Genomic DNA, 144179 nt, shown 5'->3' with positions numbered 1-144179 from the left:
ATTTTCATCTGTCTCCACTTACCTACTGTGCATCTTCTCTGCTCTGTGACAGTTATTGCCCGTTAAAACTGGGTCACAAGGAAGACGCCTCTTACCCAACTGCAGCCATTTACTCACACTCTTTCCCCCTAAATTATTTTTTTTCCTTATGGCTTTTCAGAGCTAAATCTTTGCTTACGAAGCTTCTTTTACTAATGAATGTATTGAGAAGAATCTGTGTATACACACGTGCACACACACACACACACACACACACACACACACACACACACAACTCAGTTAAACCTTGATCTTATAGCTAGCTCTTCATACAGCCTTGGGATTGGGTTGAACTGGAACAGAATTTTCGGTTTTTAAATCGTAGCAACGATAAAAGGGCACGTTAAATATTCTAGCTTCACGTAAGGGCTCTACCCTTTTCACACCGCCAGTTATGCATCCATTGAAGACCACTACCCCCCCTCAACCCCCCCCCCCGTATCTGACTGAGTGTGGAGGGACAGCGTGGAAGAACCTGGGCACCGAGTAGAGTAAAACAATAAGGAACACTTATTGCAAAAATACTCACAGTACAGCAGAAATAGGGTCATCCCAACAGCTTTGATCACTACTATAATAAGCCCCGAGATGATCATGCTCCGGTCCATGATGATGGGGATTCAGGGACCCTGTGAGAGGGGCCAGAGCATCATCAGCAGTGTGGGGATGAAGCTGCTCTCTCCCCAGTACAGCCTTCTCTCTTGCTTGGAGTACTCAAGGAAGGCTGGTATGCTAGTGCCAGGGGAAAGGAGGGGACCCAGACACGCCCAGAACACTTGATAGGAAGCTTAGCAGGCTCTCGCTCCTTTATGTATACTTTAGCATTAATTAGGTCTGAACCTCATATCCATTTGTGGTGTCATAAGCCCCGTCCCCTGTGTAAATCTCCTGTGATCCAACAATGGTTAGTCTTAAAATAACCCTTGCTTACAAGCTTGTAGTCTTGTCAATGCTGATCTCGCTTATAGAAGCCTTAGTCTCCTATGTGTCGGCGGTATGTTATCGATGAACAGAGGGCAGAGAGGCAGACAGGCAGACAGACAGGCAGAATTAGCTGACCTCTCTCCGGAAGTCTGGGCTGGCATGCGGAGGATAGGCGAATACTCGCGTGGTGAGCAGGTCTCCTGCTCGCTCAGTGGGCACGGTCCCTGTTCGCAGAGTCACTGTCCTACCCGCACCGTCAAGCGTCTGCTTCCTGTTCAGCGCTCTTGGCAAAGGAGCAGGCAGGGCGAGGAGGGGAACCTCTAGCTCTGTGGGAAGAAGGTTCCTGTCAGGAAATATTTCTAGAAGGATGTGAAAAGCCACACGCCTCAGCACAGACTTCCCCTTCATCAGTTAACTTTCTATTGCTCTTAGGACGAGGCTTGGGTCCTTGGTGTAATATATAAATCTTGTGCGTCCCTTCTTTCATGGATGTTCAGTGTTCAGCCACGTGCTAGGTACTCTCTTAGCACCTGAGATTCGTGTGTTGCCTCTGTGTCTCTCATTGGCATCAGATCTGCCTAGTCTTGTCTGTCAGCGATACTACCAAACTGAAAAGTTTTTAGACGTTTCTCTTTGTTCTCATTTTCTCAACATGTAGTCACACGGCGCACCTTTATCGACCATATAACCACACAGCGCTAACAGTATCATCTGTTCTCTCCCAGGTACACAATAGACTTTTCTATGTTCTCATTGACTAGATCACTCTGATGTGTCATTTAGACATCACGTCTTCCTGAAGGAATAATTGTCTGCAGATACTCCATTCACCTGCCTCATTTGCATTTAGGTATCCCTTACCTAGTACCACGACACTAATTCTTGCATGATTATCTGCTTGTGAACTGAACTTTCCGCACTCTGAAGCTATGAAGGCTGAAGCTGTCTATTCTTTCACTACTATAGCCCTGAAACAAGCAGCACTTTGGAGCTCTGTACTTGAAAAATGGCATCTGGCTTCTAGGTGTAATTCAAACCTTTATTTTTAGACCTATCATTAGACCTACAAAATAAACATTGTTGATCAATTAATTTTTTGTATGACATTACTTATAGAAATCGATAAGTTGGATGTCATTGGTTTCAAAGAGAATGTAGATGTTAGACCATTTCCAAAGATACAGATTTCTGATATTGACCCTAACTCAAACACAGCATGGACTGCAGACCACAATGATGGTACTTTGAAAGATAACTAGCCATCCCCTTGTAAACAAAGTTAGCTTATCTTAATAATAGTTATGATTTTAACATAAATTGCCGCTTAGATTATATAGCAACCCAGAGCTCATTGAAAAACCCAGGTTTTAGTAAGTAGAAGTGCTCCCTAATAGAACACCGCGATATACTCTGACTGGTGTCCTGGGGATTGGAGGTGAGAGGAAGTTGTGGGGCCTGGACAGGAGTGGTTCAAAGCCTGTGCAAGGCTCCCAGGTTCTGAAGCCTACCAGGAACACAGGCATCATGGAAACAGTTGGCCCCACCAACTCTAGTGACTCACTAAATAACCGGAAATCCTGTTGCAGAGGGAAGTCATTCTAGTTGGATGCTGAAGATAACCTCAATAATATCAAGATGTGTCATTTCCAGACTGATGTAGCCTGATGCTCAGGAGACAGATTTCCTACGCACATCTTTAACCCAAACCAGGAATAGTCACTAAAAAACAACCCCCATCTTTCTTCCTTAAGTCTTGTAAGATCAGACCCTTCTGGTGTCTGTCAGCAGCCATCACAGTGTGAATATGGGTAAAGCTTTCTCATGTCTCACTAAAAGTTTAGTGAAAAGGAGGCTGGGCGTGGTTGTTACATCTTTAATCCCGACACTTGGGAGTAAGTTTCAGTACAGCCAGAACTACACAGAGAAACCTGTCTCAGAATCCACCCCCACCCTAACCCAAAGAAACCTAATAAAAAGAGAAGAAAATCAATGAAGGTGTGAACATAACTCAAAATGAATTAAGCATTTAAAATAAAAAGGAAGATCCAGTTCCCGTCTAAGAGTCAAAAGCTTACAATGTAGGGAATATTAGAGCATGTTTATGCTTTTAAGCTGTTGCAGAAGACTGACTCTGTAAAAGGAAAATGACATTATAGAGACAAGACTTGGAGGTTTAATTGGTGATTTACAAAAGCAAAGTGAAGCAGTAGGTCAAAGGACTCTGAGTAGTTTATTAGATACCATAGAAAGTGAGAAAATCAGAAGTTTCCACTGAGATAGCGATTCATAAGTCAGAGTAAAAGGGAAAAAAAGATACTTAATTAGAGAAGAGATATGGAGATGTCAGTGTTGGATCCAGTGAAGAACACAACTAGAGATAACATTATGAAGTAAATTAAAGGCTAACTTCTTTATATAAAAGATAATTATTAAAGCCAAATTAACTAAAAAAAATGAACAAACAAACAAAAAAAACCCTAGAGTTTCCGTTGCAAGTGAATTAATCATGCTATTGTGAAAAATCTTTTTTTCTTTCTTTTTTTTCTGATGGCATATTTCCCAAAGGATGCTTATGGAGTACAGGAAAAAGTACATTATTTCAATAAAGTCAAAAAATAAAAAAATCTATTCTGGTGTGATAAAAAGTTGCTGAAGGTAATTTATATGATTGAGACATTACTAGACAAAAATTAGCTATAAAGATATCAGCAATGTAAATAATAATTGTAGATTGTTAGCAATATTGATTTCTAGTATTTATAAAAACTTTGTACAATGAATGCTAATATTTTTATAAATATCCAGGCTTTAGTTATTTTCATGTGCTACAAAAAGCTTTGCTGTTTTGCTATGGAAAGTTCAAATTGGTAAGCATGATTAGATAGTTCTGTGTGGGACATCTTAAAGTCATGCGTAACCGTGAACCAAAACCACTGTGGCCACCTTTCCACATGACAAAGAATTGCACCATTTATCAGGAAATACATTATGCTAACATGTTCATGAATGTGGTAATTGACTAAGGCTGGGTGCTACAAAGGCTTGAATGCCTAGTACCGTAAAATTCCTAGGGCTTTGCAATGCCAAATTGGATTTATGGTACAAGGATTTTTATTAACATTAGAATGAAGAAGAAGAAGGAGAAGGAGAAGGAGAAGGAGAAGGAGAAGGAGAAGGAGAAGGAGAAGGAGAAGGAGAAGAAGAAGAAGAAGAAGAAGAAGAAGAAGAAGAAGAAGAAGAAGAGTATGTGTGTGTGTGTGTGTGTGTGTGTGTGTGTGTGTGTGTGTGTGTGTGCAGTTTAAAGCATAGCATATACACTGACTCTAAGAGTCACTCAGGATATCTTCTTTACAATGGTAAGAAGGTGTAAATGGATGTTTCTATCCTGCCCAGTCCTGCAGCTGTTTAGTCTCAAATAAACACACAGAAGCTTATAGTAATGATAAACTCTTTGGCTGATGGCTGAAGCTTCTTATTGGCTAGCTCTCTCTTAGTTATTAACCCATAACTATTACTTTATATACATCCACATAGCCTTATCTTACCTTAAATGAATCATGTTATATCTTTATAAATATTACTGACCAAACTTGACACAAGCAAGAGAAGAAGACCTAAATTACTCTTAAAAATTTGTTCTAAGGTTTTTTGGAAAAATTGCTAGGCATAACTTGTCAGATGGTGATTTGTATGTGAAGCTTAAGTTTGAAATCTCATTAGGAATTTTTATCTTACACATATGTACTGGGGTACTTGTCATACTTTCAGCGGTCAACTTGATACCAGCCTGGAGTGGGCTGGGATAAAGGAAGCTAAGTTGAGGAACTGCCTCTATCAGATTGACCCATGGCATTTCTGTGGGGGTATTTTCTTTTTCTTTTTTTCCTTTGCTTCTATTCAGCATCTTTTTTGTATGCTAACTTGATCATTTTGAAGTAACCTATTTTTTTTTAACATAAAAGAATAAAATTTAATAGGATAAAGCAAAAACAATCTCATTGAAGTTGGATGAATCAAACCAGCAGAAAGAGAAGCACCCCATCAGAGGGCATGGGCATCAGAGACCCACCCGTTCACAGGCTCGGGAGCCCACAAAAATACCAGAAGTTATGAGGCTGTGCCGAAGACCTGTGCAGACCCTTGCTGGCCCTGCGCTTGATGCTTCAGTCTCCGTGAGTTCTTATGACTTTTGCTCAGTTGATTTACAGAGCCCTGTTCTCCCGGTGTCCTCCACCACCTCTGGTTCTTACACACTTTCTGCCTCCTCTTCTGTAGGGTTCCCTGAGCTCTGAGGGGCAGGATTTGATGGAAACTCTGAGCTGAGTGTCCCAAGGTGAGCAGTCTGGCTGTGGATCTCTGTATTAGTTCTCATCAGCTGCAGGAGGAGGCTTTTCTGATGATGGCCTGGTAATGCACGGATCTATGAGTACAGCAGAATGTCATTAGGAATCATTGTGTTTTATTTTTAGATCAGTAGTATTTGGTTTTAACCCAGGTCTCTGGGCTATATGGTCTCTGGTTCTTGGCTACCCAAGCAGTGTAGAATATTTGTGTTCCACCTCATAGGGTGGGACTTCTGTTAAATTAGAATTTGGAGAGGGTGAGCTACTGCCTACAGAGAACCTTCACTCCTATGTTCTAGTGTGTTTGGCGTGGGAACATACTATGTGGGCTACCAAAATAGAGACATGAGCACCAACCCAGCCACACAACCTTTGATTTACACTCTGTCCTGCCTGAAAAATTTGCTAGGGTGATGGTGGTACAACCTTTATAGGAGTAATGGACCCGTGCAGGGCGCTGTCTTAGTTGCTCTGGGGAGGTAGGAAACTGCAAGAGACCCTGGAAGAAAACCAGTAAGAGTGTTCCTACAGAGTGTCCTCTTCAGTTCCCGACTTTAGGTTCCTGCGCTGAGTTTCTGATTTGGCCTCCCTTGATGACGGACTCTAATTTGTAAGCCGGATAATCCCTTTTCTCCAACTGCCATAACACAGAAGCAAACTGGGACAGGTACAAGACCGGCACAATGTGTTCTTTTGGTGCATGCCCATAATGTAGTATAATGATCAGATCAGCGTGGCTGTATGGAAATACACGATACAAGCGTCCTTACTTGACTGTGTGATGGACCATGTTCTCTCTATCTAATTATAACCTTGTAGCTCTTAAACCAGCTTCCTTTTTATTTTCTCCAACCAGCAAACTTCCTCATTCTCCAGTAGTGACCAGTCTACTCTCTTTGAGGACAACTGTGGTGATTCCACATTTGAGGGAAGTCGTATGGTATTTAATTTCTTGTGCCCAGATTATTTTTATTTGGCATAATACCATCCAGGTTCATCCATGTTGTGATAGGCTCTTGTTTTCCACAATTGCTGAATTCTATTGTATTGTTTGTACTCTTTAAAAACACACGTCACCTTTTAAGGCAGAATTTAAGAGAGTGACTAAATACATCTTATTTTAGTCTGCAAACAAAACATATCAAGCAGAATAAAACACACTCTGAAGAGATTCTATCAATAACCCACCTTCTGTAGTGTTTGGTTGTTCATCTTTTTGTTATTCTTTCTCCTGAGGTTAATCCTCCATTATTTAGATTTTTTCCCCCCTTAATTCTGAGCTAGGCCATTCTCATTCTTAAATAGCTCTTGTTTTCTTAGTCCACATGTGTTTTCCTCCCCTGTTTGTCTGTCCATGGACTTAACTGTCCCACCCAAATGGTTTTACGTCACCTGTCATGTCACGATGTCACGGGGGTTGGTGACAGCAAGTGTTAGGGCTTCAAGAAAATTTGAGAGACAGGAAGTACTGGTTCGTGGAGTATAAATCAGAGTGGATGAAGAAACAGCTGGGGATGTGCCTCATCCAACACGGCCTGGGTTCAGTCTTCAGCGCCACCACAAAAGAGAGAAGAAAGAAAGCAAGGCAAGCCAAAATGGGCGAGGACGCAGCTGGAAATGCAGCTCTATGGTGGGTCACAGAGACAAGCATGTGTGAGGCTCAGTCTCCAGCACCATACCAAAACAAAACGAACCACCAAATCAAAGTTGGATGAGATGCAGCTGGGCCTCTGCAGCAGGAGGAGGCAAATACCACTAGATTTTGCTTTCTGTCTCTTGTCTCTGCTCATTCCATGTGTCCAAGTATCACAGCGGAGGCCATGCCTGTAAGAATCTGTGGGACTTCATGAACTACAAATTTTTCTCAGGTTGAGTTAGACGGGACTCAGGGATGGACACATATGGGTCTGGGATGAGCCATGTGGAAAATGGTAAAGGGCCGGATCTTAGAAGACATCTTGGTAGTATGAACGGAAAAGTGGCTGGGAAGGGAAAAAGAAAAGGAAAAAAGGAAAGGAAAGAAAAAAAAAAAAAAAAAAAAAAAAAAAAACAAAAAAAAAAAAAAAAACAAAAAAACCAAACATCCTTGCTCTTTTTCACCCATATGCGCCTCTCAAGAGTTTATAGCCTCTCCCAAGCTTGCAAACATTTTCCTTCATAGCCTAACCTTAAACTTAGATGTTTAGGACAAGCTTCTCTTTTGAATATAAGTCCAATTTTAGATCTGACATCTAATATGAATTTCAGTTCTCATTTCCAAAACTCTGCCAGCGATCGGTTCGTTGTTAACCCTGTTGTAGTAAGTCCTCAGCTGCGCTGCCGTTTCCTTGTTTCCTCAAAGCTGGAACCAATTTTCCCCTCAGCGTCTTCGTTTCTTGCTGGTGACTGCGCCTTAGCCCCGCTCCGCACTGAGTCAGACTCGGGTCTTCCTTCTCTGCCCACAGCTGTATCGAGACACTGGATGACGATGTGTTTCCAAGGCGTTCCTAGATCTATGCCAGCTTCTCTCTTAACCTCCTGAAACACGTCTCTTCTGATTACGATTGGGGTGCAAATTACCTCTTTCAAGATAATCTCACACCGCATTGGCACATGAGTTCTTATAAAATCATTGTCTTTACCGTGTTGTTTCCTCTGTAAGAACCACTGACAGGGGCGTCTCAGTTAAAACTCAGCTCCGGTCATACCATTTACTTCAATTCTGATCCAAGCTGTGGCCATATATTTTGCTTATGCCAATGTTTGGACCCCTAACTATGTGTACTTTGTCGTTATTTTTATTGCATTTATTTATCATTTATTTATTATGCATGTTTCTCAGCTTACGCGAAGGCTCTGTCCCTGTGCCCACTGAGAGCCAAACTGAAGTTCCCCAGCCCACTCAAGCACAACTCTGCCTGCTGCTGCTCTGCACCAGCCCCTCTTTACTGTTTCTTAGCATAGAAAGCTTGAGGTGGGAACTCACTGAGGGATTTCCCCTTAACCTCCTGAAACTGAGAAGCTTCTATAAGGCAAAGGACACAGTCGACAAGACCAAATGGCAGCCAGCCCACAGACTGGGAAAAGATCTTCACCAAACCCACATCTGACAGAGGGCTGATCTCCAAAATAGACAGAGAGTTTTAAAGAGGCCTGGAACAAGCCCCATAGTATTTCTGAAACTGCTATCTAATGTTTGAAATGATTTTTCTTATGTTATAGGCAATTGTAAATGTCTTTCTCTTGCGTATAGATCCAGAGAGTTCCTGTATAGCAATAATGGCATATACTCATTTCCTTTCTCGAATGAGAAATGCCAAGCTAAGGGTTTAGGTACATGGATCAGAAGTAACATTCTGCCACAGCCCAAGTGAGGTCCTGGGCTTGATCCTCAGGATTTTAGTAATTCAGGTTGCAGAACCAAGAGGGTTATCAAACTCTAGATAGAATCTGTGCAGAGAAACTCACATCCATACACCCCACGGTCAGATTTCTGAAAGCTAAATATTTTGAAGGCAGCTATAGAAAACCGTCATGCTACAAGCAGGGAGGCGGAAATTCTAACCGTCTCGGCACCAAAAGTACTTTAGGCTAGAATAAAACCAAAAGATGACCGTATGGTGATGAAGAAAGGACAACAAATCGCGCTAACTTACGATTCTGTAAATGCACCTCCGCAGGGAGAACGAGGCACGCTTAGCATGTGGACACGTGTAAATACACGCTTAGCGTGCGGACACATGTACATAACTTTAATTTTTTTCTCACCTTAGATTCTTTGAAAAATAATTGATCATTTTAGGTGAAAATCATGTGTGAAATTTTAAAAAGTGGACTCAGAGTGTTAGAGATCAAGTGATTGTTACCAGGAACAAGAGGAGGAAGGGGGGGGGGGCGAGGCATGTTGGTCAAGGGAACAAACTTTAGTGAAATATAAGGGGGGAGGACTCAGGAGCCCTCGTGTAAAACACAGTGAATAAGATTGAAAACGATACATCCCGTTCTTGAAAATTATGAAGTACAATTTAAGTATTCACATCACAAAAGATGAATGCCTAGGGTAATTCCTATTCATTAGTGTCGTTTAGCCATCCCATATTGTGTTGAGTGCCTGTTTCAATACAACGCCTTGTACAGAATACGTTTATGTAATTGTTTGTTGGGAACAGGCAAAAAGTTACTGGCCTTTTGACTTCAGACTCCATTTTGCCTGTAGGATGAAACAAAGTCCAGTTTCCCAAGTCCTAGGGGAGCTGGGAACTTTTCATTAGCAGACTCACCTCCTCCCTCAACCGCAGAAACAGTAGTCATGTGTCTTAGGTCTCTAGAAACAGTATGGCTATTCGTAATAATAGACGGAACAAATGAATCTGATTGGTTGGACTGAAAAGTTTGCATTGTATATTGGTTGACAATGAAAGCCCCTAATCTTTGAATTCTGACTGGCGAAAAATTGCAACTTGTATCTTGGCGACAAATATTTAAGATTTTTTGTGCTCAGATACTTGCTTTAACTGGCATTTGGGTCACAGCTCAGATTCTAAGTCCGAGTGTGTTCTGTGGCCCTGATTGCTCAGCCTGCTCTTTTATGTTGTCCTGCCATAAATCTTGCCTTACAGTAACCTCTTGTGTCTGCTTGGGCACATTTGGAGCCTTGGACCATTAACAATGAATTGTCAAGACAAAGGAGGCAAAATTATGACATTATATTGTGTAGTTTGTAATGACTGCAATAACAAATGTATGACAAAGAGGTACAGACGGCGAGGAATGTGACCAAAGTGACCAAAGTTTCTGCAAGAAAATTTTGCACAACTTGAAAAAATATTTATTACGTTTTATTTTTAATTTTTTTTTATTGAAATAGAAGTATGCCACTTTTCTCCATCCCTTTACTTCCTCCAGCCTCTCCCAGGAAACTTCAAACTCTTTCCACACCCCACCTAATTTCAGATGGATAGCCTCTGTTTCTTCGGTTAATTATTGTCACACGCGTAAATATGTATGCATGTATACAAACATAGCTGTCTTTATTTGCGTGTCTATGGTTTCAGGGATGACACTTTGTACTGAACAAACAATAATGGGGCCCATTCCCGAGAGAGGCTTCTCCTTCTCCCAGCAGTCATTAGTTGCCTGGCGTTTGTTGTGGAGTGGTAGGGCCCTCTAAGATTTCTTCTTCCCATGTTGATCTGTTCATTCATGTTGCCACTGTTCAGTCTTGTTTTCCAGACATTTCTAGGAGAGACTGTTTCACTGCAAACTATTCTGGCTTACACCCTTTCCACCCCTTCTGATATTTCTTCCCCTGAGTCATAGATGCAGGAGGTGTGATGTAGACGTATTACGTAGTTCTGAGCTCCTTGTGACTTGTCGATCTCTTCTTTGTGTCTAGCTGTGGTTTGCTGTGATAGTTTCCATTTGTTGCAAAGAGCAGCTTCTTTGATGGGGGCCTCCGTGTAGCTATACTTCTATCTCAGGGTTTGGAACTAAAGACCACAGAAGAAAGAAAACATGTGTTTGTCTTTCTGTGTCTGGGTTACCTCACTTAATACAATCTTTTCTAGAACCATCTATTTGCTTGCAAATTTAATGACTTCATTTTTCCTCGCAGCTTAATGGTAATCCATTAAATATACATACACATTTTCATTATCCATTAATATTTAGGTTATTCCCATAGTACCCGGCAAGATTAAGGCGTAAGAAAGTATTTTCCAAACAGGAGTCCATTTACCCCAGAAATGAAGGTCAACAATAGACAACTGGGACCCCATAAAACTGAAATTCTTCTATATAATTAATGAATCAAACATTCAAATGAAGAAAAAAAAACCCATAGAATGGTAGTAGATAATCTTTGCCAGTTAAATGTCTGACAGAGGGTTAATATCCAGAATATACAAAAAAAAAAAAAAAAACCCTAAAAAATAGAGTCAAGGAAACAAATGACCCAATTAAAAATGGCTAGTGATCTAAACTGAAAGCTCTCAATGGAAGAAATAAAAGAAAGAAGGTACAAAGAACAAAAAAGTAACACATTAAAACCCTAATGCAGGACTGATGTCAAAATATTTAACAATGAAACTAAAGACATAGATAAAAATGACACTTCCTTAATTTAGGAAATCTCCAAAGTATGGGATAAATGTAATATTGTGGTTTTATATGATGTAGAAAATAAACAATAATAAATTTAAATAGTTCCATCTATAATAAATGAAATATTAAATATTTAGATATAATTTAAAAAGATATTTTACTAAGAACTATAAACCACTGGAAGAGATTAAAGATTTAAATAAAGATATTTATGTTCATACTCAGACTAAATATTTTTCATGAAGTGAATTCTGTACAAGTTGATATTCAGATTCAATAAATAATATCCAGAATCCCAACAAGAGCTGTGTGTATGAATGTGTGCTTATGTACACATTGCACATGCATGTAATCGTTAGAATTAGATTAATGAATATGAAGGAAAGTCTTTGATAAGTGATATTGAGCCACATGGATGGAATGCACAGCAACTTCAGCAGCCCCTTCAATAAATCACAGCATGGTGTACTTTTTAAAATTGATTAAACACGAATTTCAGTTTTAAACATAAAAATTATCACTTTAGAGAAGACCCAGAAAGTCTTTTAGAAGTAAACACACATGTCTTAGGGAAAATACAAAAAGCACAAATATTAAATATAAAAATTAGATTGTATCAAAATCTAGAACTTCTGCTTATCAGTATATGATCAAGAAAATAAAAAAGGCAAGTCAGAGTTGTGTTAAAATAGGCACTATGTATCAGGGACATGAATGTTCTTTGGAATATATATGTATCCACACATATATACAAGCATGAAGCATGTGTATAAATTATGTATACACATAGAACATAAATATTAAAAAGGAACTCTTAAACATGCTATAAGTGTATTATTACATATGAGTTGTATAGTTACATATACACAATGTAACATGCATATGCAAAATTTCAAAATCTATGAAGTCCCAAAAATCAGTAATACAAAGAGAACTTGGCATAATAACATGTGCAAGTAGTTTGTGGAAGAAAATGTACACAAAGAAAAGCCAAGAAAATACATGGAAATGTGCTCCATTCTGGCAGTTATCAGAGAACGGCAAATTAAAGCCATTTCAGTTTCACCTTGATGATTAAAACTGAGAAGTGAGTAGTTAGTAAAGTTGCTGTTGGTGAGAACGAGGAACGACTTCCCTATATTGTGGCAGGCGGCATAAAAATGTCAGGCTCACTCCTGAAAACTTGAGCAAATTCTTGCAGAGTTAAATGTGCAACAACTTTTTGCACAGCAACTTCAGTCCTACGTATTTACCGAAGAGACATAAAGCTATGTCCTCAAAAAGATGCATTCAAGAATATTTGTAGAAAATTTATCCATAAAACCTGCTGACTATAAACAGACCAGTATCAATTATAGTGGGACAGTAAGTTGGGGGGGGGTCTTGGTATTTTTTTGTCTTATTGGTTTTGTTTGTTTTGACCTTTTTTGTCTTTCATTTTATGGTTATTTTTGAGAAAGTGAGAGAGAGGTAACATGAAGCTGGTGGGCAAGGAGGTGGGGAGGATGTGCAAGGAGCAGTTAGCAGAGAACAATCCAGCATCAAGAAGACTCATATAAAACGAGAAAGACAAATACTTCTTCCCTTTCTGATGATATCCACAAGTGCCAGGTGGGGTCAAAGGCAATGATGGGATTTGGGGGAAATCTCGTTATCCAGCTCAAATAATAGAGCTCTTGACACTAGTTGAACCCTGGATGGAGCGCTAGAAAGATGGCATCTGGATCCATCTCCAAATATCTGAGTTTGTTGGCCTCAAGTGAGCAATGTTGTTGCTGTTGTTTGTTTGTTTTTAACTCAGAATCATGAGTTAGGATCAGTGTTTCTGAAGGAAACTTTAAAAGATGTCCACTCCACCAACCATCGAGGAAAAGACAGGAGACAATGTTGCAAGCTTTGATGTCATCGGAGCTGAAGAAAATTTTGGCATGGAAAAAATGTAAGAATTGAGTCCATCAGAAACAGAGGCCCGAGAGAGAAACTGCTCAAGAGCATCCACACAGAAGGTAAAGCCCTCCTTCCTGGAAGGCCCGCGGGGCAGACACCTTGGAAGGATTTACATTCCTGGTCTGGAATTTTCTTTCTTGATGAATTTTGGAAAACCTTAGCGCTTTGGTTCCTGCGCAAGAGCACAGAGAGCTGGGTCTCCACAGCCTGCCTTGTAGATGTTTTTTTTTTTTTTTTCTTTTTTCTATGAGAGTGCTTTGCCTCGGTAGGCAAAGGCAACTGGGCAGAGTCGGGAGGGGCACCAGAGATTTCGACATGCAGAGCACTTCAGAGCAAATCGCTACCTCCCCTCTTAGCTCTCTGGACACTTTGGATCCAACATATCTGCAAAATGAACCCTAGGCATGGATTCCTCTTCAGGGGTTTTATGCAGTACCTTTTTTTTAAAAAGCTGCAGTTACAGTGTAATTGTTTCTCCAGGTCTTTCTTTTTCTTACCTCACGTTTCCATGGAAACCATGGGGTCCAAAGAGCGCTGAATGATTGCCATAGTAGTTAACCATTTTCATGTATGACTCTAATACCAGTTTTGAATAGGTGTCTTAGCAAGTGTGTTAATGCATTCAGGCTTTCTGTTTTTTCAGAAGAGGCTTCCCAAAGGCACGCGGTAATCAGCAATGAGCTTCAGCACGGAAAGTATTTCCCGTGACTCCTTTACTTTGCTGCTGTTCATTTTACTAAACACGCCTAAGGAGCCAACACTATTACATTTGCTTAGGTCACAGAGTTTCAGCGAATTTATTCTACTGTGGTGGAGTCTACTTAGGTCAAGTAGAAAGAATTCCAGTTCTGGTTTATGGAAGAGACTGTAAGACGTCTGGGAGCATTAGAGATGTATTTGTGAGGAGCCTGTTTTATGACTTATCAGGGTCCTGGGAGGCATCCTGTGGCATCTTCTCACTTTCTGGCTGCTTTGAAACCAGAACAGCACGGTGTCCACGGCCCTCCTCAGCTTGGCATTGCCTGATATGAGGATTATTGCATGTCCCGAAGGGCAAGCTGCCATCATCCCTATACAAAGCATCACTCCCCCCTTATTGTGCCATAGCCCCAGTAACGGCATCGAGACCAAGGCAGCGCAGAACGAGAGCACATAGAAACACAGAAAGGAGACCAGAAATATGATGGCTTTGATGTGGGCCTCAAGGCTGGGGTCACGAGAGTCTCTGGCTCGGGACTTCATGGCCCTCATGTGACATCCCAGGGAGACAAGCAGCACTCCGGAGGAAACCAGGAAAGCCAGAGACGAGGGGATCGACCCCACGTTGCAGAAAACAAACGAATAAAAGAAATGGAGTTTTGCAATTTCCAAGTTGAATTCTGTGCTGTTCGTGGGTAGCACGGACACGACAGTCAAGTGAGATCCGTTGAAAAAGTCCCACAGACAGAGGGCGGCGCAGACGCAGGAGAGAAGGAGAGCAACTAGGAGCACCCGGCGAAATCTCCGGGAGACCCAGCTTGCTAAGTGGAGCAGGAAGGTGTGACAGAAACGCGCAATCTTGGAGCAGTAGAGGAGACTGAGGCAGGTGGCAAAGCAGAGGCTCACTTGGTTGGCGATCATCCAGAAGGTGAGGATAGCCTGGTAGCTGTGGCTCAGTGGGTCCTTCATCTGCTGGAAGCAGATGAGCTGGATGGCATCCAGGAGCAGGAGCCCCTGCAGGAAGAGCCGGGTGACGCTGAGGCACAGCAGCACGATGTCACAGTTGTTCAAGGGATGCCCTTTTACCATGTCCCAAAAGTTCACCAAGACAATGAATGCATTGACCAGGATCCCCACGGCAAATTCCAAGATGGAAAGGAGCAGAAATGAAATCTTGGCTTCATAGGACACGGTTAAAAAGGGAGTCAGAGTCACCATGGTGCCCTCTTCTCTGATTAACTAGCTTGAGACTCTGATTTCACCCACGAGAGAAGGAGAAAGTATCCTTGAACCAAGATCTTTCCTTTGCAAGCAATCTGAATCTTGCCCAGCTTTTGGGAGGCACACACAAAGCCCCGATAGGAAACTGGGAGAGATGCTGTCACTTTAGAGTTATCTCTTAGGTGCACACCAGTGCTTATGACATGGGCGGAGCAATGATGGTTCTACCTCTTGGATGAGGCAAAGAGGTTAGTAGACCCAGGTGTACCCGCTCAGCTGCCCCGCCAGAAGTCCCGCTGCGGGGGCAGGAATGTCAACAGGATTGGGTTTCAGTTCGCCAGCCACGCAGGGTCTGGTTTTACATGTCCACACAGACCTGTTGGCACAGAGAAGAGGAGAATTTGTTTATAAGGTTTAGGGACACTGCCTGCAGGCAAAATAGGCTTTGAAATGGGGTCTCTTCATATTTGCATTTCCTTTTTCACATTCGAGGCCTGACCTAACGTAATACGACCAGCCGAATGGTCCTGGCTGAGAATTCTTTATCCGTACCCTGTACAATGTACAGTGGGTGCAGTCCATGTAGACCGAAAGTAACAGGGTAGAGGTGAAGAGAGGGCAGGGAAGTCGCAACAAAGGTCAGAGGGAAAAAAGAAATAAGCCAACTGGGGACTATATGGGAACCATCGTTTCTATGTAAACAGAACACATTTCTTACGGGAAGAGGTCGTTTTACTTAGAGGTAAACTGTCATCGAATGACTACAGATTGTAAATGTAGATGATGTAATAGGTTACAACCTTGGCAGGGACTGGACTGATGGTGAAAGGGCGTCCTTGGTGGCAAGCGGTGACGAGCGCAAAAAGCAGAGAAAGGCACTCCAAAGTCTAGAGGGTGGGTTCCCCCCCCCCCCAGCAGAGAGAGCCAGGGTGGCTTGTAGTGAGAATTGAGATTGGAGGTGACAGTTCAGGCTGTGTTGGTGGCAAAGATGACCCCTTTGGGCAGTTTGTGAATTAACATACAAGATGTTCACTGATTGGTTCCCTTCCCCAATTGCCCCCATTCAGGCATGGAGATCAGCTTCATTCACTCCTCCAGCTTCAGGCAGATGGTGCCACGGCCTGTGTCACACTCACAGGAAAGGCTGGGAGACCTTTTTCTCAGCAGGGGTAAATACAGGGGGAGAGTTCCTGTATGATGTCACAGGGACATTTAGAGAGCGCCTTGTGAGGCGCCACATTACTGGGGGAGTTGGGGTCCCCTCTTGGCCTTCTTAGTCTCCTGAACAAGGGAGTTAAGAATGGACTTAGAAGGGAGTTTAAGGACAACTGGGAAAGATGGAGAAGGGCGGAAGAGGAGGGCTCTTTGTTACCACATGGTGGAAGGTGGTGGAGGTGAACAGTTTTAGATGGAAAGACTAAGCGAGCCCAGAGTGTGTAGGAAAGCATGCCCAGGCCACAGCCAGCATCCAAGAGGAAGAAAAAAGAAAGAAAGAGAAGAAAGGGAGAGGAGGAAAGAAAGTGTTAGAAAAAGTGGCTAGGCTTAACACAGAGACATGGACACAGCTCCATAAGCTACTGCACCTGAATGAAGGGGGCAGAGGAAAAGCGTGTGATCTTATTGAGGAAACAACCGCCCCCCCCAGTCTCTTTAGCATTACCTAAGGTAACCCAGCCTTCCCAGGAGGGCTAGCTCAACGAACTCATGTTCTGGATACTTTAGGCCAGAGGTAGATTCCATTCTTGTGTGTGTGTGTGTGTGTGTGTGTGTGTGTGTGTGTGTGTGTGTGTGTATGTGTGTATGTGTGTATGTTCCTTAGTAGACCTCAACAGAACCTGATCAAGTGTGTTTAACATTCTTCACTCTGAAGAGGTGACTCTAACATGGGTTAGGACATGGCTGAAACTGGGAAATGAATATTACCATGACAATGAGTCCTAGGTCCAAAGCCATTCATCGAAAAGGGTCAGTGCCTGGGCTGGAGTCTCAGTCACATGGCCATGGACTGCTGCCAAGGATAGGTACTTATTTAGGGATGGATAAACCAAGGGCCCTTCTGGTATTCCTGCCCTGAACAACAAGGGCATTTCCTGCTTCTGGCCAAGGACAGTAATTAACTGTTCAGTTTCTAGTTCCCTGCCATGTTAATTGCCATCCCCTGTGCTCATCACAACATCCCGGAAATAATCAAATAAAAGGGACCAACAGAAGAAGAGTCCTTAATCCTGCCATTTGCCTCAAAGAAGGTTCCTATTGCAGGAAGCCTGGCTGCAATTCCCTCTAGCATTGGTGCTAGTTAACTCCCTCTAGGTGGTGCCAGACTACTGTGGTGTCTGGAATTCCCAGCTTGCTGGTCCTGCCTTTTAAATCTTATTTCACATACCAACCACAGCTTCCCTTCCCATCTCTGCGCTCCCCACCCCATTCCCTGCCCTCACCTTCCCTCTACCTCCCCCCATCCATTCCTGTTCCATCTCCATTCCGTAGAGCTAAGGCCTCCCATGCGAGCCAACAGAGCATGGTTTATCAAGTTGAGGCAGAACCAAGCTCCTCCCCCTTGCATCAAGGCTGGACAAGGCATCCCGCCACAGAGAATAGGTTCCGGAGAGCCAGCTCATTCCTCAAGGTCAAGTTCTGGTCCCACTGCTAAGAGCACCACAAAACACCAAGCCACACACCTGTCATCCACATGCAGAGGGCCTAGGTTGGCCCCATGCAGGCTCCTTAGCTGTTGGTGCAGTCTGTGAGCTCCCACAAACTCATGTTAGCTGTCGCTGTGGGTTTTGCTGTCAGACCCTCCCTTGAATCCCAAGAAAATAGGAACAGTCATTAAAACTCTTCTGACCAAAATAAATAAATAAATAAATAAACAAACCAGGGCCAAATGGTTTCAGTGCAGACGTCTGACAGAATTTCAAAGAAGAGTTAATACCAATACTCCTCAAATTGTTCTGCACAACAGAAACAGAAGGAACATTGCCAAATTCTTTTTATGAGGCCACAGCTACCCTGACACCCAAACCACACAAAGATGCAACAAAGAAAGAGAATTACAGACCAATCTGCCTTTTACTTTAATCCAGCAATGATTTGTTCCCATACTCTAGGTAACTGAAATTTTAGACTTTAGTTCATGTGTTTTGCTATGATCTCAAATTTTCCTGCAGAGAGTGTAGTTCTATTTCTAATTTTCTAATGAGACAGTGGAGGCTTCAGAAAGGTCAAGTCATTAAGTATCATGGCCAAAGTTACCAAACTCAGAACAAGGAGCTAGGATTTCATCATTGGTATCCTTTCTTTAGGTGTAGATATGATCACCAGGGCAGAGGTATGCCCTTTCCCTCTTACCTTGATAGGCCGAGGGCACCTGGTAGCAATCTTTCCACCTTCGGTCATTTTGATTGTGTGTGTGTGTGTGTGTGTGTGTGTGTGTTCATGCGCATGTGTGTGTGTATGTGTTCATGCACGTGTATATATGTGTGCTTATGCACGTGTGTGTATGTGTGTGTGTGTTCATGCGCATGTGTATGTGTATGTGTGTGTGTTCATGCACGTGTGTGTGTGTGTGTGTGTGCTCATGCACATGTGTGTGTGTGCAAATCTATTTGTGTATTGTGAGACTGTAGAGATGGCAAAGGAGCTCATGGGAAATAACCTCATCCTGGTGAAGGAAGGAGAGAGATGATTGAAACCCATTCTCAGGAGAGTTGGAAACAGGGAATCCAGTTAGGTTCATGTCTCTTCAAGAGGCCATTATTATGGCTAAGGGAAAAAAGAAGGGGAATCTCACTAGACTTCTTGAGATAGCATGCCTTGTTTCCACACCTGGTTAGCATCAGGGTTGGTAACTTAAGACACTGAAGATTCTGCAGATTTCCTTTTGATAGTCTGGGATGAACAGACTAAACAAAGTTTCTCCTTATACTGCTGCTGTTGACCCATCATAGGATGAACTCAGATGAGTGCTGAGATTAAAGGTGGGGTATGACTTTAGCCATCCCCCAAAGTAGTTCTGCCACTTAGTCCTGTTATATGAGAAGTGAGGCCTTGAAATATACTTGTTTACAGTTTTACATCTTTAAGGTTAGAACCTCTATGTTTACTTTTTTTGTTCCTAATTGTGTATGACACAAAATTAGATTTTTGTTCTTTTATTGGGCTATCCAATTTAAAAAGTAATGATTTGACCCACCTTCTCCCTCCTCACAAATGTATTATGGAGACCTTATTTGAATCTCTGTATTCACTCCTGGGATTTAAGCATTGTCTCTAGCCAGAAGATGGAGGGTAGGAGTTTTTTGTTTTTCTAACCTGTTGTGTAGACACTTAGGAGAGCACCCAACTTCAGTGAGAACTGAGCAAGGAACTTAGATGTAGTAAAACCATGGCCACCAAAATGTAGAGAAGTTTCTGGAGAACATGGACTTTGTTCTCTGCTTCATTCCTCTGGGCTTCTGCTTCAATGTGAAGAAAGTTGGGTTTAGTAGGCTCTTTTGGCTGCAAGGTGAAGCTTCATTCACGTGATTTCTAGTACTATTGATTTACTGTACCATATTAAGCTTATGGTTGTCAAAGGCCTCCACTGGGGATAAAATAGTACTTATTCTTCAGAAATGCAACTTTTGTCTCCACTTTGGCCTCCAGAATCAGAAACCTAAAGACAGAACTCACAATCTGTCTTTAGGAAGCCGTTTGGCTTTCTTTTTGTGTGGAATCTTGGCTGCTATGATTGGAGTCCATCCATGAGAGGAAACACAAGCTTCAAACTCTCACTCTGAGATCCTAGAGCCTCTGAATCCAGACCAGCAACGGCTGTCTTCCAGGCTTTTCACTGTGTGGTACAGGAAATCTCTCCAAGTCTTTAAGTTGTGATGCTTAGGTCATTATTTCTGGAAGCCGAATATAAATGTTAACTAATCTGGTATAGAATCTATCCCTTGGGACCGAAACATTCAGAGTGGAAAGGAGGAGTTGGAGAAGGGGAAGAGTAGGAGGAGCAGAGGGGAAGAATTGTTACTCAAATATTTGTGGAAGGGGCGAAGTAAGAGGTGACCTATGTTCTAGGAGTGTCCTAAATCTGTCTACTACAGTTTGTGAAACCAGGAAACGGGACGAGGAGGTAAATTTGACTTCTAAACTTGCTTGTCACGATGAATCAGAGAACAGGAAGGATAAGAGCAAGAGAACAAAAGATGCCTTTAGCCCTCCCATTTTACAGCACGCAACTTCGTCACACACAATTGGCAGAGGGAAGTGGGCAAAGTGGTACTAGATGGCCGTGAGGTTGAAGGTTCTCTCTCGCTTAGTTCCTATTCCTTTGCCTCTGTCCCCCTTTCCCATTACTAACGAATCCTTCTCCCAGTTGCCTCGAGGTCTTATATGCAGACAGGATGAAGTGGGTGTAGCTGTCATATAGTACGGGCTTCAGTTGTGCGTCTTTCGATGAGGTGTTCATCCCTACTGCAGCCCGTAATGATACCAACATGGACTCTTGTGATTAAGGACACAGATTGGCTCGCTTTCCTCGCAGGGCCTGTGGGGAGGAACCCCCTTCAACGGAAGCTTGGGCCTATTTCCAAGTTTCCCTTTGGTCCACAACCATGAAGTAAAGGGGAGGAGGCATTAAGAAAGTGAATCAATCTGTAGTGCCCTGGGCGGTTACCAGCCCTGCCCATGTCTCTCGCAGACTGTAAGGTGAAAGGTCATGGAAGTCTCTTTTGTCTAACTGACAGGGGGTTCAGGCAGAGACCTGTGTGGCCATGGTGGGTACCAGAGAGCAGATTGGGAAAGGGAGATCTGAGGTGGGGGGGATGGGCTGGGACAGACAAGAGGACACAATGGCAGAGCCTGTACATGACAATTGGACACTATCTGTGAACTTACGACACTTAGTATGCCCTTTACACTGGATTAGGTGTCCATCCGTGATAGGGGACTGCCAGGAAATAAATATGGCTATCAAACAAAGGTCATTGTAGGGGAAAAATCATATACAGTTGTATGTAGTCACATACATTTGCTGTCATACCTTTTTTGTGATTCAAAAGTTGATTGAGATTACTCATTCTTCTTCAATGACCTTTGTCTGGAACCGAATCAACACGAGAATGTATTATACCCCTCCCATTATGCTGCCAACATACCTCTTGGGGTACCCTACCCTTTACTTTAAACATCTGTATTTACATGCCTGTGGGGGATTCCAAACAATTCATAGGCCTTTGTGGAGATCTGGAGATCCCGCGATTATAGATGATTACAAAATCCAGCAAAACACAGGCATCTGGGGGAGGTGTGTGTTCCACAGGATAAACTGGAGTGACCAGAGAGTTTCAGTAGAGACATTTATTTATTCTGGGTAAAAGACGACAGCTAGATCCTGGAGAATCCAATTGTCAAGTTTGAATTATCTCTCTAGTGCTGGCTGTAATCATAAGGTTAGGGTGGACCATTCAGGCATGCTCTCAGCCGGGTGAAGAGATAGCAGAGAAAATGACAGGAGTTTTTGTGTAAGATCTGAGTTGGAGGCGGGTAGCCATCGCTGAATACCGATGGCAGAATCTGACAACTGATAGGGTCCCAGGGTTTCTTTTCTGGAGAACTGGTACCAAATGAGGGTTGAATTTGTTGAACACGAGGACTAAGTTTTAACCTGGAAGGCACTTTGTTTTTTTTTTTTTTTAGATTTACTGACCTCAGACTCTGTGAACCCTGGGTTAAGATTAAGATCAAGGCAGAGGGAGGCCAGCTGTGGCATCAAGTGACCTTTAGCAGAGCATTTTTCTTCTTTGCTCATTTATTGGTGGGGATTAAGAGTACCTGCCTTGTCCTATAGGGCCATTGTTATCTAAGAGATGATGAAGATTAAGTGTCCGGAAAGCTGTAAGGTGTCATGCAGATAGAGAGTTTTATTATGAACACGTGTCAGGTAATGTATTACTGTAATGCCCCCTCCTTGATACCTGTGTGCCTACGCGCTTATCTGTGCCCAGGGGTGGGGAAGACAAGGGCAGGAATAAAATGGAGGAAGGGTAGTGCGCATTTCACCACAGGAGGAAGTGCTGCAATCCTTGCTGTGTGTTGTCTCTGGTCTCGCCTTCCTCTAAACATTTCTGGTCGGAGAAGACTGCTTCTCACCCTCCCCTTCTTCCCATCCAGCTGGCCTGTGATGTGACGGGCTGGGCTTCCGTGTGGAACAAAGAAAGGAATAGGACCCAGCTTCAGTAAGGAGGTACAGTGCACAATGCGTAGGAAAATCATCTCAATGGGCAGAGGGAAGATGGAATGAGCTTGAGCATGTGTGCTGGTGCTGCTGGTGGTGCTGGTGGTGGTGTCTGGGTCTGTTTATTGTTTTCCCCCCATATCCTGATGTACTGACTGTCCAAGCAACCATTCCAGTTTTCAGCGATGGGAAAGACTGTTTTCTTCCAGCTCCATGTAGTGGGGGCTATTCTGGGGGCTAACAAATTGGAGAAGCACTTCTGCTTTGAGATACAGGAGATTGGAACCCAGGGCCGTGCACACAATATGCAAATACTCTACCACTGAGCTAGATCTCCTGTCTTGGTCTCTTGAGACAGGCTCTCCCTATATAGCCTGGGCTGTCCATAGGCTTGCGTTCTTTTTCTTGTCCCTCCCCAGTACTGGGATTACTGGTGTCTACCACTGGGAGACACAAGAAAAGGTTCTTAATAGACCTTAAACTTCTGAGGTGGCTTAGTGATATTAATTTATTTTTTACAAAAAGATAGGGAAAGGAGGGGCTGGGAAATTGACATTGGAGATCAGGTATTTATTATCTTAAGTTTGTCAAAACAAACAAACAAACAAACAAACAAACAAGAACCCCAAACACTGTGCTTATATTATACTCCATAATTTATAGGTAGGGCCACTGAGTTTCAGAAAATCTTAGTGACTGCTTCAGCTATGCAGAGAGTAGGCCAACAATCTGATATTTAGCACAGATTCCTTTCATTCCTAATCCCGTGACTTTTCTGACATGGTACCCATGCCGGAGACCTCTAAACAGTCATTGAATGATGCAATACCGAATCACTCTTCAGAAAAGGATTTGCTTTTACTTAGGTGTTGCATTCAACAGCTTCAGACTGAAGGGAAGCCTTCTGCTGTGTGAGAAGTCACCCTCAGCCTGTGGCTGGTAGTAGACAAGAGGAGTCTTTTAGAAAAGGTTGATTCCAAGAAGGAAGAGACCAGGAGACCACGAGAAGGAGAGAACACATGGACTTGGACTCACGGGTTCTCCAGACTCTAGAGTCAGATTAAGTCCTCATTGGGGTTTGTCTATGACAGGGAGTCTAAAGGAACTCAGTTTGCAATGCCTTGGTGGGTACCTAGGCGTCCACTATACTCTTAAGGGAATGCATACCCAGAAATCTTTGAGGAAAGCAAGATATAAGAAAAACAAGAACAGTTGTGGAATGCTTGCCTTGAGTGTTACACTAAATGCTCACATGCATCCTCCCGTTTCTTGCCTTCATCATGGTGCCTATTGGCACCATGCACCTTCCAAGGTTTCTCATGGAGATACATTTGGACTAACATGAAGCATGGGGGAGATCTTGTTTTGAATTAAATACTAAAAAAGTTGGTTATTTTACAAGCTTGGGCAAGTTTTTATTGGTGCCTCACGTTTCCCATCTTGAGGAATAATAGCATCCGCTTCGCAGTATAGCGTGAAGAAGACATGAAGAATGTATTTGAACCATTTAGTGTGATACAGAATACAGAAAACACTGCATTAGTATTGGTTTTCTGGTGGTGTCTCATTTACAGTACACATAAAAGCTACACGTTGAATCACGTTGTGTAGAGAAGTGGATTATTCCTACATTTACTGTGGGCACAGTGGAGAATAGTTGAGGAGAGCTGATGCTTGATTTATACACAGGAATCTGAGCACCACGCAAGGGTGGTGGTGGAGAAGCTGTACCATCTTGTTACTCATCTCTTACATTTAAAGATCTTCGTAGCTCCTGATGAGCCTTGTTTCTGTGACATCCCTAAGGTCAAGCGAGGGAAGGCTATGCCACTGATCAGTAAATTGTTCAAGGAATCCTAGTGCCTGTATCTTGCTTGGTCTTGCCTGAGTTGTCTTTTTTAATTCGAAGACTTGGAGCTACATTTTTCTAAATCTTACTATTATTATAATCAGACCAGGCCATACACAGCAATGTATAACGTAGGGCCTTGTGTGATACAGATGTTTCATCTTTTATTCTTGCTATGCTCAGAGTCCTGAGTTATGCTTGAGTGAGATGCTGATGCAGTTGAAGAATCCCAAGTCTTGGCAGAGCATCAGTCTCATAATTGTAACCGACAACTTGCGTGTGTATGCAACACCATCTTCTACCAGCATTGGTTTACTTTCTGTGTTATTGACTGGATACCACTTGTATTTTTACTTAAGTTAAGGAAACAGGCTTACTAACCTGAGCTCCTGCTTTAACAAAGCAGGCCTGGGATTTGAACTCAGATCTTTTTTTAGTCAGCTACAACAGAAAGCTGCCAACATCCCTGGGTGTTGGCGTCATCGCTCTAATACGCAGGGCTTATATTTGCATAATGTTACTGGGTGCCTATTCTGACCTTCGTTCCAGTCCCCAGCTATTGTGTTCTGTGTGGAATGAACTCCGCTGAGACATTTAGAGCACAGAGTATGTTACGTAGTAAAGGAAGGCACTCTGGAAGGACAAGCCTGGTAATGGCTAAGGTGACCATCATGGAGGAAAACACACACACACACACACATTGGAATAGAGGCTCTTTAGCTGTTAATCCTCCGGTTCTGTGATGCCTAGACATCTGGTGCTCCCAAAGGCTGATTCCTGACGACGTTTTCACGGTGACTGGTGGATTGAGATGTCTTAGAGTAAGGAGATTATCACCAAGGCAGAATGACTCCACCTTGGTTGTCCCAGGCTACTACGGTTTCGATATGACCAGGATGACAGGTGGTGACTTTTGTTTGTTTAGGTTGTACTCATAGCTCAGAATCATGCTCGTCACCTCAGTTACTCCTTGGCTCTTTAGTTGTCCATGGAAGCAGGAGATCAGGGTATGGAATGATTAGCCAGGGTCTTTAAAATTATTTAATTAAAAAAACTTTAATATGTCATAGACTAAGATGTTTATAAAATTAAAAATAAATCACTAGAGAAATAAAATTTAAAAAACAGGCTCAAAAATATACCACCCACTTAAAAGTTATTCAGGTCAAGAGGCATCAAATTACTCAGATATGTTATAATGAAAGCCTCCCTACATGTTTTTGATTTTGTCCCTATTTCTTCCATGACTGGTAATCCAGGTTTATGAATTATGTGTGAGGTTATCATTGGGGAGCACTCTTCCCTAGAGGAAAAATATTCAGCGATAAAATAGGGTTCTGCACCTGGAGCTCCTAGATATAAACCAGAGAACCCAGTGAACTTGGAAGGGAGAAATAGTTCCATATTCTTTATTAATCTCTAACTGAAATTTATCATTTCTTTTCAGTACAAATTTTGTCTAAAAACCACAGTACTGTTAAGTAGTACTTGTGATATTGGTCCAAGAGGTTGTATTACTTTATATAGTTAAGATAATATTGAGAGAATGCTAATATTCATCACTACTTTGAAATTTCAACAATCATTATGCTTATTATATCATTAGTCAGAATATCATTAATTAAAATTGCTATTGCAATTAAAAATACCCTAGTGACCATTTCATTATGAGCAGTTCCCTTTGTACCTTTTGCACGTCTTACACATACATTTAAAACAGCTCTAAGCATATCCAGATATGAGGTGGCCAAAGGGTCTCTGTAGCATAAACAATGTCAACAGTTTCATGGTGTTAAGAAAAGATCAAAGATATTCTCCTTAGCTCAGGGGTTTTCAACCTTCCTGGTTGAGATATAATACAATTCCTCATGTTGTGGTGACCCCCAACAATAATTACTTTCGTTGTCACTTCATAACTGTAATGTTTCTACTGTTATGAATCATAAATATCTGATAAGCATGATAGTCTCATGCTCTTTAAAGGATCCTTTGACCCCTGCAGGGGTTTCCAGTCATGGATCGAGAACCACTGCTGTAGGAGAAGAACCATTATTGATTAACTAACAGTTCTGCTCTTGGAAACGAAAGCTGGTCTGTGATTTGCGTTCAAAGGCCATTAACATTTCCATGATTGGCCAGGAAGCAATCACCAGCCCCTGGACTGTTTTCTGTGGATTGCTCTCCTCGGCCTTTATTGCTGGGCCATTCTTCAGAACCACAGGGAGCAGCTGCAGCAGGCAATGAGGTTTGTCTATGAACTGCATATTCCTTTGTGGCTTCAGACTTGTGTGCAAGTGTGTGTGTAAGGGTTGGCATGAATCTGTGCTGACCGCCTTTGGTCAAAGTGTCTTTGATACTTTGTATGGGCAGAAAACAACAACCACCACCCGAATGAAACATTTAAAATTGAACTCATGTATCTTGTCCCTGGGTAGGTCTGTATATCTGTGCATTTATGTGTGCATTTCCCTGGGTTTATACACCATCTTTAAGCCTGATGATAGATAAATCTATGTATCTGTGCATGATGGTATTGAAGTGGGAAGAATAGTATTCGGGGTGAGAATTAGGGAAATGAGGAAAAGGAATACTATCTGGAGGAAAGACCGAAGCTTCGTGGGACAGACTTTCTGGCAAGGAGTGGCGCTGTGGCTGAGGAGTGGCGATTGCAGTATCCATGATATTAGGACAAGGGAGGCTCGACCACTGTCCTTATGGGTTCGGCGTCTTTATTGATCAGACACAGAGTTGTTTTAGGGAAGAAGCTGAGGCGATGTGACTCCACGTGTAACGATGTTGAGATGAATATGTCAGGTAGGGGTTGGAGGAGATTTCATGTGGCCTTAGAGGGAAGTCAGCAAGGGAATCATGCATGTTTGAACAGGTAATCAGAAGCGATACAGAATTGAAGTGCCCAGGGGGAGAGGAGAGGCCAGTGGGTTATTCGCGGCTTCTTCCTGGTGACAGTTAATAGTTACTAAGTTGCTCAAGCCTGTCTAGACATTTGTGGGTATCTCTTTTCTGATTGGCCACAGATCTAAGGTAGAGCTATTGTTGGGGACAGGAAGAGATCAGCTCCATGGGTCTCACTGGAAAAGGCTGCCAGTGTTCCCTGCAGCTCTGGTGTGCACCAGGGGGACTCCTGATATCTAAGCCCTCTGTTGGTCTGGTGTCACAATGTAGGACAGAGATCACTTGTGGAAAAGCAAACGGGTGGGTGACTACAGGGAGTGGTTCTTGGTTTACTGTTCGGGGAAGGTGCCTGATGAAGTGGAATGACATTCTCTCCAGTGTTCCGGATTCACTGTGCCACACACACCTCCGCTTCTCACTTAAGTAGTTATTCCCTCACAGTGGAGTTTTAATGAACTAATAAGTCATGTAACAAAGTATTCCATTAGCGTGGGGCTAGACGGACCCAGACGAAGAAATTTCCAAGCAAAACTGGTTCAGACTGTTATGGTGGGGTTACAAGGAAGGCAACGTCTTGTGTACCCCGGCTTGAAGTAACAGAAGGATGCTATCTCTTCAAAGAATCCTGGAGAAACTGAGGTCCAGTGTTAAATGTCCCCCCCTCTCCTATGAGGTCACACACCCATTCTCAAATTAGCCTTGGGATCATGGATCAAGCTGCTATTGCTGAATACTTCTGAGAAACAGCAGGGTGTGTGGGAGCCTCCTTACTGTCTCATTCTGGCTCTCCGTGAAGTATTTTGCTAGATTTTTTTTTTTTTTTAAACCTGTGATCAAATGATTTCTAAAGAAGTGGCTTGGGCCAGCCATCAGCTTTCAACCCATCAGAGTAGAGGAGAGTTGTCCAGCTTTTCCAAGTTAACTGACAAGCCTACTTTAGCAATTTGGCCTCCATGTCATTTACCCATGCCCATAAGATGAGCCTTTGAAGTTATTTATTCAGAATGGCAAACTTGTATTGGACGATTCGTGTGAAGCAATGATCTTACCTTCTCTGTTACGTTTTCCCTGGCTGGCCTTTTCACAGCACAGCGCCCCCCCTCCCCACACGCTGCCTTCCCACAGACCTTATTTAGTACGACCCACCACGTTTTAGTTATTTATTTTTATTGTTTTTCCTTGTTTTACATATCGATCCCAGTTCCCTCTCCCTCTCTCTCATGTCCCCTGACTCCCTCCCATCCCATCCCATTCCACCTTCCCCCGCTCCACTCCACAGGGAGGGTGATGCCTTCCAGGAGGGATCATCAAAATCTGTCAAGTCATTTGGAGTTGGGTCTAGGCCCTCCCTCCTGTCTCTAGGATAGGGGAATATCTCTCCCTGGGGAATGTTCTCCCAAAGTCCTTTTGTGCACCAGGGATCCATCCTGGTTCCACAGTCTGAGTTCCCTTAGACTGCCCAGGCCTTCTAACTGAGACCCATGGTCATGGGGTCTGAGTCAGTCCTATGCTGGATTCCCAGCTGTCAGTCTGGGGTCCATGAGCTCCCCCTTGTTCAGGTCGGCTGTCTCTGTGGGTTTCTGTAGCCTCCTACCACATTGTTTATTTAGCCTGCTCTCTGTCTTTCCTATTCACAAGGATGTGAGTTCCACAAAGGCAGGGGTTTTTATGTTTTGGTTGCTGAGCATAACTGGCTCCTGGAAGGAGACCTGCACACAGTGGGGGCTTAGCCGGCACTCAGTAGGAGCTTAATAAGCATGGCAGATGAACGAACAGACTGCAAGCACACTCCCCTTCCTCTGAATACCACAGCGTTGATAACCTTATGACAGATACACCCGAGCAATGAGGCTCACTGGTAGCCTTTTCCTTTCAGACACATAGAATGTGCTGTGGGCCCTACACTCAAGGTGAGTAGATGTCTACAGGTGCTTATACAAATCCCTAGCTGCCGTGGAGACAGGTAACAGAACGTGGTTTCCTTTCGTAAGCCCATTGCTTGTCTTTAGATAGAAGCTTCTTTCAAGTACCTCACTCCTTAATGTAGAGACTCTCATTATTTCAAGGATATACATGGTTCTCTGCCTTTGTGGAACACAGTAGGTACTGGTATAAGGTCAGGCTCCCGGCTCTGTCACAGATCTGGCCTTTGTACTACCCAGTTTCTATAAATAACGGTTAGTTCAGTTGTGACACGGAGCAGACCATGCCAACTGGACAATGGTTATGAGAACGAAAGAAAGTCATGCATGTAAGGCATGCTTAGCCAGCTCGGATGATCTGCAGGCCAGCCCTGGCTAATGAGCCAGAGGAGACATGCTAAGACCACAGTCTCCCACAAAGCATCAGCTGCGATACCCCGTGTGCTGTGGGCACGGAACACAGAGTGGATGTGGAAAGCACGGCTGTGTGGTCCAAAGGGCAGGTGTTCAGGTCCGGGCTGCCCTGCTTATCTGTTGCATGGAGGTAATGAGAGCTGCTGAAGCTTAGCTTATTCATCCCAGGGATACCAGCTGTAGTTCTCAGGGGCTGTCATGAGGGCTGCGTGTGGGAAGTAGGGAAAGTTCTTAGCACATTTGCTTGATCGTCCACTACGATTGTCATCAGCACTAACACTGAAATGATACCCTTGCTAAACAAAAAGAACATTCAACGAACGATGACAGATTGCTACACAACCGTTGTTAAAAGCATCTTTTTTAAAGCACTCTATCCTAATTCTTAAATTGGTCTCTTTCTGTTTTTCTTGTTCTTTATACCTCCCTCCCCCTGCTTCTAGAGAGGAATAGAAGTTTCTCTCTTCACAGGAGCCCTGCCCTGGGCGGATCATCCCCAGCTTTCCTCCTAGTTAGAGTCCAGACCTTCAGTCAGTAGTTCTGATCAAATGTGCCTTTCCTGCTGCACCAGGGTCTGCCCCGAGCCCCAGGAGAAGCCCTACAGTTGGAGGCAGCAAGAAGCCTCTGCTAGGCATGTAGTTTTAACTTCAGGAATGCCATGGGCACCCACAGTGATACTTGTGGTATTCTGCCATATTTCAACTCCTGTGCAAGTTGCTATTGCAGGGAGTCCTACAGCTAAGTGCTAAAGTCTCCCCAGCACTCAGGGAATTCAGTTTCCAAGTCCTTCTTTTCTTTTAAACTTGAAGAAAGTTTTTAAAATTGTGGCTCTGATAATGGAACCCAGGCCTGACATGTGGCAGGAGGACTCTCGAGGTGTCTCCTCAGTGTAATTAAAGGGGCTGTCACCTCAAGTTACCAATGGCATTTGTCTTCTTAGTTTACAGGAGGTCTACATTCATCTATCAGTTCTCCAGATGTATGGTTCCCTTTAGCTCTCTCTCTCTCTCTCTCTCTCTCTCTCTCTCTCTCTCTCACACACACACACACACACACACACACACACACACGGGCGAGAGAGAGACAGATATAAAATTCTAGAATCAGAATAATCAGTGGACAGCTAGGTTGAAGCCGGTGTGTGGAAGGCCACCCGCAGAATTCACCAATGATCACATGAGCTTAACTGTTTATTCAACCTGAGCAGTTGTTACCAGAATCTAAAGGCCTTTTCTTGCTTAGCTTCAAAAGAAACAAAACCAAAACCTGAAATCCACAGAAATCAAAGCCTGGAGACAGTGAGATTGGAGGAAGGGATGGACTTCCTCAAGGCCAAGCTTGAAGACAACAGACTTCTCTGTCTCAGGCCTCCATCCTGTAGGTTAGGTTAGGTGCAGTAGGAAAATCTCAGAGCTGGGCAGTCTTTCTCCATGGGCATGTCTCATCCCGTTCTCTGAAAGGCCAAATTGACTAGAACCAGTGTGTGTGTTTTCTTTGCAGACAGGGATACTATTTTCTGTGAGGCCATTTTTGTAGGCTGAGGAGGGACTGGGTAATTCCAGAATCAACAGACAGTGCCAGGCTGCGGAGAAGCAGAAGTGGTAACAGGGTTTCCAGTGCCAGCATTGAAGACTAGGGGGAGAGAGCAGAGGTTAGAAGAGGCAGGCTGCTCCGGCTCTGTTCGCCCAACCCTTCAGAGCGCTTCAAGTGAAGTCAGAGCTGCCTGTCCGCACGCAGTGTTGTCTGTGCGAATCACGATCTTTAATGCCTTTACAATAGTTAGACTCCAAATGTCATGAAGACCCACAGCTCCCCTTCCGAACTCTGAAACAGTCGGCATCTATATTTGTTTCTCTTCCCTCTCAGATCTTCAGGTGGGGCCCACACATGGTCTGGACGTCTCTTTGGGGCACGTGTGGGTGGAATTTTCTTGGACTGGGAACTTCCTGTTTCCTCTGATTTTCTCACAGTCACCCCCTCATAGGAATGTTGATCGTGCCTCAGGGTCGTTTCCCTAGTGTCCTGATAATTCCTATCCTGCTCCAGACGGCTGACCTGAGACCTGTCTTCATGGCTTTTGCTCCCTGAGACCGTCTTCAGTTATTCCCGCTTCTGCCTCTGATTCCTTCAGCAGTTAGGATACATCCTCCATTTTGTTTTCAATCTCCTCTCTTTCCTTCTTTTCTTTCTCTTCCCCTCTTCTTCAGGTTCTACCTTTATTCTCAGAGTCAGAGGTGTTCAGTTCACTTGGGACAAACGTCTTTACTGTTCTAGTTCTTTGTTTATTTGAGACAGGGTTTCTCTGTGTAACAGTCTTGGCTGTCCTGGCACTCACTCTGTAGACCAGGCTGGCCTTGAACTCACAGAGCTCCGCCTGCCTCTGCCTCCAGAGTGCTGGGATTAAAGGCGAGCGCCACCACTGTGCACCCCTGTGCCAGTTCTTAACTTGTATTGTTTCCTCCATCTTTGCCATGGACGCTGCTTGGCTTTGCTTCCTACATCTGTAGTCTGACTCCAGCCTGCTTTTGTTCTCAAACCGCAGCTGGCTTTATAGTTTTTTTCTTTCCTTTTCTTTACGAAGCCTCTAAAAGTCTGTGCTGTTCTTTCTTCAGTTCACGATTTTCAGGTGGAATTTTTACCCCCTGGGCAACACATTTCTGATTTCATCCCCAACACAAGCCCTCGCGTTTGCTTTCCAATCTTTCCAGCCTTGTCGATTTGATTTAGGTGTGCCACCTTCCATCTGGCCAAAGAAAAGTGCTCCTCTGGCTGGTCTTCGTCGTCTCTTTTTGGAGATGCCTCTTCCTGCCACAGCAGCCCAAGAGATTTTAGTGAACCCCCGACCGTCGCTTTTGTTTTCTTTTGCCCTCAGTTTCCAGCAATTTCCAAGAGAAATCAGCTCTTCCTGCAGAGCCAAGTGTGTGTTTTTGGTCCATCAAATTAATACTCTGATTTGAATGGATAAACATTGGTGAGGATTTCCCTGCTTGTATCCTTTTATGAAGCCCCCCACCCTTTCTGCTGAAACAGAGACAGCGGCGTTCCCTCTGTGCCCACCCTCAGCATTTTCTCCCATCATCTTCTCTCATTCCCAAGGCGCAGCCCAGCTCATCATCATCCTACGTTGCTGGAGTTTCTTTCCCGCCAGGTCCTGCCACGGCTTCAGCCCCAAATAAACACATGGGTGCCATATTAATTATTAAATTGTCGACCCATGGCTAGGGCTTCTTATTGGCTAGCTCTGTCTTAGTTATTAGCCCGTTTCTATTAATCTAAGTATTTATACATGGCCTTATCTTACAGAGATTGCCTGGCATGTCCTTTCTTTTCCGTCTCTATCTACATGGCGTCTCTTGGAGCAACCCTCCCCCTCCCCAGCACTCTCCCAGTCTCCTAGCCCCGCCCATCTTCCTGACTCCACTGGCTATTGGCCAAACAGTGTTTTATTCATCAACCAATAAGAGAAACATAATACAGAAGGACATCCACCATCATTTCTACTTCTTTATTGTCCCTTGGCATTTATTTCCTCCCCTCCACCTTACTTTTATGGTGTCTTGCCTCACCTTGGTTTTCCTTGAATTACATTACTAATTGAGTTAGTGTGTGTCACCTTCAAGGTCTCACTAATGCAGAAAATGAGGATAAATCCAACTGGGTAATATTGGAATGGTAATTCTCCCCTCCCCTTTCAGGGCTTAAGGAAGTATTTCTCTTGTAATATCTGGAGAATACATGTTACTATTCTTGAGAGCAGTTATTACATTTGAACACATGAAGCAAAAAAAGATGTTTGCCAAGAATCAAGAAGACTCAAAAAAATGCCAACGATGCTTTATTTAAAAGAGCACATCTATCAATCTGCATTAGTTATGTATTATTAGGGAACAAATTACTCTAAAATTTTCTGCTTAACAGATCAACAATTCTTGTCTTCCAGCTTCTCTGGTTGAGAAATATGGTAAGGGTCATTCATGAGGTGGAGGCTGAGACATGAACCTTGTCAGTGGTCCAGTGAAGTATACTGATTGGATGGAGGGGCCACTTTCAAGGTGACTACAGTACTTTACATGGCAGCCAGTTTCCTTAGGATAGGATCCAAGCAACAAAGTAGAAGGAGTCACAGTTGCATCTGTAACCTGGCCTTAGAAGTCAAGCTTCTATCATAATTCCGTTAGAATCTGCAGCCCAACTCCATCAGGTCAGGAAAGGAGGGTACCATAGGATTTGTGGACTCAAAACTCACTATCACAATTTTACATGACGCTGAGTTTGAGTGTGTCTCATGTATTCGGTACCCTCCTACTGGACAGACACGTTGTTCTCACAATGAACAACCGTCTGTGTTTGCATTGATTCTCAGACACACTTCAAATTTTTGCCATATCATGGAGCCCACGTGTGTACAGTTTGACCAGATGTGGAGATGGTCCTTCATAGCATCTGACATACCATTTAAAGTAATAGCATAAAGAACAACCACCCCTCCCCCCACATCACAGCTGTAAGCAGTCACCAAAGAGAAGGGCCCTGGTTACTTGGAATGTCGTTCTAATACCCCTTCTCCTACAGTGAACACACGATCACCTGTTGCCTCATTGGTTAATTAGAGTAAGTATAAAATAGTACTAACCTTTGTGGAACTCGATTAGAAAGACAAGTATTATGGGGATTTCTCATAAAGCTTTTGCTGGTATGAGGTATTGTAGATAAGATCTGGGAACACCAGAGTTAAGGGCGCTTATTTCACTGTGGGAAAACACAAGGTGGCCCCTGTCAGAGAGAAGGGCTTTCAACTCCGCTTCCTTTTGTGTAGGAAGAGTCAATTACACTCACGTTCTTTTTCCAGAATATGAAAAGTAAATCCTCTTGTCAACTAATCGCTGAGCAAAGGACTGTGAGTAATTCTGAACGAGGAGAGGGTATATGAGTATACGCTTGATAGAGTAGAGAATGAAGACAGAGGAACTCAGTTTTAGAGCTATATATCAAGGTCTCAGGGAAGAAGGTAGGACATATTCCCTTGGAGTAAATAGCGTATGGTTTATAAGTCAGCCTGAAGACTAGTGAAAGGGATGAGGAGGAAGGTGGCCTTGAGTGAGCAGTACTGATGCTCATGGGTCTTCTTTACTGTGTGTGTGTGTGTGTGTCTCAGATAATAGGGCCATAAAACACTTAAAAGATAAGAAGGTCGCATCAGAGCATGCTGATAAGAGCAGAACTTCACAATGTGCAAGAGACCTTCTGCCCAAATCATGACAATTACTTCCTTGAAGATGCCATCTCCTGTTACCATCACACTGGGTGTTAGGTCTTATCGTAGGATTCAGAGGGAAGTGTATATAGTCAAATCATAGCTAGAAGTAAATGTGTAATTTCTGCATTTTTAAAAATAACAATTCCTGGAGCCGGAGATATGGCCCAGCAGTTAAGCGCATTTGTTCTTCCTGCAAAGGACCTGTGTTAGATTACCAGCACCCATATGGTGACTTACAACCAGTTTTCTGTAACTCCAGTTCCAGGGGATCAGTACCCCTCTTATGACTTTTATAGGTACCAGATACACACAAGGCACATATACATGCATGTAAGCGAAACATTCATACATAGAAAATGAAACAAATCGGAAATAAATTAACACAGCAAATCCTCAAGGATCCATTGATGACTCTCCCTCAGAAAGTGACTACTAACCAAGTGATTCACGAAATTCTCAAGTCTGAATTTTATTAGCTCTCATCTGCACTATTGTTCCTAAATATCACAACCATTAGAAGGAACAGAGGCTCCTGGCTGTCATGTCATTACAAACCAGGTCAGGGAAAGGAACCAGGGATGCCATATTGTGCCAGAAAGGACGGATAGTACAAGAGATTCTTAGGGATATACCAAGTTGAGGAGGCCCTTTCTGGGCAGAGATGGGAAGACATGAGAATTAATGATTTCAACGGATTAGTAAGAGTTAAGTGTGCTTAAACCCACCAATTTATGGAAATGATTAGAATATTAATTTCAGTCTCCTTTGAAAGATACCAGGAAAACAAGTATTTTGACAAGCAGCAAATAAAGGAGTTAGACATTCAACCCATCATCGTCATCCCCTCGCTTCTGAAGGAAGTAGTAGACAATGTTGTATTTCTGTGTACAGAAATATTTCTTCCAGCAATTAAAGGAATAATAATCTCAGGAACCCATTCTATAATTCTTTTTATTTATTTTTTATTTTACATGTCGATCCCAGTTCCCTCTCCCTCCCTCCCCATTCCCTCCCTCTTACCCTCTCTGCCCCCTCACATGCCCCCTGACCACCCTCCCCTCCCATCCCCCCACCCCAATTCCACATGTAGGGCAATGCCATCCAGGTGGGGTCATGTAAATCTGTCAAGTCATTTGAAGTAGGGACTAGGACTTCTCTCCTGTCTCTAGGTTAAGGGAGTGTCGCACCATGGGGGATGTGTTCACAAGGTCCTTTTGTGCACCAGGAATACATCCTGGTTCCACTGTCTGAGGTCCCTTGGACTGCTCAGTCTTTCTAGCTGAGACCCATATTTGGGGGGGCCTGAGTCAGTCCCATGCTGGATTCTCAGCTATCAGTCTGGGGGCCCGTTAGTTCCTCCTTGTTCAGGTCAGCTGTCTCTATGTGTTTCTGTAGCCTGGTCTTGTTCTCTCCCTCTGCATCTGGATTCTAGTTCAACTCAGTGTTTAGGTATGGGTGTTTGCTTCTGTTTCCAACAGGTACTAGGTGAGGGCTCCATGATGGTGGATAAGTTAGTTGTTGATCTCATTATCAGGGAAGGGCATTTATGGTAGCCTTTCCACGGTTGCTCAAATTGTTAGTTGGAGTCAGTCTTGTAGGTCTCTAGACCTTTCTTTAGGTTCAGTTTTCTCTTCAAACCAATAATGGCTCCCTCTGTTTCTCTCTCTCTCTCTCTCTCTCTGTCTGTCTCTCTCTCTCCTGTCTTCTAATCCTACCCTGACTCAATCTTCCTGGTCGCACGTGTTTTCCTCTCCTCCCCTTCTCTTTCTCCTACTTCTCTCTCCATTCACTGCCCCCCCCCCACTTCCCCTGTGCTCTGGGGGACTTGTCCCTTCCCCTTCTGTGAGGGACTTTATATGAATCTCTTAGCATACACCTTGTATCCTAGTTCCTCTGGTGGTGTGAATTATAGGCTAGTGATCCTTGGCTCTAGGTCTAAAATCTGTATATGAGCGAGTATATACCATGTTCCTCTTTTTGTGACTGGGTTACCTCGTTCAGGATGGTTTCTTCAAGTGCCATCCACTTGCCTGCGAATTTCAAGATTCCATTATTTTTTTTTTCTGCAGAGTAGTATTTCATTGTGTAGATGTGCCACATTTTCTTTATCCATTCTTCAGTTGAGGGGCATCTAGGTTGCTTCCAGGTTCTTGCTATTACAAATAATGCTGCTATGAATATAGTTGAGCAGATGTCTTTGTTGTATGGATGTGGATCATTTGGGTATATGCCTAAGAGGGGGATTGCCGGGTCCTGTGGTAAACTAATTTTTATTGGGATATTATATCTTGGAAATGGCAGTGGCTGCTCAAATACCACAAGAAAGAGAATAAGATTTTATGTTTCCTGGTGAAGATGCTTTGCCTTCTATACCCCTCTGCTGCTAAACCATTTAAACTAAGTCTGAAAAATGTCGGATCCTATTAATTAGCTTTAAATATAAGAGAAACATGCTAGCATGACAAAAAAATCAATCAATGACGTTGAAGCGATGTGGAATGTCTACAGAACAGGCTCTTTGGTTTAAAAGTGACTCAGTATAAACTAATGACAATACTTACACCTTACTTCATCTTTGTGAGATCCAACGTGTATGAAAATTTATGTCAACAATTGCAAACGTCATTTGAAGAGTTTATGAACAGTGAATTTCAACATTGGTTAGGTATTTGGTAACAATACTGTAAAGATATATAGGTGCCATGGTAGTGTTTTTGCTGGTTGTTTTGTAAAGCTTCTTGTAAAGGTTTGAAAATAAAATTAATATTTTCAGGTGAAGATGTGTGAAATTTGAGATTTACCTCATAACAATGCAGGATGAGGGTGACAACTAAATAGGAATAATGGTAAAATAAAATTGGCCAGGAACTGTTTTTTATTTTAATTTAGATGGTGGGAGGTTTTACATACATTTGAGCTTTGGAAGTAAAAAAAAATATACTAGTTACAATTAACACATTTTAAATCTAAAACTGTTCTCTCTCTTTTCAGATGGCAAGACCAAGGTTTAAAAAGTTCAGCAAGCTGGAGCTTATACTCATTTTCCTGCTGCTTGTATTGTTCATCGTTGCTGTGGTTCTAATTGTGCTCTTAGCCAATTCAACACAACAAAATGGTAACGAGGGACTCTGAGTCTCTTCCATATCAGAGCAAACCCACCACCAATGGTAGAGAAGTCATGCTTTTATATTGTGTATGTTTGAATGTGGACACGAATACACGCAGATTGTACGTATCTTCCTAAATATCTAGAAGCCATGGCTGGTCAATAGATAGTAGGTTTGCATTCTGAAACTTTCATTTCCACATTTATTAGCTAGTGCATTTGATCCAGCTCTACAGTTGGCTTGGAAATTTAATTGCTGGTGATACAAAATAACTATAATTCCGTTAGTACTGATAATGAACAACATGCTGCGTAAAAGGAAATGTGTGTATATATTTACTATGTATCAATTCAACTATTTAAGGCCCTAAAATTTGTCCTTGAAAACCTACACATGTTATTGTTATCAAAATAATCTTGAGCTGACATATCTCAAAAGATGGCCTAGGTATGTTGAGTGATCCTGGCTTTCCTATCTACCTCATAAGGGAGCACTTCTTGTGGGAGCCAGAACTTTTTTTTTTTTTTTTTTTTTTTTTTTTCCAGAAAGTAAGATTAGAATCATAAGGATCATTTAACATTTAAAGTTTCATGAGCCTGAAGAGGGAGCTAAAGCATCAGGAAGAAGGTGGTCCAGACACAATTTGTTTAATGCACTGTTTGTTGAACTGGAAACTCCGGTGCAAAGAAAAACAACCAGTAGCAACATTTTCTTGTTATGTCATTGTTTATTAAGACAGTACCATGGACGAAGCTTCTTCCCTGTTTCAGAGCGCAATCAAAATGTCCTTTCCATTCTACTGATCTTCACATTAGGAACCAAAGTTTTGTAGCCATGGGGTAGTTTCTAGACTTCTGCATTCCTTTATGTTGACACTTGGGCATTTATAATTCCAGAAGAAACCCACCACTCAGAAGTGTTTTGAGGGACTAGGGCTTGCCCCCAGAAAACAGAATTGAAGCTGCTGTGCTTGAGATCGCCAGGGCTAGTGAGTTGATGGTTCAGCAGTGAAAGGAACTTGCTGCCGGGCCTGATGATCCAAGGTCAATCTCTGGAGCTCACATGATGGAAAGAAAGAACTGACCCAGTCGGGCTGGGCGCTGACCTTCTGTCAGTCTTTAGATCGATTGGCTGGCTCATTCAGTTTCTGTTGTCCCGTGTACTATTGCCATCGGAGCATAAAGTAGCTATTAACAAATAATTGTATTTGTGCTCCAACAATTCTTCATCTATAGAGACATGTTTGGACCGAATTCGACTGGCAGAGTATTGTTTACTGATGTAGCCTAAAGTCAAGTTGGTGTCCAATTTTTACAAACTCCTAATGATGGAGCACTTTGTCTTGTGTGTACCATATTTCAGGGGAACTCCAGCAAAGAAGGACATGATGTTGGTATACACAGAGGTGAAAACAGTTAGCAAGAACGGTGTTATAAAGTAAAAACACAGAACCTCAAACACATGGAACACATAAACACATCGGTCGGTAGGAAAGTTAGCAGAGTTGCTAAGTGCCGAGAACCCCGGTCCTATTAAAGTCTGTGGTCATAATTTCGTTCATTTTACGTCTGCTTTTGTGATATGACATTCCTAGATACGGACACAGGTGGCACCCCAGACCCTGCAGTCACAAGAACTAGCACTCCAGATACTACGATGACAAGAACTACTCCTAATCTACCCAGTTGCCCAGTTCTCAGTGAACAGGAACGGATAAATTGCATCCCTGACAAGATACCTAACAAGGTTTGTGCATCTTGTTTTCACTGAAGAATTCTTAACACGGTGCAGTCTCTTCTTTCCCTCTTACCCCTTCTTTTTGTTTGCCTCCTCTCTTCCCCTCCTCCTCCCTCTCCTTCCCGTTTTCATCTTGTCTTCTTTTTCTTCTCGGTTCACACAAAGTTGTGTATACAGCAGCATCCGTGTTTGTATGGTCACGTAGCTTCAAGGGAAGACGGGCTAGAATATAGCCTTGGGCTGCCAGGTTCAGCCAGTTATATCAGAATTTCAGATGAACAATGACCATGTTTTTAGTGTAAGTATGCTCCAAGCAAGGTTTTGATGTAGTGAAAGTATGTTTATCGTTTTGCACGTGACTACGCTTGATTGCAGTCCTCAAATTTTCCACTGCCTCTCTTCTTGCTGACATTATGTCATTTCAAAAGGTTATCTGGGATCGACAATTAAAAAAAAAATCATGCATGTGAACAAAGCATGATTTAACCTAAGGACAAAGTTTGAAGAGTTAAACTGTTGAAGGAAGAAGGTAATTAATGCCAGCGTAAAGAGATTGCAGGGACATGGGACTTTAGTCCAGTATTTCTCAGTCGCCAGCTTATGCACATCAGAGGATATTATGATAATAAAGCCATTGCACATGACCTACCATTTACATTATGAGAATAAAAATTATATCTAAGTGAAAACAGGCTTCTGAGCAAAGTCCACGCAGGTGAAACGACAGATTACTATCAGTTGCACAGTGGACGCTTGTGGCACGTGTTTCTTGGACACGTGCAGTAGTCACTCTGTTCTCACAGCACTGGAGTAATCTGTGACGTTCTATAAAATCACTGCCCCCACTCCTGGGCCTCAGAGGATTACTGTTAATGAAAGGATGGGTTGCAATAGAGTGGGGTATGTCATGGGAGAGAGAGGCATCACAATAGTCCTTTGGCTTATCTCATGCAGCAGGCAAAAGTTAGTAACTACAAACAGAAAGGTACCTGAGAAATGAAATCTCAACCAGAAGCCACGTGTGTCCAAAAACCCATATGTGTGGTGTTTTATGGCTCAACTTTTCATAGTGGTTTGCATCCCTTTCCAGGAGCACTTTGGTATTGCACGGGCTGTTTAAACAGGACTATGGCTGGGATCTGAGGGTGGAGGGGCAAGGAGATAAGTGTGATTAGGACGCTGTAAGGGAACATGAGAGAAAGAGAAGAGATCTTGGAGGAAATAGCAGGACTCAGAAATCAGAAGGGAAGGGTGTTTGAGCAACAGCCGTGGAGGCTGAGGGAAGAGGAGAGAACGAGAGACTCAGAAAGGCAGAACACACAAAGGAGAATGAAGGAAAAGCACGTTAGGTCTGGGACCGAAACTAAAGACAAGAAAGGATTTGATGGAGAGAGAGAGAAGGGTCAGGAAGTGACAGGCACTTTAACAACAGATTTGTCACCCCAGCCCCATGAAGCTGAAGGTGAATTCAAGGATGCAACAGTGATAAAAGCTGAACTGGGTGGGGTGGGGGTCTAGGTTGTTGAACCGAACCATCTGCATAGCGCAGAGAAAGGTAGCATGTCCAAGGAAGACTGCTAAGACTTCACGGTCAGTCTGAGGGCTGTCCCTATGTGCCCTGCTATGGAACGGACAGCTGCCGTCTAGATGGGCTTTACCGAAGCAACACATTTATTTTTCCCTGCACTGGGTTTGTAGAAAGTTGATTCAAATCAAAGAGTTTGTTAGTGTCACCTTGTTCTAGGAAACGCGTTACCAGGCAGCCCCCAGAGGCAGATTGTTTCTTAGCCAAGCCACCCTTGTAGCGTTTCATCTTGTTACAAGCTGAGATGGTTTCTTAGCCAAGCCACCCTTGTAGCCTTTCATCTTGTTACAAGCTGAGATCATTTCTTAGCCAAGCCACCCTTGTAGCGTTTCATCTTGTTACAGGCTGCTGCTGCACTTCAAATGTTGTCACTGTCACAGTAATGTCTACATCCTGCTGTTTTAATACGTTACTATAATTCTTTCCAGTCAAGGTGTAATTCAGAAAGCGGCCATTATCGGTCTAGGCTATGTTGGTGTAGCGGTCTAGGTTATTGCTGAGGGGCTGACTGTACGCATGACTTGTGTGTTGGGTGTGTTAAAGGGTCATATAGAAGTGGGTAGGATGGGTGAGGAAAGCAGAAGGTTGCATCGCGGAGGCCATTGCTGCTTAATTTTATCCCTCCCGTCTCCTCTGTCTTAGAATAACAAGAAAACTAATATCTCTGGAGACTATTTCTGGTTGCAGATACAATTGCTTCTTGTTCTTTTTTTTTTTTTAAATGTGTTTCTAAGATTTACTTTAGCTGTACAGTGTTTTTGCTGCATGCATGTGTATGCGTGTATGCCTGATGCCCTGAGAGGTCCAAAGACAGCATTGGAGCCCCTGGACCTAGAGTTGAAGATGGTTGTTAGCTGTCATTGGATGCTGAGGACAACAACCGGTTCCTCTGCAAAGAACACAGATGCTTTAACCACTCAGCCACCTCCCCGTCCCTGTTTCTTACTATTATTCAATCTTATTGTTGTTATTTATTAGTGGTAGAATTTATTATTATTATTTTTTTTGAGACAGCATTTTTCTGTGTAGCTCTGGCTGTCCCAGAACTCACAGAGATCCAGCTGCCTCTGCTTTCCAAGTGCTTGGATTAATGGTGTGTGCCACCACACCCGGTCTGGTCTTGTTTCTTGCTCTTAATGAGGAGGGTATTTTATCTATATCTAGAGCTGGAGACAACCCTGAGTCCTTTTAGGAGAATCTTTAGAGTTTTTTTTTTTTTTTACTTCTTATTGATTTTATTACATGTATTTACATGTATATGATAGGTAACTATTTTAAAATTTATTTTTGAAGAGACTAGACTCAGAGTCTTTTTTAAGAAAAGTTATTTATTCTTTGAGAATTCCATAATGTATTCTTTTCCCTACACATTTTAACTTTTTGTTAGATTATATTTTTTATTGAAAATAGATTTTAATACAATATACTTTGAGTATAATTTCCCCTCCCCCAACCCCTCCTAGGTCCTCCACACTTTCCCAGCAACCCAACTCCACACCATTCCTTTCTCTCTCTTATTAGGATACAAATAGGCATCAAAAATTATAAAATAAAAGCAGGAAAATAAGAACAAACAAATCAGAATAGGATCAAAGAAACAGAAAAACAAAGAACAAAAGAAAAAGGTTGCAAAAACACATGTATATACAGAGGCATACACATTCACATACATAGAAATCTCTTAAAAGCACAAACTAGAACTGTAATATATGTGCAAAGAAAAAAAGCCCACCCCTAAAGCATTTTGAGATAAAGAACCTCTGAAATGCCATTGAGTTCATGTTGGCCATCTACTGCTGGGAATGAGGCCTGCCCCTAAGAGTGGTTGGCATACCCAGTGATCCTCCGTTGGAGAAAACACATTTTTCATAGATTGGAAATAGCTCTGGGTTAGGGATAGGGAGCGTGTGTTCACTTCCCCTGTGCGGTGGAACTCTCTGCAAGGCCTTGTTTTCTTAGTGTGGTGCATCCCCTCTGGCTCTTAGACTCTTCCTGCTTCCTCTTCCTCAGGGTTCCCTGAGCCCTCAGGGGAGGGAATTGAGAGAGGCTTTGAGGAGAGTGTCCCACGGTCCACATCCTCTGAACCTTGTCCAGGCGTGGGGCTCAGCATGTATTCCCATCCACTGGAGGAGGAAGCTTCCCTGACGATGTCACGATGAGTCATTTTACGGCCACACCCCATTCGCATGCCCGTTCCTGGCGTCATCACCGCTAGACCTCCATTATTCCAGGGACCTCCTGGAATCTCTCCAGGAGGCATTTTCTCCTCAGTATCCTCACACAGCTACTAAAACTGGACATAACAAACACTGTTACTTTTTATCAGTTCAGTCTGTATATGAGGTGACTCAAATATTTTGTCCTGGTTAAACTTCTTGTACCTTTGCAATCCATGTGCAGGTTTAAGAGGCAGATCTTGACACAGATTTCAAGTCCATTGCTTGTAAGGCAGGGCAGCCTTCTCTTCTTCCTTGATGCGGCCTTTTATCCCCAATTCCAGATTTTATTTATGGTATGGCACAGAAATATTTAGCTCAAGTCCAGATACTTAACCCAGGAAAAGGATACTGAACAGTAAGTTTAAACGCTTTAATTTTTCAGGGTTAGAGTTCTTTGTGATTATATGGAAGAACAGATCTGCACACTTAACACAAGTTCCCATACTCTAAATCACTATGACCGATGATTAATCTGAAAGCAGTTGGTATGTGTTTTCCATAAACAGTAATACCAATCTTTATGACACCAGAAAGGCTAACTTTTACTATTCATAAACGCTGCTATGTTTTATAGAATACGCACTTTGAGAGCTGCTTATCAATTCTAATTTGGCTTATGATGTCTTTTTCCAAATTCCCTGTTTCTTATCAACGTATTTAAGTGATCAAGTTTGGTGACTTATCAAGAAGATAGTATGTTTTGCTGACGTAATCACGAACCTCCACCTAAAAACTACTCAGGGCTTACACAACATTGGTGCATAGCCATTAGCTGGTTCTAGGAAGAGCAGTGAACTAAAAAGTCCCAGAAATAAACTTGAGGTTGGGCCATGTTGAGACATGGGACCTGAGCACATTGGAGAGTCTCTCTGCCTGCTTCTGCTTTAAGGGACTCTGACTGGGCAGTACTGGCGGGCCGTCATGCTTCTTTACCTGCTGTTCAAATCTTATCAGCCAGTGAGTCAATGTGCGTTTGGATAAACATATTCATTAAGCATTGATTATTAGACACTATTAAACTCTGTGGTTATGAGCACTTTTAAGATGCATTCGCTAATATTGAGAATTTCATACATGCATAATTTTTATTTTATTTACTTCCCCCTCCCACTCTTCAGATCTCCTCATATCCCCTTACCAAATCACATCCTACCTCACCTCATTCCCTCCTCCCTCCCATTGATTAAGAACTTCATAATTATGATCTCAAAGGTCATGGGTAATGTTCTCTGAAAATACCTAGTTATCTGGTTTGGAGACTCGAAAGTCTGGCTCAGAGAACGGCAGAGAAGGTGGATTTAAAATTCAGTGACAAGATCTTACCATGGCACGAAACAAAGATTAATTAGGATTCCTTTATTACTGAGTACTTTAACTTCTAAAATTCCCGCTTTTGCTAGACAATGGGACACTTCTCATACTCTTCATGGAGAGTCACCGTTCCCTGTTTTTGCTCACAACCTCGGGCTGTCTTAGCTCTAGAAACAACAAATGTCTTCAATGTGATGCCCACAACGGCAGCACACGGACTTGAGTGTATCCTGGGCTGCTATTCCGCTTAGCTCAAGGATGTAGCTATTCATTGAAGTGCTGGGGGACTGTGCCTCCTCTGCTTAGCACCCAACTCACAGTCTCTGGGTTTGGCTGAATAATACCATCTTAATAACACTTTTTGTTGCTGTGACAGAATACTCAAGACTGGGTAAGTTATAAAGAACATAAATTTACTTCTCATAGTTCTGGATTATGGGAAGTTCATTGTCACACTGGTGTAGGGTCCCTTTGCTACATCCTCATGGGAGAGAAGGGAAAAGCATTGAATCTCACTCACAAGATAGAGACATCAATTATTTTTATATCACTGCTGTTAAGGGGCCCATCTCTAAGCATCATCACATTGGCAGCCCCTAAACTCTGGGGTGGATGCTTTAAACATAGCAGAGTTACTAACACTGCACTGAACCCTGTACTATTAGACCATGGCCTCTCTGTTTAGGAGACCTTGTGTGTGGTGTGATTATGTGGATGCTAGAAGGGGATGGCAGGCCCTCCTCTATCAACCTTACTTTATTCCCTTGAGACAGGTTCTCTCATTGAACCTGAAACTAGGTTGGTAACCTACACACCCCAGAATCCTCTTGTCTATGCCCACACACAGCACAGGAGTCATCGATGCATGTGGTTATGCCTGGAACATTTTGTGGGCTTGAGGGATTCAGATTCCTTATGTTTACACAATAAGACTTAGGCAGCTGCCCGTCTTCCAGCCTTGCCCATGTGTTTGTGAGAAACAAACCACCACAAATGTATTTAGTGCTGCAAAACTACAATTATCATATTGCCACTCACGTTTTCATGGGGTAGAAATCCACATAGGTTTTAACTTGATGTCTTCTATCCTGGGTGCTGCTGGCTTCAGAATCTTACTGATGTATTCTGGTGGAGAGATTCAGGATGGGTTCACCTGTGCATCTGACACCTTGGCCGGAACAGCTGTGCCTACTTGAGCACTTTCCTCCGCCATTCACGAGATCTCAGAGTCTCTCTTAGAGGTCTCTTCGCTGGGCAGGCCAATTGGATTTCTGACATGCCAGCTCAGGGCTGCAAGTAATGGGGGACAAACCTGCCTATCCTCTAACTAGCCGGGCTCAGAAACTGTATTGTGCAATCTGTTGACCAAATCTGTCATGGGCCAGTCAGACTCAATGGGAAGAGCAACCTCCACCTCTCTATGTCAGTATTGACATTAGACTGTAGTGTTACCTTTTCTTTCCCGTCACCTTTTGGTATGAAATACTCCTTTATTTCTCCTCTTCTGTCACTCTTAAATGTAAAGACAAGTAAGAGCCGGGCAGAGTAGAGATCGATTTCATTTCGAAACAGGGGCTTCAGGATTTGGTTCCTCCTGCACCTGTGAGTTCAGTCGTCTGTGTGTTGGTGCTAAAGCTTAAACACATGTACCCAGGACCCCATGGATCAAAAGCCTGCAGATGCTGAATGCCTTGTATGAAATGGTATGCCATTCATACAGCACCTCCATGAATCTTCCCTTACACCTCTACACCCTACTACTAGTCATCTTTAGATTGTTCGAGCTGCCTATTCTAATGTAAGTGCTAGGTTAAGAATTATTATGTTCAGTGGTTCAGGGGATATGATAAAAAGTAAAATGTCTTTACATTTTTTTGTCTACATTTTCTATTAGTCAAGAGTGTGCCTTAAAAATAATTCATTATGCACTGCCTCTCAATTTCATGCTGTGATTTAGAGTTTTTTTTTTTTCTTCACATTTTGACGCTTCTTTCTTGGGTATGTGTGTCATATGTGGTCTTCCTTGTGGACTGCAGGCTTCATACCAGCGAGGAGGCTGTGCCGCCAGTTCTGAGCTTGGGGAGCCTTGTCTAGCAGTACCAATGACGCCTTTGACACACCGTCGCTCTCACTTTCTTGTTTTCGGTGACTTTATGAGCTTCAGTTTTAAATGTGCCTGCTACAGGGAGTTCTCTACTGATCTGTTCCTTTAAGAATTAGATTTCCTTCCCTTTTAGCACATTAATCATACAAGGTGCTGGGCTTCCTAGAGGAATTTCCTACCCCGAACAAGACCACAATCACTGATTAAAGTTTCCATATCAGGAAGATGGGACCACATGTAGCCATACTTTTTCAAACGGATTGGGCATTCTACTTCAGAAATCTAAGACCTGGAATGCTTCAGAATCTAAGCGGTTTTGAGTACTGACTTGATTCTGCAAGCGAAAACCTCAGGCAATGAAACCTTGTTTTACAGGGAAAAACATGTAAACAGGTTTTACAAATGCTGGGGGTGGTGGAATGCTTGCCTAGCACACAGGGAGTCTGGGCTTAATACTAGTACTGCAAAAACAAGCAAACAACAACAACAACAAAATCAGGGGATGGGGGTGGATCCAAAAGAAATCTTACATAGCAAAACAGCTGAACCCTGTGTTTAGAGGGTTCTATTATCAAAACATTTTAATCATGTAAATATAAATAGTCAGAATGTCTGAAAAGTTCAAACCATTTCTTGTTCTTGTTCTAAAATCCTTTTGGATAAGGGATACTTAATTTGTATTGTATTATAAAAGTGAGTATTCAGTTAGATGTAATTAGCCATATGTCTCACCAGCTTTATTTGCCATCTTCAAGACATTGACATATTTTCATTAACACATGTCTAGCAATACTCAGAACACAGAAAAAAAAAAAAAAAAAAGAAATGGGCAGTTTTTGGCTTTGATTTCTCAATTGTGAAGCAGTCCTCTGTGGACTCTGAGTTCAGGGTTGGTCAGGCGCTAAGACAGGAAGTATTCATCACGTATTGCTATGTATCACGTGATCTCAACAGATAATGGCCTACTGGAACAAGCCACTTTTCTCACGGTTTCTCTATTGAAAATCTGGCTGGCTTTGGTTTAGCTGGGTAATTCCACCCTTGAGATCCCCAGAAACCACATCAAAGAGTCTTCTGAGATCTCTTGGCTTACCCACGTGGGTTGTTTCCCTGAGTCCTCTCTGTGGAGTTGTACTCTGCCTTGGGTGTTTCCCATAGGGTGCTCTAGGAGAAAGTGAGACAGAGAAATCCAGTGAGGGAATCAAGACTGCCTTCTGTCTGTGACCTAGGGAGTGCCGTCCAGCTGTTCCCTGCAAGACACTAGCCCCAGACCCACACATACGAGCAGAGATGTCCTTGCACTGTTTAATGTTTATTCTGGATGCTTCGCCAAAATTAGATGCCCAAGGAAAGAGAATGTGTTCGTTGTAGTTTTCATTTAACTCATATATCAATTGTGGCAGTAGGCAGGCACCTTCCTTAAGGTAAAACTACACTCCATTTAGTTTGTCAAGGAAAGGTTACTTTCTGTCTTGGAGGGGGGAAAGCTGAGATGCTTACATATATGTCACATGAGTGCAATACGTATGCAGATGTATAGTGTATACACTTAAAAAATTCTTCCTCAAGGCTTTAAAAAAATAGTATGGTCTTTCTATCTAGTCCTTCTGAAAGTTCCAACATGATAGGCGTGGGAACACCCTTAGACATGATCTGCTCTGACTGTACACCTTACATTCTGCTGCTGTCCTGAGTATATTTAGTTTCTACACAGAGATCCTAAACAAATGCTGGCACCCCCATGCTGCAATACAATAAATAAAAAACAATTAAAATCAAACCAGATTGACTTGATTTGAAAACATCTGAAGAAAGTCTCCATCTGTCATTTTTCTAATTCCAATGTCATATACAGGAGGATCCACTTATAACGTTGGGATACTGGTGATATAACTTGATTTTTAGAAGGCATTTAATGTGTGCGAAACATACATTGTATTCCCTATACTATTTAATGAGAAGACTGCCGTCAGGGGAAACAGTAGAAGTTGGTGTCAGGTCCCATTTGTAAAAGTGAATTGTTGGTATCACAATCTCAAATGAACCGGTTTGTACTTCCTAAAATGTAATGAGCCCATTGGAGTTAATAGTCTAATCTCTGTTTCAGACCATATGTGACCAGCGTGGCTGCTGCTGGGCTCCTCAGGGAGCTGTAAATGTTCCTTGCTACTATTCCAAGAATCGTGGCTACCAAATAGAGAGTGACCCTGTGTTTTCAAATGCAGGTAGGCTGAAGATGGATCCCCAGACCTGGAGACTTAGCTCCATCCTTAGGGACATCTGTAATATCACATAGACTGCTCTGTTGTCAATATGTGTGTGTGTGTGTGTGTGTGTGTGTGTGTGTGTGTGAGTGTGTGTGTGTGACAGAGTGGGGCACAGCTCTTATCAGTGATTAGATCCTATTCTGCCATCAAGCAGTAATCGTCTTCTACCTTAGGAATTCAGAGACTGTGCTCTGTTTCTGGCTTATTTATTATTTTTTATAATACGAAGATGTATGTATTTTCTTTCTTTTATGTATAAGAAGATTTATCCATTTTCTTTTTCTTTTTTCTTCTCTTATAAAATATGTCTTCTCTCTCCTCTAGAACTGTTCCCTTCTGAAAAAGAGCAGGCCTACCAGTGATATCAACTGAACTTGGCATAACAAGTTAAAATTAGACTAGGCGTAAATCCTTGTATCAAAGGTGGATAAGGCAACTCAGTAAGATAAAAGGGTCCCAACAGCAGGCAAAAGAGTCAGAGATGTGCCCACTCCTGCTGTTAGAGTCCAACAAAAATCCTAAGCTATATAACCACAGAATGTATGCAGAGGTTTGTCTTCACTTTTATGCAGCTTCATGACTTTGTATAATTATCATGACCATTTTGGTTCCCACGTGTATTATTTTCAAATATGAATATGAATTTCAAATAGGAATATGAAAATGATAATCTTTAAGACACCTATTCTGGTGCCATTTTTATGAAATTGAAATGGTTACAATTATATAAGCATGCTTCAGAAGTTACCTAGTTAATGTCAGTCTTCGTGGGCTAATATTCTTCTTACCCCTATACAAAGAGCATGACGATGAGCATTCTGGGGTGAGGATGAGAGTAGGTACCACTGTGGGAAATCCCCGAGAGTAAAGAAGAGGTGGGACTCTTCAAGGCCTCCAATCTCTCTTCACTTGCTGTTTGACATAGGGCGTGACTTCAGGGTAAAAGATGTGATGTACTGAATACCTGGCTGAGCAAGAGTAATCCCTGAGAGCATAAAGGGCTTCCTCCACACGGGATGACTGGTGATCAGAGGACTAAAAATTAGTCCTCTGGGGCTGTGTTTTTTCTCAGATCTTAAAGAAAAGGATTGTGTAGTCCAAGAGGAGATGTGAATCTGAGGAGATGCGTATCTAAATCTTCCCTTCTTGGGAAGATAAAGGTTTTTGCTTGCCCCTTTGACCCAAAGTTTAATTTTATGTGGCCACTGCTTGAAAATGTTCAGAACCAATTATGAAAACTTTTTCTCTTCTACATGTTAGGATTCACAGCTCAGTTGAAAAACTTGCCCTCTGCACCCCTGTTTGGAAGTGAAATTGAAAACATCTTGCTCACAGTGGAGTATCAGACATCCAATCGCTTGCACTTTAAGGTTGGTGAGTGTGTGTGTGTGTATGAGTGTGTGTGTGTGTGTATGAGTGTGTGTATGAGTGTGTGTGTGAGTGTGTGTATGAGTGTGTGTGTGAGTGTGTGTATGTATATGAGTGTGTGTATGAGTGTGTGTGTGTTTAATTTTTTAAAGAGTCTCGTATACTTCACAACTGCAATTTGTGCAAAGAAGAACATTTTGCTAAAGAGAGTATCTTTGTTGTAGTTATGTGGCACTTGTTTGCCAAGGTCTGTGATAGCTTTCTTGTGTATTAACTTCCTCAATACATTCAGAGTTAAGCAGTGAACTTTGAGTTTCCACTCAATTGGTCCCGGATACCATGGGAATTGTAGATGGGATCAAAATGCTACCACAGCTTTGAATTTTCTCGAGAGAGTCTTCAGAATCACAGTGTATCTCCACCTGAAGACTAACGTACACTCAACAGACAAACATATGAAGCTGGCAATGTAGCCAGCACATTACTTTGGACATGATGCCAGTCTGGTCAGTGTCCAATCTCAGGAGCATCCATCTGCATAGGAAGCACTGGTGTTGGAAAGGCCACTGCTGGTTTTCATCGGGACTTTGTATTCTTCTCTCTGTGCAGCTGACCGACCCAGCCAAGGACAGGTTTGAAGTGCCTCATGAGCATGTGCAGCCCTTCAGTGGGAATGCTGCGTCTTCCCTGAACTACCGAGTCGAGGTCACTAAACAGCCATTCAGCATCAAAGTCACCAGAAGAAGCAATAACCGTGTGCTGTGAGTTTTGGAAACTTATCACAGGGGTGGGAGTAGGAAGACAATGATAAGAGGAGGTGTGTAAGCTGCTGACCCTACCGTGCTCCGTGTGTGTGTGTGTGTGTGTGTGAGTGTGTGACTGTGTGTGAGTGTGTTGTGTGAGTGTGTGTGAGTGAGCGTGTATGTGAGAGTGTGTGTGAGTGTGTGTGAGTGAGCGTGTATGTGAGAGTGTGTGAGTGTGTGTGTGAGTGAGCGTGTATGTGAGTGTGTGAGTGTGAGTGAGTGTGTGTGTGTGTGAGTGTGTGTGAGTGTGTGAGTGTGTGTGTGAGTGTGTGACTGTGTGTGAGTGTGTTGTGTGAGTGTGTGTGAGTGAGCGTGTATGTGAGAGTGTGTGAGTGTGTGTGTGTGAGTGAGCGTGTATGTGAGAGTGTGTGAGTGTGTGAGTGTGTGAATGTGTGTGTGTGAGTGAGTGAGTGTGTGTGATTGTGTGAGTGTGTGAGCGTGTGTATGTGAGTGTGTGTGAGTGTGTGAGTGTGTGAGTGTGTGTGAGCGTGTGTGTGAGAGTGTGAGTGTGTGAGTGTGAGTGTGTGAGTGTGTGTGATTGTGTGTGTGTGTGTGTATGTGAGTGTGTGTGAGAGAGTGTGTGAGTGTGTGAGTGTGTGTGAGCGTGTGTGTGAGAGTGTGTGAGTGAGTGTGAGTGTGTGAGTGTGTGAGTGTGTGTGATTGTGTGTGAGTGTGTGAGTGTGTGAGTGAGTGTGTGTGATTGTGTGAGTGTGTGTGAGTGAGTGTGTGTGATTGTGTGTGAGTGTGTGTGAGCGTGAGTGTGTGAGAGTGTGTGAGAGTGTGTGAGTGTGTGAGTGAGCGTGAGTGTGTGAGAGTGTGTGAGAGTGTGTGAGTGAGTGTGAGTGTGTGAGTGTGTGTGAGTGAGTGTGTGTGATTGTGTGTGAGTGTGTGTGTGAGCGTGAGTGTGTGAGAGTGTATGTGTGAAGCCTTACTTCTTTTTCCTTCCTTCTGTCTGAACATTTCTTTTCCCTTCCTTCCGTCTGTCTAATCACGTGAGCTCCAATCCAGATTTATTAAATGTCTGTAACCATTTAAGCACAGTACTTTGGCCACACCATGGTACCTGGCCTAGAGATGTTTTGTCTCTTAGTGCCTATGGGGAAATGTCAGAGGAAGACTTGCAGAGGGCCTATGGAGTCAATGAGCCGCATAGAACCCTTGTCTGAGCAGCTATGTCCATCTCACGTATGTCTGTGCTTCCGTCCTGTGTCTAGGTTTGACTCAAGCATTGGGCCTCTCCTCTTCTCCGACCAGTTCCTGCAACTCTCAACCTACCTTCCCAGTGCCAATGTGTACGGCCTGGGTGAACACGTGCACCAGCGGTACCGGCATGACATGAATTGGAAGACCTGGACCTTGTTTTCCAGGGACACAACCCCTAACGCGGTAATCTCCCTTCCAGGCCCTTCTCCCGTAGCTAACACAACCTCAGCGTCCAGGGTCACGTGACATGGTAGCTTAGGGTGAGAATCCAGAGTGACACTGCTTGGTTTTGCTTTTTAGATCTTTTACTTACCAGTTATGTGGTTCTGGGCGAGTCCTTACTCCTCCCGGTCTTCCTCATGCATAAGATGAGGGTAATGCAAGGTGCTTAGCTAGCTCAGTCAGTGGAGCGTGGAACTTGAAGTGGGGTTCACACACTCATAGGTGGCATTAAATGACGGCCACATGCAAAGTATCTAGAAGAATGAATGTCACATAGATTGTGCTCAATAAATTTCCCATTGGCTTCTCAGGCACCAGAGACAACATCTTATCCCTACTCGGTCTCACTTAAACACCACACTACCCAAATATCTATAAGATAAACTGGAAAAGGTGTGGAGAGAGCAGCCTATGGGGAGCAGCTGGAGATGATGACTAATCTGGGGCTTCAACCATGGGCAGTGTGAACTTTCAAACCCTTAAAGCTCCACGCAGATGTTGATTTATATTAAAACTCGATGGAGCACTTGTAGATAGGGTCACGTTAGGATCAGGCAGGCCTCTTTGAGAAGAGAGATTCTGTGAACAATAGTTTCAGAGTTCACATACTCCCATACTTTAACAAGAGCCAAGATCTCCATATACATACTAGATGAATGGTCAGAGCCGGCACATTCTTTGAGAAAGACCTAATCCACTTGTTAACATCCTCTAAACAGAGCCCTGAACTCACCAAGTTTATTGGCATCTTCATTGACCATGATGTGGTCAATGATTTAGACTAATTGTAAATGTTTATGTTTTAATTGTCTTCCTACAGGATGGAAATAACTTGTATGGTGTACAGACCTTCTTCCTGTGCCTTGAAGATAACAGTGGATCATCCTTTGGGGTGTTTCTGATGAACAGCAATGCCATGGGTAAAGAACAAAGAATTATCCCTAAACAAACATGCACGGAGTGTATCTCAGCCCCTTTTACAGCACTATGGTTAAAGGAGTGAATCCCTTTCACAATGATTAAAGCGTGGCTGGCTTTCTTCCCTTGCCGTTACAGCCTTACATGGTTACCCATGGGGTCTGTGTGCAAAGGATTCTCCCCTGACTTCTCAACTCTTGAAACTGGGGGGGGTCTCCTTTGGAGTTTTTGCAATTACAGAGTTATGATAACTCTTTCCGTAATCTACTGTGAGACAGGTTCTACCCACAGAGTGTAACTCCTTCCTGGTCTTACATTTAGTGATCTTGACAGGCAGGTCCAGTACAGTTAAAACAGGGGAAAGAGAGATATGGAGCAACACCTCCCAGGGTTGCTGGTGGACATAGGATATTGATTATCATTGGATTAGATCAGGATTACTTAAAGATGTGGTCCACACAGTTTTTCATGTCCATACAAGATGAGTATAGATATTGAGAGTAAGCACTGATTTAATCCAAAGGTCTGTTTATGCCTTTTACCCCATAATTAATTTAGGCTCTTTTATAGACGTACCAGTTTGCAATAATTTAAAGAATAAAGTAAGCAAGAAAGATCTTATTCTCCACTTAAGTTTTTGAGAGGCAATGTAGGTGATCTAAAAAAAAATCATTCTAGACTATAAACAGCAAAAACAAAACAAACAAACAAACCCCTAAAACCTTGTTTCAGGAGTTTTTAAAAGGGAATCACAAAAATGAGTTGATTGTACTGGGTTCTCTGTGTGAATTAGTCCTATATGACAGAAGAGTGAATTCAGAAGACTCCGAGACCTTCTATCCGTAGACAGAATAAGACTAGGAGACAATTTCTGATACCGGTGATTGGGCCTTAACAGGATCTGAAGTTTCCAATGTAGTCTCTGACCAGCTTTATTTCCACTCTTCTTCACTGGGGTTAGTACTTCAGAGTGCGGAGCTGGGCTGTGTATTTACAGGAGCAATGAGGTAAAGAATAAGAACAACAGGATCGGAGGGATTGTTTTCTTCTTATACCCTCTTAGACTTAATTCTTGTGGACTTACAAACTAAGCCGCCAAAAAGAGACCAGCAAGCCAAGGATAGAGTTTATTTGCATATGCAAAGAATATACAAGCAGATGTGCTCAGAGTTTAGTATCTGAAAGGGATGGCTGGAACTTGAAGCTTACACACCATGTTACCAGTGGTAGGCAAGGCGAAATGGGCGCAGAGCTGCAGCGACTACTTCTGTATTCATTTGCTTTTTGCTCAGAGCCTGGGTCATGACACAGGAGTTGAGACATTCTAGTTTTCTGCCATTGAAGTTTATTGCTGAACATACACTTTAGCTCTCAGACATGTAAGAATTTGTTTCTTTATGTGTAACATGTGGGACATTAAAAATCACTTTACTAAAGTTCAGGCTGTAAATTTTGTAGTCATTTCAATAGGGTAAATCCTCATTTTTATTTTCTTTTAAGATATTGTCCTTCAGCCCACCCCAGCAATCACATACCGCACCATTGGGGGAATTCTGGACTTCTACGTGTTCTTGGGAAACACACCTGAGCAAGTTGTTCAAGAATATCTAGAGGTAAATGTGAAACCATGCTTATGACCGAGGGAACCCTATGTACTAAACATTTAAGAGATGTAAACTTAACACACACGTGAGCTAGACGCACCTGAGATGATATATTTAAGACATAAGACAGGCCTCACATATGATTGGAAATTTTTTGGTAAAGTTTTTATGTTATAAAAATGTCAGAGGATATAAAAGACATCAAAATGTGTCCTTAGTCTTACAAGGGAGATATAAAAGTTGACTAAATTATAACATTAATGAATCAACAAACTGGAAAACTGAATATATTTTGTGCCCCAAACCAATGCATAAAAATAAAAATATTGTGCTGTGAGATGAATTAATCTATAAAAGAGGATTTGCTGTATGAGCATGAGAGCCTGCACCCAGATCCCCGGTAGTTCTGTAACAAGCTGGTTGCAGTGGTGAACACCTGGAATCTCATGCTGGGCAGACGGAGGATCTTTGGAGCATGCTCTCTAGCCACTTACACAATAGAACTAGTCATGGAACTCAAAGTGAGACCTTGCCTTAAGATTAAGGTAGAGAGCAATTACCCTACGTAGACCTCTACACCTCTACACCTCCCTCCACCCATGCATGTGTACATGCACTATATTACCAACTTTCATTTCACATACTTATTTCAGCTCATCGGGCGACCGGCTCTTCCTTCCTACTGGGCACTTGGGTTTCAGATCAGCCGGTATGATTATGGAAGCCTAGACAACATGAAGGCAGTTGTGGAAAGAAACCGTGCAGCACATCTCCCTTATGTAAGTAATGTAATTCTTGAATGTAATTCACCTAAAAGAAATACTCGGAGGAACGGAAGCAGCCTCTGCTGTCATACTCAAATGCTTTCTGCTTTGAGTGACTAATTTTGAATATTATGTTGGCGGCTGTAATGGAAAATGAGGTGTCAAGAAGACATGGGAAGGGGAAATTTTGGAAATATCTCTAGAATAATCCTGTCCTCTCTGCCTCTTCATTCCCTGGACACAGGCACAGTATAAACTTTGTTCCAGTGCCATTATTTTCATATAAAACTAGGAAGGAATAAACACAGGTGAATTGTGGTAGAGGTAATAAAAACAGTAACTAAGATGCTGAAATGAGGGAAAAGGGAGTAGAAATAGTCCCTCCCCCTCTTTGCCTTGTGCATAGGGTGAGTTTTATTTTGATAGCCCCAGTGATTTGTCATAAATTGTACAGTTAATCTGATTTCAGGGGTGGGGTTGAGCCTTAGGAAGATAATGAGGGCTTTTGTTTTCCAGATTGCTCTGGGAAAAGGTGTATTTGTATAACTGATAGCTCGGAGCTTGGATTCCAGCACAGGATCTGGCTTTGGCTTTGATCTTGTGTTTATGGTTGTGAGCCTAGCCTTTAATGGCTGAGCCATCCCTCCAGCCCTTCATATATATATATATATATATATATATATATATATATATATATATATAAAATTTTTTTCCTTATTTTACATTTTGGTCCCAGTTCCCTCTCCCTCCCTCCCTCCCATGCCCCCTGACCTCCCCCTATACTCCACATGTAGGGTGATGCCTTCCAGGAGGGATCAACAAAATCTGTCAAGTCATTTTGAGTAGGGACTAGGCCCTCCCTCCTACCTCTAGGCTAAGGGAGTGTCCCTCCATGGGGAATGTGCTCCCAAAGTCCTTTCCTGCACCAGGGATACATCCTGTTTCCACTGTTTAGACTTCTCAGGCCTTCTAACTGAGACCCATGTTCAGGGGGTCTGAGTCAGTCCAATGCTGGTTTCCCAGCCATCAGTCTGGGGTCCATGAGCTCCCCCTTGTTCAGGTCAGCTGTCTCTGTGGGTTTCTGTAGTCTGGTCTTGGCCCCTTTGCTCATCACTCCTCCCTCTCTGCAACTGGATTCTGGGAGTTCGGCTCAGTGTTTAGCTGTGGGTGTCTGCTTCTGTTTCCATCAGCTACTGGATGAGGGCTTTGTAAAGGTGATAATTTGTTGAATCTCTTTGGCAGGGAAATTCACCTGTGCTAAATTGTGGATGCCTGTATTCTTTCAGGACGTCCAGCATGCTGATATTGATTATATGGAGCAGAGAAAGGACTTCACTTATGACCCAGAGAAGTTTAAAGGCTTCCCAGAGTTTGCTGTGGACTTACACAACAATGGCCAGAAACTTATTATCATTTTGGTATGCGCTTCCCTTTTTCCTCCGAAATCAGGTGGTTCCTCATTCTGTTCATTATGTCATCTTCTCTCTACTTGGCCTCCGATGAAATGAAAACACTTCAATGCCTTCTGTAGTTACATTTGACTGTGCTCATTTTATTGGAGTTCAGCGTTTAGCTTAAAGTACATTTTTTTTTTTTTCACTGTGTTTTCCTTTTTCGTAGGATCCGGCCATTTCCAACAACTCTCTCCCAAGCGGCTCCTATGAACCATATGAAAGGGGTTCAGCAATGAATATCTGGGTGAATAGTTCTGACGGCATAAGCCCACTCATTGGAGAGGTAATTTAACGGGGAAGCTGTGGCTCTGGCTCTGGCTGGGTTGTGATAAGTAGGTGGCTTTCTAGTGCATCTTCAAAGGACTTGGACACGCTGAACCTAACTTTTCTTTGCCTTTCCATACCCAAGTGCCTACCTACTGTTTACTCTGGCTCTTACCTGCTTTTCCTAGCCAGATCCCATTCAATGGCAACTCACTCCCTGAATGTCTGCTTCTTTACTCGGTCCCTTCTTGTCTCTGCAATGCTGTCCCTCACGTTGCTCCACAGACATTGCTTGGAAACTGGCTCTGGTCACTGCCTACTAGGGAAATCCAGTAGAAATGGGCCGCGACATCCTTAACTCAGCTTCTTGTCAATAAATAATATACTCACCACTTTTTGTTTTAACTGGACTCTTTTATTGTCTTGTTTTTCACGAGCACATTATTTTGTGTTTAATTTTAATATCCGCAACAACCCTTCAAAACATAGCGTCTGAGGGGATTAGATGAAGAATAGAGAAAAGTAAGTCATGTTAGAATCTACAGATTGTAATGGGTCAGTCGAAATTCCATTTCCATTTTCAATTCTTAGATGTGAAAGCAGAAGGAGGAGATGGAAATGTGAAGCAGAGTTGTAGACTAACAAACTAGACACTGTTTTCATCCTTGGATTTACTCATTTAAATAGCCAATCAACATTTTTAAAATTACTTTTCTCAGATGGCTTTTCATTTCAGTTGAGAGTGACTGAGTCCCCATATTCTAAGTGGTTTACTCTACACCGGGAAGACTCGTGACTTCTACCTCTGGCCTTTCCATGATCGTGTTAGGAATTCCTACATAAAGTTCCTTGCTTATTATACATTCACTTAAGTCATTACCAGTGTTCTCCATTTTCGTACCCCACAGGTCTGGCCTGGAACAACTGTGTTTCCTGATTACACCAATCCCAACTGTGCTGTTTGGTGGGCAAACGAAATTGACAGTTTCCACCGCACAGTGGCATTTGATGGAATTTGGATTGTGAGTTGTAACGCTTTTATTCATAGAGACATTCACAGCGTTTACCTCTGGTTGTGTCTTTGAGCAATGAAGTATAGAAAGAAAATGAAAACAAGTGTCATATGTTCCTTATTTTGTCATAAAGTACATGAATTGTTCGATGGTCAACTTGAGGCCCTTTTATTTAGACATGATGACAGATTCATCATAACCAAAGTGTCCAGGTACAAAGTAACTTCTAACTGTGTTAAAGAGCAATGTCTTGTAAAATGTCAAATGAATATGAATGTAGCACGGTTGATGTTGAATGACATTTAGGCCTAGAGTTGAAATTTTTCTATTTGTAGAAGAACTGTAGAAAATTCAAATAACACAATCATCTAAAAGGACACAGAAGGAATTTCATAAAGATATTTACAATTACTATTTTTCTATCCACCCTTCCAGAACTTCAGTTTTCACAGCTCTGGTGCATGGATATGTTGTCTCTCTTTTCTCTATATACATGTATATTTATGTATGTACCTACATGTTAGTTATATTTAGGCATATAATACTATAGGGTAAAACTTTTGACAGAAAATAAACTGAAACTTTTTGGTTAATTTATCTACTTTTAGTGATTATATACATGCACAATTTTGAAGCTATTCTAAGAACTTACTCTGTGAATATTTCAGTGAGTAGAGAAGACAGAAACATACCTTTCTAACATATCCATGGGACATTCTTAAAAAGAATTATCTAGAGTAATTTATCTGATCCCTCAGAAACAAAAATTACCACCCATATATAAACATGACATGCTACTTTTCCTAATAGATTTTGCTCTCTGTCTGGTAGGATATGAATGAAGTCTCCAACTTTGTTGATGGCTCAGTTTCAGGATGTTCCACAAATGAGCTCAATTATCCCCCATTCACACCAAGTAAGTCATCGTGGTCAGCCTGACTGATGTGTCAAGGTGTACATGAAATTTTAAATCTACAAGGACAGACCTGAATCATTGGCTGAGGGAGTCTGCACATAATGTTCGCAGGGAAAAAATGTGGGCACTGCATAAAGAAAACTAGGAAAGAAGCTGAGCATATGGTCATGGTTCTCTGAAGAGGCATGAATTCTCAATGAGTAATCTAGTCCTATGTCCATGCCATGCTGTTGTAGGTGAAATTCCAAAACATATACAATGCAGAATCCAGAGTCTAGTGATTAGTTAGTGCCATTCTCAAGGTGAACCTCATAGACTAGAGCTTACAAGAGAAACCAGATAGGTAATCTTGACCTTCAGACAAGGGATACATCTGGTGCTGAGCTCAGTTTGAAGGATGGGCATGAACCATATAGCCAAATGAAAACACCAATCTTGTAGGTTATGGTCATGAAACCACAATATTAATTGTTTTTTGAAGAAAGATACAGAGCCAAGAAGAAGGTTGTATCTTCATTAAGAAAGGAACAAAACTTTTAGGATTATAACACTCATGGCCACTTCAGTCTCAAGGCAAACTAGGAAATCGAGGCAGATGTAGGTGAAAATCAAATGTTGAGGGGATTTGATTAGAGGCCAAAGAGTTCTAATTTAATTCTTTCTATGGCATAAGCTATTTATAGTTTTTTTTTGAGGGCTGTAGGATTGCCAACTGGTTTTAGAAGTATTAACCTGGCATTAACATGTATAATGAATTTAAAAATTTGTCAAAAGTAAATAAATTATCAAGAATCTATTTTAACAAATAGAATACACAGTTCATGTCTGTGAGAACCACGGTGTGATAGTAGGAGCAGGGAATATGTGAATGAAACCAAGACTTGGAATCACTCTATAAAATATGATCAAAAGGGAAAAAAGGAGTCAAAAGTTAAGTTACACTTTATCCAATGTTTCTCGTTTTGAGCCACTTGTATTGGTTTGAACAATTCAGACTGAAATTGTGGCTAACCTAGATTCTCTGCCTCTGAGTGGGTGACACAGAACATTTTTTTTTTTGTATCAGAAAAACTACATTAACTACATGGCCTTCTGATGATAAGACACAGCATGTTTGCTTTCAGAATGGCTGCAATAAAAATATGCCCACTACGCCACCTCTGTAGGTTGTGTGGAAATTAAGAAGTAAGAAATCAGCATGCAAATTTTTTCACAATTGGGCATTTTGTTGTTGTCATTGCAGAGGTCCTGGATGGACACTTGTTCTCTAAGACTCTCTGCATGGATGCCATTCAACTCTGGGGCAAGCAGTATGACGTCCACAATCTGTACGGTTACTCCATGGCCATTGCCACAGCAGAGTGAGTCCATTATTACTACAAACTTATATGTGATCAAATCATGGATCTGAGAGAGGCTTAGTGACTCATATGTAGTATTTGTTAAAAGTCAAAATAAAAAGTAAACTCTGGGAAGGAGTGGGCAGATGGCGTAGAAGTTCAGGAGATATACTACTCTCTCAGAGTCTGAATATGGTTCCCAGTACCCACGTTGGGTGGCTCACAACTGCTTGTAACTACAGTTCTGGAGAAACAAACACCCTCTTCTGGTCTTCTCTGACACCTGCACTTAGAGTGCATATACCCAACAGGCACAGGCACACATTCATATACTTAACAGCTGACACAAGTATTTAAAAAATGTGGTCATCGTTACTGAGTGAATAGAGAAACTGGCACGCAGAGAGTAGGAGATCTAGTAAGTATTTGCAGAATATATTAAGTAAAATAACAAATGAGTCAATGAATGAATATAAAATCAGAAGAAAACTGATAAGAAACTTATCCAAGATAAAACATCTGAAGTATTATGAAGCAAAATTTAGTCCCATCTCCTTACACATTTTATCTTTCTACATAATATAAAAATAAAGGACATAGAGGATTAAGGAACTTGTAGATATCCATGGGTTTTGGGGTTTTAGGTACCCAGCGGCCTTCTACTGTGTTCTGTTTACCTTTGTGTTAAATTCTATAACGACGAAAATAATAATTTGTTCTTGGTGTAACAGTGACAGCAAGAAGGAGCACATTCAAAGTAACAGATGTAGTTTTGCCGTTTTGAGAGAAATGGAAAAGTTCTACTGTAATTTTTTTTTTGTTTGTTTTGGTTCTAGAGATGAACCCAGGGCTCTACCTGTTAGGCAAGTGCTCTATCATTGATCTGTAAATCCAGTCGTACAATTTTGTTAGTTATGTGTACACATGCAGACCTCTAACTTAGAATTGTTTAATGGATTTAGTTTCAGAAACACACACTTTTGTATTATTTTAAAAAAAATTTCTCGTGAAATTATGACCAATGTTTTTTCTACATAAAACTTTTCAAAAAGTCATGATGACAGATCCACATTTTACTTTTTTGTTTCTGACGTCTTTTGGCTCAAAGACTAACATATTTTTACTATTTCAAGTTTCACTTTTGTTTCCTAAAATTCATATGCCTCTAGTTTTTATCCTTTCTAAGGCTGCTTTTGGAATTGTTGGAAATTAAGAGGCTGGCTGGTAGTATGTGTAAATCAAAGCTAAGTAAAACCCGAGTGCATGTTGTGGTACAGACTGCTTCTAACTGCCCCTCTACCTCTTTTTGGAGAAAAGGAGCAAAGCGGAATGAGACACTTGCTTTTTGTGTTCTTGCTTTCGTTGTTCTGGGACCAGATGAGCTCCCCACTGATCCCTAAATATCTGTCCCTCCCCAGAGCCGTGAAGACTACGTTCCCAGACAAGAGGAGCTTCATCATCACACGCTCAACCTTTGCGGGATCTGGCAAGTTTGCAGCCCACTGGTTAGGGGACAACACTGCCACCTGGAGCGACCTTCGGTGGTCTATTCCAGGCATGCTTGAGTTCAACCTTTTCGGCATCCCAATGGTGAGTCTCTGCCCCAAGCTCTCTTACGACACCCAATCCCATGACGTTTCCTTCCGATACGTTTTCATTCTGTGAAGCCTGTCAAGGTCTAGAGCTTTAATGTCCATTCTCCACCACTGTCACTGTGCCTCTGATACCCTAGCATCATTGTCTGAACTTCCTTGTGTAAATACAAAGACTGACCCCAATACTTTCCAAATTATTCTTAGTGTGCAACATAGAATAAGTGTGTCAGTCATCTAGTCTACATCAGATGCAGGCATACATGGAACTCACACCTATGTAACCAGCTCCCCAGATGAAGAAGCTTCCCTGCAGCACTGGATAGGCTTTCCATTGCTTGTTCAAACTCAACAGACACATTCATTGAGCTCTTACTATGTTCAAAGTGCTAAATTAAGTATGAATGGCATACAGTAACAAAATATGGAGACATACAAGTAACAAAATGACTTTAGCAAGCTGAGATTAAAAAGAAAAACACCCTCATAGGGCTGTACATATTAATCATCACTGCAGATTCTGAGGAAAAAAATCTTTATTAATTTGATATTAGACAGAGAGAGTTGGGGAGGAAGCCAAGAGATGGTGCCTAAGTTGAGCTGTGGAGATTGGCTAATGAGGGAAGAAAGCTCGTTCTAAGACCTTGGAATAAACAAGCAAATGGAGTGTGAAGAGAGGGACAGGTGTGTCCCTGCGCTCAATGTGGAGAGCTGGAGTGGGGGCTATCTTCTGGAAGGGTATATTGGAACCAGGATTTAAGGGGTGGTAGGAGGGATAGAGAGGAAGCTGTGGGGAGCTTGATGAAGTGAGTGGCATGATCAGAGTTGGGCTTTAGAAAAGTATTATTGGTACTGCTAGCCACTGTCCATAAGAAGTTACGGCGCTCAGGCTCCACTCAACAAAAGGAGTGGGCTGTGGCAGGAAAGGAATCATCTCGCAGTGGCGCGGACCCAGGCTCAGTGCTGATTATTAGCCTTCTGGGTAAAAGATTTGGACAAAGTTCGTTTAGGAAGTTCCTGGTAGAAAGCAACAGCAGGGTGTGGGGTGTGATGAACATGCTGTCTATGTGTCATTACAGGTGGGAGCCGACATATGTGGCTTTGCCTTGGACACATCTGAGGAGCTGTGCAGGCGGTGGATGCAGCTGGGGGCATTTTATCCTTTTTCCCGGAATCACAATGGCCAAGGCTACAAGGTATGTCAGCTGGGAAGTGCATTGGGTGTGCATGGGGACTAGACCTGTTTGTGTTCCCACCGGGAAGTCTGTCGAGGCAGCTTCATAATATAATATTCTTCCTGTGTGTTGATTTGGGTTCCACTTGCCATTAATGCGGACCTGTTTGATCATAAAATGTCCCAATGTCTCTCTCTGGTTGCTCATTTTTGTGTGGATGGCTTCCTTGGGTTCAGATTCTGGAGACACATATTTAAATAAGAACATTAAGAGTCAGTCCAATTATGGTACTCAGCTCAATGTTTAAGCAAAGGGTTCAGAATTCAAGGTTCTACCTGGATGTGGAGACACAGACCTGTAATCCTAGCCATTTTGGAGCTGGAGGCAGGAGGATCAGGAATTACATATTTGCCTGGGCTACCTGGCAAACTTGTCTTCACAATTCCTAATTGGGAAGTGCAGATAGATGCTTAGCTATGTAGGACAATTCAAGGGGTCTCACAGCCTTACATAGCAGCAAGCAGGAAGCTTGCCCTTCTCAAGGCAGCGGGAGGAAGGTACTGTGGAACAGAAGGTCAGATGCCAGGAAGCTGGTGATGACTATCACGCCAGTAAAACAAACATGGAAATCTCAGAAACTGCAAAATAAAAGTGGAAATGATGGGCTCTAAGATGTTTATAAACTTCTGTGCACTCTACCTGCATTGCTTGATTTTGTAACGAGAACAAAGATGGGCAAACATTTCAAAATTATTTAAGATAGCCTCCCAACAGGGCAGTCCTAACGTGCGAACGAGGCACGGCGACTTGTAAGTTGCAATGACAACTTACTCGATGTCATGGTTCTACCCTCCAGCCATGCTACTCAGAGGCAATGTGCAACCGAGGCCCCAGATCATGCGGCATGAAACCCTGGGTTATGCTGCGTGGTACCTGAGGTCCTTCTGCGTGTGCACAGCTTTCCCATAGTCAAGCCACAACTGCAAACGTTTCTTTCCCTTTAGGACCAGGATCCTGCCTCTTTTGGAGCAGATTCGGAGCTGTTGAATTCGTCTAGGCACTACCTTAACATCCGATACACTCTTCTGCCTTACCTCTACACTCTTTTATACTGTGCCCACAGCCGGGGAGACACGGTGGCTAGGCCCCTTGTGCATGAGTAAGTCCTCCCAACGTTCTGTTAATCCAAACTTGGTGATGTTGATTGGGTATAATAGCAGAGTGAAATATAAAGCCACCCAAGCGAGATGTTCGTGTGTGTGTGGTGTGTGTGTGTGTGTGTGTGTGTGTGTGTGTGTGCGTGCGTGCGTGCGTGCGTGCATGTGTGTGTGTGTGCGTGTGTACATAGGCTCAGGTGTTGTAGATCAGTCCCAAGGGTTTGCGTATACTGGGCAAGAGATCTACCACTTACCCCTCCCTTCTCTTTAGCTTAATTTGAAAGATCTGATAAGGAGGCTTTGATGGCCTCTGTATCATGTATATGTATTATGATGCTAGAGTATATGCACTCTGTTCAGACGCTAGGAATATGTGTGCAGTTTGAAAGCAAGCAAGAGTCTCATAAATGATCCTGCAAGTCCATTATTCTTTGCCAGGCGGTTGGAGTCTCTGATCTAACTCAGGAGGTGGTCTCTTGGGTGCCTTTCCTTGTTAAAATAATGCTGTCATGTGTGGTGGATGAGGACCTTAGACACATACCTGCACTCACTCATAATCACTTCTGGGGTAAAAATTTCTCCTCCTGGAATTAATTGTTTAAACACAGATATCCTAAAATAGAAAACCTTAAAATTTTGTATTTCCTGGTTATTATTATTAATTATTATTTTAACTGGTGCAGTTCTTTACTTTTGCTGTGCTTGTGGGTTGGGGTGATGCTGAGGAGTGGACCTCAAGCTTTGCACCTGGTCTGCAAGTACTCTGCCCCAAGCCTTACAGCCAATCCTTCTTAACATGGTCTTTTGTTCTTTCAAGACACGGTTTCCTCTGTGTAGCCCTGGCTGTCCTGGAACCCACTCTGTTCACCAGGCTGGCCTTGAACTCATAGAGATCCGCCTGTCTCTGCCTCCCAGGTGCTGAGACTAAAGGCGTGCACCACCACTTTTTTTTTATTTTTTTTATTTTGAGGCAGGGTCTGTTAAATCTCTTAGGCGGGCCTGCAGCATTCTCTGTAGCTCAGGCAGGACTTGAAGCTTCGATCTTCCTGACCTCCACATAACTGAGATTTCTGGCATCGTGCCGCTAGGTCCAGCCCCAGATCTTTCTTGACAATAAGCTAAAGTCATGAAATTCATAGGTTATTTTACTTATTTTCTGAAAGATACAGCGAACAGCAGTGTAGCCCGAGGGCAGCCTAGCGTAGATACTGGAATAGGAACTTGGGCGTCACCTGGGGGAAACTCAGGAAGGAACATGGGTTGGGAACACAGACCTACATGGGTTGGGAGGAGGTGGGGGCAGGGTAGGTATCACACAGTGATTGTGGGTGTTTCCCAGGTAGCATCCATGCTTTGGTTAGATTGTGGGAGAGATTCCAGGAGCACTGGGCCACCTCTCCATGACCTATCTCTTTGCTCTCTAGGTTCTATGAGGACAGCAATACTTGGGACATAGACCGGCAGTTTCTGTGGGGACCAGGCCTCCTCATCACTCCTGTTCTGGATGAGGCAAGTGTTCTCTCAGTCACAGGCAGGCAGCCTCTGCCTCTGTCCCTGCTCACCACCCCACAAAGCCTCTCTCCCCTTTATTGCAAAAATCTGTGGTTGAGCCACTAGGGAGGAGTATCCAGGGGCATTTTATAGTGGCATATCTGATTCATGTTTTCATCTTTAGAGGCCTCTTTTTCTAGACAAGTTGTCGGCCAGTGTAAAAGCACCAACTGGCCACTTACATTTGGGAATGAGCCTCTGGCTCCTCAGGTCATTATAACCCACGATTCTTGCTCTGAGATGTGGATCCAGGATGAGACAGACCAGCACTCACTCTACAGTCAGTGTGATCAGTGTTGACGATTTTTGCCAGCTAGGTGAGAACGTCGAACCAGGAGAGTTACTGTGTAGGCTTCCCAACTTCAAAAAGTGGGAATTACAACTGCATCTAACAAATGAGCTACAGAGATAATTCAATAATTCACAGAGAGCTGGAATTGTCCCCACAGGGTAATTCATCATCATTTTTATTATTTCTAATTACATTTGTGCCATTTGTGATCCCCGCACCCCAGAATGCCAGGCTATAATTTCTCTTCTCTGTACTAGGAGAAAGGCATAGTTCAGCCGCAGGGTAAAAAAAGACTATGCCCACCTTCTTTGAATACAGCTATGCTAAGACATGTATTTCATGCCCTCAGAGGCTGAGTCATGAGGGTAATTTTTTTTAAATTTAATTTTAGGGTTCAGAGAAAGTGAAAGCATATGTGCCTGATGCCGTCTGGTATGACTATGAGACCGTAAGTAGCTTTCCCTTAAACTCAAGACTATGGCTGCACTGCAGAGAGAGATGTCTCTCTGGAACTGAGAACTGCCATTCTTTCCTAGAGGGTGGTGTCTGTAGTGTTTTCTATAATTTCACAGCACAGTTTGTGTAGAGCAGTCCCGTAACTCAACACACCTCTATTCAGCAATACGAAAAAGACAGATGCAAAGAGCTTCTCGTGAGCAAGCATGAGAGAGCCTGGTGTGGGTGGTTTGAGCTTGGCCAGGAATCAGATGACTAGCTAGGTGTATCAGTTCACGCAATGGATATTAAGCAGGTACAGCCTGGCAAAAGTGTTTTACAAACCCTGAACTGACCTACGTTTTTAGCTTCTTTTGTTCGCCGGTCTGGGTGCAGAGTAGTCCGCTAAATGGAAAAGAGATGTCACTGGAAAGAAGTCAGCATGATGGTGGTCCCAGGAGGTCCACGTGCTATGGGGCCAATGTGTGGGTTTATCTCCCTGCCTTAGGGGGGACAGTTGACATGGAGAAAGCAAAGCATCGAGATGGCCCTCCCTGGAGATAAAATCGGACTTCACCTTCGAGGAGGCTACATCTTCCCCACCCAACAGCCAAACACAACCACAACAGCCAGGTACAGCACGGGGTGTCTTTAAGGGGGCGCACGTCTGGCAAAGGGGAACATTCCTGGGATAGTCTATTGACCAGAGTATGGATGGGAAGGGTGCTAGAGCGAGGTGTGTCCCCTGGAGCTTCACTCGACCTCTACAAGCTTATAACCTAGAGCTGTTCCCTGACCAGTTTTTATCTACTCCCATCCCCAATTCTCTGAATGTGTCAGAACACACTGACAGCTAGAATGCTCAGCCTTCCTGGTTTCCCAAGGCATGTTCAGCCTCGTCACTGAAAGCGTCATGTCTCGGGAAGACTCTTGTGGGCAAGGCTGGTCACATGGCCTCCTCCCTGCCCTGCCCTGGGCGCCTGCCAGTGGCCCTTATAAATTCTCATTACAGACTTCACCTCTTATAACCTTCGCCCTCATTTCCATCCCTCTCACCGAGCTCTTTCCATTTTGTGACTAATGAAAACCCAGCTCCTTGGTAAAGGCTAACAGCTGAACTGTCACATACACCTGCTGGGAGAGGGAAAATCAATTTTCTCCAACAGAGTGACACTGGGTATATCAACCTCTCCAAGACAGGTCTCATGTTCAGGAGTAGTTGAGTAGTTGACCAACATATGATGGGCTCCAGGGTTTTTGTCTTGGTGTGTGTATGTGTGTGTGTGTGTGTGTGTGTGTGTGTGTGTGTGGTTACAGTTTGGTGTTTCTTTATTGGGGGGTGATGGTGTTTTTATTTTGTTTTCTTACCTTTGGGAGATTTTGTTGTATTGGGGTTTTGTTTGTTTTTGAGAAAGAATTTGAAGTTGTGTGGGTGTGGGAGAGGATCTGGGAGGATGTTGGAGAGAGGAAGAATATGGTTAAAGTATATTTAAATTTTAAAATTGTTTCAAATTACACCCCCCACCTACCCCTCCCCACCCCCCACTCCCCCACACCCAGTTAGCCATCTACCAGTGTCACAGACTTTTCTTTACAAGCCCTTGACTCCAGCTCTAGACTCCATCTGCACTCCAATGAGAGCTACATCTTTCTGTCATGTGTCCCTGAATGTATTAGATTGTTTGATTTTTAATATCCTGGGAGCTCTTAGAATTCTGGGAAGCTGGGTTTTCATTGGATTCCATTTATTATCCTAACATTTCAAATTATTGACTTTCCTTGAAGATACATACAGAGACTTGTGTTTTCTCTTTCTCTAATTGTTCACCATCAGGCTGCGTTGCCCAAGCCTGCCCTTCCTAGGACGAGACTGTTCTTGTCCCCTAGCAATCACCTGTTTTGCTGTGTTTAGGCTTCTCACATGTTATCCTTTGCAAAAGGCTACGCATATTTGAAAATTGCTTTATCACAAGCCACATCCATTTTCCATTCCCAGTTACCTTCTCCAAGGTCCAAGCTAAGCTCAGGTAATTCTCTCCAACTCTTCCAGCAGAGTGGTTGCTCCCACTTCCAATATTCCCGCTTTTCTTTCAAGACAAAATAGCAAGTAATCAAATAACGAAAGTGGCCATTCCATATATGACCCTATTGTATATTTTTGCTTTCTCAGAAAAACTGCCTTATGAGGGGAAAGTGTGTCTTTTTCATAGCAACTGATGCTTCTCAGGGCACGAACTCTAAACCTAGCCTTGGCACTGCTGTGGAAGATTTCTCCCTTTTCTAATAATCTGTCTTCCAAATGATTCTTTCAATCACAGTTTTTAAATTATAGCTATTGATTCTGTTGCCACACTTCCTTTACAGGTACTTATAGCCAAGCTTTAGCCTGTCTCCCTCCCCTGTGAGCTATTGGTACTAGAGAGAGAGGGGCCAGGCAATCTTGCCTTTGTGTTTGAAGGGGAATAGAGCTTCTGCTGCTAGTAGCCTTTCCCAATCGAAATTTGATGCAAATGTCTGGCGAAATTCTTTGAGTCCATAGGATTTGGGTCTTGTGTCTCTGTTCCCCTCAGCCGGAAGAACCCCCTTGGCCTGATCGTTGCCCTGGATGAGAACAAAGAAGCCAGAGGAGAACTGTTCTGGGATGATGGGGAGTCGAAGGGTGAGTGCTGTGAGGGGCTGTGGCCATTGTGGACCTGCACATCTGACTCTGTCCCTTCACCCCTGCTGCCCAAGCATCCTCGAGCATCGCCCCAGAGAAATCATCTGCTTCTGGCTGGACTGGTCAGAGGCAATGGTAGATGAACCACGGATGGAGGAGGGCGAGCATCTCTCTGTCTCTGTCTCTGTCTCTCTGCGTCTCTACTTCTTAATTCTCTCCTTGACCCGCCATGTCTAACAGGCTCTCATCTCTTTGTTAAAAGACACATTTTCAAGACCGTTACTGTAATTCACCTTTCACTGTAAATACCTCCCAGCTGAGTCCCTGGGGGAAAACTGTCCACACACCTTGTCAAGGAGGCAGCAAGCACACCATTCCCGATTATGTGCACATAACATTAGCACATTTCCTTTCTTCCTTCCTCCCTCCCTCCCTCCCTCCCTTCCTTCCTTCCTTCCTCTCTCTCTTTCTTTCTCTCCCTCCCTCCTTCCCTCTGTCCCTCCCTTTCTTTCTCCTTATCTCCACTGCACTAACAATTCTCATGAATTTACCTTGGGAAACAGATTCCCATTGATGACTGCCTTGGGAGAACTGCAAAGGATCCTTTCACAGCCAATGGCAGCATTGGCTCTCTAGAACTTGTTCTATGGTTCATAGTCCTTGAACAGATTTTTCCCATTTACCTTTCTACCCGATCCTGAATTCTCCTTCCCCTGTTGATAGGACTGCAGCTCTTTAACCCCTGTGCAAACACAGAGCACACATTGCTTCTCTTTTGCTGTCTTACTTGCTTCCCTTAGAGGAATATGATCCAGATTCATCTCTGCTCTAACAAAGGAGGGCTTCCTTCTTCTTTAATACTAAAGGATACTCCATTTTATACATGCACTGTAATTCTTTTACTCATCCATCTGAGAACTGTTCTGGGATGATGGGGAGTCGAAGGGTGAGTGCTGTGAGGGGCTGTGGCCATTGTGGACCTGCAGGTCTGACTCTGTCCCTTCACCCCTGCTGGCCGTTCTACTGGGACTGAAATACCACCAAGCATCATCGAGCATCCTCCCAGAGAAAGCATGTGTTTCTGCCTGGATTGGTCAGAGGCCATGATAGATGACCACAGTGAAGGAGGGACATCATCTCTCTCTTTTTCTGTGTCTCTCCTTCTGATTCTTATATGAGTGCAGCTCTTTAGCCCCTGTAAAACACAGAGCACACATTGCTTCTCTTGTGCTGTCTTACCTACTTCTCCTAGTGGGACATGATCCAGATTCGTCTCTGCTCTAACAATGGAGGGCTTCCTTCTTCTTTAATACTAAAGGATACTCCATTTTATACATGCACTGTTATTCTTTTACTCGTCCATCTGATAATAGACATGTTTGTTGTTTACCCATCAGTAACCTCTTAGGAGCAAATCCAGGGGAAAGCTTCTTTGATATTCGGCATGGTACTGTGATTTTTAAGTATGACCCCACAATACAAAGGCAACAAAAGCATAAAATAAGTTTGCATAGGCATTATGGAGAAGAGGGTAGACACTCCTTCACAGATTGAAAACAGAACTACCATACAGCACACAAGTCCCGTGTCTGGGTGTGTACCATCCTAAAGAAATGGAAAGCATATGCCACAGAGATGCTGGGACTTCTCCCATTCACTGTGGCGTTGTCTGTACTAGTGAAGGCCCACAAGCAGCCAAATCTATCTGACAGGTGAACGAATAAAGATGTTGTGATACACAGATCAGGTGACATGTTCTTGAGTCATGAAAAGGAAGAGGAACTAGTTTTTAGGAGAGGAAGTTGAAGCTCATCTTGTGTGGTCGCCAGGCCAGCCTGACATCTCTCTCTGCTTTCAGATACTGTGGCCAAGAACACTTACCTCTTTAGTGAATTTTCTGTCTCCAAAGTAAGTGCATATTTTAAGAATATTGTATGGGGTTTTGTCTGAAGATGTGTGTGTGTGTGTGTGTGTGTGTGTGTGTGTGTGTGATCTGCTGTATGCATGTAACTGTATTTATTTAAATACCAGCATCTATGTGTGAATATATTGTTATTTATGACTTAATTCATAATAATTACATCAGCGATAGTTATTGAAAAGAGTCAACAGTAAAAATAAAATTAGCTAGTGTTGTTATGATTCTCTAAAATGTCTGTCTGTTTCCTCATCTCTCTCAGTTGGCATTATAAAAATAAATTTGTTCCTCCATTAGCACATATTAGCAGAGGAAGCTGAGAGACCTTTAGAGAAGGTTGAAGGTATAGTCTAGCATGGGGTATTTGAGGAGCTAGGGAAACTGTTTATAATTTGTTCATAACTATGCTTGATGTGTTTCAGAACCGTTTGAATGTGACAATTTCAAGTGCAAACTACACCGATCCCAATAACTTAGAATTCCAGGAAATTAAAATCCTTGGGACAGAGGCAATTTACAATGTTAGAGTCAAACAGAATGGTGTCCTTAGTCAAATGTCTCCTCGAATCACTTACAATTCAACCCTGAAGGTAAGAATTCACAAACTTCCATGGTATCTTGATGTCACTTCTTGCTAAGATTACATGGGTCGTTGAAGGCCCAGAGCACACCTGAACCCTGATGGTGACGTCAGAGTGCGCCGGAGGAAAGTAACAATCAGAGATAGTCTGAGGCACAGGACCCCAGTTTTCCCGTCCTCCTCACTCTCTGTGTTTGGTTTTCTCTAACTGGATCTGGGAACAAGATCCGAGGAACAGGATCTGAAAGCTGACAGCTTGTGCTTGAAGGTGGAGGTAGAGATAGGGGCCCTGTGACTAAAACATTTAAATTGCTTTTATTCACTTAATTTTTAATGTTTCCTTCTTTTTGTTAAGCTCTACTGAGAATAGTGTGTGTTCTCTAGCATATACTTTTGCAAGATATATTTTATGCAAAAGTCGATGGTGCTAACTAACTGAGATGGTGATTAGAAAGTGGTATTCTGGCATCTGTAGTGATATCCAGCCTTCCTGTATGACTTGTATTCCATCCCTCAGTTCCTCATTACTGCGAGGAACTTTTCCAAGTCTGTTCTCACCATTGGGGGTGCTCACAGAACTGGAGCTGTCCAATCAGCACCGATGAGCATCTATCTTTCAGATTAGGGAAATGAATCAACTGAGGCTTCTAAATGGCACCCTGATGATATTTGACCTCTTGCCATCACGTTATGCACAGAAGGAACATACATTATGAAGTTATAAATAAAGGATTTTTGTGTTTGGTTGTGTCTGTGGCAACATGTAAGGCAGCTGGCAGATGCTCATGTGAAAATAAGCTCTGTTCTTAACAGAAAATGAAATATTAACATGTCAACAAGAACTCTCTATTGTTTGAGTCAGGGCGGTGAGAGGTACAAGTCACATACATGAAAATGTATGAAAGAATTAAGGCGTCTAAATGCACATTTATAAAATGGTCTTATTTGACATAAGGCTTAATGCAGTAGCTGGGGTCAGCTTTTTGGAGGAGGCATGGATAGAACAGGACCTGGAAAGACAGAGTTTCCTGGAGATGGAGAGATGTCTCAGCAGTTAATAGCACTGGATGTTCTTCTAGGGGTCCTAGGTTTGGTTCCCAGAACACACATGTTGACTCACAAACATCTCTAACTCCAGTTCTGGGGGATCGAAGGCTACTTCTGGCTTCTGTGGCTACACCCATAATGCACAGATGTATGTGCAGGAAAAACATCCATACACAAAAAATGAGGTTGGGCCATCAGATCCTTGTGACGAGAAGTCTGAGATGGCAGATTGGAGATTTTTTTCCCCATCCTCAATGATTAGAAGTTCAAAGTTGAAAACTTTTTGGAATTGATCCAGCAGTTGAGCTTTGTTAAAACTAAGGTGTGCCTTATTTATTGGCTGGGAGTGCATGGATCTAGTCACAATGCTCTTATTGTAGAGAGATAAATAGGAAAAAATAGGCAAAGAAAAGAGAATTGTATAAAGAGGAAGGCAGAGATAAAGTTGAAGGAGTAGACTCCTCTAGCAAGAAAGAAATCCTGGTCCAGCAGGTGAACTCAAATGTACTTTTCTCACTATGAAAATACTACAGTCATTAAAACTTCAATTATTAATTGCAAAGACCAGATATTTGAACCAGAAATACAAAAAATAGCACATTTCATATTAATAAGACAGCTAGTAATGTGTTCAGAAAGGGCTTTGTTTTCTTAGACTGTGTTTCTCATGATGATGCTCTCCATGTTGAGCTATTCTTGACAGCGCTCAGAACTCTTATATTATCAGTTTTTAACTCCATGCCTGGATAAGGTCTCATTAACTTTAGCAGTACAGTGGGACCAGATTAGAGAGGGTCTTGGGAACCCAACTAAGAAAGTCATATTGAGTTCTTTAAGGTTCCGACAATGATCCTTGAATCAGGCCCTTATTGGAGGCTGGAGTGGAGTGTGGGGATTGGCAGGACAGAACAGACAGGGTATTGCCTACCAGAAAGACATTGAAAAAAAGGTGATCTCAAACAAGAAAGTGATGTTATGCTCCAGATACACGAATGCATCAGTCATGTAGGTGCTGTGTAAGAAACTTCAAACAAGTATTCGGACAGAAGGCTGCAGCAGTTGAAAGCAAATGCAGTATATGTAGCTTCAAATTTGGGTTTCTGGCCTTGGGATGTGATGAGGCTTGGATGCTGGACATGAAAGTCTATATAATTAAATTTTCTGCTCTCCAATCTTACACTCAGTTGATAAATCTTAAACCAAGGTAACTGAGAACATTTGTGTAAGATTCCAGTTCTCTAGGCATTCCACAGGAAAGGGTCATGATATGAGAAAAATACCTTATTTTGGGAATAGAAGGAGAAAGCCTTTCTGATAAAATGAATAGGGTCAAGTAATCCGGGGAAGGAAGGAAAAAACAGAACAAACAAACAAACAAACAAACAAAAAAACCCACAAAAAGTGATTACAGCACATTTTTTTCTTTTTCTACAATGTAAGGTTTCAATAGAATCAAACTGTAATGTGCTCATTAATCGTGAAAAGCAGGGCAATGAATGACATTTATACATAATTTCTGTTAAAAATGGACGGGGGTGATCAGGTCTGTCAAGACCTTTGTCCTGAGGTTGACTTTGCATTGCTTCAGGTTGCCACCATCACAGACATCCATCTCGCGCTGGGAGAAGCGTACACAGTTGAGTGGAGCAATGTGATAGACCAGGAGAAGATAGACTGCTATCCAGATGAGCATGGAGCTTCTGAAGCCAACTGCACTGCCCGTGGCTGCGTCTGGGAGGTGAGCTGGCTGAGGATGTGCATATAAACTGCAGCCCTGGAAACACAGCCTACAGTGGCTTTAGCACAGCCCTGGGCCCCCGGATTTATTAAAATCCATGGAAAGCAAAGACTCCAGATGAGCCTGATTTGGGGTGAGGAGTGGAGAGGTTAAGAGTGGGATGTTTTCAGTGTTGTTTGGAGTGGAGTCATGCTTATTTTAACCTTTATAGGCATGACTGGATGAAGTGATGGTGTCTCCACATAAATTGACTTTTCTATCTACTTAACAACTAGATCCATGCTGATGTAGGATATCGACTCTCTTTTCAGGAATCTGACATTTCTGGCGTCCCTTATTGCTACATTGTCAATGACCTGTACTCAGTCAGCAATGTTCAGTATCACGAGAATGAGGCCACAGCCAGCATCTCCTTGAAGGATTCTCCTTACAGCCATGCCTTCCCCTCCACACCCGTGAACCAGCTGCAACTGCGCGTGATCTACCACAAGAATGAGATGCTGCAGTTTAAGGTGAACACAGCGTGTGCAGTCAGGCATTCACAGGGATTTTCCAGTGCCGTCACCCTTTGCAACCTTTGTTAAAACATCCCCCAAAAAGTTTTATTTGTTTATTTATTTATTTATTGTAAAATCGTGTAGAACATCATTTGATGAAGAGAATTATTAGATGAACCTCTCCTAATTTCAAATTAGAGAGAAACACATGGGTCTGAGCAATAGTTTAGGAGAACAAACCATGGAGATGTAGCAGAGGAGGCTACTTGGAAGGTTGGGCAGTTGTGGATGAGTTGGCCTATGGATAAGATGGGAGATGGGCAACAGGGGATGTGTTTGAGACCTTGAGACCATCTTGGTCATTCAAATCAACTACAAGATGGACATGACTTGAAGAATGACTATTAGGTTCATAGCTCACAAATGTGTGCATATGGTTAGTAATGATAATGGAAATCAGAGAGCTGATAAGATATATGATTGACAATATATTAGGAGGGTGTGGATTTGAATAACAATTGGAGACATATTTGAAATACTCATGAAAGCGATTCCTTTTCCTTCCATGTTTAAGTAAACAAAGGGACTAGAGATAGACTGGCTGTCGTCTTGCTTGTTTCAGCATTAAACTGTTAGCTGCTCCAAAACAGGGGTCTGTCTTCTGCCATGGTGGTCCTGGAATCCCACACATGGGCGGGAATGTAGAGAGCACTCCAGTACTGTTGGAAGAGTCCAAGGCAGTGGTCACGGCAGAGTGGCTTTGTCTACACTGCTCTTAGGATCTGAGCTCAGTGTGGGCTTGTGTTCTCCATCTTGTGACATGATGTCTTGTGTTTGTCCTCACCAGAATGGCGCTGGTTGGCTGTGTGGCCTCAGCTGTCACTCACTAACCATGCAGTCATGCTGTAGCTCTTTCCAGCATACGTCTTTCTTCACCACAATCACTGGTTGCCAGTTTTGTGATTGGTTTATGGCTGCTTAACTTTAAAGACTCGGCCTGAGTTTCTTCCCTGAAACTGCCTCACTGCCCCTTCCCTGTAACAGAAAGCCCTTCTGCAGAGTTTACTTTAGCTCGCATCCCTCAGGAGTGCTGAGCTCTTCTTTCCTACTTCCCATGGACGCCTAAGCTTGTCACCACACTGTCCTAGGCTTATTCAGCTCCTATCTCAACTGTTTGCTATTGTGTCTGTAATAGACTGTGGATCCTTAATTATTCTGCTTTATTTCATTTTCAGAAGGGTTGCTTTTCATTAGAGAAACTTAGTCCCCCACTCCCATATCACAATTTTCAGGTCTCCTCACACTCATACATCCAACGACAAAACAATGCATCATATGTTTAAAAATACCAATTCAGAATGAAATTTCCATGTAGAAAGTGGTGTTGACATGGATGAAGGAATGTTCTAGAGCTCATGGAGACGTGTGTTGGTTAAGTCCTCTATTGTGAAGTAAAAAAACCAAACACACAGCCTGTAAACTCTGTCAAACACACTAAGAGTGTGCTGAGGTATTCATTTCTCTGTGGAGTACAATTCATGTCTAAAGTGTTCTTTTGAAATGACAGCTAACTGTGAACATTTGCAATATTGGTGTGATACTTTCGCATTTTTACACATTACAGATTGATCAATTCAATATCCTTAGGATATCTGGTGGTCAATCCTCTAATACCTTGTGTGGTAGAAATTAAGCATCTTTAATCAGAAATTTTTAATTAATTAATTTTCTTAATTATGCAATTATATTCTTCATTGTGCAATATGGTTAATTATGATCACTGTCAACATGCTCGGAAAATGTCATAAAGTATGAGCCATAATTCTGTCTTTTCATGAAACGATTTCTTCTGGTTTAGATCTACGATCCCAACCACAGTCGGTACGAGGTCCCGGTGCCTCTGAACATCCCCAGTGCTCCATCCAGCACCCCAGACGGCCGTCTCTATGATGTCCTCATCAAGGAGAACCCATTTGGGATTGAAATTCGCAGGAAGAGTACAGGCTCTGTCATGTATGTGGGTCCTGGTCTGACTCAGACTCCCTGCTTTCCAAAACATTCCTCACAAGTTCCACTGTCCTTGAAGACACCTGGTTCAGAGCATCAGATGCCCCCATTGAAATTCATGATGTATTAGTTATCTTCTACAAGGTGTACAAGAGTTTATTAAACTATGTGTTCAGTGGGTTAGAGTCCATGATGGCAAAATGGATGCAGGCAGCAGACAGGCCAGCAGGAACAGCTGGAAGTTCACACCTCAAACTACAAATAGGAAAAAGAAGTCAAACGGAATAGTGTGATCCTCTGAACTCCAAAGCCAATCCCCAGAGACCCACTTCCTCCACCAAGGCCACACCTCCCAATAGTTCCCAAATAGTGACCAAATGGGGACCAATATTGAAATACCTGGGGTATTTCATCTAACTGCCACACATGAGGAAGTGGTTTCTGTCCTTAGAGGACATATTTAGACTCTCAGAGTGATTGCTAAGGCAGTTGCAGATTCATGGGAATTATTGAAGAAGGATTTACTGAATTTTTTCTGTACATTAGGTTAGCTTCTGGCACTGTGATCATAGATAGGTGTTACATAGACTAAGTTACATTATACTATGTAGAGGAATTCGATACAGGGACAACTGGTGTGTTGGTAAAATCAGGGGAAAATCATCATATTTGCTGATTTGGATACCATGACCTGAGTTTGTATCTCCGAGGAAGAGGTGATGTTTGAAATGGAAACAGTATTTGAAGAAGTCCCACAGGGAGTTCTGGGTAACGGAACATTTGTGATAGAATGATATGTCAAGCGCTGGGGGGAAATTTATCAGTTATAATAGAGAGAGTCCCCCGAGGTAATGACAAGTATAGACGTTGGAGACGAAGCAGGTATGTTAGGTGTGATTTGGAACAGGAACAGCCCTGGAGGGTCCTCAGATTCTCTCAGGAGAGACGAGGAAGCATGTGAGCAGGAGTGTGAGGTGGTGTGAGGTACTCATCTCACAACCATGGAAACATGTAGGAAGTGGACCACCAGGGGTCTTCAGGAGCAGAAGGCATGGCGAGTTTGGAGAGGTGAGGTGAAGAAAGTGATTGGATTTGTTATGTGGACAACAGCAGAGGGAAGCAATGATCAGTGTAGAAGAGTTAATGGCGACTCATTCCTTTAGCAATGGTGGTTATTTAGCCACTAGTCTTCCTTGTTTTGTTGGGGGAGACTTCACCTGTAACAGTGTGTGAAAATGGAGGGCTCTGTTGTCCTCACAAAGGCAGCTCTTGTAACCTACTGGGATGCTGATTTTCTCTGGTAAATGTCCCTTCTCCATCTGCAGCTGGGACTCTCAGCTCCCGGGCTTCACCTTCAATGACATGTTCATCCGCATCTCCACCCGCCTGCCCTCCACACACATCTATGGCTTTGGGGAAACTGAGCACACAACCTTCAAGATTGACTTGAACTGGCACACGTGGGGCATGTTTTCCAGGGATGAGCCCCCGGGGGTAAGGACAGTGCGTGTGTCTGTGTTCTGTCCCCTCCGTCCACGCTGTGTGTCTTCTGCTTCTTCTTTCCACACTCCATGTGATTGTTGTCTTCCATTGCAAGGCATATGGAGAAATTTAAGTTCCCTTTTCTCTTGACTTAATGCAGCAATCCAGTTTCTGTTGAGTTTCTTCCGTGCATGCAGTCAGCCTCCTAACCCCTTTTCCCTGTTCCTCTCAGTACAAGAAGAATTCCTATGGTGTCCACCCTTACTACATGGGGCTGGAGAAGGATGGCAACACCCATGGAGTCCTCCTGATGAACAGCAATGCCATGGGTAGGATGAACCTGCTCACATTGTGTACCAGTCATTCTTGAATTGCTCTATCATATAGCTTTGACACAGCTGTCAGTATTGAAAAAATTGTACTCCTTGTGGATTGGTTTCTCTTTCATTGACCCTTTATGCATGCCCAACTTTAATTTGTAATGCAGCTAGTGAGAGCTTTCATATTTCTCGTTCAAGTCTGTATGCACCTACTCCAGAATATCTGCAGTGAATGTCTTACAATTGAAGGGAGAACGTGTGAATTCCGGGTTAATATTCTCAACCCGAGGTGATTCAGCATGACGTCATTTTCTTGTGTTTTCAGATGTGTCATTCCAGCCTCTGCCTGCCCTGACATACAGAACCACAGGGGGCATTCTGGACTTCTATGTGTTCCTGGGCCCAACTCCAGAGCTCGTCACTCAGCAATACACTGAGGTAGGAAGGAATGTACTGCGTGCATGTGCATGCGTGTGTGTGCATGTTCATGTGGGTGCGTATACATGCACTCGTAATGTGTTCCAACCCTGCTATACAGGATTGCCATATACTGTAACTCATAAGGTACCTGGATTTAATGATCTTACTCAGGAGAAGTTATGGAATATGGGAGAGTAGATATGTAACAGGAATAAATAAAAGACCCAGAGGCTGATATTGGGGTTTAAACTTCAAGTTCAATATCAGAAAAGCAAAGCAGTTCATCTCTACATCAGGCTGAATGGGCTGGTCCTGTCTCCACAAGCTCTCACCAAGCCTCAGACTGTAATCCTCCCTCAGTGTGACTGGAAAATGAATTTCTCATACTCAGACCTCTTCTGTCTAATATACTTTTCTCATGTTGGGATTACAGGTGTGAGCTATAATGCTCTTTTAGAGTGGTTCACTCTTGTGTAGATCTTGATGGCCTTGGACTCACAGAGATCTATCTATCTCTTAATCCTGAGTCCTAGGGTTAAAGGTGTGCACCACCACCTCCCAGCTTCTGGCTGCTGGGACTAAAGGTGTGAAACACCACTGCCTGATCTTAGAGTTTGAGGCTGACTTTGCTTTTCTGAATCCTCACTCAAGCTTTAATACATCATAAATAATATATCACCACATGGATATATTCCTATAACTATTAAGTTATGTTTTCTCCATGTATTGCAGTGAATCAAGTAGTTGTGGTAACTATTGGTGGGACTAGTGTGGTGGTGGAGCTGGGGTTGTAGAGATGATGCGGTGAGGGATGGTGGTAATGAATGTGTGGGTAGCACTGTTGTGAAAGTGACTGTGAGGACGGATTCAGTTGGGGTGATAATGGTGGGGAGGAAGATAGGGCACAAGGTGATCATGAAAATGAGTGTAGTGAGTTGATATTGGGGTCTGAGAGAGTGATGTCATGATGGTGATGGTGGCAGTAGATATGATAGTTGTGGCAGTAGTAGTTTTGGTAATGATGACTATGTCTGTGGTGGCAATGGGAGTTACCATGATGGCAAATACTGCATCATGACATTGTCATGGTGCCTGAGACAATGACTGTTCTTCTGGTGCTGGTGCTGGTGGTGGGAGTCATGGTCATGGGGAATGCTAGCATTGCTGGTGATACCCACAAACACGTATGGAATATCTACGGTGTCTATTACTCAGTGAAAGCCAGAGGACGTCACATGTCCTAAGTTACTCAGTCAAATGACAGGAGAAAGCGCTTACTCTTCAGCTCTGAAGTAGAAATGAAGAAACAAGCACAGAACTGTCCCATGACTGCCCAAGGGCACACAGTCAGCAAGCCTGTATTCTAAGTTAGTTATATCCCTTTTTGTTGTGTGTTTTTGGTATCTCAATTATGCCTGCAGGCATCTGAATCAAAACAGGTTTTGCAGAATTCCTGGAAAGTGTGCTATGAGATGCAATAGTGAGTCCTGGGAGCTCCACACACCCCCCTACTTAGTCTCTGGGCTTGAATTTGATGTCTTATTTGTGGAAAATATTCTGACTTCATCTCTAACTTCCAACGAGCTTCTCTTCTACCATTGTAACACTTTCTGTTTTCTAGCTGATTGGTCGGCCAGTGATGGTGCCTTACTGGTCCCTGGGATTCCAGCTGTGTCGCTATGGATATGAGAATGATGGTGAGATCGCCAGCTTGTATGATGACATGGTGACTAAAAGGATCCCCTATGTACGTACATCTGTTGAGGATTTGTTTGTCAGATTTAAGTGTGGATTTGAAAGGATACACTGTGCTTTCTCATGTCATGTCACACTGAGCCTAGAGCATCCATAGTGATCCAGGGGAGACCGTTGCCCTCATAACGGTGATGGCTTAGACTAACACAGAGGAGCTAAGCCTGGTTCGCGGGTGCTGTCTCCTGTGCCAGGCTTTCCTCTGCTTCTTGACTGACTTCAAGATATTTGTCTATACTGTCCTTACTGACATGTTAATAAAATACCACTCCACGTTAGTTTTGCTTAGAGCTAACGTTACCTAAACTCAGCAAAATCATTCCCTATGAGGACAGCTTTCTTGAGGCTGGCAGGCACAATGCTCCCTGAGCTTTGAGCCTCTCAATGCCTCCATGCTGGAATCCTGTATTGAGTTAGTAGTGGAATCCAATACAGAAAAAGCGAACTTCACTACAAGCCAGAGGTCCAATAATCAGAAACCAGGTTGTTAATATTTGTGTTTGTCTTTTACTTATTGTTCTGTGTTGCATTAATGCAAAGCACTTTCTGTGTAACAGTGGTTCTCAATTTGAGACTATTTTTGGGAGGGAGTCAAACAACACTTTCACAGGGTAGCCCCAGATCATTGGGAAACACGGGTATTTAGATTATAATCTGTTTCATTGCAAAATCCCAGTTATGAATTATCAAGGTAAACATCCCTGGTTGGGCGTTACTGCACCATGAGAACTGTACTAAGGGTCCCAGCATTAGGGAGGTTGGGAACCACTGTTGTAACAGAGCATCTCACTGAAATTTCTGTGTTTGATCACCTCCCACAGTGGGTCCCCTATAGTGAGGGCTGGTTTGGTTTTAATTCTTTATAGGAGACCTATGATCCCTGTCATATTAGGACTGAATGCTTGACATTATTTTTTATGAACAAACATCATCGATTTCAGGACACACTCATAGAGAGAGCCAAAGCACTTTTTCCTGGAGCTTGTTTTTATATTATTTTTTATCTTCTATTTTTTTACAGCAACTTTTAAGATACTCATCTTACACATTTTGTTGATGTTGAAATGGTTTTTTTTTTCTGTTTCTGAGTGAAATTTTAAAAAATCAGTTCAATATCCACAGCTACAATATGTCATAAATAGAAGTTTAAATTCTGGATTCAAGGTGTGGGAATTGCTGAGTCTGAGGTTTCCAGGCAGCTGCCATACTTTCTTATATCATCCCAGGACGTGCAGTACTCAGACATCGACTACATGGAGAGGCAGCTGGACTTCACCCTCAGCCCCAAGTTCTCTGGGTTTCCAGCCCTGATCGATCGCATGAAGCGTGATGGGATGCGGGTCATCCTCATTCTGGTTAGTCCTTGTGTGAAAGTGTAGGCAGTACTTTAGACAATGGGTGGGCCTGTGTGGGGATTGCCTCAGGATGTCTGTCCTTTCTGGTATCCAGAGAGAAATGAACGTGTGATCAGTAGAGCTGCATTTCTTGGGATTCACAGAGTCACTGTAGTACCAGTTGCAATTGGGGACTTTACTTTTTCTACCCCATCTTTGGTCTTAATCTTCCATGTGCCTTCTGCTCTGGTTTCAGGACCCAGCTATTTCTGGCAACGAGACAGAGCCCTACCCTGCCTTCACCCGAGGTGTACAGGATGACGTCTTCATCAGATTTCCCAATAATGGAGACATTGTCTGGGGAAAGGTATGATCTGGGCATTGATCCAGGAATCCTCACCCTGGGCCAGAGCCACTGTCAGTGCCCTTTGGGAATATTGAGTTTGTGCCTGTTATGTTATGTTTGCCTTCTAGAGCTGTGGTTTTCTTTTGCTTTTGTTTTCATTTAACATCTGCTGATATGCTTAAGGGCTTTCTGAGATCTATTCTCTGTAGGTCAATCCTACCTGGCAACTATTAGTCCTAGATCCTTTGCTTTTGGTTTTCAAGGAAACTTTTTGTATGAAAATTTGTTCAGTATATTGTTGATAAACCTTTTCTCTCCATAGGTCTGGCCTGATTACCCTGGTATTGTGGTGAACTCCTCTCTAGACTGGGACAGTCAAGTAGAGGTAAAGGCCCTTGTGGATGTTGGTTGTAGTCAGGGTTGCCAGGAAGAGATAGTCATGTCTAGGGAACTAGATGTGTCTACTTTTATGATAAACACATGTGAGAATCACTTAGGAGGATTGTTTCTCCTGTCAGTCTGAGATTCTTTATTTTATGAGTAACAGTGTTTTCCTTCAAGGTGTGATGTTGGTATTATTGGACATGGGGCTTAAGACTCGGTGTGCTCAAGTCTCCAGTAATAGTTTTTTCTTGTCACAAAGGCAATTTCAAATCTAAAGTGGTCAATCCCTAAGGTCTATGAACTCAACTAGATTCTGGCTCCAAGAGTGCTATCACTTCTTTCTATAAAACAGTTTCCAATGTTTGTCCTCAGTTGTAGCATCTTTTTTCTCTGTGCATATTTATGTTCATATTTAGGCTCTTCCATATTCTCACATTAATCTGGAGCCAACTTACCATCCTTCACTGGGCCTCTAGACTTTGCTTTTACTTTTATTTGTAGTCTGATATTATTAACTTTCTTTCTTCTATGAATAGGCTTTTCATTTTAATGGAACCAAGCAATCTATGTTTCAGCCCAACTTTTTCTCATCTTCATCTACGTTTGTTGTTTGGGTGAATAAATTTGTTGACACAACTGTCAATAGAAGCATCAGGCCCTCCTCTTGCTAAGATGTTTATCTGAAGCAATGAGACAGCCTGTTCATTTAAAGGTCTGGGTCAGATCTTTAAATCTTCCTTAACGATGATCATAATTGAGGGACTGGAATTGTGTGGGTATGTGTGGTAGGGAAGTAAAAGGTAGGCCTAGTGTACCAGACAGGTGTGATGGTTTAGTTGATGATGAAGCTGTATTAGTCATGGTTCACATGGTACAGCTGAGATTTAGAAGTCTGTTAGATTCAACCATTAGTCAGGTAAACCATCATTCTGGAAACAGCATAGAAGTTTTAAATTTAGGTTTTAACCACACAAAGCCCAAGATCCCCAGACCATTCCAAGTCATACATTGTAATAGCTTCCAAATGCTGGGAATGCATAATATTTATTCTTTTCTATCTTTATTCTAAATATTTTTCTAATAAATCAAGAATGTAATATTGTATTGGCTCTATTCAGACTATCACTTTGTAGACCTATTAAAATAGAAGAATTCTTTAAGCTTCCTGTAGGATATAATCATTCACCGTAAATGGATTCTATTGTCACTTGGCAGCAATACCGAGCTTATGTGGCCTTCCCAGACTTTTTCCGTGATTCCACTTCCAAATGGTGGAAGAAAGAGATTCAAGAACTGCACACGAACCCACAGAACTCAACAAAGAGCTTAAAGTTTGATGGCCTGTGGATTGTAAGTGAGCATGGACATATCTGTATACACATGAGTGTATGTGTGTTTGTGCATGTGTTGTTTTGAGCTTGTGGATCCATGACACTGGGCAAGGTGATAATTTCAGAAAAAGAATTCAGACATTGTAAAGTGGGGGTCATCCAGTCAAACTTAGAATTGTCTCTGCTTAATATGTGGGAACCAGCCTGAAGTTCCTGCTTTAAAACTCCCACAATAGTTAGTTGGAAATCCTTAGTGTTGATTGTCTTAGGGGTAATAGTGAAGACGTCTAGCTGTCATGTTGAGGGTATGTCTTCTTTCTAGCCTGTGCTTCCCCTGTAGTTCATCATCCTTTCTGGGAAGCATTGAAAGAGGTGCTAGATATTGAATGTGAAACTATTTCTTTGTTTCTGATTTGACAGAACTTACGTATCCTAAAAAATAAGCCATAATCTCATTATTTGTAGGATATGAATGAACCTTCCAGCTTTGTGAATGGGGCAGTTCCTCCAGGCTGCAGCGATGCTACTCTGAACCGTCCTCCCTACATGCCACGTAAGGGCCTTGGGTTCTTCTCTTGTTGCTCAGTGTCTGGAAGAAAGATGAGCTTTGCATCCAGGGTTACCCTGACCACCAAGGGACCTCTACACCATTAATTTGGTTTCATATGGCCTAAGTCAAAACCACATCACATTATCCAACTAGAGACATTAGAAAATTTCTTGAATTTGTTCATAACTGTGATAATGTCTGTTTTGTGATAACTTACAGAATTTTACTTTGAAACAATATGTAAAATGAAGTGTCTTCCCCTTTTTCTGGAGCTGGTAGATTTTGGAGTGTTGTACTTCTAGATCTTAGCTCCATACACTGTGCCTTTCCTACTCGTGTGACCTTCCAGAGACATTATCAAATCTAAATTTCCCAAAGTGCAACAGGAAGGCAACACTATCCCCTCACAGAAATATGATTAAGAGATATGAAATAACTGGTGTATTAAATGCTTATGGGACTGTAAGGATGGCTCAACAGTTAAGAGTGAAAATGATGTCCTAATAGAGGACTTGTGTCAGAGAACTCCAGGTGCAAAGTATTAGATATCTCCTTATGGTGGCTGTAAGTAGGCCCCCTCCTCTCTCTCTCCCTCTCTCTCTCACACAGACAGACAGACAGAGAGAGAGAGAGAGAGAGAGAGAGAGAGAGAGAGAGAGAGAGAGAGAGAGAGAGAAATCTTTTAAGGAAGCTGATGCTTGTACCAACCCCATAGTAAATACTTGGCAAACTGTATCCCTCCTCCCACTACATTTTCTTTAGTGAATTGGATGCTGACGATGCCTCCAGTCACCTTACTACTCAGAGAAGACTTTTGTTCTTATACATCTGGGATGTAGAGGGGGACTCAGGAAGACTTCTTCTAAAAAGTTGTCAAGAATTAAGAGTCAAGGCTTTGCATTCTTTCCTTCAGATTTGGCAGCCAGGGACAGGGGCCTGAGCAGTAAGACCCTGTGCATGGAGAGTGAGCAGATCCTTCCAGATGGTTCTCGGCTGCGGCACTACGATGTGCACAGCCTGTATGGGTGGTCCCAGACCAGACCCACCTACGAGTGAGTGATCCTCTCCTGTCTCTTATTGGTGGCACCTGTGGGGACAGTCTGTGGTGGGTTTATGTTCTCACTTGTCAATCATTTTCTATACTAAGGGCTGAAAAGTCATCTGACTATACCTTTGTAGACAGTTGTGTGTATTAAGCAATCACTCTATGAGCATGTGACTACACACTGTGAATACAGTTGGAAGAAAGATTTAAACACGGTACCATTACATCAGGGGGAATAGTGCTGGCGAGGACCCACTCATCTGGGGACACAGGCTCATTACACAATGTAGCAAGTGCTGTCGTTAGAAGTCACTTTAGGTAGAGACAAACAGGAAACAGACGACTGAAACTTCCCTACTTAATTTCAGAATGAGAAAATATTTTTAGACGTCTGTTAGTCTATCATTTGTTTTTAGTTATTATGTCCACTTCATAAGATAGTCCATGGTTCTTTTATCAAATAACATCATATTGTATGCCCATGTGTAGATCTAATGTTCTTATGAGAAACTTTAGAAAAGAATTTTTATTTTTCTTCCCCAGATACAGAAAACAAACACTGGGCAAATAACTAAGAACCTTTATTGCTGGCAGACCTTTTGGTGACGACCTGTGGGTTGATCACATGATAACTTTTAAGCTATGGAAAGGCATGAAAACTGTCCCTGCCATTATCCCCATCAGTCAGCCAGCAGAATCCTCACAAATGAGATCTGCAGATTCCCTCCAGATGTAGCAAACTTTTGCCACCGTAAAAGGGTTTGGAGGAGAAACTGTACTGCCTTCCTTTCTCTGCCTTTCTTTAATATGTTCTTGTTTCCCCAACCAGAGCTGTTCAGGAGGTGACAGGCGAGAGAGGGATCGTCATCACACGCTCCACATTCCCCTCTTCTGGACGCTGGGCAGGACACTGGCTGGGAGACAACACAGCTGCCTGGGACCAGCTGGGGAAATCCATCATTGGTGTGTGGGTTGTGCCCAGGGCCTCTGCTGGCGGAGGGTGGAGAGAGGAGGAGGAGGAGGAGGCAGAGAATGAGTACCTGCCCTGACCCTGATGAATCTCTCCTTGCAGGCATGATGGAGTTCAGTCTCTTTGGCATCTCCTATGTAAGTGCTCTGGCATGCTCCTCTCCCTGGGAGGGTGGCAGCATCTCTGAGCAAGCACCAAGAGCTCACTCTGTTCCTTGCTGTTTCAGACCGGGTCAGACATCTGCGGCTTCTTTCAAGATGCTGAGTATGAGATGTGTGTTCGCTGGATGCAGCTGGGCGCCTTTTACCCCTTCTCCCGGAACCACAACACCATCGGGACCAGGGTAGGATGCCAGCTTCCTCTTCTGCATTGTGTCACTGGGAATGCTACCTCAGTTTCTGAGATCAGTCCTGCTGCCTGTGTCCCTGGGACAATGGCAAAGCCGTTAATCCTTGTCCAAGTCTCCGATATTACTTTTATGACTTTTTGCTTAGGGAATCTTTTCTACTATATCTTGTGAAGAATGCCTTATGATTTTTCTTTTTTTCTGGTAGAGTTTTGTTGATATTTACCAGTCCATTAAGAATGTTCTAGGAGTCCAATGATCATATCCATTATTTTGCAATGTTGATCGGATGTTAGCAGTGTGATATGCAGTTCCAATGGGCCTTTAATGACCTTCTTGAATTTCTTTGTTGTCTCTGGTGGATCTGAACCCTTTTCTTCTGCTGCTTTAGAGACAAGACCCTGTCTCCTGGGATACAGCCTTTGAGGACATCTCCAGGAGTGTGCTAGAGACCAGATACACCCTGTTGCCATATCTCTACACCTTGATGTACAAGGCCCACACAGAGGGCAGCACAGTTGTGCGGCCTCTTCTCCATGAGTGAGTGTCCAGCCGGAATACTGTTGACCCTTGGACAATTTATTTATCATGCATGGTGGGAGTGGATCCTAACAATTCTTACACAGTGGAGTGATAAGTGTCGTTTTATTTGAGCTCTGCACAGAGAGTATCGTTATCACTCCTTTTTGTGCAATGTCATACATAACATTAGTGTTGGAGACAATTTATTTACTGAACTTATGAAACTGAAGTTTCCGGCGTAGCACAATTTCTTTGTGATTTGGCCCTACGAAGACTTCCCTGTTTGCTGTGGACCCTGATCAGTACACTTTCATCTAGCTTTAGAGGACAATCCAGGGAGCAACAGCATAGGACCAGCATGTCATTGCATTTCAGTGTGGCACAGTGTGGAGGATAATGTGTTTGAGAAGTTTTAAGGATACTGCATATTAGACACGGGGTCTATGTGACCCTTATCAGTCTTGTGAAACATAAAGAAGTTATGGGGTGTAGCTGGATGTCTGACTTGGGTTTGAACTTGAGGACTACTTCGAGTCCGTGTCCCGAGGTTCCTTATGGCTCAGATTGACAGTTTCATTTCCTTTTTAGGTTTCTGTCAGACCGGGAGACGTGGAATACAGACAAACAGTTCCTGCTGGGTCCCGCCTTCCTGGTCAGCCCTGTGCTGGAGCCCGTGAGTATGGAGACAGGAGGGTTAGGGTTCCACTGTGGAGCTGAATGCCTGGGGTAATGCAGAGGCTGGTGTGAGAGGGATTATGAGCCATGGTTTCCTACTTTACACTTGCCTCCTGTGGTCCTCCTGAGCCACATTCCATGTTTTTTTTTTTTTTTTTCCTTTAAACCTTTAATGTCAGCCTATCATTTCAAGGAATCACCTTGTCATGTGTTTAAGCATGTACTTATTTCTCTGTGAGCTAAGTGACGGTATGCAGGGTCATGTGCAGGAATTTTAGAGGTTCCTTATTTTCTGTTGTTCCTAGCTAGAAATATCTGGAGAACTCTTTGCAGGAATGTGTGTGATCCTGTTTTTTTAACCTCTTTCATTTTTTAATTATTTGTTTTATTTTTGAAGTTATAAGGTAATTTCACAATTTCCCCCAACCTTCATGACATCTTTTGAAACCAGCTCTTTGTCCCCCTTACTTCAGTACATGAACTTGAAGCTAGAAACAGTGCCAGTTAATTTACTTGCTCTGGGTATAGTGTGGCGTTTGCTAAAATGAACAGATGCTTAACACACCTTGCATCTTTTTGAGGCTGCACAATTTTCTCCTGGTCTATTGTCTATTCATTTCTTTGTGGGGGGGTGAAAAACATCTGTAAGGGAGTGGTGTTTGTTTTCGTCTGAAGTCCAGTAACCAGAGGAACATTGTGAGAGCAGTTATTTTCTGATAGGCTAATTTCTGTCACTGAAAAAGGTGGATCGTCATCACTGATTCCGTAAATGATATGGAGTAATTTTGGATATCTGTGAGCCTTATTATTATTTTAACTCCTCATCAATGTATACTGGTCACTGTGTCTTAGATACCAGAGTCTACTGCCCGCCCACACTTTCTTTGTATTTTATTTCAGAATGCCAGAAACGTCACTGCATATTTCCCCAAAGCCCGCTGGTATGACTATTACACGGTGAGTTTTTGTTTATGTTTGTACAACCCAGACAGTGGTAGCATGCAGTGTCTGGATATGATAGATATCAAACTCCATGCCACTTCTGCGAATCACCTTTTGTGGTCTTGAATGGCCATTTCGCTCTCTGCGGCCTGGCTTCCTAACTTTTGACAATGACCCGTCACCCTGCAGGCAAGCGCTCTGCAGAGACATACAGACTATCTCACTGACGCCAGGCTTGCTGGGAGTCGTCTTTACGTATGAGTTCGTAGCTTTGTCTTAGTATCATTGCAGTGGGGGGGACACAAGTAAACTCTTGAAATCATGCAGTAGATTCGGTTTTGATTACATACATTAACTGTGGCGTTCATTTCCTCTCTGCATTCTTTGAAACATGTCCCAACATTTAGGTGCTAGCATTTGGGCCTGGTGTCTGGAGTTGGATTCCCACATCCCAGGAGGTGGCAGGAGGAAAGAAACTCCATGAATTGTGCTCACACACACACACACACACACACACACACGCACGCACACACGCACACACACACAATCTTTAGATAGATGGATAGACAGACAGACAGATAAAATTTGAAAGTCAGTCTCTGTAGTTTGTAAACTTAAGGAGAATTCCTCTGTATCATCACCCAAGAGTAATAGCTACGAGACACATACAAACATATAAAACACACAGACATGCAGTGTAGGACTTGGATGTCTGAGTTGTTCAGATGTATTTACTGATGAGAAGCCAACAAGAAGCTCCCTGCGGTATATTGCTGAGCCAGTGAAAGCTGAGAACCCAGCTGAAAGAACAGGCTATTAGAGGTTTGCTGGCCTCCAACAAGAGGAGAAGGAAATGGCACACGGACGAAAGTCCGAGCGTACGCCAGCCCCTTGGTTGACAACTCAAGGGGATTTCTGTAACACTGGGTGAAAGCTGTGTGAAGAATAGCAGGGTGGATTTCCTCCTCTTCTGTGTCTGGGGAGAACCTAGACACCGCTCCACATGCCTTGCAATTGGCTAGTTCTTCCTTTAGGGTGGAAATGCTCTAGTGCCTTCTTAGTAGACAACAGTCAGCAAAAGTGATCCTTGCTTTGCCTGGACTTCACGTTGACTGCCTTATTCCTTGAAAATGAGACCTTCCTTCTGTGTATAGTTGGGGTTTCTGATACAGGAAGCCCAGGACACACAATTTAAGAAAGCCCTTGAACTGTAAGTCTGGCCCTACCTTTACATGGCCTTGAGAACATAGATCACCTTAAAATTTGTACCCTAAGACATCTGGCTAGCCTGTTCTAGTGCTGACCTTTCCAGTAAAATGCTTTTTGCGGAGCACTAGGTGTAGGAATACTGCACACGCAGCCTCATGAAGCTGAACATGTAATCAGTATCTAAGGTTTGTTTATCTTGAGTACTGGCACATAAGTAAATGACTATGTACCCCACTTTAAAAATGAAGTATGAAGGCTTACAAGAAAGGGTTTCCTGGATTGGCTAACTTTACTTATGGCTTTTTAAATAGAAGGCAGCTTTGCATAAAAGGGAGGTAACTGAAATCACCCGCAAGGACAAAAGTTAATTGAGCAAGCTGGTCTGAGGAAAAGAAAAACTTTTAAAGTGATGTTTAGCTAAAACAAACTTTAAGTGGTTGGAATTACTGAGAAAATGATACATTAGTTATTATTCACACGTTACACATACTTAGCATCTTTCTTTTTGTTTTTGGCAGTGGGGGTGGGGGGACATGCAAGGGTAGCTAAACACTTCCGTCACCTATTTTTGTATGCCTCATACTTCATGTTGTACTGGATGACAAGCAGACACAGCCTACATGAATAGCCCCTAGCCCCAAAGCAACAGTGTTTACACACCTATGCTGGACAGCTGTCGTGTCTCGTCTCATGGTCACTGGGGGTCGGGTAATGGAGCTGCCAGTGGCCTCTAGTAAACAGATATCAACAATGCTGCTTTCTACCCAAAAGCAGAGGACAGCCTCATTACAAGAAGGAATTACCTGTCACAAGGTACCAACAGGACGAACGTTGTGGGTAAAGAAACCCTGCTGGAGTTGAGACCGTGTGGGAAGGTTTGAGGCTGTGCTTCAGGTCCCACAAGAGACTAGACAAATGCGTTTGAGAGAGGATGTAGTAGGCTATATTCTGTATAAACAATGCTATTTACTTGGATGCTTTCTATGAAGCAGGAGTCAGAGGTGTTCCTTACCTAGTAGGTGCATGAGTGCAAATGAGGAGAAATGGAGAATCTGTGGTCTCTTGATGAAAGGGAGGGAGGTCCAGTGTTGCCGTTGGGGACGATGTTTCAGGATCTAAGAAGGAGCGGCAACCCTGCCCATTGTCACCCCCCCTCCCGAATTAGAAACGGGTGTGCAGCAAGAATGATAGGGATCCACACGAAGACCTCATTTAGTATTTAACTGTTCCCCCCATCTTCACGCCCCGTGGGGTCAGCAATTCTAATACAGCAAGCTTTAACATAGCAGAGGGAAAGACACTTATGATGATGACCTCTGTTGAGTGGTGGTGATTGGAGAGACTCTTCAGGGTATGCTGGGAGTTCAAGGACGTGTGCGTTCTCTTCCTCAACATCACCTCTCCTGACACAGGGTGCAGATGTCAATTCAACAGGAGAGTGGAAGACCTTGCCAGCCCCCCTTGAACACATTAATCTTCACGTCCGTGGAGGCTACATCCTGCCATGGCAGCAACACGCCCTGAACACCCACTTAAGGTGAGTGACGGGACTAGGGCTCTGCTTTGCGTAACATGATGATGAACCCCATGTGTGTGTGTGCGCGTGCGCGCGTGTGTGTGATCATCCTCTGCCTGTGGATTTTCCTTGTCTGCTTCTCGGGAAGCTGTAGACTGAGAGCTATACCCCGATGGCCTCTTCCCTGTCCCTGTGTAAGCCCCTCCAGTTTTCATGACACTGACAGCTCTGTGGTCAGCCTTCTGCTCTCCCGCCCAGGACTTTGCAGTTTCAATTCTGCAAGTCTCAGGTCTTGAGAACCCTCCATTCTGGTCCTTGGTTGCTCTCCTGCCCTGGTGTGACTGTCCACCCATGTTCGCTGCTCTTGTCCCACACTCTGCCGTTTCTAGACTAGCATCCCGGATTTGAGCCTCTAAAGCTTTAGCTTCCCACTTTTAGCTCCTCCCCACCGAGCCATTTCTATGTTGTGATTCAAAACGGGATCCCAGAGTACAAACTCAAACGTCCAGCATATCAGGTTCCCTTTGTAATTTTTTGTTCCAAAATGGCACTACTGGTGCCAATATTGTACTGAAACCATTAGCATATTTATTTACAACAGACAAAGATTTATTAGGAGGGTGGAAACCCATCTTTGTCTTTGACCACCGCTCACTGCTTTAATTATTCAAGTTGCAGACTTTTATGAAAAGGCGTATAATCCATTGCAGTTGTTTTTTAAATTCTCTTTTAAGCCCCAGCCTATTCTGTACACCCATATCAATTTTTCTTGCAAAAATGAAAATTTTATTTCCCCATCCTTGAAGTCTGAAATCGGTCATTAGTGAATCCGTGTACGTCCCCAGTGTGTTTTCCACCCGAGCCCTTGTACTTTATGCAGTGCCTTCTTACGCGTTCTTTTATTCTTTGTGTCTTTTACATTAGGCCTCCCAATCGCACCCATCTCTCTGCCCTGCCCCAGAACAAAATAAAATAAGATTTCACAGAAAAAAAAAGACAGAGAAAAAAGGGTGAGAAAAGGAACAAAAATAAACAGGGAGAGATGGAAAATCTTGTTGTGGAAGCTACGATTATGATGCAGTGAGTCATGTAGTAAACCCCTTTATCCATACACTTTTACATTAAGCAGTGTCTTAGTAAGCAAATCCATCAGCTGTGCCCCAGACATGGCACTGCAAATATAAGCAGCTCGCTAACTGCATCTGGCCACCTCTCCCGTTGCTCTTTGTGCTGTGCTGGGTCAGTCTGGGAAGCACACGAGTCAAGTGCCCTGCTACTCTTCTCCCGTAGTTCACTTCACCCTCAATTGTCTCCTATCAATATTTAGTCATCATTAGCCTCTGTTAAGTGTAAAACGAATCACTGATGTGTTTCTTTCCATCCACATGTGGAGCACTGATGGTGGCTATACCACTGTTTGTTTTTGCACGTAGTTTTCCTTCTGTCGTCCTTTAATACCTCAACCTTGACACCTGTCTCAGGCTCTAATGATTCCTTTTCAATCCTTTAAGTTGTTGTATTTTGTTAGTTTATTTGCAGCTTTCATTGAGGACAGAGAATATGAAACAACGGTGTTCCGTGTCTGACTCATTTTGGTTAACTTGGGTGTCTCTCGTGTCTGGCTTCCTGGGCATCTCTGTAGTTCTAGCTCACCGTTTGTGTTCCTGTGCTCTTTCTGTCTCGCGTGTGTGATGTTTACTTCCTTGCAAGCCCAACGGTGCTTTACATACTAGTATAAATCATATGCTTTCATACGCAGGCCCTCAAAATTACTCACCATACTTCCGGAAGTGATACTCTGCTCTCCTATACCTTCTGTTTACGTAACTTTTCACTCCCTACTTTTCTTGTTTGGTTAGAGTGTTGAATGTATCTTGCAATATTAAGATGTTGGAGTTACGTGGATTTGCATTTACAGCTATTGGCATTTTAGCAATGATAGCTCAATCCAAGAACTATAAGGGAAATCATCTGATTTTGTTGATAGCAGAGCCTGATCAAGTATTTAGAAGGTTGACCTGGAACAAATCTAATAGGAAACCCGAGGCCAGTGGCGGGCACATGAGGAACAAGCATGAGATGGTTGTTAGATGTTTTGTCTTCCTCAAAAGACAATAATAGGCATTAAACCACGTCAAATTAATCAGGCAGGCGTACTGGTATGTAATAGGACGAGCACTTGAGTGACAGAGGCAATAGGGTCATAAGTTCACAACCAGCCTGGGTGAGGGAGTCACTTCTATGCTAGTCTGAGCTGCTTGTCTCAAAAACAAAGAAACAAACGACCCTGATCAAAGACACTCAATATAAAGTTACCATTCCATAGATGAACCTTATTCTATGTGTTTCTGAGTAAAAGTCTCATCGGCAGAGAACACATTTCTAGTGGCAGCAGCTGATCTGGTCCCTACAGTATGGTGTCTTAGTGACCCGACCTCATCACCTCATCTTCTAGTGCGCATTCGGCATTTCAATGCCACCACAGCATTCACTGGAGCTGATGCACCGACCACACCCAGACTTCCTGTTTGGGCATATGCTGCTGAGGTTGGGGACATTTCTTTCTTGTGACAGGGATATATATAGAGAAAATGTCTCCTAGGAATCCTGCCCGTCTCTGAAGGGAAGAAGTCATCCATGACTAATACCTTTACCCATTTGAAATTTCGTAGCAATATTTTTAAAAATTCTTTGAGCCTTCCTTAAGGACTTGTGCCTTGTGTAAACCTTGTTTCCCCTCAGCCGGAAGAACCCCCTTGGCCTTCTCGTTGCCCTGGATGAGAACAAAGAAGCCAGAGGAGAACTGTTCTGGGATGATGGGGAGTCGAAGGGTGAGTGCTGTGAGGGGCTGTGGCCATTGTGGACCTGCACATCTGACTCTGTCCCTTCACCCCTGCTGGCCATTCTACTGTGACTGAACTACCACCAAGCATCATCGAGCATCCTCCCAGAGAAAGCATGTGTTTCTGCCTGGATTGGTCAGAGGCCATGATAGATGACCACAGTGAAGGAGGGACATCATCTCTCTCTTTTTCTGTGTCTCTCCTTTTGATTCTTATATGAGTGCAGCTCTTTAGCCCCTGTAAAACACAGAGCACACATTGCTTCTCTTGTGCTGTCTTACCTACTTCTCCTAGTGGGACATGATCCAGATTCGTCTCTGCTCTAACAATGGAGGGCTTCCTTCTTCTTTAATACTAAAGGATACTCCATTTTATACATGCACTGTAATTCTTTTACTCATCCATCTGATAATAGACATGTTTGTTGTTTACCTATCAGTAACCTCTTAGGAGCAAATCCAGGGGAAAGCTTCTTCGATATTCGGCATGGTACTGTGATTTTTAAGTATGACCCCACAATACAAAGGCAACAAAAGCATAAAATAAGTTTGCATAGGCATTATGGAGAAGAGGGTAGACACTCCTTCACAGATTGAAAACAGAACTACCATACAGCACACAAGTCCCGTGTCTGGGTGTGTACCATCCTAAAGAAACGGAAAGCATATGCCACAGAGATGCTGGAACTTCTCCCATTCACTGTGGCGTTGTGTATACTAGTGAAGGCCCACAAGCAGCCAAATCTATCTGACAGGTGAACGAATAAAGATGTTGTAATACACAGATCAGGTGACATGTTCTTGAGTCATGAAAAGGAAGAGGAACTAGTTTTTAGGAGAGGAAGTTGAAGCTCATCTTGTGTGGTCGCCAGGCCAGCCTGACATCTCTCTCTGCTTTCAGATACTGTGGCCAAGAACACTTACCTCTTTAGTGAATTTTCTGTCTCCAAAGTAAGTGCATATTTTAAGAATATTGTATGGGGTTTTGTCTGAAGATGTGTGTGTGTGTTCTGCTCTATGCATGTAACTGTATTTATTTAAATACTAGCATTTATGTGGGTGAATATATTGCTATTTGTGACTTAATAATAATTATATCAGTGATATTTATTGAAAAGAGTAAACAGTAAAAAGAAAATAAGCTAGTGTTATAAAAGATAATTCTATAAAATATTGTTTTGTTTCCTCACTCTATGGGCATTGTGAAAATAAATTTGCACTCCCACAGCATGAACCAGCAAAGAAAACTGATAAGCCTTTAGAGCAGGTCAAGGGCAGAGTCTAGGGTGGAGTGTTTGAAGGCCTAAGGAATCGTGGTTATTACTTGTTATTTGTTCATAATTATGCTTGATGTGTTTCAGAACCGTTTGAATGTGACAATTTCAAGTGCAAACTACAAAGATCCCAATAACTTAGAATTCCAGGAAATTAAAATCCTTGGGACAGAGGAAATTTACAATGTTAGAGTCAAACAGAATGGTGTCCTTAGTCAAATGTCTCCTCGAATCACTTACAATTCAACCCTGAAGGTAAGAATTCACAAACTTCCATGGTATCTTGATGTCACTTCTTGCTAAGATTACATGGGTCGTTGAAGGCCCAGAGCACACCTGAACCCTGATGGTGACGTCAGAGTGCGCCGGAGGAAAGTAACAATCAGAGATAGTCTGAGGCACAGGACCCCAGTTTTCCTGTCCTCCTCACTCTCTGTGTTTGGTTTTCTCTAACTGGATCTGGGAACAAGATCGGAGGGACAGGATCTGAAAGCTGAGGGCTTGTGTTTGAAGGTGGAGGTAGAGATGGGGGCCCTGTGATTAAAACATTTAAATTGCTTTTATTTATTTATTTTTAATGTTTCTACCCATTTGTTGAACTCTATTAAGACCTATGTTCTTTAACATATACATTTGCAGGAAGTATTTTATGAAGAAAGTTGATGCTCTGATTAACTAACTTAGATGGTGATTGAAAAGTGGAGTTCTGGCAGATAAAATGAGACCCGACCTTTCTAAATGACTTCTATTCATCTATTTCCTCAGTACCGTGAGGAGCCTTTCCCTAACCAACTACAATTTCTACCAAATGCTCAATTCGTATTTGACATTTTGTCATGACAACATGATATATATATATATATATATACATATATATATATATGTATGTATGTATGTATGCATGTATGCATATATATATATGGTTCTGATAGAAAACTGCTGTTTTCCTTTTGCCAATATCTCTTACCCCACACATACTCTTGCACCCTGGCAAACTGTAGTGTGCTCATTAATCGTGAAAAGCAGGGTAGAGAGATAGACTAAGAATGACATTTGTACTCCATTTCTGTTAAAAAATGAAATGCTGAGGTCTGCCAAGACCTTTGTCCTGAGGTTAGCTCTGCATTGCTTCAGGTTGCCACCATCACAGACATCCATCTCGCGCTGGGAGAAGCGTACACAGTTGAGTGGAGCAATGTGATAGACCAGGAGAAGATAGACTGCTATCCAGATGAGCATGGAGCTTCTGAAGCCAACTGCACTGCCCGTGGCTGCGTCTGGGAGGTGAGCTGGCTGAGGATGTGCATATAAAACACAGCCTACAGTGGCTTTAGCACAGCCCTGGGCCCCCGGATTTATTAAAATCCATGGGAAGCAAAGACTCCAGATGAGCCTGATTTGGGTAAAGTGGAAGAGTGGGATATAAAATGTGTTGTTTGGAGTTCAGGAAGTTAAATCCATGCTTATTTTCCTACAGGCATGAGTGAATGAAATGATACCTCTCTCCATATAAATGCTTTTCTAATGCATTAGACAACTCCAGATCCATGCTGATGTAGGATATCGACTCTCTTTTCAGGAATCTGACATTCCTGGGGTCCCTCATTGCTACATTGTCAATGACCTGTACTCAGTCAGCAATGTTCAGTATCGTGAGAATGAGGCCACAGCCAGCATCTCCTTGAAAGATTCTCCTTACAGCCATGCCTTCCCCTCCACACCCGTGAACCAGCTGCAACTGCGCGTGATCTACCACAAAAATGAGATGCTGCAGTTTAAGGTGAACACAGCGTGTGCAGTCAGGCATTCACAGGGCTTTTCCAGTGCCGTCACCCTTTGTAACCTTTGTTAAAACATCCCCCAAAAAGTTTTATTTGTTTATTTATTTATTTATTGTAAAATCGTGTAGAACATCATTTGATGAAGAGAATTATTAGATGACTGGTAGAACCTCTCCTAATTTCAAATTAGAGAGAAACACATGTGTCTGAGCAATAGTTTAGGAGAACAAAACATGGAGATATAGCAGAGGAGGCTACTTGGAAGGTTGGGCAGTTGTGGATGAGTTGGTCTATGGATAAGATGGGAGATGGGCAACAGGGGATGTGTTTGAGACCTTGAGACCATCTTGGTCATTCAAATCAACTACAAGATGGACATGACTTGAAGAATGACTATTAGGTTCATAGCTCACAAGTGTGTGCATATGGTTAGTAATGATAATGGAAATCAGAGAGCTGATAAGATATATGATTGACAATATATTAGGAGGGTATGGATTTGAATAACAATTGGAGACATATTTGAAATACTCATGAAAGCGATTCCTTTTCCTTCCATGTTTAAGTAAACAAAGGGACTAGAGATAGACTGGCTGTCGTCTTGCTTGTTTCAGCATTAAACTGTTAGCTGCTCCAAAACAGGGGTCTGTCTTCTGCCATGGTGGTCCTGGAATCCCACACATGGGCGGGAATGTAGAGAGCACTCAAGTACTGTTGGAAGAGTCCAAGGCAGTGGTCACGGCAGAGTGGCTTTGTCTACACTGCTCTTAGGATCTGAGCTCAGTGTGGGCTTGTGTTCTCCATCTTGTGTCATGATGCCATGTGTGTGTCCTCACCAGAATGGCGCTGGTTGGCTGTGTGGCCTAAGCTGTCACTCACTAACCATGTAGTCATGCTGTAGCTCTTTCCAGCATATGTCTTTCTTCACCACAATCACTGGTTGCCAGTTTTGTGATTGGTTTATTGCTGCTTAACTTTAAAGGCTCGGCCTGAGTTTCTTCCCTGAAACTGCCTCACTGCCCCTTCCCTGTAACAGAAAGCCCTTCTGCAGAGTTTACTTTAGCTCGCATCCCTCAGGAGTGCTGAGCTCTTCTTTCCTACTTCCCATGGACGCCTAAGTTTGTCACCACACTGTCCTTGGCTTATTCAGCTCCTATCTCAACTGTTTGCTATTGTGTCTGTAATAGGCTGTGGATCCTTAATTATTCTGCTTTATTTCATTTTCATAAGGGTTGCTTTTCATTAGAGAAACTTACTTTTTTCCACCGATACCAAAGATTTTAGATCTCCTTATGCAGCCAAAACAGAATATGATATGTTTATAAATATCATACCATTTTCAGAATGCGTTATCAAATTCAGCAGTGATGTTGAAATAGATGAAGGAATGTTCTACAGCCCATAATACTGAGGAATGTTCCAGATCAAACTATTTAGTAGAAACTTGTTTTCTGGTGTATTGGTTAGTTCCTGTATTTTGAGGTAAAAGAAGAGGAATCCTACACCCTCTAGACTGTGTCTAACATGCTAAGAGTATGCTGAGGTATTCATCTCTGAAGAACAACTCATGTCTACTAAAGTGTTCTTTTGAAATGATAGATAATTTTCCATGTGTGTACTATTGATGTGATGCTTTGACATTTTTACAAATTATGGATTGATAAAGTAAGCATAGTTAGGATATCTGGTGTTCAATTCTCTAATATTTTGTGTGATGGAAAATTAACATCTTCATCAATTTTGATTATATTTTAGTTATGCAATTACACCATTAATTATGGAATATTGTTATCATGATCACTGTCAACATATTAGGAAAATATAATTAGGTACCTGCCATAATTTTGTCTTTAAATGAAATGATTTCTTCTGGTCTAGATCTACGATCCCAACCACAGTCGGTACGAGGTCCCGGTGCCTCTGAACATCCCCAGTGCTCCATCCAGCACCCCAGACGGCCGTCTCTATGATGTCCTCATCAAGGAGAACCCATTTGGGATTGAAATTCGCAGGAAGAGTACAGGCTCTGTCATGTAAGTGGGTCCTGGTCTGACTCAGACTCCCTGCTTTCCAAAACATTCCTCACAAGTTCCACTGTCCTTGAAGACACCTGGTTCAGAGCATCAGATGCCCCCGTTGAAATTCATGATGTATTAGTTGTCTTCTACAAGACAGGGTCAGTTTGGAATGGTAAGGTGAAAAAAAAGTGATTGAATTTCTTATGTGGACAACAGTAAAGGGAAACAAAACAAGATTGTTAGTGACTCAGACCTTAGCAGGGCTGACTGGTTTGGAGAGCCTCTAGAATAGACGGTGTGTGAAAATGGAGGGCTCTGTTGTCCTCACAAAGGCAGCTCTTGTAACCTACTGGGATGCTGGTTTTCTCTGGTAAATGTCCCTTCTCCGTCTGCAGCTGGGACTCTCAGCTCCCGGGCTTCACCTTCAATGACATGTTCATCCGCATCTCCACCCGCCTGCCCTCCACACACATCTATGGCTTTGGGGAAACTGAGCACACAACCTTCAAGATTGACTTGAACTGGCACACGTGGGGCATGTTTTCCAGGGATGAGCCCCCGGGGGTAAGGACAGTGTGTGTGTCTGTGTTCTGTCCCCTCCGTCCACGCTGTGTGTCTTCTGCTTCTTCTTTCCACACTCCATGCGATTGTTGTCTTCCATTGCAAGGCAGATGGACACGTTTTTAAGCTCCCTTTTCTCTTGACTTAATGCAGCAATCCAGTTTCTGTTGAGTTTCTTCCGTGCATGCAGTCAGCCTCCTAACCCCTTTTCCCTGTTCCTCTCAGTACAAGAAGAATTCCTATGGTGTCCACCCTTACTACATGGGGCTGGAGAAGGATGGCAATGCCCATGGAGTCCTCCTGATGAACAGCAATGCCATGGGTAGGATGAACCTGCTCACATTGTGTACCAGTCGTTCTTGAATTGCTCTATCATATAGCTTTGACACAGCTGTCAGTATTGAAAAAATTATAGTCCTTGTGGATTGTGGATTGCTTTCTCTTTCATTGACCCTTTATGCATGCCCAACTTTAATTTGTAATGCAGCTAGTGAGAGCTTTCATATTTCTCGTTCAAGTCTGTATGCACCTACTCCAGAATATCTGCAGTGAGTGTCTTAAAATTGAAGGGAGAACGTGTGAATTCCGGGTTAATATTCTCAACACGAGGTGATTCAGCATGACGTCATTTTCTTGTGTTTTCAGATGTGTCATTCCAGCCTCTGCCTGCCCTGACATACAGAACCACAGGGGGCATTCTGGACTTCTATGTGTTCCTGGGCCCAACTCCAGAGCTCGTCACTCAGCAATACACTGAGGTAGGAAGGAATGTACTGCGTGCATGTGCATGCGTGTGTGTGTGTGTGTGTGTGCATGTTCATGTGGGTGCATATACATGCACTCAAAATGTGTTCCAATCCTGCAAAAAGGATTGCCATATACTGTAACTCAAAAGTTAGCTGGATTTGATGATCTTACTCAGGAGAAGTTATGATATGGGATGTGGGAGAGTGGATATATTTCAAGAAATAGTATGTTTTCTCCATGTATTGCAGTGAATCAAGTAGTTGTGGTAACTATTGGTGGGACTAGTGTGGTGGTGGAGCTGGGGTTGTAGAGATGATGCGGTGAGGGATGGTGGTAATGAATGTGTGGGTAGCACTGTTGTGAAAGTGACTGTGAGGACGGATTCAGTTGGGGTGATAATGGTGGGGAGGAAGATAGGGCATAAGGTGATCGTGAAAATGAGTGTAGTGAGTTGATATTGGGGTCTGAGAGAGTGATGTCATGATGGTGATGGTGGCAGTAGATACGATAGTTGTGGCAGTAGTAGTGTTGGTAATGATGACTATGTCTGTGGTGGCAATGGGAGTTACCATGATGGCAAATACTGCATCATGACATTGTCGTGGTGCCTGAGACAATGACTGTTCTTCTGGTGCTGGTGCTGGTGGTGGGAGTCATGGTCATGGGGAATGCTAGCATTGCTGGTGATACCCACAAACACGTATGGAATATCTACGGTGTCTATTACTTAGTGAAAGCCAGAGGATGTCACATGTCCTAAGTTACTCAGTCAAATGACAGGAGAGAGCGCTTACTCTTCAGCTCTGAATTAGAAATGAAACAAGCACAGAACTGTCCCATGACTGCCCAAGGGCACACAGTCAGCAAGCCTGTATTCTAAGTTAGTTATATCCCTTTTTGTTGTGTGTTTTTGGTATCTCAATTATGCCTGCAGGCATCTGAATCAAAACAGGTTTTGCAGAATTCCTGGAAAGTGTGCTATGAGATGCAATAGTGAGTCCTGGGATCTCCACACCCCTCTACTTAGTCTCTGGGCTTGAATTTGATGTCTTATTTGTGGAAAATATTCTGACTTCATCTCTAACTTCCAACGAGCTTCTCTTCTACCATTGTAACACTTTCTGTTTTCTAGCTGATTGGTCGGCCAGTGATGGTGCCTTACTGGTCCCTGGGATTCCAGCTGTGTCGCTATGGATATGAGAATGATGGTGAGATCGCCAGCTTGTATGATGACATGGTGACTAAAAGGATCCCCTATGTACGTACATCTGTTGAGGATTTGTTTGTCAGATTTAAGTGTGGTTTTGAAAGGATACACTGTGCTTTCTCATGTCATGTCACACTGAGCCTAGAGCATCCATAGTGATCCAGGGGAGACCGTTGCCCTCATAACGGTGATGGCTTAGACTAACACAGAGGAGCTAAGCCTGGTTCGCGGGTGCTGTCTCCTGTGCCAGGCTTTTCTCTGCTTCTTGACTGACTTCAAGATATTTGTCTATACTGTCCTTACTGACATGATCATAGAGCACCACTCCATTACTAGTTTTGCTTAATTAAGGAAACTTAACCCAAATGCAGTGAACCTGTCCCCTCTGAGGATTACTTTCTTGGGCCAGGCACAACACAGTGAATGTTCTCTGAGCTCTGAGCTTCTCAGCGTCTTGTAGGCATTGTTCTGTGTTGTCTTAGTGGGAAGCACTTCCTGTAACCATGTGGCTCTAAATTTATGGGTTGTGACATCTTTCAGGGTGTCAAATGCCCCTTTTATAGGAGTCACCTGAGGTCATTGGAAATGCAGATATTTATATTATAATCAGTTTCATAGCAAAAGCACAGTTATGAAGTAGGAAGGAAAACATCCCTGGTTGGGCATCTCCGCACCATGAGAACTGTACTAAGGGTCCCAGCATTAGGGAGGTTGGGAACCACTGTTGTAACAGAGCATCTCATGAGACTTCTAAGTTTGATTACCTCCCACAGTGGGTCCCCTACAGCGAGGGCTGGTTTGGTTTGGATTCTTTATAGGAGACATATGATCCCTGTCATATTAGGACTGAATGCTTGACATTATTTTCTATGAACAAATATCACTGATTTTAGGACACACTCATAGAGAGAGCCAAAGCACTTTTTCTTAGAGTATTTTAATTTTTTTTTACGATTCTCATTTTATACTATTTTTTGATGTTGAAATAGTTTATTCAACATCAGTCCAAGATCCATAGCTACAATATGTCATACATAGTGGTTTAAATGCAGAACACAAGCTGTGGTAACTGCTGGTCTGAGGTTTCCAAGCAGCTGCCATACTTTCTTATATCATCCCAGGATGTGCAGTACTCAGACATCGACTACATGGAGAGGCAGCTGGACTTCACCCTCAGCCCCAAGTTCTCTGGGTTTCCAGCCCTGATCGATCACATGAAGCGTGATGGGATGCGGGTCATCCTCATTCTGGTTAGTCCTTGTGTGAAAGTGTAGGCAGTACTTTAGACAATGGGTGGGCCTGTGTGGGGATTGCCTCAGGATGTCTGTCCTTTCTGGTACCCAGAGAGAAATGAACGTGTGATCAGTAGAGCTGCATTTCTTGGGATTCACAGAATCACTGGAGTACCAGTTGCAATTGGGGACTTTACTTTTTCTACCCCATCTTTGGTCTTAATCTTCCATGTGCCTTCTGCTCTGGTTTCAGGACCCAGCTATTTCTGGCAACGAGACAGAGCCCTACCCTGCCTTCACCCGAGGTGTACAGGATGACGTCTTCATCAGATTTCCCAATAATGGAGACATTGTCTGGGGAAAGGTATGATCTGGGCATTGATCCAGGAATCCTCACCCTGGGCCAGAGCCACTGTCAGTGCCCTTTGGGAATATTGAGTTTGTGCCTGTTATGTTATGTTTGCCTTCTAGAGCTGTGGTTTTCTTTTGCTTTTGTTTTCATTTAACATCTGCTAATATGTTTAAGGGCTTTCTGAGATCTATTCTCTGTAGGTCAATCCTACCTGGCAACTATTAGTCCTAGAACCTTTGCTTTTAGTTTTCAAAGAAACTGTTTGTATGAAAATTTGTTCAGTATATTGTTGATAAACCTTTTCTCTCCATAGGTCTGGCCTGATTACCCTGGTATTGTGGTGAACTCCTCTCTAGATTGGGACAGTCAAGTAGAGGTAAAGGCCCTTGTGGATGTTGGTTGTAGTCAGGGTTGCCAGGAAGAGGCTGTCTTGTCTAGGGAACTAGACATGTCTACTTTTATGATAGACACATGTATGAATCACTTAGGAGGAATGTTTCCCCTGGTTGCCCGAGACCCATTATTTTATGTGTAACAGTGTTTTTTTTTTCAAGGTGTGATGTTGGCATTATTGACCACAGGGCTTAAGACGCAGTGTGTTCAAGTTTCCAGTAATAGTTTTTTCTTGTCACAAAGGCAATTTCAAATCAAAGCCATCAGTTCCTAAGGGCTACAAACTCAAGTAGAAGCTAGCTTCAAGAATGCTATTATTTCTTTCTATAGACAGTTTCCAGTATTTGTCTTCAGGTGTAGCATCTTTTTTCTCTCTTTGTATTTATGTTCATTTATAGGCTATTCCATATCCACACACTAATTTGGCACCACCTTTCCATCCTTCATTGGTCCTCTAGACTTTGTTTTTAGATTTATTTAAAGTCTTATATAATTAATTTTCTTTCTTCCATGAACAGAGTTTTTCATTTAATGGAACCAAGTAATCTAGGTTCTAGCCCTAACTTTTTCTAGTCTTCATTTGCATTTGTTGCTTGGATGAATAAATTCATCGACACAACTGTCAATGGAAGCACCAGGCCCTCCTCTTGCTAAGATGTTTATCTGAACACTGAGGCAGCCTGATTGTTCCTCTATGAGTTTTCCTGGTGTGCCTTTGAGCAGTGCTCACAGGGTTCAGGGATGCTCTCCTTGAACTTCACTATGTCCCTGACCTTTAAATCTTCCTTAATGATGATCATAATTGAGGGACTGGAATTGTATGTGTATGTGTGGTAGGGAAGTGTAAAATACTCCTAGTGTACCAGACATTTGTGGTTCACATGGTACAGCTGAGATTTAGAAAGTCTGCTAGATTCAACCATTAATCAGGAAAGTCATCATTGTGGACACAAGCATGAAAGATTTAAATTTAGGTTTTAATCACACAAAGCCCAGGATCTCCAGACCATTCCACGCCATACAATGTAATTGTTTCCAAATACTGGCAATGTATATTACTTTTGCCTTTTGATCTTTAAATATTTTTCTAATAAATCAAGAATGTAATATTGCATAAGCTCTATTCAGACTTTCACTATGTAGACCTATTGAAATAGAAGAATTCTTTAAGCTTCCTGTAAGATATAATCATTTACCATAAATGGATTCTATTGTCACTTGGCAGCAATACCGAGCTTATGTGGCCTTCCCAGATTTTTTCCGTGATTCCACTTCCAAATGGTGGAAGAAAGAGATTCAAGAACTGCACACGAACCCACAGAACTCAACAAAGAGCTTGAAGTTTGATGGCCTGTGGATTGTAAGTGAGCATGGACGTATCTGTATACACATGAGTGTATGTGTGTTTGTGCATGTATGTGTTGTTTTGAGCTTGTGGATCCATGACACTGGGCAAGGTGATAATTTCAGAAAAAGAATTCAGACATTGCAAAGTGGGGGTCATCCAGTCAAACTTAGAATTGTCCCTGCTTAGTATGTGGGAACTCACCTGTAAAATCTCCACAACAGTTAGTGGGAAATCTTTAGAGTTGATTATCTTAGGGGAAATAATGAAGGTGTCTAGCTGTCATGTTGAGGGTATGTCTTCTTTCTAGTCTGTGCTTCCCCTGTGGTTTATCATCCTTTCTGGGAAGCATTGAAAGAGATGCCAGATATTGAATGTGTAACTATTTCATTGTTTCTGAATTGACAGAACTTAAGTATCCTAAAAAATAAGCCATAATCTCACTATTTGTAGGATATGAATGAACCTTCCAGCTTTGTGAATGGGGCAGTTCCTCCAGGCTGCAGTGATGCTACTCTGAACCGTCCTCCCTACATGCCACGTAAGAGCCTTGCGTCTCTTTGTTGCTCAGTATCTGGAAGAAAGATGAGCTTTGTATCCAGGGTTACCCTGACCACCAAGGGTCCCTCCACACCATTAAGTTGGTTTAATATGGCCTAAGTCCGAAGCACATCATATTATCAAACTGGAGTTACTAGAAAATTTCTTGAATTTCTTTAGACTGTGATAATCTCTGTGGTGTTATAAGTTGCAGAATTTCTCTTAGAACCAATGTGTACAATGACGTGTCTTCCCCTTTTCATGCAGCTTGTGGATTTTGGAGTGATGCACATTCATAGCTTAGCTCCATACACTGTGCCTTTTTTGAGTTGTGTGATCCTCCAGGGACATAACCAAATCCAAGTTTCCTAAAGTGTAAGAGGCAGACAACGTTATCACTCACAGACACATGATAAAAGACAGACATGGAATAGCTTGTGCACTAAACATTATGTTACTGGAAGGATGGAAGCAGCGAAGAGTAAACATGCTACATTACTAGAGGACTGTTGTCGGGTGGCCAAAGCCACTGAGAACTCCAGCTCCAGGGTATTAGACGCCTCCAATGGGGGCTTCAGGAAACCCTCTCCTTACAAGCGTGTGCGTGCGCATGTGCACGCATGTACACACACACATACACACACAGAGAGAGAGAGAGAGGAGAGAGGGGGGGATCCTTTAAGGAAGCTTATACTCGAACCTGCCCCATAGTGAATACCTGACCACTCCTACTGACCCTTGCATTTTCTTCAGGGAATTTGATGCCGACAAGGCCTTCAGTCACCCTAGTGATCAAAGAATACTATTGCTCTTATGCTCTTGGGAAATAGAGTGGGACCCAGGCAGAGCTTGTTAGTCTTATCTTCTAAAACGAGGCCAAGTGTTCAGAGTCAAGGCTGATCTCCGCTGACCTTCCTTCTCTCCCTCAGATTTGGCAGCCAGGGACAGGGGCCTGAGCAGTAAGACCCTGTGCATGGAGAGTGAGCAGATCCTTCCAGATGGCTCCCGGGTGCGGCACTACGATGTGCACAGCCTGTATGGGTGGTCCCAGACCAGACCCACCTACGAGTGAGTGATCCTCTCCTTTCCTGTGTGGGTACTACTTCTGTCATGGCTTTCACAGCTTCTCTACTTTCACATTCGTGTTCCCATTCCCAGGGCTAAGTGTGCTGTAATTGTGATAAGCTAGTCACAATTCGTATTTGCTGAGCAGTCTCTCCATAATCATGGAGCCAGCCCTGTGAGTTAATCTATAGTCTCTCCAGCGTACTCACAGTCACTATAGACATCATTGTGCAGTGTAGCCGACATGGTGGTGTCATTGGCTCCAAAAGGACAGAGGTAACTGAGGGCTAGAAACCTCACTCTTTTATGCTATCTCTTTAGCTTTCACACTTACAATGTGAGCCAAAAGAAAAATAATACTCAAATATAGAATGTCAAGCGTGGGTTAAACACACACCCCCCCACCCACCCCCCCACACCCCCCCCACACACACACCGAGAATCTGTGACTACTTACTATTTGGAGAAAAGCCAATGAATTGTCACATGGTGGGATACTTGAACACGACCATCTAAGGGCTTTACCACCATTACGATCCCGTTAACCAACCAGAGCTCCTCTAAAGGGTCATTTCTATATTCGTTCTAGTCATACATGAAAGATGTTGTCACAATGTTCTAAGAACAATGGTTTCATGGAGGAAGCTCTACTGACTTCCTTCCATTGTTCAGCCTTTAATTTTTCCCCTTGTTTCCCCAACCAGAGCTGTTCAGGAGGTGACAGGAGAGAGAGGGATCGTCATCACACGCTCCACATTCCCCTCTTCTGGACGCTGGGCAGGACACTGGCTGGGAGACAACACAGCTGCCTGGGACCAGCTGGGGAAATCCATCATTGGTGTGTGGGTTGTGCCCAGGGCCTCTGCTGGGGGAGGGTGGAGAGAGGAGGAGGGAGAGGAGGAGGAGGCAGAGAATGAGTACCTGCCCTGACCCTGATGAATCTCTCCTTGCAGGCATGATGGAGTTCAGTCTCTTTGGCATCTCCTATGTAAGTGCTCTGGCATGCTCCTCCCCCTGGGAGGGTGGCAGCATCTCTGAGCAAGCACCAAGAGCTCACTCTGTTCCTTGCTGTTTCAGACCGGGTCAGACATCTGCGGCTTCTTTCAAGATGCTGAGTATGAGATGTGTGTTCGCTGGATGCAGCTGGGCGCCTTTTACCCCTTCTCCCGGAACCACAACACCATCGGGACCAGGGTAGGATGCCAGCTTCCTCTTCTGCATTGTGTCACTGGGAATGCTACCTCAGTTTCTGAGAGCAGTCCTGCTGCCTGTGTCCCTGGGACAACGGCAAAGCCGTTAATCCTCGTCCTATAAACCATAGTCTTTGATATTACTTTCATGATTTTGCTTAGGGACTTTTTTCCACTATATTCCATGACAAACGTCTTACACTTTTCTTCTGCTGCTTTAGAGACAAGACCCTGTCTCCTGGGATACAGCCTTTGAGGACATCTCCAGGAGTGTGCTAGAGACCAGATACACCCTGTTGCCGTATCTCTACACCTTGATGTACAAGGCCCACACAGAGGGCAGCACAGTTGTGCGGCCTCTTCTCCATGAGTGAGTGTCCAGGTGGATTTCTGTTGAAAAACGGGCAATGTATTTATAACCTGTAAGGTAGGAGTTGATGAAACAATTCTTCCGGTCTGAAGGTGTGACTCCCTTTTGTCAATACTGTCCCAATAGGGGCCATTATTTTATCAGCCCTTCTGTGCTCTGCTTGCCACGATTCTTAAATGAAAGTCCTCCTATTGAACAACAACAACAAAAAAAAAAAAAAAAATAGAGGAAATCCAACATCCACAGCATTATTTTTCTTCATATTTGTTTCTATAATATAGCCATGATTTGTGCCAGGTCATCTCCACGAGCTTTCCATTAAAGGTTTAAGAACAAAAAGCGTGTTTGCATCTTCCAGATGTGCAATGATAAAGAAATTGCTTGTCCACATTCACATTTGTGGACAGCTCCTGAAGTTGTGGGGCCACGACACAGAGGCTGAAGGCAGGAGTTTAATCCACTTTGTTGTGTGCAGACAGTAAGGAGGCGGATGGTAGTAGGATCTCTGACATGCATCTTAGCTCAAGCATTTCCTCGGGGCAAAGCCGTCTTAGGGTCTCATTGTGTCACCTTCAACTCCCTCCCTTTCCAGATTTGTGTCAGACAATGAGACCTGGAATATAGACAAACAGTTCCTCCTGGGCCCAGCCTTCCTGGTCAGCCCTGTGCTTGAGCCCGTGAGTATGGAAGCCTCTGAGAGTTGGAGGATCCCAACTGCTTGGCTGAGGGAATATGGAGAAGGAAGTCTGGTGTGGGCTAGATGCGGAGACCGGGTGTTCCATTCTCCATTGGTTCCTCAGCATAGGATTCTGTGTCTCGGGTTTTCTGCCCTCAAGTCCTTTTTTTTTTTTTTTTTTTTTTTTTTTTGTTTTGTTTTGTTTTTGACATTAGCTCAGTAATTCCAGTTCACAGAACAGTCAAGGCGAAAATAGCTTCATGTTTTATTAAAATGAACTGTGTAGGAAGTAGTGTAAAGATTCTTTATGGCCCCTGTCACCTTTAACTGAAATGTCCAGGACAGCTTGCGGCTATAGTTGTCACCTTGTGGCTGGTGGCCGGCTCTTTGCTTCTTCACACATGTGGTCACACATGCAGCGACAGACATTTTGGTACTTCTGTTCCCAGATGTACATGAAACTAAACAGAGAGGCTAATTAAATCCTCTGCAAATGCTTTTGAACCTGGAGAGGTTTTCCCTGCTCTATGCCTAACTTGGGTATGTGTCTTTAGAGAAGGGATGGGTAAGGCTACAAGCAGGGGGTTGCCGTTTCATTGGAGTCTTGTTCTCCAAAGGGCCTTAGTGAAAGCACTGGTTTTTCTTAGGCAGTTTCCATGCTTGGAAGCCTGAGAAGGAAACTGGGTTTCTTGGCATTGGTGATCTTTAGGAAGTTGAGGCACAGGTGTCCAATTCCAGCTCTATTCTTTTCTACAAGTGTACATTGCAGCTTGCTCACTCCGTCTCCAAATGCAGTACCCATACCAGGTCTCATTTTAATTTCAGAATGCTCGAAACGTCAGCGCATACTTCCCCACAGCCCTCTGGTATGACTACTATACGGTAAGTTTGCTAAATTTTCATACAACCTATAGTGTTAGAGTCTTTACGTGTGACAGACTCAGTAGATAACAGACTAAACCCTGATGCTGGGACTCATGTACTGTGGTCTATCATGAGTCACTCGGTCCTGACAAGCTGTCTTCTCACTTGGTGTCTGGATCAGACAAGCGCCAGTCAGTCACTCTTTTAGAGAGGTGTCATGAACTGGCATGTGACCCTGCAGTCTGGTGCCTGGTGTGTTGTGAGCATAACTATGCTCATGTCAGCATTAGCCGTAAGGTGAAGACGCTAGCGAGCTCTCGTTCTGACATCAGAAAGCAGTGAAGAGAGCAATGTTAGGTCTCGTTTCTGTGTATGGAAGCGTGCCCTCACGGAGACCCTTTCCTCTCTGTATTTAACTGTCTGCTGTTTCTGTATGGATGCTAAAGAATCGGTCCATGTGTTTAGCCAAGATAGGTGAGACAGTGCTGACTATGAGAAGCAAAGATTTTTTACCCCCAAAAGAATGCGAGGTCATTTATTCAGGGCCGAGTGTGAGTGACTATGGCCTGGGGTCAGGGATTTGAGTTTCCCCAAATGACGTGCTGCACTGTAGAGACAGGTGCATGAGCTTTTCATAGTCACAAACCAAGAGAAAGCCGTGAGTTAATATAGCTATCGAATAAACTGTGATCCTAGTGCTGGAGAGGCAAAGAGACAGGATTCAGTCAGTCTAGCAGATCAGCAACTCCAGGTTCAGCGAGAGACCTTGTGTCAAAACTCAGCAAACAAATAAATAAGCAAGGTGGGGAGCATGATGACGAGAGCGATGTGGCCTATGCGTGTTTGAGATCATGGGCACGTGTGTGTGCATGTGCACACACACACACGCACACAGGCACACATGCACACACACATGCACACTCACACACACACACACACACACGCACACACAGAGATAACATCACAGAACAGAACTCTTTAGTCTAATTGCTAATAGGGCCTGCATTGACTGGCATACATTAGTAAGGAAAGGAGCAGTGGGCACCCATTTGTAACTCAGAAGTTACTTTCAATTGACAACTGTTTTCAAATGAACAATTAGTTTTCTTCAAGGGGGACCCACTGGGAATACAAATTACTCTTAAGGGTAGGCTGCGTGCCTTGCAATAGATGGCCAGCAGAAGTCAAACTCAGCATCTCATAATGTATCAGTTTATTATTTTTTTAATTTCCAGTTCTCATTGTACGTTTGCTCATATGTAAGTGTATTTGTATGTCTGTATATATGTATTACCATACAGATTTAGGGTATATATCATGGCTTCCGGTTTCTGTGTTTTTATGGGATTCCTGGCTGCGTGAACAAGTGTGGCTCTTCATCTACAGCTGTTTCTTGGGCTCTTCCTTCTGTGTGTTTTGTCTTATTCCAATTTTTGCTTTATCTTATTATATTATTATCTCTTGGATAACTTTTTTCTAAAGATAGACATAAAGGGGCAGATCTAGATAGAAGGGGAAGTAAGGAGGAACTGGGAGGCATAGAGAGAGGAGAAACCATAATCAGAATGTATTGTATGGAGATAAATCTGTTTCCAATGAAAGAAAATCACGAAGAAATTTCTGCCTTACGAATCCCTGCTGTGGTCGAGAAAAAGTGGAAGGATCTTAGGTTATGACTCCGACGCGTGGGCAGCGTCTTTCACACCATGCCCTGCAAAGGTTTTGTTAAATGTAAGACAGGGAAATCGGTTCAAGACAATGGCATGTAAACAAGTCTGCTCATACCGATCTTTGCAACGGGGCACGCATCAAAGGGGTTAGGGACTTGGCTGGGTAGGAGTAAGGACAGCGTGCCCGTAGTCAACAAGAAATAAACGCAGATATTGCCCAGCGTCACCTCTGTACCTTAGCGGGAGGTTGTAGGGCGAGGGTGCCTGGGACTCATATGAGATCCTGCAAAGGTCAGGGACTCTCATGGACACTTAGAGAAACACAGCCACACATACACAGTAGCGGGTGAGTGAACGAGGGGTGGAAGCTGGTGTGGTGTGCGGAGATGAGTGGTGATGGCCCAGCAGCAGGTTTGGGGAGGTGGGTGGGAGATGATGTGCACATTCCCTCATCATTTCTCTTCCCTTTGACCAGGGTGCAGCTACCAACTCAACGGGGGAGTGGAAGACCTTACCAGCCCCTCTCGAGCACATCAATCTTCATGTCCGTGGGGGCTACATCCTGCCATGGCAACAACCTGCCCGGAACACGCACTTAAGGTGAATCAGGAGCACACAGTTCTGCTTCGCACGCCTCTGAGCTCATTCTTCTGTTAAGAGTCACAGATCAAACGCTCCAGGATCAGCCTTAAGGCCAAAAGCATTTTTATTGAGCTTAGATTTCTCTACGTTTTGTATTTTGTTTTCCCAACTCCTCCGGCAGGCTTCTGTTGACCCCAAGATGCTGACACAAAGGCACAATATGGACAGAGGATACTTGATCAGTGTGTAGGTCGTTGTTGTGGGACAGTCACCATACTCTGCCCTTGGGTTTCCTGTAGTCTCTACCCTAGGTTCTCTTGACAGAGAACTGCCCTGTGCTGGACCCGGAAAGACTTTCCTCCTGGTCTCCTTACCTTGGTTTTGAGGATAAATTGACAGTTGAGGTATTAGGCAACCCTGGCTTGCCCAGGGCTATAGACATTTTCACATTGTAAGTCTCATGAGTCGAGAAAACCCAGTTCTGAGCAATCTCACGCATAGTTGTTTGTTCGAGCCTCACATCGTCTAGGATCTAGATTTGGGTTCCGTTGACTGTGCTCCTACAAACCCAGTTTCCTCTTTCTTGTCAATAATTGAGCACTTTTTTCTTTTTAATTCATAATTGGATTTTAGCAACACAAACTCAGGTCTCGTCCACTTTTCCCGAACCACTGACTTCTTCTCTTTCCTTGCACAGTTATGATTCTGTCTCTACAGAAGAGGGTACTTGGCATCTTTAGAGGCTTCAAAGTTTAGCCCCAGTAGGTTTCAACAGACAGGGACTTATGTTTTTCTTTTCATTATTATTTATTATTTTACATAACGACTCCAGCTCCCTCTCCCTTCCATCCTCCCATGCCCCCCGCACCCCCTCCCATCCCATCCCTCACCCACTCCACAGGGAGGGTGATGCCTTCCAGCAGGGATCATCAGAATCTGCCAGGTCATTTGGAGCGGGGCCTAGGCACTCCCTCGCAGACGGGGACTTCTTAGGAGGCTTTTGAACCTCCCTCATTTTCTTAATATTTCAACTTATAGACTTTTTTGAAAACATGACTAAATCTAATCACTGCTTTCCCTACTCGCTCCCCGTGTCAAATAACTTTAGCTTCAGGTCACTTTGTATGCTGATACCAAATTTCTGCTTCAAAAGTTAAAATGTTGTTGCTTCCTAGCTTGACGCCTGAACCTCCGCTGGATACTATCGTAGTCTATCTAAATGTGGTTCCAAGTTGACTTTGGCGTGCTTATCTTTTTTAGTGTGTTAATAGTAGAGCTGGCTTTCAGTGCTCCAAAGATGCTATCCCTCTTGCAGTCAATTGTTGTGCTGCACTTGACCTTACACTTCTACTACACTTGGCCTAAGGACCAGGTTGTGGAACATACTAGCTAGGCAAGTGCTTTACCACTGTGTGGTGTCCGTATATCCCTAGTCCGTTACCTCCATTTGTCTTATTACACGATTCTTTATCATTGACACATGCAAGACTGTAAGTTAATTCAAATTGCTGCGATTCTTTCCCCGGAGAAGCATGTCTAAAATGCTGCAAATCATGTCACTATTGTCTAGGATTTCTTCCTCTCTAATAACCTATATAGTGACCAAAGTGGCTATTTTTAATGGTAACTGTGCCAGCAGTTCAGAAGTTCTAAGGCTTACATACTCGCACCTTTCACAGATGTTTAAAATACTTTATCTTGTAAAATTATTATCAGAGGAAGACACTTAGGATATGCTCCCTCTGTCCCTAAAGCAAAAAAGTTACATGTGTGACTGACTAGTATCTTCCTTAGTGGAAATTTGATGCAAATGTTTGGCAAGATTCTTTGAGCCCTAAGGACTTGTGCCTTGTGTAAACCTTGTTCCCCTCAGCCGGAAGAACCCCCTTGGCCTGATCGTTGCCCTGGATGAGAACAAAGAAGCCAGAGGAGAACTGTTCTGGGATGATGGGGAGTCGAAGGGTGAGTGCTGTGAGGGGCTGTGGCCATTGTGGACCTGCAAGTCTGACTCTGTCCCTTCACCCCTGCTGGCCGTTCTACTGGGACTGAAATACCAAGCATCATCGAGCATCCTCCCAGAGAAAGCATGTGTTTCTGCATGGATTGGTCAGAGGCCATGATAGATGACCACAGATGGAGGGACAACATTTTCCCCCAGTCCCCTCTCAATTCTCCTGTTGGCTAGAGTCTCGTTTTTGTTAATAGACACTCAAGGGATACAGTTTTATGCTGGTGCTGTAATTAATCTGTTCTGAAATATATGTCACCCCCCAAACCCTAATGTTGGTGATATGAAAAGCATACTCATGCCAGTATGAAACAATGAGACACACTCTCCTAGTCTCTATGCATCAGGCTGTGCTTTAGCATACATACGTTACTGTGGCGTAATCTTGTGGCCCTAGCTTAGTAAATAGATTCCCATGGAACGCCTGCTTTGAAAACATTTAAGGAGATCTTTGCAGGGTTATGGTAGTGAGAAAGCAAAGCAGTGGCTTGGACTTGTATAGTTTATTCATAATTTTGCCATTCTCAAGATACAGCTTCAAACATGTTGGCTTTCTTTAAAAATAACAAATTGATCAAGTTTGACCACATTCAAGGTCTTCAACATGCTCACTATTTACTGATTACCATCAATACGATCAACAATGAAGACATCCATTCTCAGCCATGCTGTACTTTATGCTCTGGCAAGTCAGTGCCTCTGACCATTAAGCAGCTTCCCTACCCCTCTGCCCCTCGGCAACTGCAGTTCCATGCACTGCTATCCAAAACATTCACACGTAAATGCGGTGGGTAAGGACTTTTCGTAGTGTCCTCCGTGTTCATGGTGGCACTAACGCCACCAGAGAAGACACGCAAACAGCCTGTGTTCACCGACGGATACGCGAAAGGACAGGTGGGGGTCATTAGACCCAGTGGAATGTCAATCTGTCATAAAAGACACACGTCTTTGATTTTTGAAAATGACCTGTCAGCTTTAAGGAGGGGAGGTAAAGGTAGTCCTTCTGCGGTGCCCAGGCCAGTCTGACTCATCTCTCTTCTGTTTTCAGACCTCACAACCAATAATGTTCTGTGTAAATTTTCAGTCACTCAAGTAAGTAGAATATTTTTTAGGAATTTGATGTGTGACCTTTTATGTGACCATTAGCACCTACTGGCGTGTGTTTGCGTGTGACTACATTTTCAGGAATGTCTACGGATGAGCACATCCCCATTTATGAGTCAATGCCCAGTAATGCCATCATTTGGGCTGCCAAAAGGAAGCAATAATATTCATAAGTCAAAGCAAGTCATATTTTTTAATAGTTGTTTTATAAAGCTGGTGTCTTTACATAGTTATATAAAATATCTGTCTGCATGTTCTTATTGTTCTTAACCTAAATGTGCATTAGTAGAGAAGGCTCAGAGGCTTTCACAGTAGCTGAGCATCTGGTCAAGGATGATACATCTGGTCTAGGATAGGACATCTGGTCTAGGATGGGGCATCTGATCTAGTATAGGACATGGTCTACGATAGGATATGTGGTCTAGGGTGGGGTACTTGAGAACCTACATAAACTCAGCCCATTAATTTGTCTATAATTGTGCTTGGTGTATTTCAGAACCACTTGGATGTGAGTGCTGTAGGATCAACCTACACAGACCCTGATAATTTGGCATTTCAGGAGATTAAAATTTTTGGAACAGAGGTGCTTCACAATGTGACAGTGAAGCACAATGGTGTCATTAGTCAGATGTCTCCTCAAGTCACATATGACCCTAACACAAAGGTAAGTCTCTGCTCTGTTGAGGCTTTTCAAATTGGCATGATGGTGATTTTTCTTGCTAAAGTCACTGGGGTTCTAAAAGGATGACAGCACCTCCGAAGACTGATGGGAAGGTCGGGCTATGGGGAAATGTGATGGCATTTGGAAGATAATCTGAGCTGAAATGAGTCAGGGAGCTTGTAGGGCAAGAATGGTAAAGGCAAATTTTTGTTGGTTTTTTTTTTTTTTTTTGTCTGTTAAGAGTCCTGCTTTCTTACTAACTTTATTAACATATATAGATACATATATACATATGTAATACACACCACACACACACACATACACACACACATACCACATACACACTACATGAGTAGTACCGAAAAGGAAGTTTGGGTTGGGTCAGACTAATGGGCATCTGAGAGCTAATGGCCAGTGCTGAGTCCTAATGAGCTAAATTTTTGAAAATTTTTTTTTAAGTTTTAACTTTGTCAAGGTTTTTCTCCCCCTGCTTGCTTCAGTACCGAAAGTCTCATTCCAACATACATATGCGTTCTCATGGAGATATTTAAGACTAAGAATTTGAGGCTCTTACTCAAATGGCTGTTTATCGGATTAGGTGATAACAAATAATTCTACACTGGAAAGTAAATCAGCCGTATCCACCAGACAGAGCTGTGTTGCATTCCTCCACGCTTTGATATAAGGAGAAACCCTCCCCCAGTAATCTTGAGTTCATGTCATGAAACTGCTGGATTGGCATGTATGAAGGAGGAATCAAATTTTGGGGAAAATAAGCCAGTTTATAAATCTAGTGTGTTGGCATATTATTGTATGTGAAGTTTTGTCTTGATAACACCTATTCAGGATGCAGACACCATGAAATGTAGCAGTGTGAGGTTGGATTTATATTTGTTGGTGTCGAGAGCTTGCTGTTCAGGGTAGGATGATGTGTCAGGTGAGATTCATTAGTTGTATATGATGAGACATCCCAAAAAGACCTGAGCATTTTGTCCTTCCGTTGAAATTAAAAGATGGAGAATTGATGGCATGCACTTAGCGGCTGAGGGGGTGTACAGATTGATTATTGGTTCTATCACAATGATCCATTCTTGGAGAAATGAAAAGGGAAAACAAAATAAGCAGGAAGTAGAGATAGAAAAGAGAGGTCGTCAGACACAAAGCTGAGGGAGGAAATCCTTAAACGAAGGAACACTTGCCCAGCTGCTGCCAGTGAACTTGATGCTAACTTTTCAAAGCCAGAGCTATAATTGACAGAATGTAATCTAGCCATCTCCTGAGAGCTTCTCACTCACAGAAGGACACATGGTTTAAGACCAAGACAACAGGAAGTATGTTCTGAAATGGGCCCCACTTAGCCATAAAAGGAAAGTAAAGCCATTTATGTTGAGATATCAAAATCAGCCAATCCAAGAATAGCCCGATAGCATCACTCTGACTATGCTGTGTATGTAGGGTCAGGAGTATTTGGTCCTAAGTGGAGATCAGTTTATTCTGGAGGGAACATGTGGTCAGATTTTGGAGGGTCTTAGGTGCTGAACCAAAAAGGCCATACTTGATTTAATTGTCAAAGAGTCTTACAGCGAACCAAGGCCTTGCTAGGGATGATGGTGCATGGTTGGGATTGGCAGGATGGGAAAGCATCAGCTAGGGAGGAGCCTGTGAGGAGCACGATGGTTCTTAAAATGTCAAGTGAGAGGTTTAAGGAAGCGAGAGGTTTAAAGAAAAGTCAGATAGTAAAAGAATAGAGACATGTTTTATAACTGATTAAATTGAGACTCAATAAATCCACTTAGCTTGTCAGTGATCTCATAGAGGTGTGGGGATGGGAGCTGCCTCAGTTTCTTCCCTTGTTGCTTGGCTAAAATGCACAGACAAGAGCAACCCATGAGGGATACATTTATTCTGGCTCATGGCTTAAAGGTATGGTCCATGAAGGTGGGAGAGCCAAGGTGTCAGGAGCTAAGCACATGGTTACCTCCCGTCCACAACCAGGGGGCAGAGAGCCATGGATGAATACTGCTGCTCAGCCCAGGATGCCAGCCAGGAAGTAACACCCCTCGCAGTGGGCAGATATTCCCTGATGAACAGAGATAATCTCCCACACGCAGGCCCAGAGACTCACGCTCCAGGTGATCCCAGTGTATGGGAAGTCGGCAACACTAATCATTATAGGAACCTGGGCCTGTGATTGACACTGCATATCCTCTTATGTCCCCCCCCCCCCCCCCCCACTGGCAGGGACATTGCTTTGGGGAGTGAAACGCAAGAAGTGAAGTTAAATTCTAGGAGAGCAGGACGGAGTCTTTGTAACAGAATAAGGGACAGATAGGTCGGGGAAGGAATGAAGAGCAATGGTCACAGCAAAGGCTATTCATGCCACTTCTTCCTCAGTGTGATGAGGAAGATCCTAATGGTTCTAACCGAGTAAGGGGACCGATATTTCCCTGCCTCTCTTGAGAGTCCCAGCATGCAATACACAGGTCTTCCTGCAAGCCAGGCATATGCCTCATGTTGTTGAGACTCTGTTTTTAGTCATCTGAAGGTATTTTCAGACTGTGTCAGGATTTTGTTCCTAATGATGAATTTCTTGGGCCTCGTCCTCCCCTACAGGTTGCAATTATTACGGGCATCCAACTTCTCCTCAACGAATCCTACACAGTGGACTGGAATGGCAGCATAAAGGATGAAGAGAAGATAGACTGTTATCCAGATCAACACGGGGCTTCTGAGGCAAGCTGTGCTGCCCGAGGCTGCGTCTGGAAGGTAAATCTAGACGAAGGTGTTCACTGATGTTTCGCAAATGTTTCCTGAGCACAGCCTGTCGGTACACTGAGATCCATAGGGAGAAAGGACCGCTTCAGAAATCTGGGGAAGACTAGAGAATAACTGGGGATAGGCCTGGGATATTTTTATAAATATGTTTCTTGAAGACCAACTATTAAAATATACTTAAAATCACACACACACACACACACACACACACACACACACACACACACACACACACACACACACTTTCTTCATATAAGTTGACTTCCCAAACTCTTTCTATTTGTAACTCCAGATTCCTGCTGATCTAGGATATCGACTCTCTTTTCAGGAATCCAACATTTCTGGGGTCCCTCATTGCTACATTGTCAATGACCTGTACTCAGTCAGCAATGTTCAGTATCTCGAGAATGAGGCCACAGCCAGCATCTCCTTGAAGGATTCTCCTTACAGCCATGCCTTCCCCTCCACACCCGTGAACCAGCTGCAACTGCGCGTGATCTACCACAAGAACGAGATGCTGCAGTTTAAGGTGAACACAGCATGTGCAGTCAGGCGTGGACCGGGCCTTTCTAACCCTGTTGCTCTTTGCTAGTCAAGGCTACAGAACTTTAGAACAAGTTCTGTGCTTGAATTTCCACAGTAAAGTACACCGTATCTTAACCAAAACCCAGAGAGAAATAAGACCCTTGTAGAACAGTATTACAGAACATCACAAGTTACTCTCTCACCTGGTTCTTTAAATGCATTTTCTCTGGCCTAGATCTATGATCCCAACCACAGTCGGTACGAGGTCCCGGTGCCTCTGAACATCCCCAGTGCTCCATCCAGCACCCCAGACGGCCGTCTCTATGATGTCCTCATCAAGGAGAACCCATTTGGGATTGAAATTCGCAGGAAGAGTACAGGCTCTGTCATGTAAGTGGGTCCTGGTGTGACTTGGAGTTCCTTCTTTCCTAAGCATTCCTCACCAGCCACATTGTCATTGCAGGCAGCCTACCTTAAAGTGTCACAGTACACATGACCAAAACCCTGGGGAAGCAATCTCCTCTTGGTCTGTCCTTAGGGGACGTCTTCAGTGTCCTGAGGGTGATTGCTGAGGCAGTTACGGGAGAACTATATCCAACAAGTGTCTCAGGATTTTCTTCTGGGTCTTAGGTGGTACAGACACCACACACAGGGCGCTAATGTGGCTGTCTGTGATCCCGTCGTATAGGAAAATGGGCTTGACCAAGTTATAGGGAGGCCACTGCTTCTGATGCTGTGGTCCGAATTTGTCTCTCTGGCAAGGAATGCCATCTGGAATAGACCCTGGATAAGGATGCGCCTTACACGGAGTTCCGGGTAGAGGGAAGACAAAGAGCACGAAGCACAGCCCAGAAAGCTGGCTTGTCAAGTAGTAGCGTTTGGTGAAGTCACTGAGGGATGGACATGGGAGAAAAAGCAAAGGCACGAAGTGGGTTTGGAAGGGGGAGCAGCAGCGGAGGCTTGGGGAGAAGTCACTGAGGAATGAGCAGAGCTGCGACCTGGTGTGGGGTCTCCTCAGTCACAGTCCAGGAGGCCAGCAGGAGGAGGGCCCTCAAGGAGCAGGGATGACAGGGCGGGTGTGAGTGATAGCAGATGAGGTGGCCAGGGCGGAGAAGGGAGGAAGCGTCTGTGATTGCTTAATGCAGTACATACATTTGCATTTTGTTGGGAGATGATCAGCTCTGATGGTATGAGGAGAACCCAGAGCTCTGTTGTCCTCAAAAGGCAGCTCTTGTAACCTACTGGGATGCTGGTTTTCTCTGGCAAATGTCCCTTCTCCGTCTGCAGCTGGGACTCTCAGCTCCCGGGCTTCACCTTCAATGACATGTTCATCCGCATCTCCACCCGCCTGCCCTCCACACACATCTATGGCTTTGGGGAAACTGAGCACACAACCTTCAAGATTGACTTGAACTGGCACACGTGGGGCATGTTTTCCAGGGATGAGCCCCCGGGGGTAAGGACAGTGCGTGTGTCTGTGTTCTGTCCCCTCCGCCCACGCTGTGTGTCTTCTGCTTCTTCTTTCCACACTCCATGAGATTGTTGTCTTCCATTGCAAGGCAGATGGACACATTTTTAAGCTCCCTTTTGTCTTGACTCAATGCAGCAATCCAGTTTCTGTTGAGTTTCTTCCCTGCATGCGGTCAGCCTCCTAACCCCCTTTCCCTGTTCCTCTCAGTACAAGAAGAATTCCTATGGTGTCCACCCTTACTACATGGGGCTGGAGGAGGATGGCAACGCCCATGGAGTCCTCCTGCTGAACAGCAATGCCATGGGTAGGATGAACCTGTGTCCCTCATTGTGTATCTCACTTTAGAAAGTATTTGTCTTGGCTATATCTTAAGCCCAAACTAGCATCCGTGGCTAATATTTTTTTTTTGTGCTTAGCATTCATTTTATTCTAGAGATTTATTATTGCTATGTTTACTAAGCTTTTACTTGGCAACAATTACATAAGAAGACATAGCAAAACCAAGTGTGTCCCTAATTCCTCTAATTCCCGGAGGTCAGCTGGAGGTAACTGATAGTGTAACTGGAATTACTCTCAAGCTATTGGGTTGTAATACTGCCTCAGGCAGAATGAGGGCGAGGTTTGTTTGTTTGTTTGTCTGTTTGTTTTTTATGCCACATAAGAAAGGGGCATAAAATCAACTTCAGGAAATGCGTACTCTAGCTGGTGGAGAAACAAGTATCATTTATAATGGAGTTGGTAGTTTCCCATCAATGGAATTTTGCTAGTTTGGCAGCAATGTTTCATTGCCAGAAGCCATTGGAGGCAGACACTGAGATTCTCAGTGACACTCTGATATTTCTTATGAGTTCTATGCTACTATGAAATAGAAGTTATGATAATTAAAATTTTCAGACTCTCAAATAATAAGGCCCATTAAAGGAATAGAACCCTGTGGGGTTCTGTTCATTAATTCTATGTTGATTTAGTATAAAATGTCTGCCATTAATATTCTAAAGTGGAAGTAAGAGAAATAAAACTTTGAAATCTAACTGGTTAACCTGAAGGCTTTCATCTTTTGTTGATTTTTTTTTCTTGTATTTTCAGACGTGACCTTCCAGCCCACGCCTGCTCTCACGTACCGCACCACAGGGGGAGTTTTGGACTTTTATGTATTTTTGGGGCCGACTCCTGAACTTGTCACCCAGCAGTACACGGAGGTAGGAAGTTCATTTCGCTGAAATGCATTGGTATTAGCGTGCCCTCTGCTTCTAATCGTGTGTCTATTAGTGTAATCCATTCACGGTAATTAGAAGAGCTGGCTTCGTGGGAAGTGGGTATATCATAGACACGGGAACAGTGCGTTCCCACCATGACGTTGGAGCTTCTCTCATTGTTATGGCATTGCAGGGATATTTGTGGTGGGGGGGTGAGTTTAGTGGTGCTGGGGGTGCACGGTAATAGTGATGGGATGAGAATGCTGGTGGCTGAGTTAGTAGTGTTGGAGGGAACCATTTTTAAAGTGGTAATAGTGGGGAGGCAGTGGCTGTATTGATGATGAGGTGATGGCTGTATCGGTGAGGTGATGGCTGTATTGATGAGGTGATGGCTGTATTGATGAGGTGATGGCTGTATTGATGAGGCGATGGCTGTATTGATGAGGTGATGGCTGTATTTATGAGGTGATGGCTGTATTGATGAGGTGATGAATGTATTGATGAGGTGATGGCTGTATTGATGAGGTGATGGCTGTATTTATGAGGTGATGGCTGTATTGATGAGGTGATGAATGTATTGATGAGGTGATGGCTGTATTGATGAGGTGATGGCTGTATTGATGAGGTGATGGCTGTATTGATGAGGTGATGACTGTATTGATGAGGTGATGGCTGTATTGATGAGGTGATGGCTGTATTGATGAGGTGATGACTGTATCGATGATGTGATGGCTGTATTGATGAGGTGATAGTTGTATCGATGACTGTGAGAGCAGTGGTGATGCATCTGATGATGCTGGAAGGGATACTATCATTAATACTGGTGATGCTGATATTGGTTAGGGTCCTGATGGTCAGGGAACAATGATGATTATATGCCTAGTAGTGACAGTATTGGGTGGAAATGGAAATGTTAACACCACCAGTTGGCTGTGACAGATTATGTCACAGATGTTATCATAAAAACACTGTGAGACAGAAACTACTTTTATCCATGTTTACAAGAGGAAACCAGTTACTTACCTTCCCCTGTGCTAACAGAGCTGCTAGGACTGAAGCTGCATTTCTTACTTAGGGACTGTAGGGATTTTACCTAAGGGGTTTATGCTCATAACCAGTGCAATAGACTTCAATTAAAGTTAGGGCACAGCAAGAATTTTCAGAATTCCTTGAAAATAAGCTCTAGACTGCCAGAAAGATTTTCTCAAGGTATCATTGGGGGAAAGGGGCCTGTGCCCCCCTAATTTCTTTCTAGAGTTCAATGTGTTGTCTAACGAGGGGTGGTCAAATATTCTCCTTATTTATCTACAGTCTGGGTTCTCCTTAAAAGTACTAACACCTTCTGTCTCTTTTCTAGCTGATTGGTCGGCCAGTGATGGTGCCTTACTGGTCCCTGGGATTCCAGCTGTGTCGCTATGGATATGAGAATGATGGTGAGATCGCCAGCTTGTATGATGACATGGTGACTAAAAGGATCCCCTATGTACGTACATCTGTTGAGGATTTGTTTGTCAGATTTAAGTGTGGATTTGAAAGGATACACTGTGCTTTCTCATGTCATGTCACACTGAGCCTAGAGCATCCATAGTGATCCAGGGGAGACCGTTGCCCTCATAACGGTGATGGCTTAGACTAACACAGAGGAGCTAAGCCTGGTTCGCGGGTGCTGTCTCCTGTGCCAGGCTTTCCTCTGCTTCTTGACTGACTTCAAGATATTTGTCTATACTGTCCTTACTGACATGTTAATAAAATACCACTCCACGTTAGTTTTGCTTAGAGCTAACGTTACCTAAACTCAGCAAAATCATTCCCTATGAGGACAGCTTTCTTGAGGCTGGCAGGCACAATGCTCCCTGAGCTTTGAGCCTCTCAATGCCTCCATGCTGGAATCCTGTATTGAGTTAGTAGTGGAATCCAATACAGAAAAAGCGACCTTCACTACAAGCCAGAGGTCCAATAATCAGAAACCAGGTTGTTAATATTTGTGTTTGTCTTTTACTTATTGTTCTGTGTTGCATTAATGCAAAGCACTTTCTGTGTAACAGTGGTTCTCAATTTGAGACTATTTTTGGGAGGGAGTCAAACAACACTTTCACAGGGTAGCCCCAGATCATTGGGAAACACGGGTATTTAGATTATAATCTGTTTCATTGCAAAATCCCAGTTATGAATTATCAAGGTAAACATCCCTGGTTGGGCGTCACTGCACCATGAGAACTGTACTAAGGGTCCCAGCATTAGGGAGGTTGGGAACCACTGTTGTAACAGAGCATCTCACTGAAATTTCTGTGTTTGATCACCTCCCACAGTGGGTCCCCTATAGTGAGGGCTGGTTTGGTTTTAATTCTTTATAGGAGACCTATGATCCCTGTCATATTAGGACTGAATGCTTGACATTATTTTTTATGAACAAACATCATCGATTTCAGGACACACTCATAGAGAGAGCCAAAGCACTTTTTCCTGGAGCTTGTTTTTATATTATTTTTTATCTTCTATTTTTTTACAGCAACTTTTAAGATACTCATCTTACACATTTTGTTGATGTTGAAATGGTTTTTTTTTCTGTTTCTGAGTGAAATTTTAAAAAATCAGTTCAATATCCACAGCTACAATATGTCATAAATAGAAGTTTAAATTCTGGATTCAAGGTGTGGGAATTGCTGAGTCTGAGGTTTCCAGGCAGCTGCCATACTTTCTTATATCATCCCAGGACGTGCAGTACTCAGACATCGACTACATGGAGAGGCAGCTGGACTTCACCCTCAGCCCCAAGTTCTCTGGGTTTCCAGCCCTGATCGATCGCATGAAGCGTGATGGGATGCGGGTCATCCTCATTCTGGTTAGTCCTTGTGTGAAAGTGTAGGCAGTACTTTAGACAATGGGTGGGCCTGTGTGGGGATTGCCTCAGGATGTCTGTCCTTTCTGGTATCCAGAGAGAAATGAACGTGTGATCAGTAGAGCTGCATTTCTTGGGATTCACAGAGTCACTGTAGTACCAGTTGCAATTGGGGACTTTACTTTTTCTACCCCATCTTTGGTCTTAATCTTCCATGTGCCTTCTGCTCTGGTTTCAGGACCCAGCTATTTCTGGCAACGAGACAGAGCCCTACCCTGCCTTCACCCGAGGTGTACAGGATGACGTCTTCATCAGATTTCCCAATAATGGAGACATTGTCTGGGGAAAGGTATGATCTGGGCATTGATCCAGGAATCCTCACCCTGGGCCAGAGCCACTGTCAGTGCCCTTTGGGAATATTGAGTTTGTGCCTGTTATGTTATGTTTGCCTTCTAGAGCTGTGGTTTTCTTTTGCTTTTGTTTTCATTTAACATCTGCTGATATGCTTAAGGGCTTTCTGAGATCTATTCTCTGTAGGTCAATCCTACCTGGCAACTATTAGTCCTAGATCCTTTGCTTTTCGTTTTCAAGGAAACTTTTTGTATGAAAATTTGTTCAGTATATTGTTGATAAACCTTTTCTCTCCATAGGTCTGGCCTGATTACCCTGGTATTGTGGTGAACTCTTCTCTAGACTGGGACAGTCAAGTAGAGGTAAAGGCCCTTGTGGATGTTGGTTGTAGTCAGGGTTGCCAGGAAGAGATAGTCATGTCTAGGGAACTAGATGTGTCTACTTTTATGATAAACACATGTGAGAATCACTTAGGAGGATTGTTTCTCCTGTCAGTCTGAGATTCTTTATTTTATGAGTAACAGTGTTTTCCTTCAAGGTGTGATGTTGGTATTATTGGACATGGGGCTTAAGACTCGGTGTGCTCAAGTTTCCTGTCATAGTTTTCCATGTCACAAAGGCAATTTCAAATCTAAAGTGGTCAATCCCTAAGGTCTATGAACTCAACTAGATTCTGGCTCCAAGAGTGCTATCATTTCTTTCTATAAAACAGTTTCCAATGTTTGTCCTCAGTTGTAGCATCTTTTTTCTCTGTGCATATTTATGTTCATATTTAGGCTCTTCCATATTCTCACATTAATCTGGAGCCAACTTACCATCCTTCACTGGGCCTCTAGACTTTGCTTTTACTTTTATTTGTAGTCTGATATTATTAACTTTCTTTCTTCTATGAATAGGCTTTTCATTTTAATGGAACCAAGCAATCTATGTTTCAGCCCAACTTTTTCTCATCTTCATCTACGTTTGTTGTTTGGGTGAATAAATTTGTTGACACAACTGTCAATAGAAGCATCAGGCCCTCCTCTTGCTAAGATGTTTATCTGAAGCAATGAGACAGCCTGTTCATTTAAAGGTCTGGGTCAGATCTTTAAATCTTCCTTAACGATGATCATAATTGAGGGACTGGAATTGTGTGGGTATGTGTGGTAGGGAAGTAAAAGGTAGGCCTAGTGTACCAGACAGGTGTGATGGTTTAGTTGATGATGAAGCTGTATTAGTCATGGTTCACATGGTACAGCTGAGATTTAGAAGTCTGTTAGATTCAACCATTAGTCAGGTAAACCATCATTCTGGAAACAGCATAGAAGTTTTAAATTTAGGTTTTAACCACACAAAGCCCAAGATCCCCAGACCATTCCAAGTCATACATTGTAATAGCTTCCAAATGCTGGCAATGCATAATATTTATTCTTTTCTATCTTTATTCTAAATATTTTTCTAATAAATCAAGAATGTAATATTGTATTGGCTCTATTCAGACTATCACTTTGTAGACCTATTAAAATAGAAGAATTCTTTAAGCTTCCTGTAGGATATAATCATTCACCGTAAATGGATTCTATTGTCACTTGGCAGCAATACCGAGCTTATGTGGCCTTCCCAGACTTTTTCCGTGATTCCACTTCCAAATGGTGGAAGAAAGAGATTCAAGAACTGCACACGAACCCACAGAACTCAACAAAGAGCTTAAAGTTTGATGGCCTGTGGATTGTAAGTGAGCATGGACATATCTGTATACACATGAGTGTATGTGTGTTTGTGCATGTGTTGTTTTGAGCTTGTGGATCCATGACACTGGGCAAGGTGATAATTTCAGAAAAAGAATTCAGACATTGTAAAGTGGGGGTCATCCAGTCAAACTTAGAATTGTCTCTGCTTAATATGTGGGAACCAGCCTGAAGTTCCTGCTTTAAAACTCCCACAATAGTTAGTTGGAAATCCTTAGTGTTGATTGTCTTAGGGGTAATAGTGAAGACGTCTAGCTGTCATGTTGAGGGTATGTCTTCTTTCTAGCCTGTGCTTCCCCTGTAGTTCATCATCCTTTCTGGGAAGCATTGAAAGAGGTGCTAGATATTGAATGTGAAACTATTTCTTTGTTTCTGATTTGACAGAACTTACGTATCCTAAAAAATAAGCCATAATCTCATTATTTGTAGGATATGAATGAACCTTCCAGCTTTGTGAATGGGGCAGTTCCTCCAGGCTGCAGCGATGCTACTCTGAACCGTCCTCCCTACATGCCACGTAAGGGCCTTGGGTTCTTCTCTTGTTGCTCAGTGTCTGGAAGAAAGATGAGCTTTGCATCCAGGGTTACCCTGACCACCAAGGGACCTCTACACCATTAATTTGGTTTCATATGGCCTAAGTCAAAACCACATCACATTATCCAACTAGAGACATTAGAAAATTTCTTGAATTTGTTCATAACTGTGATAATGTCTGTTTTGTGATAACTTACAGAATTTTACTTTGAAACAATATGTAAAATGAAGTGTCTTCCCCTTTTTCTGGAGCTGGTAGATTTTGGAGTGTTGTACTTCTAGATCTTAGCTCCATACACTGTGCCTTTCCTACTCGTGTGACCTTCCAGAGACATTATCAAATCTAAATTTCCCAAAGTGCAACAGGAAGGCAACACTATCCCCTCACAGAAATATGATTAAGAGATATGAAATAACTGGTGTATTAAATGCTTATGGGACTGTAAGGATGGCTCAACAGTTAAGAGTGAAAATGATGTCCTAATAGAGGACTTGTGTCAGAGAACTCCAGGTGCAAAGTATTAGATATCTCCTTATGGTGGCTGTAAGTAGGCCCCCTCCTCTCTCTCTCCCTCTCTCTCTCACACAGACAGACAGAGAGAGAGAGAGAGAGAGAGAGAGAGAGAGAGAGAGAGAGAGAGAAATCTTTTAAGGAAGCTGATGCTTGTACCAACCCCATAGTAAATACTTGGCAAACTGTATCCCTCCTCCCACTACATTTTCTTTAGTGAATTGGATGCTGACGATGCCTCCAGTCACCTTACTACTCAGAGAAGACTTTTGTTCTTATACATCTGGGATGTAGAGGGGGACTCAGGAAGACTTCTTCTAAAAAGTTGTCAAGAATTAAGAGTCAAGGCTTTGCATTCTTTCCTTCAGATTTGGCAGCCAGGGACAGGGGCCTGAGCAGTAAGACCCTGTGCATGGAGAGTGAGCAGATCCTTCCAGATGGTTCTCGGCTGCGGCACTACGATGTGCACAGCCTGTATGGGTGGTCCCAGACCAGACCCACCTACGAGTGAGTGATCCTCTCCTGTCTCTTATTGGTGGCACCTGTGGGGACAGTCTGTGGTGGGTTTATGTTCTCACTTGTCAATCATTTTCTATACTAAGGGCTGAAAAGTCATCTGACTATACCTTTGTAGACAGTTGTGTGTATTAAGCAATCACTCTATGAGCATGTGACTACACACTGTGAATACAGTTGGAAGAAAGATTTAAACACGGTACCATTACATCAGGGGGAATAGTGCTGGCGAGGACCCACTCATCTGGGGACACAGGCTCATTACACAATGTAGCAAGTGCTGTCGTTAGAAGTCACTTTAGGTAGAGACAAACAGGAAACAGACGACTGAAACTTCCCTACTTAATTTCAGAATGAGAAAATATTTTTAGACGTCTGTTAGTCTATCATTTGTTTTTAGTTATTATGTCCACTTCATAAGATAGTCCATGGTTCTTTTATCAAATAACATCATATTGTATGCCCATGTGTAGATCTAATGTTCTTATGAGAAACTTTAGAAAAGAATTTTTATTTTTCTTCCCCAGATACAGAAAACAAACACTGGGCAAATAACTAAGAACCTTTATTGCTGGCAGACCTTTTGGTGACGACCTGTGGGTTGATCACATGATAACTTTTTAAGCTATGGAAAGGCATGAAAACTGTCCCTGCCATTATCCCCATCAGTCAGCCAGCAGAATCCTCACAAATGAGATCTGCAGATTCCCTCCAGATGTAGCAAACTTTTGCCACCGTAAAAGGGTTTGGAGGAGAAACTGTACTGCCTTCCTTTCTCTGCCTTTCTTTAATATGTTCTTGTTTCCCCAACCAGAGCTGTTCCAGGAGGTGACAGGCGAGAGAGGGATCGTCATCACACGCTCCACATTCCCCTCTTCTGGACGCTGGGCAGGACACTGGCTGGGAGACAACACAGCTGCCTGGGACCAGCTGGGGAAATCCATCATTGGTGTGTGGGTTGTGCCCAGGGCCTCTGCTGGCGGAGGGTGGAGAGGGGGGGAGGAGGAAGAGGAGGAGGAGGCAGAGAATGAGTACCTGCCCTGACCCTGATGAATCTCTCCTTGCAGGCATGATGGAGTTCAGTCTCTTTGGCATCTCCTATGTAAGTGCTCTGGCATGCTCCTCCCCCTGGGAGGGTGGCAGCATCTCTGAGCAAGCACCAAGAGCTCACTCTGTTCCTTGCTGTTTCAGACCGGGTCAGACATCTGCGGCTTCTTTCAAGATGCTGAGTATGAGATGTGTGTTCGCTGGATGCAGCTGGGCGCCTTTTACCCCTTCTCCCGGAACCACAACACCATCGGGACCAGGGTAGGATGCCAGCTTCCTCTTATGCATTGTGTCACTGGGAATGCTACCTCAGTTTCTGAGAGCAGTCCTGCTGCCTGTGTCCCTGGGACAACAGCAAAGCCGTTAATCCTTGTCCAAGTCTCCGATATTACTTTTATGACTTTTTGCTTAGGGGCTCTTTTCCACTATATCTTGTGAAGAATGCCTTATGACTTTTCTTTTTTCTGGTAGAGTTTTGTTGATATTTACCAGTCCATTAAGAATGTTCTAGCAGTCCAATGATCATATCCATTATTTTGCAAAGTTGATTGGATGTTAGCAGTGTGATATGCAGTTCCAATGGGCCTTTAATGACCTTCTTGAATTTCTTTGTTGTCTCTGGTGGATCTGAACCCTTTTCTTCTGCTGCTTTAGAGACAAGACCCTGTCTCCTGGGATACAGCCTTTGAGGACATCTCCAGGAGTGTGCTAGAGACCAGATACACCCTGTTGCCGTATCTCTACACCTTGATGTACAAGGCCCACACAGAGGGCAGCACAGTTGTGCGGCCTCTTCTCCATGAGTGAGTGTCCAGCCGGAATACTGTTGACCCTTGGGTACCTCCTTCACCCTGCAGAGTGGAAGTTGATACAGTTTTTGTCATTGAATGTATCAGTCCTATATGTTCTGAGCTCTCTACATAGAGAGCATACTTTCTCCCCCACAACCCTTACAATTAAATTTTTTCATACACCCAGGGTCTTCATGGAAGGGTTTATTCATTCATTTTTTAACAAAGGAAGTTCTAAAGTGATACAACATAAAATATCATGATTTCTTCTTTATTTGGCCATGCAGAAACTATCTTATCCTCTGTAGTTCATGTAGACACTGACCTAAATGCATTAATATCGCTGAAGTGGGCGTCCCAAGGGGGGGAACTTGAGGGATGGGGGCCATATTCATATTTAAAATGTGCTATGGTAAAAGCAAATGGAGAAATGGTACACAACCCATGTGCCTGAACACCTTCTGGAGTTTGCGGGAGGTGACTTGTAGGAAGTGTGGTCTCTATGACCTGATCAAACTAGAGAGAACAAACATGTTGCAGGATTCAGCTGCATTTGTTGCTTGGGTTCAGAACTGAGGATTTCTTCGGGGTCTTGTGCTGGGTCCTCGCTGTGCTCTGATTGCGACACCTCAATTTCCCTTTTTAGGTTTGTGTCAGACCGGGAGACGTGGGATATAGACAAACAATTCCTGCTGGGTCCCGCCTTCCTGGTCAGCCCGGTGCTGGAGCCCGTGAGTATGGAGGACCCCAGCTGTTAGCTGGGTGAACATGGGCAGGAGATGCCTGCGGGTTGGGGATTCTTAGGTGTCTCTCATCCCACTTCTTTTTTTCTTTTTAAAATTCCCTTCTTGTAATTGGGCCAAGATACATTACAAATGCTACTGGCAATCGAGGTGAAGCCAGGCTACCCATGATACCCTGGGGCCACAGCACCATATCCTCTTAGCGTAGAAAGCTCTACCTCTTGGCTCTGTTGACACAGACTCAAAGCTAAATCCTCAGGTGAGCACGTTTCCTCACACCTGTGGTCAAGGTGGAGATAGAAATCCTCTCCTCCCAGTTATGAACAAAACTGTTACCAACACATTCACCCTCACCCACCCCTGTTGTACCCATTTTCCCTGGAACTGTGAAGAACCCGCCCTAAGTTCTCCTAACTTTCTCAGAAAAATTAACCACTTAGGTGGCTGCCCGCCGATTTTGTCTCTCTAAAGTTATCCTAACGGTTCTGCTCCATAGGACAGGGAGGAAGATAAATAACGTTGTGTCGTGTTTGAGGTTGTAGTCTTTCCCTTATTTAGCAGTATAAGGGCCTCGTGGTCCGGTAGGGGGGTGTAGCAAAACAAATCCATGCAATCAGTCACTCCTCTTGCCTTTAGAACAACGTTTGTCCAGCCAACTGTTTTGCAGCAGTGTGGCCAGCTCACTGCTACTGGATAGCTCTTTGCATCCTTATGAAAGGGTCCGGTAAACAGCTAAAGTCCTTCATTTTTAAACTCCCTTTGAGAATGATTGGGTTTCTGATTAAAGACCAGCTATTCCATATTACTCATATATTACTATACCTAGAAATTTTTCTTTAGCCAAGCAGGGATGTTTGTATGTCTAGAAATTAACTGGAGGGTGAGTTTTTTGTTTTTGTTTTTTTTTAAGTAAGGAAAGAGTAATTCAAGTTGCCCATCCCAAGGGGCATTATGGGGGCAATTGATTGGGAAATTTTCCAGTTAAAGAGAGTATGAGGAAGTGGCTCCCCTGTTATAGCTGACCTCGGGGTAGCAAGACTGAAGGGTATCACTGCTGTTGCGCATGCATGCATTGGCTCCTCTCTCCTAGACAAGGGTTCCATTACAGACGCCTTATTTGTGTTTAATTTCAGAAGGCCAGAACGGTGGAGGCATATTTTCCCAGAGCCCGCTGGTATGACTACTACACAGTAAGTGTTCTAAATGTTTGGACAGCCCGACAAACAGTAGGATCTAAAGTCTTTTTATCTGACAGGTTTCACACCAACAGCCCCAGAAGCCATGTGTGCCTCTCCCTCACAAGCCATTTGTTTCTTGTGGAATCTGTTTTCTCATCTTTCAGTGGGGTGACAGCAAGATCAGAGAGATGAGGTGGCCAGCCTCTCAATCAGTGTCTGGCTCACTGCATGTATTTTACATATTATTTATATCTTTCTATATATCTATACTGTATACACCAGTGTCTAGTCACCGCTTGTAATTGTGACATGAACTAGTTTTCAGCCTCTAGCATAGAAACCTTGCTTCTGTCTATTTATTAACTATCTCCTTCTATAGTATAGATCTGTGGTTCTCAACCTTCCTAATGCCTCAGTCCCTTAATACAGCTCCTCATGTTGTGGTGAAGTCCAATCACAAAATTATTTTTTGTTGCTACATAATGGTAATTTTGCAACTGCTATGAATCATAATGTAAATATCTGCATTTTCTCATGGTCTTAGGTGACCCAAGTAAAAGAGTTGATTGACTTCCCCAAAGGGCTCGTGACCCACTGATTGTGAACTGCTGGTACAGATACTCAAAAGCAGATCCTCCCAATAATTACCTAATAAACGAGCCCTCAAATACGTTTCCAAACAGCACATGTTCACTTATAAAGCCAATCATGGGGGGGCCATAGTGGTCATAGAAGACAAGCTGGGAGAGAAAAGTCTTGAGAAGACACTTTAAAGGTGATGTGTTGAAGAAGGACGCATATGACAAAGAGCTTAATTCTTGGAGAAGAATTAAGTAGTCTACCTCTTTGGACTTTCAAGGCCAGAAGCAGAGCCGTGCCCTGGCCCCTCTCATCCAAGGATGTTGCACTGGGTCTGGGTGATAACAGTACAAGAACTAAGGAGATACTCTGCCCCAGGAGCACTGAGCCATTGCTCTCTTCTTGGCTGCAGGCTGGTTTCTCTTAAGGCTGGAAATGCACTAACATTCAGCAGTGTGATTTCTGTCATGCGCCGGGGCCCTGAATGGAGAGAGCGCCTGCTTCCCTCACGTGACCCCCACATGGTCTAGAGTTTGCATGTTGATTGTCCAGTACTTTAACAGTCCCTTTGACTCTGCCAGGGCTCACACTAGAGCTAAGCAGGGAGACATGCAGGGTACAAAGCTTAAGGAGGGCCCTCACTGGAAGGATCGTCCTGCCTTTGGTTGGACTTGAGAGTCTGCACCCTAGGTATCTTGGTTGGCGCCCTGACCTTGCCCTGGTGTAAAACTTCTCTGCTGGGTTCTAGATATTGGGATGCTGGGTGCTTTTCCATTTGGGGTTAGCAATGCAGTGATGAGCTAAGATTTGCCTTTCAAAACTTTGATGGGAATACACACTGTGGAGTCTGGGGATAGGGTGCTACTGTTCTCCAGTGGGCAGAAACAAGGCTGCTTAATGTCAGAAAAGGACAGCACCAGACTTCTGAGTACCGTGGCCCAAGCCAGCATTCCTAGCTTCTAGGTAGGTTGTGGCAGGAGGATTCTGGGCTGTTAAGTGCTATACTAACTGAGTGTCCCCCATAAAATTTGCTACCAGTGTGACCTTCTTGGAGCAGAGGATCATCAGCTTGCCTAAAAGGGGTGAACCAGCCCAACTAGGGCAAAAACAAAGCACATCCTCACAACAAATAATTATTTGACCCAAACCATCAAGTTAGAATACAGCTCTCACATATGAAGCCAGATTCAACTTTCACACGTGGTGAGATAAGAATTAACCACATGAAGAAGTTAAAGATGCCTAACGAGGCAAGACAAAGGTGTCAAACAAGAAAGATTTCAAAGATAAAGGCGCGTAAATAAGCCCTTTGGATGTTTTCTATGCAACAGGCAGCATGGATAGGTGATGTGTGAATAGTGGGGACCAGGAGACAAGTCCGTCCAGGATGGGGCTGGGATGTCTGCTGTGTGTACCGCTCAGGGATGTGTGCACCTCTGCCATCATCTTCTCTTGGTTCTACACAGGGTGTAGATATTAATGCAAGGGGACAATGGAAGACCTTGCCGGCCCCTCTTGAGCACATTAACCTTCATGTCCGTGGGGGTTACATCCTGCCATGTCAGGACCCTGCCATGAACACCCATTTGAGGTGAGTGGGGAACTGGGATTCTGCCTTGCATAGTAATGAGCTTAATCAAGTGTGGAAAGGCTCCTCATCCCCACAGAAGTACTCTGAAGTCTGAAGAACACATTCTCTGGTTTTTTCTTTTTGTATGTTTTATTTGAACCTTTTAAACACTATGAACTCTGAAATTGTTTTCATCAGTTGTTTTAGATTGTATAAGAAGTGACATTCATAGTAGAAGTTAAAATGGGGGTAGTCATAATTCATATTTTTGGATACTTCCATCTTTGGAACCACTGCTGGAAAAATTTAAATTACTTGGCATCTGATACCTAAGGTTGCTTTACCTTGAAGATATTTAAACGTTCTTGACCTAAGTGAATATGTCAATCATCAGTCACTAACATCAAGCAAATGCTTGTTGCTGTCTAGGACTGTGACAGTATTAAGAACTCTGTTGCCTGATTTTCTGTATTTCTTTATCAAAGAGAAACAAAATTGCTTGAGTTGAGTTTCACCACCGTCTTCATTCCACAGAGGAGGAAGTGGAGGCTTTATTGAGTTATTTGACTGACTGAGTACAGGCCCAGGAAGAGGATGGGAATCCATGTGGGCCTGATACAATGCCTCAAAACATCTCCTATTTGTACTCTGCGTGTGTTTAGGCAATGGGTTATGAAAGGGTTTAGTCTTAGGAAAGAGGAAAGAAGGAAGCCAGTTGTGTGCTTTGAATTTAAGAGGCTTACTGGAAAATTCTCCTTGTTGCTTTGAAGTCATTCTCTTAGGGCGTGCAGCAGTCCAGCTTTTTCTGGATACATACAGAGCTGGTAGTCAGGGTTTTCCAGTAATGACAACTGACTCTAAACCCCAGGAAGCAATTTATTTTGCTCCTTTGTTCTGTGAAACCTGCTGGTTTGTGATTGTGACTGTGTTTTTAGCTAATGCCTCTCTCCCTCCCCACCACAGCCGTGAGAAACCGATGAACCTCAAGGTTGCCTTGGACGATGAGGGACTTGCTGAGGGCTGGCTCTTCTGGGATGATGGGAAAAGCATCAGTGAGTAGGGACTGGCTGGGATTCCTGGTCACACCTTGGGTGAAGTTTTTTATTATTGTAAATTCCTGCCTTTTGGCTGAGGTACATTTGTTATTTCCCAACTACCTGATTAGTTGTCCCAGCAAGACAAGGCTACGTGTGATGCTTATGTGAGGGACTTTCCATCACTAGTTTATGGGAGCTGGTAACCTCTTAGGAGGGGGACGACGCAGGCAGTCTTTACCACACAGTAGAACCTGTAGCCTTAAAGAGCTTCTGCTGCTCAACACAACTACAGGCACACGTTCCAACGAACACTCAACATGTCACAAGGGATCCGAGGGACTGAAGTTTAATTTATTTAATTTACATTCATTTAAATTTACATAGCTGACTTTTTTTGGTGTCTTCTGCGGTGGGTAGCACAGTTCTAGAAGAAGCCAGTGGTTCCAGGAGGAGTGGGGACTAAATGAGGAAGAAGCCAGCACCAGAAAGGCAGAGGAAGCTCCGAGAGGAGTTGATCACCAGCAAGCTGCCTCTCCCCCACACACGCCAGTCACACTGCCAAACACTGTGCTTTTCCAGAAGTTCCTTCCTTCCTTCCTTCCACTCTCTCTCTGCCTCTCTCTCTCTCTCTCTCTCTCTCTCTCTCTCTCTCTCTTTCTCTAAGTTTTCTGGAGATCACATTAAAACCACCCATTACCACTCAAGATAAAACAAGGCGGCAGTCAGTGTATTTCCATGTGTGGGTGTGTGCTTCTAATAGAAAAGAATCTGGAATTCTGAGGTGACTGGGGAGATGTCGGGACCAGTAGACGCTGAGAAAAAGTGGGTTAAGGTCGGGTTAGGCGGGTTTTATATGAGGTAGCTATGTTCATGTTCATTTCCATATCCATCTGGGGATGGTGCAAAGCCTGAATAATTTCCATAGAGAGAAACTTCCACTGCAAAATTGAACTCATTGTAATGGAGAAAAATGGAACACAAATAACCCCAAGTCTCAGCTCAGGCAAATCAGCAATTAGAAGTTTATTGCACAGGCCCAGCTCACATCTGCCCCTCTGTCTGTTTGCAGATATCACAAACAAATACTACTTGGCCATGTTTTCTGTCAGCGAGGTAAGTGTGGCCGACACGGTAAAGGGAGAATGGGTCTCTGCTGTCTTGGCAGGACCTCAGTTCTTGTAAAGTTTCCACATTTGTGCTTCCTGGAATTTCTTCATTGCTCATCTTCCTTTTCCTCCTGACCGTGGAGGAATTTCCTGTGTCCCCAGGAAATGTTTTTGATTGAACCTCTCTATGTGTCTCATCAGTAAGTGTTTCCAGTGCGCCATCTCATAGTGGAGAATCTTTCTGTGTGATCTAGCCCTCCTTTCTTTACTGCTCTGCACAGGTTGTGACCTTTGCATGTGTAGAATATACGTTTCTTGATACTTGAGACTTGTAACTTACAGTGCTCACGGCCATCCTAGAGACCTGGCTGGTGGTGGCCCGGGCAAAGTCCATGGAACAGGGCAGCAGGGTGTTGAGGTCACGGTTTTTACTATCTGAGAATGTAAGATATTGACTCGGGCTATCTCGTTTTTGTAATTTACATTTATGCCTAAGACAAAGTTGAGAACAAAATTGAACTAATGTTGATATTTGTTTCTTTCTGTTTTATTTTCAATTTGACAGAACACGCTGCGGAGACATAACGTTTTTAACAATTATGTCAGTGGTACTGCTGCTTTGAACCTAGGCTACATTGAAATCTGGGGATTGAAAACTGTTCCCATTAACAGTGTGACGATCTCTTGGAACAACAAGAATGAAATAATCCCCTTTGACTACAACACTGAAACCCAGGTTTGTGACTACCAGAAAGCCCAATGCTATTTTCCAACCCTGAGATGCTTTGTGCAATCCCCCGCCACCCTCTCGCAGGGCAGCCACTCTGTTCAGTGTCAGGTGTGGGCAGTGTGGGGAGAACAGGAAAACCCATGGCTTATCATTTGGAGTTGAAAATCTGGCTGCTTACTTTCTAGATCTACTCTCTTGTCTGAAAGCCAAAGTGACACCCGTCTCTCAATCTGCCTTAGAAACCAAATTCTCAAGCAGCTTGAACTACCGTATTTTGTCAAATGTCAGGCACTATCAACTACCGTAAAGAGTTGGTCTACTGCTTAACGTGCCATAGAGAAGGAATGATAAAGATGAAACCTTTTTTTCATTCATTTTTTTCCCCTTTACATGTATAAGAAGCTCCTGGAAATTTCCATATCCATAGAGTTTTGTCTCAATACTTTAGTATTTTAAGTGATGTTACAGAGGAAAATGTTGGGTAAGAGATACACAATTACTCTGCATCAAAGTAAATTTTGAATTCACATATGTATTTGAAATTCTTTAACCTCATAAGTATCACTTTTTAATTGGTTATTTGGAAATTTCATGCCATTAGCCTGTTTCCCCAACTTCTCCAAGATCTACCCAACTTTCACCACCCACCCAATTTTTGGGTGCTATGTATGTATGTATAAATGTATGTATGTATGTATGTATGTATGTATGTATGTTTGTATGTATGTGTCTTATCTATCTACCTATCTCAATGTGTGCATCCTATATTTTCTTACACATGCGGCCTTCCATTGGAGCATGGTGACCTTAACGTTTTATTAATGATCATGCTCATCCATTGCCCAAATTCCTCCCACATCCTACTATATCTCCTCAAACATCCAACTTCATGTTCTCCTTTCCACTCTTTTTTTTTAACCCATTGAGTCCAGTTTGTGTTGGCCAACTATTTCTGGGCATCCAGTCTGACCTGGAGTATGGACAATGTACCCAAAACCAAAAACAAACAATCAAAAAAAAAAAAACAAACAAAATCCTGACTTCTCCTCTCCCTGTAGCAACCAAATGCCAACAGCTCCCCAGCCAGACATGGGACTTCATGCCCGCCCTTTCTTCTCTGCACTGAGACACAGAAAAGCATAACATAAAACATTAGAACACTTACTAAAGAACACGAGCATGAAACTATTTAAATGCCTTGAAGTTTGATGTACCTGAGACCTGAGTTTAAGGCCTGATTCTTATGAATTGCATATGACTGATCATAATAAACAGGATAAAGATTAAGCATGTGTAAAACACAACTGTGGTACCTGTTACATGATTGAGAAAAAATACAAGTAGCATCACTGACAACCTAGGACATGTTTGAGTACTTAGTACTTGTACTTACTAGATCCTTATAGGAACATTGTAGGATGGATCACATCCTCTTCAGAGGAGGTACCACAAGCATAGCTTTTAGGGTCCAAAAATACATATAATACCTTAAGTAACATGTAATGTTTATTTTTATGCTTATCTATTTATACTGGGATATTTTTATTATTTTGTGTCTTAATATATTGTTATTTACAATAGATATGTAATATGTAGGTCAGTTAAGACAGTTCTTCTTCCCCACCAAGGATGCTCTGATTCAACATTACTTAAATATTCTTGGGATCAAATCCAGGGCTTTGCGGATGCTGTGCAGGCAGTGTGTGGACTGAGTCTCAATACCGGCATGTGACCACACACAAAATGCTACTCACAGGCTGTACCAAGCTGCCTCCTCCTGATGTTACAAATAAAATAAATTATGAAACCAAATGCTAGAACCTAACCCTCCTAGATATGATAAAATGCTTGTCTTAGAATATTTTCCTTTTAGTTATGCTCTGCATAGGGTGAAATAAACAGATCTCAAGAATGAAAACCATTCTTGCGCATTTGCCTCAAGTCACAAAACACGTATTAGACAAGTTTTTAACCCAGTTTATGCTTGGTCTTATGACTCTTTCCTTTCTGAAACACTCTTTGGATGGTTTGTAGTCTGTATATTCACAATACGGTGTTATCAATGATGTTCCCGGGTGTGTACCCAACAGCAGTCATGCTATGATATGTGCCCAACTTGAAGTAATTTTAGAATTGTTATTACAAGCATGCTCTCATCCTGTCAAAGTTAAGATCAGCGCCTCAGGATTCACATAACATTTCAGTACCAACATCTGCCACACTTTTGTAAATGGGGACTCTCTCTCTCTCTCTCTCTCTCTCTCTCTCTGTGTGTGTGTGTGTGTGTGTGTGTGTGTGTGTGTGTATACTAAATATGAACACTTTCTGATTTCTAGGCCTGGGGAAAAAGTTTTTCTTCAGTTTCGCAATTTTAAAATTCCCCTTGTACTGTGTTTCTTGTCAACTACCTTAAAAGGAAGTCTCCCTGTTCTTTTGTGAACTGATTTATATACAGTTAAAGCTTGGTTACTGATGAAGCCCTCAAAAGCATTTGCCCATAAGAAGCAGGAATATTAGATTTCCCAGGCGATGGATGATGAGTGATATGAGGAGATAGCACTAGACTGACCAGGAAATAGGTGGGTGTTATGAGGAGACAGGAGAAGATGGAGTTTCAGTTTGCCTGTATACTTGTTCTTCATGGTTGTAAGCTGAATCGTTGAAAGCCCATTCCTGCCATAGAATAATCACTCTACTCTAAGTGTTGGGAAACACCTTCCACACATGAAAGTAAAACAGTAGTTGGCATCGAGGCCATGTACACCTGTTCATTTGTGTACAGGAAATTCTAGACAACAAATTCTCAATATGTTTCTTGTTGTTTGTTCCAACAGATATTAAGAGTTGATGTGACCAAAAAATCAATCGGCCTGCATACTTTTGTGTCCATGACATGGAACTCTTCATGAATTTTTAGAGTAGGATACTACAAACAGATTTAAACTTCTTATGCTACATAATTGTATAATTACTATGTATCACCAATTGTTTCATTCCCAATATGGCTAGAATAATTTGTGGAAGTATTTATGTATGTATATGGCTCCCAAGGATAATATCTCTGGGTCACATTAATGTATAGATCCAGGCTGTGGTGCGCGCGTGTGTGTGTGTGTGTGTGTGTGTGTGTGTGTGTGTGTGTGTGTAAGGGATTCCAATGTTTTCCTAAAGATAAAATAGGAATCTTGCTATGGCAGCCTCTGTCTGCTGCTAAGCAAAACCGTAAGAATTATGCAGAAGGAACTTGTGTAGGTTGGCATAGGGGGCAGAGAACAGTGGGCCCAGAGTGTGATAGAGGATGGAGAAAAATAACCACACACACACAGTAAAGAATAAGGGGAGGTAAGAGACAGTGGTTGGCAACAGCGACAGTCAGAGTCGTTCTAAGGAATAGCCTTGTGGGGAGGAGGAAGGGAGAGTCAACTCGTTTGAAAAAGAAGAAGATCTTGGGGAAATGCTCAACACACATGAAGGTGATGTGAAGGACATTTAAGTGGGTAGAGCTAAAGGCAGGAATCGGATGCACAAAATGAGTTGTTTCCATAGAAGTGAGCTTTGAAATGTATAACTCTTATTTCTTGACCATATCTCATGTACACAACAATGGTTCGTGCAAGCATACATGATGTATATGCCACAGAAAAATAAAGCATGTGAATTTACAAGAGAGTTCTGATGTTGTGATGTTTGTTTGTGGGGACCTCACAGAGGGGTCAGGCTTCCGGGGTTCAGAAGAGCCCTGTGAGCTTGTCTCTTTTGTCCCTGGAGGCATCAGAGTGCCTGCGGTCCAGTACAGGAATATGGTTCCTGATCATTCACCTTCCCCGACATCTCTGTAATGACTCTCTCACAAGCTTCAGATATTGTTTAAGAATTATAGCCCTTGTATCTTGTACAATATCAACTCTGACAAAAAAAAAAGAACAAGAGTTACAACTATATTGATTAAAACACTAGATAAAATATGTATAAGGGAATAAGAAGCTAGGCTTTCAAGATGACTAAGTAGGTGAACACTCTTGCCACACAAGCCTGATAATATGAATTCAGTCTTCAGAAACCATAAAAGTGGGAGGAGTAAACAGACTCCACAAGGTTGTCCTCTGACCTCCAAATGTATGTCATGGCAAACATGATCCCCTACAAAATAATAAATAATAATGAAAAATTAAAGTAAAGAGAAATTATGTAGAAATGCTCAATGAGGATGTTTGGTTTTAGTATTTGTTTAAATGCAATGCCACAATTGGGCATGCATACTTCCTCACATCTTCCCTTTTGCACTGGGAAGCCATTTTGCTTGCTGTGTGCATGCCGAGCTATCTACGCCTGCTACATTACACCCGACTGTCATTCAGTTGACTTAATATTCTATTAAATGAGGCATCGTGCGTGAGGGGCTGAAATAACTAGTGAAATGTAGGCAAGCAACCATAAGAATCATTTGTTTTAAAAGGCAAAAAGCAAAACCAACGACGAAAAACCCTGATTAATGCAAGGAGTTTACAAGGGAATGGCTTACTTAGTATGTTAGAAACACCCTGTGACGCCAACAGGTACACATGGACATATGTTGACTCTTGTCCATAGTTGAGTACTTTCCTGGCTGGACAATGCATAGGCTCCACTGATGGTCTACGGGACGCTTCCTACGATTTTCAAACTCTAGAAGAATGTCTTAAAATGCATAGAGTAAAATGTCAACCCCAACAAAGGAAATGCTACATAAAAATGTGCAGAGTATTCCTGTCTCTTGAATTCACTTTTGGCTCTTCGAATACCGTATAGACTTGTTGGATACAACATAATACTTTGACATTTAAATGCAATATGGGGTAACCAGGTAGAGCTGGCCAAATTTTTCAGTGTTACATCTTTATCATTCTTTGTGATGACAACAAATGTTTAAATATAAAAATGTATTTTTGGCTCCTTGGTACTCCCCCTACAAGGATGTGTGAAGTTTCCCTCTCAAATTAGAGATGTTCTCAGCCACTCTGGAAAATGTCAGGGGAGAAGCTAGATATGTGATTTACTTGGTTTCTGTGTAGGGCAGAGCTGCTGATTGCTGATCTCTGAGTGCAAGCCTGTACCCAGCCCTCCCAATACAGGGATTGGAGTCACAAGTCAGTGCATTTTGTACTTCTTTCATTTATGAGGAAAGATCTCAATATGGTCTCGGGACACTTACTTAAAGCACTTTGTCTTTCTGAGACAAATTTCATTTTCAAAATGGTGGTGATACCTATGAAGTTGTACAAAACTTCTTCTTGTTCTTTAGGGTAAGGTTAAGATAGAAAGATAGATTCACAGTGTTTTGCATTCCCTACTAATTTCAAGAAAGAATATATATATATATATATATATATATATATATATATATATATATTCAGACATACATACATATATATGTGTATATATGTATTATGCATATATGTGTGCTATATATTATGCATAATCATATCTATATATCCATCCATAGTATTTATCTTAGTTATTTTTCTATTGCTATGACAACACACCATGACCAAGGCAACTTATAGAAGAAAGTATTTACTAGGACCTGTTTTAGAGGGTGAGTCAATGACCATCATAGCAGGGAATAAGGCAGCAAGCAGGCAGGCATAGGACTGGAGCAGCAGATAACAG

The 144179-nt window shown here is 43.0% G+C and overlaps 3 protein-coding genes across 5 annotated transcripts in view; 1 reads left to right on the top strand and 2 right to left on the bottom strand.

The window, feature by feature from the left end:
- The window catches only part of Clec5a (C-type lectin domain containing 5A), a 9951-nt gene extending 8733 nt beyond the window's left edge, over positions 1-1218 (bottom strand). The window contains exons 1-2 of one of the 3 annotated variants that reach the window (XM_051174713.1): positions 971-1218; positions 569-668 (exon numbers count right to left, since the gene is read on the bottom strand). In XM_051174713.1, coding sequence (XP_051030670.1) covers positions 569-647 — 79 coding nt within the window. In that variant the 5' untranslated portion in view covers positions 648-668; positions 971-1218. The remainder of the gene's footprint in view (positions 1-568; positions 669-970) is intronic. The other 2 variants (XM_051174715.1, XM_051174716.1) reach the window with 2 other exon arrangements.
- Positions 1219-14219: 13001 nt separating this feature from the next.
- On the bottom strand, positions 14220-15251 carry Tas2r38 (taste 2 receptor member 38). The gene has a single exon (XM_051174701.1). The coding sequence runs from the start codon at positions 15249-15251 to the stop codon at positions 14220-14222; it is 1032 nt and encodes a 343-aa protein (XP_051030658.1).
- Positions 15252-26485: 11234 nt separating this feature from the next.
- LOC127214238 (maltase-glucoamylase-like) lies at positions 26486-142192 on the top strand. Its single transcript, XM_051174634.1, is given in 94 exon segments — positions 26486-26570; positions 37823-37946; positions 39557-39684; positions 49002-49119; positions 50422-50531; positions 51139-51290; positions 52547-52718; positions 53578-53677; positions 55176-55288; positions 55933-56058; positions 57330-57461; positions 57664-57780; positions 58670-58783; positions 59606-59690; positions 60934-61051; positions 62449-62620; positions 63702-63818; positions 64802-64956; positions 66379-66463; positions 67189-67245; positions 67741-67865; positions 69803-69891; positions 71750-71799; positions 72232-72399; positions 75025-75174; positions 75486-75686; positions 77530-77684; positions 79004-79172; positions 79393-79489; positions 79806-79918; positions 81522-81647; positions 82879-83007; positions 83243-83353; positions 83655-83717; positions 84932-85066; positions 85513-85600; positions 86511-86649; positions 87472-87605; positions 87715-87749; positions 87839-87955; positions 88350-88498; positions 89069-89153; positions 90056-90112; positions 92719-92843; positions 95565-95653; positions 96566-96615; positions 97026-97193; positions 98073-98222; positions 98518-98718; positions 100598-100752; positions 101133-101301; positions 101524-101620; positions 101944-102056; positions 103178-103303; positions 104374-104502; positions 104738-104848; positions 105150-105212; positions 106455-106589; positions 107028-107115; positions 108044-108182; positions 108884-109017; positions 109133-109167; positions 109257-109373; positions 109591-109739; positions 110332-110416; positions 111241-111297; positions 113425-113549; positions 115405-115493; positions 116588-116631; positions 117140-117307; positions 119918-120070; positions 120408-120608; positions 120840-120994; positions 121892-122060; positions 122283-122379; positions 123162-123274; positions 124629-124754; positions 125985-126113; positions 126349-126459; positions 126761-126823; positions 128037-128171; positions 128618-128705; positions 129602-129744; positions 130566-130698; positions 130817-130851; positions 130941-131057; positions 131451-131599; positions 132234-132318; positions 133464-133520; positions 135554-135678; positions 136621-136709; positions 137764-137807; positions 138366-138536; positions 141365-142192. Coding segments are annotated over 93 exon segments (10854 nt in total). The 5' UTR covers positions 26486-26570; the 3' UTR covers positions 141440-142192.
- The last annotated feature ends 1987 nt before the right edge of the window (positions 142193-144179 follow it).

This window comes from Phodopus roborovskii, unplaced genomic scaffold, assembly GCF_943737965.1.
Source record: "Phodopus roborovskii unplaced genomic scaffold, PHOROB, whole genome shotgun sequence".
NCBI lineage: Eukaryota > Metazoa > Chordata > Mammalia > Rodentia > Cricetidae > Phodopus > Phodopus roborovskii.
This window is presented reverse-complemented; position numbering and strand designations above follow the sequence as displayed.

Bases quoted from the DNA above. Each gene is read 5' to 3' on its own strand.
- Tas2r38 (XM_051174701.1), bottom strand. From the start codon at position 15,251: ATGGTGACTCTGACTCCCTTTTTAACCGTGTCCTATGAAGCCAAGATT.